Below are 144,179 nucleotides of genomic sequence, written 5' to 3' on the forward strand. Positions count from 1 at the left end.
TCTATCTATCTATCTATCTATCTATCTATCTATCTATCTATCTATACCAGTTGCATTGAAGCATGCATTTTTGTAGAGAAAAATGTGGCTTATAGGCTGATGGGAGCTTATTTGGAGAGTGTCACAAAGAATATAAAAATGTTGCTTAGGAGCTGAGGGAAGGATCACATCTGAATCAATCCATTACTAAATTAACCACTGACAGATCTTGATAATGAAAATATGAAAATCATTTGGGTGGAGACTAAGAGTGCCCACTTTAATGTGAAAATGGCTTAGTAATAGGAAAATAGAAATTGAAAGTCCTTTGCTTTCTGCCTTCCTTTTACAGGGCTTGGATAACACAACTGTTTTCTCTAATCTGAAATGTTTTAATTTCTCTGAGTTATTGTTTTGGTAATATAAATGTTCTGGCAAGACTAGAAAAGTCTCACCACATCCATAAATGCATTTTACACTGACTTTGGAAAGGGATACATAACAACAGAATCTATTGTACAGTACCTGGAGCAGGGCAAGATCTATATGGTATTTTTAGCTTAATAAGTAGGCTCAAGTGATGAACAAACTTTTGCAAGAATGAATTTTAACATGCTTAAGACAGATGTATTGTATTGCTTCTCAGAGTACCAGCTGGGTTCCTCTTTATTCCAGTCTGTCCATATTTTTATGCCACATTCATCACTACATTTGACTGCCCAGAGACTTGACTCTCCTCCAGTTCAGCTTTCCAGGCACACAGATGTAGTAGTGATGAGTAGAGATGAGATTTTATTGAAGCTCAGGCTCTCAGGCTTCATGATCCCTTGCAGAGGTCCCAGAAGCTCTGCCTTGAGAGCCAGGGAACCCGAATACAGGCCTGGGTGCTCAGGACTAGCAGGAGGAATAACAGTCTTCCTGTCAAAACAGCAGTCAGGTGTGGTCCTGGATCACATGTCATGAGATCCCATGAGAGACAAGAGGTATCCTTCTGGTTTTTCCTTCTCTATCCCTATTCACTTTCTCCTTATATCTTCCATGATTTATTCCACTTCTGACCCCAAGACCATGTGCTGGATTTGGCAAACACCTCATCAGCTTTAAATGACACATAGTAGGTTCCAGAAGTGATTATTTCCAAGGTAACTTCATTTAATCAGAAAATCACTCACTTTCTCTGGAGCCAACTCTTGTTCTGTTTCCCTCTCTTCCCTGAGAGGGAAGAAACAGGAAAACCTTTAGCAGTTTTGTTGGGACACATCATTGCCAAAGATGCTCAGTAAGTTTGCCTTACCTGGGGAGAAACAATAAAAACTATAATTTAGCAAACACAGGAAAAGGTCCATGATTAATGCAGGTAAGCAGGAACAGCTCAGTGACTTTGCAAATCCCTTCTCAAAGGCTAGTGGTGTTTAATAACACAAAAAGGTGCCTCTCTTTGCACCCACACTCAGTACCTTATAAACTGTACCTTAGTATTTCACTATTTTCATTGTAAGGCTTAATTCAGAGTTCAGACTACACGGGGGAATAGTGTGCACAGCACAGATTTTATCATACTTTCCATCTCAGCTGGCTTTCCAGCAGAGAGGTGATGTAAGCACTCTAAGGAGCAGTTTGGTTATATTCAGAAAACAGATTTTTTTTAATAGTTTTTCTCTCTTTTGGTTTTATTGGTGTATTAGAATAGAGGCAGCATTAAAAAGCTTGTGTTTAACTTCAAACAGATCTGAGAATACATATATATTTACAGAGAATTATGTATATGTGCCAACATATAGCCAACACAGAAATGTGCATGCTTGTAGCAGAAAAGTTTGAGAAGAATATACAAGCTAGTGGAGAGCCACAATGTGTTCATTCATAATGGATTTTTTTTCATTTTGAACACGGGTTTCAAGTTCTTTTCCAGTACTAATTGAATTGAGTGTGTCTAAAGCACCAAGGGTTAGCAAAATCCAGTGGACTAGACTGGGAATCTTTTGCAGAAAGAATTCCAGATCTAACTGTGTTATAGTAAGTAATTTTCCTGTGGCCTGACACACAACATGTTTCTGTGCAGCAAATTTAACAGAGGTTTTGCAGTTTGCATCGTCTTTTTTTTCCTCACTTAGTCAGTTTTTCCAGCTAATGGAAAGAGAATGTCTTGGCTTCATCTTTATTCCACCCTCATTCCATTAGGCCCAAACTCTGAGCTGGATAACTCCCAATAGGATCAGGACACATATGGTCTCTTAAGTAATGCTTCTGAATCAGTATTTTGCATTTGCAAAATACATTTTTAGTCTTTAATTTCTTTGCAAGATCAATTCATTGCTCGGCTTACATTTCTTCATGAATAAACAAATATGTTTATGTTTGAATGTATATGCATGTAAATGTATGCATATTTATATATTAGTAACCCATTTTCTCTACCTTACCAGCCCTCCAGAAGGTGGTGCTTCCAGCTCTGTGTATGTGGGCTAAAGAGAGACATTTACTTTTGTATATGCAGTGACAGGAAGTGGGATGAACCAGTTCACATCTGTTAGCCATTAAACAGCGAAATAACAACAACAATACTAAAATATGATTTTAGCCAGGCCAGCTAGAACAGAAATCAGACACAGAAAGATGAAGGTGAGTCAAAAGACAGCCCACATCCAGCTGATTTCTTCAAAGGCAAAATGCTATGTATTTTTTCCTGGTTTTCAGTTCTGCAAAAACCGCCTTCCTGGATCATTATAACATGCCATCAGAATGAGAGGGTTTGAGGATTTCCTGTAGAAAACTATAGCAGCATTCATTCCTGCAGCAGTGTCTGAGAGGTACAAGCACAGGCCTCAGAAATTCTTGGATTTAGAAAAGCAGCACTTTTCTTACCCTTCTTCCCAATCACCTCCTACACCTTGATCTGCTGATCTTTTCCTGGGACCCTGCTGAACAATTGTAAAATGGACTAATTAGAAATGCATTCAATTTCTTAATAGATACTACCTGAGCCATTATCAAGGGTTGACAGGGTTTATTTGACAGCTCTTGTGTGATGTATTCCTGACTTTCACTAAAATCTTATTAACCCAATGAGAGGAAAAGAAGCTTTAGAAGATCATGCCTGAGGACATTTCTTTTAGTGATAAAACAATCAATTCTTAAATTTAAAGATTGCTTTTTTCCTTACATGCATGATAGTTGTTCCCAGATAGCAGCTGTCATTTCAGAAAACTCTGGCAAGCTGGAGGAAAATCATGATTAATTGGAAAACTGGTACTCACAGAAAATGGCTGGCTGCCAATGGGCTGCAAAAGTAAATAGCATCAATTAAGTCAACATAGCTAATTTTCTCCTGAGCTAGTAATTACACTCTGTGCACAATGACCTCTTTATTAAAATAATGGAATATTGTAGAAATATAAGTGAACAACAGTTTGAGTGTTATTTGAGCTATTTCTTCATGGTTTGATAGAATTAAAAAAGATAAGCCCTGACTTTTACCCATTTTGGTCACTTTGGCAAATAACTATTTCTTCTGAAATTCTCTATTTTCACTATTTCTGTTTCATTGATCTTTTCATGAATAAACAAAAAATCAAGCTCTTGGTAGAGCATTTTATAAACATCGATGTGCAAATATTTGGTACAAGTTTGATTCCTCATTTTAGGCTACTTGTTTGTTTCAGTTTTCAAGGTCACAGTGTGTTTCTGAAGTCAGGGGCTGCGTGGTGGTGATCCGACGGTGGTGTGTTGTTGGTTATGCTTCACTGGCAGGACAGCCCTGAGCCTGGCCTAACTCAAGCGTTCTTGTCCCTGTGTTTGGAGGGACAGGACAAAGGGTGTCCAGGACGAACTGTTCCAGGCTTGGAGGACCTGTTGATGCAAGCAGACTGGCAGAAAAGCCTGTACCAACCTTTTCTATTTCAGTAGATATGGCAGGGCTGTGACTCAAAGGTCCCGCACGGCGGATTGTGCTCACTCCCATTTGGCAGAGAATGACAGGGGAGGCGGATTCATGCAGCCATTACTGCTGAGCTGAAATGTGGAGTGCTGCTGGCTGTTCCCTGAGGAATAGGAAATGACCACAATGACACCCACAAGATCTTCTCCAGGTGAGGAGGGAGCAGCCTCTGTGTGCTTAGGTTGTGTCAGATCGTAGCTGTGCACACATGTACATTCCCTGTTTGAACTGTTTCACAGAGAAGGTCAACAAATAATCTGAACCCTGGCCAGACTTCAAAAGTTCAGAGGTTTGGTTCAGAAAGAGCTGCAGTCAATGATTCAAAGTTCATAAAAGCTGTCCAGATTTTCTGAGACTGTAAAACTGGGCTGGAGCAGCATTTTTCCTGTAGCTTTCAGCACTTCTGTTTCCCATCCTAGCTGGACAGTGGAATCGAAAAAACACTTCTTCAGAAATTCCAAGAGCTTAAGAACATTTGGTCCCAGTCTGGTTCTAAAAATGAGTAAGGATCTGGGAAGCTGTCTGGTGGGGTAATATCTAACCTGCCTAGTCAGTCCCATTGTGTCTGCAGCTCCCTTTGGACTGGGCAGTATTTTTGTAGCTGGAGTTTGGTGTGACACTCAGCATGCTCCCTAACAAACTGGCTTGTCATATTTTCCTAGTTGTTTACATGTTCTTATGGATATTAATGCATATTCTGTTTAATCTTTGATAGTTAGCACCGTACTCTAGTGAAGAAAGAGCCCAGTGGTTTCACAGCTGCAATATCGCAATGTCAACAGGGAGTCTTATGTTTCAGAATAGCAGAAAACATGCTCCTAATGCTTTGGGGTTTCAGATACAAAAAGCCTGTTTATAATGTCACATGGCCAAGGCATGGCCTAGTCAAGTCATGGGAAGGAAATCAATTTCAGCTCCTCCTGTTAACTCTTTTACAGCATTACTTTGGGATTATGGTGTAAGGACTAGATATCCATTCTTTTTCCCCTTGCTTGGGGTATTTTACCAGAGTGTATTTACAAAAGTCCTGGACTACTACAACAAGTGGGTCAGAGCCAACAAGTTTTGTGTGTGCCAGCAATGACCACTGTAGGGGCAGCAGCCTAAACCCTATTGGTGCAGCTGGAAGAGAATTTGTCAGGTTTGGACATGTTATTTCCATTTGGCCAGGCTACATAAATGCATTTTAAGCTATTCTTACCCAAATCTATGGCCTTTTAATTTTAATTTTTTTTAATATTCACTGGGAAAATTAGACTGTTCTTGCAGTCCTGGGAAGAAGGGATTAGTTTTAATATACTACTAATTTCTACCATCAGTAAAAGAAAACTAGCTAACATATCCTCCTAAGAAATTTCAGCTATTCAGAGGTAGCAGACTTTTTCATAGACCCCCAACAACACAGATTCAAGTTCTGCCCTTCAGGCTTAAAACCAACTGAATTGCAGGGGTATTTGCAGTATTTGCAAGAGGAGGGAAAGTATTGCTAAACCAGTTACAAAGACAGGAGAAGTTTTAACACTCAGTTTGGGTCTAGGCTCACACATTAAGCCATTCAGAAAATTTGGGATCTGTGACTGTGGTATGAGTTCACTCATGTTACTGTGTACAGTAAGAAACTTCCAGCAACTGTGCTTATAGTTTCAGTGGGGAGCAGACATCATGTGGGGCTCCCTGGATGCTTCTGTGGGAACAGACTGCAGCTGTGTGTAGCCTCTGGCTCCTCCAGGGACACCACATTGTAGGTTCCCTGTGAAGGAGTTCTGAGAGATATTTATTCTCACCAGCACAGAAATCTTCCTGTACTTTCCCAAGGGATTGAGTGCTGCCTAAACATTACAGACATTGCAAAAATCTCTTTGAACCCATCTGCAAATTTAAACCCCTTGGCACCTTTCTTTTCATCCCAGGAAGAATTGTTTTTTTTGGTTTTCTTTGTTGCTTTTGGAGTCCAAGATATTCAGGATTATACCACTGTAATGGTGCCTTTGTAGAGCCTACCTTTCTCCATCCTTAAATAAGTACCATGGTACTTCACAAGAAGGTAAAGCAAATTCATATTTGTGTAGTACTTAGAACTCCTTAAGCTTAAGGGAGTGTGCAAATGCACTCAATGTTAATTTAATTGGGTGCATTGTGTTCTCATTGTGTTAAATAAATATTACATTATAATATTTTGTATTAATAGAGACGGTTTTAAATGATAGCTAGTTAATAAAAATAATGTACAATTTCACAGGATACTTTTAGCAACTAAATGTTATTTAGACTGAAAATAGAAAACGTTGGAATTAGTACTGGGACTTATCATGGCTTTATAGAGATTACTTTAATGCTTGGTGGATATAATTTTGCCCCTCTCACTTTTATTACATTGTACATTTTGCTCCAGTTTTGGGCTTCTCATGCTTAGTTATAAAAGCTTCAGTAGTCAGGCTGCAAGATTCAGCAAGACTTCCAACTAAATGTATTATCCATGTGCACTGCACGTGAAATTCCACATAAAAAGAACATTATTAAGATTTTTGAGGCAAGTAATTATGAAAGTGGAGCCTGAGACTGCATGCACACTTTCAGTTCAGGTCACATATTTGCATTTTGATCAAGTAGTTTGGTTTTTTAAGTCACTAGTCCCTTGCACCTGTCAGCACTCAGGATAGGTCTGTTCTTCAGATGCACCAGAGCTGTGAAATAAGGCAGGTCTAATGCCTTTGGGTGTGGATTCAACATCCATGTCATCACATGCATTAAGTGAGGCAGAGGACTGCTGGAAAAAAAGGATAATCACTGCCCATCTCTTCCAGAATTCCTATGAGGTGGTTCCAAGCAAGGCACTAAAGTCAGTCCTTATCAAAGCTGAGAATGTTTTGTTTCTTATTTCTGATGTTTAGAGGTGCAGTAGAAGGCAGTAGGATGTGTACTGTGAACATGTAGGTACTGTGACAATTTCATTCCTAGGGGTCACAACTAAAACAATAAAATTTCTTCCATTTTTTCAGCTGCTAAATGGAAACTCTATTGTGAAGATAATTAATACATAGGAAAAAACAAAGATACTACTGCATTAAATATGACATGACAAATTGAGGAAATTAATAGAGCTATCCTGAGATTAGCTTTTGAATAAAGGGAAGCACATAAGGGCTGTGATTACACCTTGAAAATAAGTCAAAACAGCCAACTGAGCACTGTATTTTTGTGAGCACTTTTTATTTTAATTCACAAAATGAGACAAAGACCCACTCAAAAAAAAAAAAAAAGAAAAAGCCCCAAACCTGACTGTGTAATCATTTTATTATATATTCACAGGGAGACCAAGGAAAGGTCAGGTATATTGTCAGTTCTGACTTTCTGAGTGTTTGACTTGGCAACTTCAGCTCTTTATGAGTCACATATGTACTGGGAGAAAAGTGCTATAAATTCGTGGTCAGATCTTTTTTTTTATATTATTCTTACTTCTCAATGTCATAAAATAACTAAGTGCAGCTCAGTTTCACCTTCCATTTAAAAGAAATGCAGTGTTTTAGATGTGGTTTTGTACTTAGTGAAGAATGTAAATTTGACATAGAAGAACCTTAGTTCTTTTCAGGAAAAGTTTCCTGCTAGGAGCTTTCAGAAATAACTGGCTTTTCTCATCAGAAGCTGAGTAAAAATGAGATACATTTGTAAATACCACTGACCTGTGAAGATACCATAACTGTTTCTTCACTTTTTAAAACAATATTGGCCAGCCAGTCAGTCATGAATGGGAGCAGAAGAGAACAAGGAAAAAGCTTCCCTTAGTGAGAAGATGGGCAGAAACCAGACCCCCTCTAGGGAAGTGCTGTTTTCCTCATACCACCAATGTTTCTTGCTCTCTGGTAAAAGACAAAGTTTGTTTCCTCATGCTTGACCATTGTCATAGCTTACTGCTAAGGAAGCAAAGAGAAAATAAGGCAAAGGGAAAAAAAAAGAAATCTGTTAAGAGAAAAGTGATAACTTTTAACAATTTTAAAGGTTGAGGTTTAAAAAAGGGAATATTCTTACAGAAGTATTTAGGTTCTTCTCAAAATGCTGACTGTGCAGGGACTCTGCATTTTAATTATCACCTTGCAATTTTTTTTTTTCCTTAGGAAGTGGCTTCCACACAAAAATAAAAAGGCAGGATCAGGCAGCCCTGCAGCCTTTTGCACAGATGTTCATCTTTTTGGTGAGAAGGGGTGGCAGTGAGCAGTTGCCTTGGCACCGTTTTCCCTAACCCAGGGGAGGTGTGGTACAATTTCAGATATGCTGCACACTAGGTGAGCAGTGGGCTTCCAGGTTTCCCAAAGGAAAGCCAAAAGTCCAGAGCAGTCAGCCTTGTTTACTTCAGACAAAAGAACTGGAGATATCATTCTGGGTGAAGAAGAGGATGAGAGAGATTAGAAAGTAATTTGAACATGGACTTTTGATGAACTTTGTTGGTTTTCTGTGACTTCCTCTGTTCCTTTTCCCATTCATATTTTTAACACCCTAGTTTGGGTATGAGAAACAATAGCACCAGGGTGTTTTCCACTGCTTTAATGAAGACAATTACAGGACTGTATCAGAAAGGTGGAGAAAGATGTTTCCCTATCCAGAGGTTTTGTCTCTAACTGAGTATGCTTCTGTGCAAGTGACAAATACTTATTATTATGTTGTATTAGGAGTAGCATTGGTTCATAAACTTTTTTTTTTTTTGCTTTAAAAATATCCAGTCAGACTTTGACTAAATGCTCCTCTGTTGTGATTTTAGAATGGTACAGTTTCTCCTAGGAGATTGGAAGTAAGAAGGAGGAATATTCATTTAGTTCACTCTTCTCTGCATTTGGTAAATAGAAGAAATGAAGTGGCAGAAGTGCAGGGTTGGTGGCCTTGTTGACCTCTGGTGGAGAGAGTTCTGTAGGAGTTGTTTGACTGCTCAAAGTAAGAAAATATCAAAGCTTACTGGTGCCAAATTCTTGTCTACAAGAAAGCTAAATTAGGAAAATAAATGAAACATGCTCATGGTTGGCATAAGCTTGATCCAATAAGAAAATAAGTCTCATAGATAAGGGGTGCCAATTTCTGTATAAAAAGCCAAAATATTGTACAAAACCATTATAGTTGTCAAGAGGCTGATGGCAGTGACAGCAAACAGGTAAATGCTTCAGTCTGTGCTTATTTGCTGTGATTTCATCACCCTGGTAGCACTCAGACCCCGTTTGTGTGCAGCCATTTCTATTACATGCTCCATCCCTTCACCAGCTCTGTTTCCTCCCTCTGACTGCTTGGGGTACCAGGTTTATTTTTGGTGGCTGTTTAAGCTGATGAAGCATATAACCTTGGATCAACATGTTTCAGGTTTCTCACTCAGCATTGCCTGGGTGTTTTTCTTTCCTAGGAAAGCCTGGGGTAAACATTGCACACATTAGTAGTGAGATGCAGTACAGATTGCCTCCTCAACAACTCACCAAACAGCATGTTTTATTATAGAAAAAAGGAAATACATTGGGCAGACAAGAAAATAGCTTGCAGCAATGAGTGGGAGTTTACAAACTAAGGAAAGGGTTTTGATTCCTGTGTCCTCTAGTTGTACTAAATACCAGAAGATAATATCCCAGCATAGCACAAGTGAAAAAAATGAAGGCAACCCATTTGTTTGTTTATTACTGTTTTGTTTGAATTTATGGATTCACATGTTCTGCTCTGGGTGCTTAAAGTTACATAAATGTGGTTTTGCCCAGGTAGGTTGGGGTTTTTTTCTTTTTTTTTGAGCCACAGCATGTTTATCATGCTGATGAAGCAATGGTTGGGGGACAAATATGACATTAAAAATAGACTTGGATTTCCCAATCAACTGAAATGCTGGCTTGCAAACCCATGCAGCAATGCTGATTTGTGGGTAGTTAATTTTTTTGGCCATTGTTTTTCTACTGTGTGATGCCATGAGGTTATTTCTAGGCAAAATGAAATATACAGTTATACATAGTAAGGGAATTGTATAGTAGAAAATGTTCTTGGCATGCACACACTACTCAGAATGAGTACATAACGTGCACTTGAATGGATGAGCTGTTTTTTGTTTGTTTTTCCACTGGCAAACCAAGAAATAAAGCACAATCTATTTTGAACATAACTTTTCCCCTTTTTTTGGTTGGGCTTTTTGCTTGACTTTGGGGTTTTTTGGGGTTTTTTTTTTTAAGATTTTTTTAAGATACAAAATCTTATTTTCCTTTACACCCAGTTCAAAGATTCTGGTGCAAAAACTTATTTAAGTGATATTTCCATCATTTCACTGACCTTACTTATTCACTTTTCAACCCAGGTCAAAAATCTTAAGAGATTCAGATACTTGGGAAAACAAGATCTGTATTTCCTTATTGAGTGTTGAGTTCAGCTTTTGATCCTGATGTAAATATAGAGCTGAAATTCAGCAGGGGACAGAGGCCAGCAGAAACACTATTTTGCAATGTTTGTATGGGGGGATAGCTCAGCCCCATCCTCGTTGCCTCACATGAGCAGTACCTGGAGCTGAGGTACTGTGGTTAGACAGAGCAGAGAGCATAAGCTGGGCTTGGACTTGGGTTGGACTCAAAGCCTTAGGGCTGGTTTCAAGGCTAATAGAAAGAGAAAGCAGACTTTCCTCTTGTTTCATTGGCCTTTGGACCAGCCTGAGATTATCTGGCCCTACCTCATTTACTCCACAGAGACAGAGACTGTGGATGCTGTTCCAATACACAAACTTAAACTTTTGAATCAAAAGAGCTATAACTTAACTCCCAGGTAGTTTTTCCTCAAGCAATCAGATTATTTGTTCTTTTAGAGGGTGATAACAATTTCATTCACAGCGAGTAGAAGAAAATTGAAGCATTCCTGGTACAACAAAACCTAATTTGCAGGGATTGATAAACATTATTGAGGCTAAAAAGAAGTTGTATCTTCTACTGTGAGATCATTTCCCATTTTTCTAGGAACATATTCTCCTATTATTACGCTTTGAAATGGAAATGCTAGGAAATGGATACAAGCAGGAAATGATCTAGGATTTCTAGATAAAAAAATCTCACTTCTTGGAAGAGCAGAATAATTTTCTTTAAAAAAAACTAGTACAGTTAAAAAATTGAAGTGACAAGCAATTTGCATATTTAATGCCATGTATTTTCTTTATGTTTTATCCTCACTTACATTCATAACAAAATGGAAAGCCTCTTTTTCCTTCCATCTAGATAATATTTTTCAAAATTCAAATTGCATCACTGCCTTCCCAAAGGCACTCAGTGTCTTTGGTGCATATGGGGATGGAGTCAGGCTAGGGTCAGAGTGCTATTTTTTAAATTCATGCCCTACACTGGAAAAAAATGGTTAATGACTTGCAGAAAACAGATTGGTTTCACTCTTTTGACATAACAGAGGTGTCTGTCTGTCTGTGTTGCTCAGGCTGTCAAATGCTCCTAGAAAAAGCAGTTAGACAAACTGGTAAAGAAGGGGATTCAAAGAAAAGGAGCAGCAAGTTGAACAAGCTCAGCAATCCTGAGTGGATGCCTAAAGAAGAAAAGTCCTTGCATTCACATGTATTCTTGCTACAAGCAAGATGTCAAAAATCATCAGTTTTTCTAACCAGACTGTGCTAGTAATTTTGTAATTCTAGGGTTCTTTTCCTCCTCTTTCCCATCCATCCCCAGCAGTGCTTCAAAATTAGCTGTAATTTTCATGGTTCAGTTATCAGGGTATGAAATGCATAAGGTTTGGCGGGTAGCAACACTGAACCCTAAAATTAAGCATTTAGTACTGAAATGTCTATATTACCCTGGATAAATATGCCTGTATTTGTGTTGGATGGGTTCAAGAGCTAAAGAGGTTGGGAAAATTTGAAATCAACTAAAACTAACTAAGTGAGGGGAATGGAAAGCAATTATTTGCCTCAAGTGGTGGCTGGGGAGTGGGGAGGGCAATAAACCAAGCAAGACACTTGAGAGAGACAGTGATATAGATGTGGAGTACAGAGTTAATGTGGGAGGGTTAGGAGACAGAACTGCTTATTTGCTTTCTCTTTATATTCTCTGTTTCTTACCTTTCTTCTGTGTTCATATTTTCTTGACATACTTGACTTTTCCTTTTTTTCACTCTCTACCCCTTTTCCTTTTTTCCTCCTTTTTACCCTTTTTATCTTTCCTCACCAATCACACTTGACCCACTCTAAGCATTCTGTTTCTGTACATCTTGGACAGCCATTAGACCCGAAAAAAACCCAGACATTGCTCTTTACATTACAGCAGAGGACGTTGACTTGTGCTGAAGGCCACAGCTGTTCAAAGAAGAACTTGTTTTAAATTTAAGGTGTGCACTTAGGTCTCACACAGAGCCCTACATATTTACTGGCAGACAAGAAAGTAAATAAGAGGTTTGTAAGTGTAGGTGGAATAGTGAGTGCCTACATGCATGCCTCCAGCAGTCCTCATTCTGGAACCACCATTGTGCTGAGCACTGGGCTGGTGGTTTTGTCTGTGTTATTGTGGGATTCTGATGAAGAACAGTTGTATGAGATAATGTCATATGCAAGATATGCAGTCATTTATAATTCTTTTTGCCACAAACATTGTTTCCTAGACTTTTTCTATTTTAAGCTTGCACTTTCCTTAGTGAGAAATTCAGCTTCCCTTCAATGTGATATTCCTGCTTGAAAGGAACTTCCCTTCACCCACACTTTGTTCTTCACCTGGTATCACTTTATTTCTTTCTTTCATCTTCTTTAGGGGCTAACCTGAAATAGAAAGAACTCCTGCTCTGTACTGCTCTTGCTATTTTCCTTCCCATACTCATTACATCTGATCTCACTGTATTTTTTCTTCTGGCTATGGAGTTTTGTTCTACTCTGGTGAATTAAATTTACTCTTATTTTCCCATATGTGCAGCATCACCAGCTGATAGAATGTATTTGTGCTGTTTCTTTTGAGGGTGTACTTCATTTTCCACAATACAAGGCAGGGCTCTGTTGCCTTCCCTTCTACACATGCAAAAAGGCTGAATCCTGCTGAAGAAATAAAATTTGGTTGCACAGAGACTGCAAAAGAAAAATTTCCATATACTATTAGAAATGACCCCCCAAAGCTGGTGGGAATTGTGGAGTTGTACTAGAAATGTTAAAATGAGCATCTTAGGAGAGTAAATGGGTAAGTCTGGTTGCAGAGATACCAGACTCAGTAGGCAGCTGGAGAAGGGTGACGAAAATGACAGCTGGATTAGCAGGTCATCGGGATCCTATCACACATGTGCAGCTTTTCAAGTCACCCAAAGTGGGAAACAAAGTAGAGTGAGTAAATCCTGCTGACTCACAGAGGTGGAATGGGATGGAGGCATTAATCACTGTCATCCCCTGAATCACACAAGGAGGCACATCTAAAAGCAGCACCAGGCTGCCAGCTGAGGAAGCAGAGGAGACATGAGGACATGACAGGTCCTCTGTGTGTCACTGCAGAGAAACCAGGACAGGAGACCAGGATATGAACACCTGGATGGATTCATGTATGCTGGGCAGACCACTCATGTGCAGCAAGCTTGGCATTCCTGAGTGGGGGTGGGAGTATGAGTGTGTCTGAAATTTGGTTTAAAATTACCTTCTGCTACAAGTCTTTCATTGCTTGCTCTATTGCTGCTGCAGCAGCTCAGGCTTATTTCCTGCAAGTGGGGCAACTGCTGCCTTAGGGATGGCCGGGAGTTGAGCTTCCACTGGGACAGAGGAAAAAGGAGGACAAGAGTGGTAGTCCTCTAGTAGGCATGTAAGGCAGAGACACAAGTGTGTCTCCACATCAAAAACATGGGGGCTGAAATAATATTTGTTGAACCACCAGCTTCACCTTTTATAAAGAAACTGCAGCCTAGACCTAAGCCAAGACATCCAAGACTCTGCTGTTACCCACCCTGTGCTTTCCTGCCCCTGGAAGTAGAAAAATGCTCTCTCGATGAATAGTACAAGCTCCATCTAGGGCATGCTGCCACACTTTTACAATTTTATGGATAAAGCAGAAAGGAGAGACTACTATTCTGCATAAAGGGTGAAGCATGCTTCAGCACACTGACAGATGTGTCTGATGCAGGAACACAGAGTACTTGGCACAAAATTGGAAATGCATGAAAACCATTGACAGTTGCATTCCCCATTCTCATTTGAGATATTATCCATATAATCTCCTCCTCCTAAGTGTCAGATTTCAGTGATTAGCCTTGTTTTCTAGCTAGACAAAACATTTGATGTCTACATGATTCAGAAGCAGATTGCTTCTAACATAATAACATGCTCCTAAAAAGAGATGGTGAGCTGCATAGCCTGGTTTTCAGATTCTTGACACCAAGGGATCAAGGTTGCTTCTTTCCTACAGGATTTAAAGGTGAAGATAGATTAGACCTGTTCTTCCAAAAGTGTCAGCATAATGAGCAAGGAACCCTTAATAAGACCACAGTGTCTAATAGCTCATAAAAACCAGCGAGCTGCTCAATTTCAAGTCAAGGATATAGAGAATTGTTTGTGTTCTGCTCTGAAACCCCAGACTGGAGCCCCCTTTGAGGCTCTGACATGGGAAGATAGACAATTTAGCTGGAGCTGCAGTTCTGGAGTGGAATATTAATTTAGCTGTAGGTGGTTTGTAGGAATGCTTGTATTTTATATCCAAGACCACTGCAATACTAAGTTGCAATTTTTTTTTCTTGAGGAGCATGTGTCATTGGCATTTCACAAATCTGTAAACTTACACTAAATGGGTCTTTTACAAAATGCCTGTTAAAAATTAACTTGCTTTTATGGCACCTTTAGAGGTTAGTTAAAATCCCATTTAGAGACATTAGAGTGGGACAAAAATGTCATGACATGTCCAAGGTCACTTAATTGTTGAAACAGAATAGCAAGTCACAACTGGGGAATGGGATGGTCTGGTTGTCTTCTGTATTCATCTCAGGCTCCCTTCCCTGCCACTGTCCCATAGCAATTGGGGGTTCCAATCTGCAAACACTTTTACCTAATTAGCAGCCTCTCAGTCAATGGCCTCATTCAGCTGTCTCAATTAACACTGGCTTTTACCAGGTCCCCTTCCCATTTGGATTCAATAGAATATTTATGTAAGAGTAATGGGGGACTAGAAGGACTGAGCAGGGTTGATGTGCCTTTGTAATGGAATATTTTTAAGCATTTTCTTCTCAGACAGGTCTTCTCTTTCTTTTCTTTAAGTTGGTAGTCTCAGTTAATAATTCTGCTTCATTTAAAGTTGTGCCAAATCAGTGCTGTTTTATAGGGTGTTTGCTTTGTAAATGGAGAGCTGGTAAATCAGTGTGCTAATTTCTGTTGTCACCCCAGTGTTTAATTTTGTTTTTGTCAGATGATTATCTGTTATGTACACAACACTGTAGTTTCATACTTGCCATTTGACTCTCTCAGTTACAAGACCCTTGTTGCACTCCTGTCTCAAGGCTTCTTCTACAGACCTCTGACTGCAGCAAGCTTACAATTGTTGCTTTAGAAACCTAAAAGATATGAAATTGCAAAAGGGGGGAAAATTTTGAATATAACTCTGCATTAAGTATGGTTACTGAGTCATTGTTTCGGTTTTATGCAGTACATATTTCTGGCTAGTGTAAAATGCACTAAGAACCAAATTTTAAAACCATCTGCACCTCCTGTTTCTAAGACATTATTTATGTTTTTGGCTTTGTACCCTGAGCTAAATACAGAATGTGTAAAGACTGTTAATTAACCCTTTGAGACATGAGTTTCCCATCCATGTGTGCCACAGGAATATGTTTTTAATTAGGTAGTAAAACTCCCAGGATTTATACTCGTTCAAAATTTGCTCTATTATGAAACTAAAGGGAGTACATGTAAAATGAATTAAGAAGGGGAAAAAAAAATCAGCTCTGTGTTTAAGTAAAGCTAGATTTGTCTCACATTCCCACCAAAGACAGGAAATACATATTTCCATTAATCCAAGATATTTTAATGGATATGATCAAGGTTAGATATGATTTTTCTCACCTGAAGAGGAAATCTGTTAGTATTTATTTTGTCTTTTCTCTAACATTATTTTATAGGATCTGTTCATGCCTTGGGTATTTCCCAGTATGCCAAGTCCTCTCCCATTTTGGTGGAGGTGGTAGTCAATTAAAGGAGGAGTTCTGCATAAAGTTGAGCCCAGCTCAAGCCCAGAAAAATATTTGAGCACGTAGCTAACATAAAGTACATGAAATCAAGTTCACTAGTTGCATAACTGAAGTTATATACATCAGTGACTTGTAGCCCAAAGAAACACTCTGGCTATTTAATAATAAAATCAGGCAGTGCTCTTGTGATGTGCCATTGCTTGCCATAATCTAAAATCAACTGAACTCTTTGTGGGGAGATAATCTTACCTGTAGTGTTTTTTCAATCCTAAATTAAATTTTATAGAGAGATTGTAGTATTGATACGTGTAATAAAACATGCTATAAATAAAAGGCACAGTGCTTGTGTTCTTATACTTCTGTTTGCTACTCAGTCATTTCAATTTTAAATCAGAAATTCCAGAAATGCCTAATTCAAGCAAAAGTCTTAAGGGTCTGAACAATATGTTTTAAATAAAATCTTGTTTAAGTTACACAAGCACGAGAGAGGGAAAGCAGTTCAAACTGGGAAGCCTGTTTGTTTTTCTTTGTACATGTGTTAAAATTAAATGCAATATGTTTATCTTTTTTTTTCCTTTCTTTTTATTTTGAAGGATTTTAACAAAGCTCTTCACACTCATATCTAGTGTCTTAGAGTGCCAGGTTTCAAGCTAAATGCCTTTTTTTACACCAGTGGTAAAACAACAGAAATAATAGTTCAAGGTAAATGTCTCCAGACAAAAGAGGTTCAGCTGTGTAACTGTTGGTCGAGAAGCTCCATGGGCTTTCAGTTTGGTAGAGTGCCTTGGAGGATTTTTACAGCTCCCTGCAGAAAACCTCCTCCCCCCTTACCACATCCTCTGTAATGATCCTGAACAGAAGCAGTGCCTGATCCTGCTCTCTTCATAGGAAAACAGAGACATTGCTTAAAAAAGGTTTGCAGGCCATAGCATGCAAAAATTGAAAGAAAAATACACTGAATTCAGTGAATTGGCTTGACCATTTTGTTGTTTCTAGTGCTGGTATTTGCACCTATGCTGGCTGAGTATAAACTGGTGACATCCATGTACCTGTTTAACCTCGTATTTCACCCAAGAGCCTCCAGGTTCAATAGAAGTGGCTAAACAAGGCAAGGCCAGGAATATCTCTGGAGGGTTACTACTCCCTGAGATTTAAGGTAAAGTTTCAGATACACTTATTTAAGTGGGGATGAGGTAGCATGGCTTTCAAATGGCACCTCATCTCCTGCCACAAAGTTTGCAGCAAAGCCACACAAACAGCTGCTCTGACAGCAAAGTGGTGGGGCTGAGGACCCAGGGACAGGGACAGGGCACACCGTGGTCCCCTCTCAGCTGAGGAGCTGCTGTAAACTAACTGTAGGTGAAACACCAGCTTTAGAGGGTAAAATTGCTATACCACTGCTTGAACACAGAAGAGCAACTGGGTGAAATTAAAATCTTAAATCACAATTTAGACTATGTGCAGTAAGCACATTTTTTTATGGTTTTGTATTTAAAATCTCCTATTGTTTCTGTTTTATATTAAATCAGATCCCCATATGTTAGATAGCAAAAGTGTGTATAGTTCAATTCATGCCCACTTGAGACCTTCAGATCCCCCAGTCTGTTGTTTTTCTGTGCATGGTCTGAGATATTTAAATGCACAGAAATGGCAATGCACTCTAACACTGTGCCTTTGCACTGGGATTATGAATAAATAAGTGAGGAGGAAAACAGGTTGGAAACAGCAAAAATGCCTGCCTTATAACAAGATAATTGCCTGTTTTGATAGCTCAGTCAACCTTCTACTGTACTTCAGGGTGCTCTGGTGGGAGAGTAGATCTGGTGACTCCCTGTTGTTGTTTACCCTTTTGGTCACTCTTTGGCCTGATAGTCAGTCTTTGGTCCCATTAGCTGCATCTGATTTTCTCTGATCTGTGGATGAACTGATTCAGTTTGCTAACACAGAAGAGTAGGATTTGGTGGGAGTGGGTATTTTATTTTTTTTTTAGTGGTGGTTTTTAATTTAGGTTTGTTTGGGTTCGTTTGGTTGGGTTTTTTCTTGGTTTGTGTTCTGCTAATTTAATGTTTTATGTCCTTTCTCAGAGGACTGGGTGAATATAGAGTCCTTAGGGTTCCTAAGTAACATGTTAACAGAGGTAAAAATTTTATAGGTCTTAATGCACTTTTAAATCAGTATTTCTCTGATGTTTTGTACTTCCAACAACTTCTGTGTGGCAGATACTTTAATTCTGCATTTAAATATCAAAACTTTCAGCTAATGTGATCCTTTAGGAGCAACATGACTTTTAGTTGTGTAGTAATTAAGGTTTTGAAGCACCTGAGTTTCCTCCTCCTCTTCCAATGTCCTACCTCATCAACTGGTAATAGTTTATAAATATGTAAATGACCATTCAGTCTGCAAAGCTGGATGAAGATCAGGCTCCTTGTCATGGTTGACTGGGGAGAAGTCATTACAATTTTTAAAAGATGTCCTGCAGGCTGTTGTTCCTTCAAGGGGTTCTTCTCTTCCTCGTGTTTCTACCAAGGCAGCAGTGATGCTGGAGTTGATGGGGAAAATGATGAGAAGGCAGGATGTATACCCTATGGACTTGCATGATGGTTTATGTATTGTCAAAATAGCCAGGAATTGCTTTAAAGTCTACAGACAGGCATTATAAGTCAGGATCCTTCACATGGTAGCTACGTGTTACACTTTTTTATTAACTAAAAGTCCAAAGTGGTATAATGGGAAAAGGAGCACAGCACAACAAGATGCTAAACATTGATTGTTCTCCCATCCCTTTGCTGTCTCTGGCATTGGACAATTCAAGGTGGCTGCACAACTCATATCTCACTGTTTGTGACTTTCAGATCCTGGCAGTGAATAAGTGTGTTTTTTTTCCTTTTCCTATTTTTTTGCTCTTTGCTGAGAAAAGAGGTATCAACATATTTGATGCATGATTTGATTCTTTACTGTGTCTTTTTGGGGCACAACTGGGTCACAATATTTTGGTTCATTTTAGAGCATAAGTGGAATACAGTGATATAATGCTCTGGTTAGTTTGTGGAAAATATAGTGTCCTGACCTAACCAGCTGCTTCTTCTGGTTAACTAAATTACCTCTCTTGTACATTTCATGTGTATCATCTTCAGAGACCTTTACTGCTAATGTAAACTGTTTCCTGGTATCAGTTACTTTATTCTTCCAATTTGATAGGATAAAAAAGTATTCTATTATAATCCAAATGTTATTTGTGAAATTACAAAGATAAACTAATCCTATATTTTTTGACAGTAAAAAGAATCCACGGAAGCTAGGTAGAAAAATCTTGTGTGTAAATGTTGTCTTTGGAAGTTGTTGATTAATCAGAAGTTATAAGCTCAGCATAGAATAGCCATCTTGGACAACTGGGACTTGAGAGGCTGGTTAAATTTCTCAGAAATTCAGTGGAATCCCTGTCCTTGGAAGCCAGGTTATTAAAACCTTGCAGGTGCTTACTGACCTGATGTAACTCTTTAGCTGGCTCTGCTTTGACTGAGGGCTTGAAGCAGTTGAGCAGAAATCTGTCCCAGTCTCAGTTTTGCATTTCTGTGTTTTCTGAGAAGTGCTCTACATCTGCAGCCTGTGCATTTAAGTCACAGGCTAATCTTTTTGGCTCAGAGGAGTACCGTTTATCAGCTTTGATAGCCAGGCAGTGATGATTTTTCAATGACAGGTTAAATGACCTGAACAGGTGACAGCATACTGACATTGCTGTGCTAAAGTATGGAGCTGGTACATTTTGGAGGCCAAGAATTGAATGCCATGAGCATGGAGTGCTGTGTGTAAGTCTGAAGTCAGACTCTTTCATTCATGTGCGTGGTCACTTCCCCAGCCCACTGAAATCTGTGAAAATCATCACTCCACATGTTGCTCTCACTGCTTGCTAGAACTGTGTCCATCTAGGAGAGATCTTCTAGCTCTGAAAATTCTTTATCCCAAAACATTTTGTGAAAGGTATATGATTATATAAGTTTCATGGAGTTTCAGTAACTCCATGAAACTTGCAGCAGATATGCTTGCAAAACACTTCTTGTGGAGAAAGAGCAGATGATTATGTTGCATTTCTCATAGCATCTGAATTAGTGGAGTGTTGGAAATATTATTTGCAGAGTAAATGAATTATTATAAAGACAATGTAAATCACTACAGTTTTCATGTGCTTTATCTGTGTCTGTAAAGCAACAGAAAGATAACTCCAAAATAATTTGCTCATCATGTGAAACTAGAATGCAGGTGCAGGGCTCACAGGCTTTTGAGCTGTTTGATGTACAGAGGTGTCTTAAGAACCAAGTGTGGGCTACATTTCCTACAGATCTCCAAGATAAACTGTGTGCTGTGTAGTGTTCAGCTATTACAGTAGTGCATGGAAAGTCTGTAGCAGGAGACTCAGCAGGTCCTGCTCGTAGCCTCGAGCACTCTTTTGCAGCTGCCCTATGCTGTTTTAATTGTTAGCATGTTTCTTGGTGTGACTGTGATCTCTGCCAACTGGCAGCCTCCTAGGAAGTCCTTGGGCAATCTCCAAGGAGCAGCAAAGGTTGGGGTAAAAGCCCCCAGACAGTGAGGCACAGAACACATTTAGAATAGGGAAAGTTTAGCTGTATGGAAGGGGAACTGTGTCCTGTCACTTGCTCCTTCTGCCTTGAGGCTCCTTGAGACAAAACACTTCAGATTTTGCACTGTGCTTTATGCAGTTTTGAAGCCTAAACTTGCCTCTCAGTTTTCCTCATGTCCTTTGAGGCAAGCTCTGCAGCAGGGATATCTGCCAGCACAGCTCTGTCAGTCTGCATACAAACAGGCAGGATCCTGGTCAGCACAGCAGTCCCAGCTGAACTGTCCCATGGAGACACAGGAGCCCTCTCCAACTGTTCTTTAATGCTACAGCTGGTTTAGTTTTATCAAACTCTTCAACACCTTTATGAGCTGTGCCCCTCTGGCACTCTCAGAGCTCTACAGCTCAGGATGTGGCCTTAGACAGTCCGTGAGCCAAAGATTAGAGTGATACAACCAGCCTACAAGGAAATTTGCAGGTGAGCTCTGTTACCTCCATCTGCCCCTGGCAGATCCTACAAGCAAGCATTCATTACCCCTGCAAGCTCTCATGTAGGTTTTTTGCATGCTTCTTTCTTCCATGCAAGCAAGAGCATGTTGTATATTGACTCAGTTGCTGGAGTGGAACTCTGTTTCAACTTTTTTCCAATCCAAATGTGTAGACATTACTAACTGAAAATATAGTTTTCAGTCTAAAGGAAAAGCAGCTGTAGTTACACAATTTTTTTTTTTTTTTAATTTCTTCAATGTCATGCCAAAAAGATCTACAAAGATGTTTGAGGGAGAGGAGCTGTAAAGTTTCCCATTTAATCATTAATAGGAACCATTTTTTTGGTGGCTGGTATGCTGCTGAAAACTGGCAGAGCAAATTTATTTTTGCACTCTCTTGAACTAAACTCATCTCTGGATTAAGGAGACTGAAATTCCACTGACTATTAATGGACTGTAGCCCATGTGTAGAAGTCATTTTTTCTAATCACAGGAGAAATGTCCAAACCTGAGCATGAAGGCAAGGATATCTTATTCAGACTGAAAGTCAGTGTCTCCTCTGTTGAAGTGGATTCATCAAAGCACACTTCTTTGCCAGAGGCTGTAACAAATCTTCCTCATTACCTATGACATAAAGGATTTAGTAGGGTGGTTAGTGCTGATCAGATTATTGAACCATCATCTGTGCACCTACTCCATGGAGCCAGACAGTAGCCTGTGGATTTTTGCTCATAAAAGTGGGTGCTCAGACTGGGATCTAAAGCTGAAAAATTAGTGCCCCTGCTGCACCAATACCCAGGGGATAGAAAGTGTGGAAATATGTCTGTGATTTGATGACAAAGGATGTCAAGAATGTATGGTTTCTATAGGTCTGTGGGTATGGAAGAAGGTGCTAGATATGATTCATCTTTTTTTTATCCTTTTCTACTCCTGAAGTCTCATAATTACTAACTGTTAATTATTATATTCTCATAGGTGACTTTTATTCCTGACTCAACCTTCAGACCAGACAGGTGTCTGAAATGAAGGAATTTCTGCATCCTCACATGAACTGCTTAAGTGCATCATACCTCACAGTAGAAGTATTGCATTTGAAGTTCATCAGCATTCCACGGGGTTAGGGGAGAAACTGGGTCTCAGGGAAGAGCAGCTTCTATCATTCAGTCTTCAGCTGGCAGCAGAAATAAAAATGCTTCCCTGTGAGTTAGTGCATGTTCTGTTACCAACAGCAACCTTGCAGTGAAAGAAAATATCTTTTAGCTGCCATGCTATCCTACCCTCAAGTCTGTGTTCTCTTGTCCCTAAAGAGAGAGAGATCAAATAGAGCAAACTAGACTAACCTTCATAACTGGAAGGTTTTCCTGCCTTAGGAAAATATTCTGCTTCCCCTCTGGACAGTTTTTACACACCATAATGCATTTAAAGCATGTTCTCTTGAAAATGCAAGACAGTTCCTATTGCAATAAGGGTAACAGGCTTTGCCTTCCCCATGGGGGACTCTCCTCAGATGTAGGTGCCCTGCTTCCCCGCCTGAGACTGCGTCTAAAAAGGCTCAGAAACCTCCTGAGAAACATCAGGAAGGGATTCACCTAGTCTGAATCTGCATTGTCACCTCTCCTAGGTGCTCACAGGATGGCTGGATCCATTGTAAACATTACTAGCCTTTTTTTGGAAGGAAGGGAGTGAGGGAAATAATATGACATGGGGTGGGATGGAATATATCTAGTTTGGATGTCTGGGGCTGGGTCAGGTGAGACCTAAGCCAGACATTTCACTGCTAGCATGTAGTAATGAAAAAACAAAAAAAGATGGTTGCAAGTGCTTGTCTTAGGATTTTTTTTTTTTTTTTGTCAGGAAGAGGAGGAAGGACATTTATAAAAGCAAAGTATTCTGAGACAAACAAAGAGACTCTGCTAGCCCATGTCATGACCTACACATCTCATAGTTTTATTTACCCAGATTTTAGAGTATTTGGAACTTAGTTTTTCTCTCTTGCTAAGCTTTTGTCTTTAGTGTCTTGAATTTGTGACATGATGGCAGAGAGAGCTAGCTCTGAATGTGCAGTCTGGCTAGGCTGCTGTAATTCAGTAACAAAAAGATTGTACTAGAGTTTCTTGTGAGTTTGTTTCAGAAGAAGTATCAACATGGACGAAGATCCTGTGGGTGAGTTTCCCATTTGTTAAGGCTGCTTGCCCTTTACATGTCTTTTTTTTCCCCTGGATAGCAGCACTGTTGCAATATCTTTGGGAGTGTGGGTGATGGGATAGATTGGAAAACTCTTTCTGTTAACTGTTGGAATTCATTCTTACAACAGCAAAGTGAAAAGCTTGGGGTAATTTTACTCTTAGGATGAAGTTCCCTCCTTTGAGTATGGATGAAGAATGGCACAAAACCAAAGTAAATATTAAGTTTCTGCATTTGTAGTCTGATAAATGAATATTTATACAGGCCATGGAATCAAATGGTAGATCATTACACTTGCTGGATGTGTATAAAATATATAAGCTGCATACACGTAAATGGGTTATTTACACCTGCAGTGTGATAAAACAAAATAAATGTAAATATGAAGCATGCTTCTTGAAATTATGTAAGCAAACAGAAGCTAGAGAGACCTCAAAAGATGCATGCAGATGAACTTGGACCTTACTGTATCTACTCTTTTATCACACCGCTTTTCTTTGACCTAAGCCAAAAAAATAATATAACATTTTCCATGAGGCTGAAAGCAGAAATTTTTGCTGGAGTTATGATTCATTCATAACCATAGCTAGATGGCAGGAAGGGCTGTCTGAGTGCCACATGTTGAGCTGGTTTTCCACACTCACACTCCTGTGTTCATGCATTCCCCACACAAAGGTGCACTTGTAGGTGCATGAGGAGAATGCTTCCCCATGCACCTGTAACAACTGCTGCAATACTTGCTTTGGCAGTGGACAGAGACAGGGCAGTGCAGTGATATTCTAGGCCTGCTTTTATTCTAAGTTTCTGGTTATTAAAGCAAATCTAGTAGAACTTATCTACAATAAATAACACAATTATTTGGATCAGGAGGAACCAATAGGTTCCTTTTACTTCATTTTCAGTTAGTGACCCTAACAGGACCCCCCACTCCTGAGATCCTAAGGGACAAGTGCTCTGCAGGATTACTGCTAACAGTAGAACTTGTATGGAGCCAGCAAACACAAAGGTTATAAGGCTGGTGTAAGTCAGAAAAAATTATGTAAAGTGCCATTGTTGTTTCACAGACCAAGATCTGCACTCTGCACAGACTGCTAGAAGTGACCACAGGAAGAAGATGCAGCTTGGCTTAGAAGAGCAGACAATATGCACAGACTTATTTTTAAACCAGTGAAGTTATTTAAGAATTTTATTTATAGGTGAAAACTCATTTCATTTAGTCATGTGCAAAATTGTTGAGATGTGTGAGGCTTGAGAGAAGGGAAACCAAACTAGAAGACTGAAGACTGCTGACTAGGAGTTCCTTTCTGTGCTCACTAGAGTCACTCGCTCTTCACAGCTGGCCTGCATTTCCCACACACCTTGCCCATAAGATCTCCATTGTCAGCTAGTTATGGTTCAGCTGAAGGGGAGACCCTGGAGGTCACTGGAGGTGAACTCTAGTATGGAACCAGCCCATGGAGGCAACAGAAAGAGACATTCAATCTATACCTTTCCAGTAATCATTACAGCATCTCAGTTATGGGCAAATTACTGCTGAACTGACCCCAAATAAATTGTTGCTTCTCTACAGCCGAAATATCTTCACTTGGAGTCACCTAAAACTGCATGTGTTGTTAAAATCTTCTATGTGGATAGTAAATATATAATATTTCCTGTGAGTAACAGAGTTTAATTGGAAAACTGCTTCTCTCTAAATACTGTTACTTCCCACCTATTCTACCTAATTCTTCCTGCATGGCACATTTCAAATTGCTGAATATTATTTTAACTAATAAAAAAGCTGCATAAAAATTCAAAGAAAACACCTATAGAGGTTAAAGAGATTTTTTTTTTTCTTTTGGTTAGCCATACTGTTCTAACCTATTCTGTGTTTTCACTGCTTTTCCTCCCACAGAGTATCAGCTGTTTGCTTGGGTGTAGTTTTAACATGATAGAAATACTAATAAAGGCACAAATTCTAATATGTTTGCTTACAAGGATTATTTTTTCTCCAGATATCTGTGCTGTGTAGGCTTGTAGGCCAAGCTATGTACCATTTGTATACAATATTGAGCACTTGTTAAGAGAAATACTTGAAAATATAGTGAGGTTCCTTATGCAATTACCATCTACAAAGAGAGGAAAAAATAACAATTTTAGCTATTCCTTCTGCTTTATTCTTTTTTTTTTCTTTATTCTTTCTAGTAACTGAAATATTATTGCAAATCCAGCATGAGTTTCCTTGTTTTCATCCTTAAAGTGTGAGGTTCCTTGATTCAATGCAAGCTTTTTTATTTTTTTTTAATGGCCCAATTTGATCAAGCCTTTTGTTTCTCTATTTTTAGGCAGCTTACAAAATTAGGGATTTCTTGCCATTTTAATATTTATTTTTTATAAGATCACGTCTGGCTTCAAATCTCTTCTTTAACAAAGTTCAATTGTTATGGTTTGGCAAAGCTCCAGCAGGTCTGTTTGGACAAAAAATAGTCAGTTTTTTTAATTAGGAAGCAAGCTGAAGTAGGATGAGTATTAATAAGTTTGTGTGCTAAAATAAAGCTATCATTGGTCTGTGTCTGGATAGGACTCTTCTGGGCATATAAGCTCTCTGGCCAGCTTTTGGTGGCTCACAAATTTGGACCATCCCAGGCTGACAGAGTTAGATTCCAGGTTCCTACTTCCCAGGATAATGCTCCCACCACTGAGCTCTTGCATTGAACCTGGCTTGTGGTACCAAATGTCACTAACAAGGCTAACCTCTGCTTGAGTCTTTGAAAGACAAGGCAAAGACTTTAGTGAAGGGACATCCCAGGCTGCTGATCTCAGACAGGGAAGGATAACCTTGCTCCAGCAAGGAGTGATGGGCAGAAACCCTGTGAGGGGTGAAGGTCTGGGGCAATGCCTCCCATTTTGTATTTTCTCTTGGGCGGTTTCAAGTAGCTGCATGCTGAACACGCTTATGCCAGTAGTGTCTCCTGGTTCAAAGGCTGCTTTAGCTCCTCTGCTGAGGCTCCTGACTCTCATTAGCTGTAGGGAAATCTGAGACACCTCCAGCCTCCAGATGCCACAGGGAGGTAGGCAATATGCCATTTTATTTTAATTGCATCTGTCTAGAAATGACTTTAGAGCATGCATTCTTTGATTTGTGCTCTTTGCTTCCAAGAAAATCCCACCTGTAATGAAGGATTTGAAAGGTCAATCTCATAATTTAACGTTGAAGATGTTAAACTGGCACAATTTTAATGAATGCCCATAATTTTCTATCTCACAATTCTTTCCTTGGAAAAGTTCTCTTTGATGGAATCTGAAGGTTTCTTTACAAATGTATATTTGTATAATGAGCAACATTTTCACATAGAGAGAAGGGAGAGATAAAAATACATGTTGTCCTTTTTAAAACATACATGTCATATTAAGAATATGTATATCCAGGGACTGATATTCATTTCAGAGCCTTCAAAAAAGACTCTGGATTGTATCCATTACTGTCCATGGCCCTGGTTCAACTTTTATATAAGTCAATAGGCATCCTGGCTGTTTCCTCCCATAGCTGTTTGGATCAGGCCCAAGGCAAACAAGAACAGTCAGAGAAAGATGCTACAAATGGTGAAACTTAAAAGAAAAAAAGGAAAAAAAGGTTAGACTGCATGTGGTGGGTGCTAGCAAAAAAGCTCTGCATGAATATAGCCTAAACCAAACACTTTTTTTGTGCCTGCAATTTATTTAAAGAATATCAGAGTTCCTGGGTTTTCAAACTGAAATTGGTAGGGTAGAGTTAAGGCTAAATGTCTCATGCACTTTTCCTGCCTCCTGTGAGCAGCCCTTGGGAAGTGAATCCTGCCTGCCAGTGCCACAGGTACAGAGAGGTGGCTGCAGGGGCCATGCTGCCAGCTGGGATATCACCTTCCCTGGTCCCCCCAAAGCCCAGCTCCCTGCCAGGGACACTGGCAAGCAAGAGAAAAAGAAGTCAATCGATTTCCTCAGAGGTGCTTTGTGTGCTGGCCCCTCTTGCCCATGCACAGGCTTGCACAAAAGGGCTCAGAGAGGAGGGCGATCCCCAGTGCTGGCCCAAAACTAAATGAGAAATAGCCCCTCTGTGGGTGCAAAGCAACCCTCCTCCCATCCTCACTGTGGTTTATTTATAGATAGCCTTTTTTGTTTGTATTGTCAAGAAGCAGTAATTCCTAGATTATTTCTTAAGTGTCTCGAGAATAAAGATCAAATGCTGCCAAGTGTACACATGTCAGATAAATGAGAGTATAACACCAGAATCTTCCTTTGTCATGGAAATTGTGTTGGTTTCCTGTTAAGAAAATGAAAAACAGATGTTAAAAAACATAGCTGGTTGTGTGGATACTGCTGTATTGGGACAGCTTGGATTATAAAACAGTGAATACTTGGGGAAGTAGGCCAGGTTTAATTTCACTTTAAAAAAATATTGAAAAAGAAATGGAGTTGCCATTCAGATGTTTCTAGTACACAGCAGCTTCAGCTGGTTTGGGGATAGGAAATACTATTATGGGCCTTTTCTGGATTAGAGTGATCACAGCAATGCTGCAAATGCTGGGCTTTATCCATCATATAACGGGAATGTTTTGTCATGAACAAAAACCTGGGTGGGTTAGGGCTTTTTTACTTTTTACCCACCATTGGATTCCCTCTATCTGGCAGCCAGTCTTGGCTATCCCATGTCATCTTCTTGAGAAACTAAAGTGTCTTGACTTTCCTTATAGTTTTATTTTGAGGGAGAAGGCAGGGAGAGGGAAAGGACTAAAGCCTGTAAAAAGGGAAAGACAAATTTCTGCTTTCAGATTGCCTCTGCCATGGAAAGGTTCCTACCAAAGGAGAGAGAACCATTTTCTAATCATCTCTCTCCCCATCCTTTGTAGGATTTTTGTGTCGATCGAGGAGAGAGCAAAAGAGCAGAGGCAGTTAAGGGATAAGGAGTGTGTTTTGGAAAAAGGCAGCAAGAAAATATGTGATTATTTATAACACTGCTTATTTGGGTATTTCCCTGAAACACACCTATCTCTTCTGCGGGGTATGAAACGTGTGAGATTTAGGCTAGAACTATGCCAGCTATGGTGAAAAAGGCATGATTTTTTTCCCTTTTTTTTTTTTTTTTTTTAGGTGATTCTCCTGGTTTTTGGTTGGTATGCAGTCTTTTTAATGACCTGTTACTGCAGTGCTGCTTCCTGTTTGTTCACTGTGTTGACATACTGGAAGGTTGAAAGACTGCCTTGTCTTCCCTGTAATCGATATTAAGTATATACACCTATTATACATATAAATGTACCTACCCAAGATTGAACAGGAAACAGGCAGGATTGAGGCAAATTTCAGCTTTAGCCATTGGAGCAGCCCTCTGGAGAGGGAGAGCAAGCTCCCCAGGAGCTTCCAGAGATGTCTCCCTCTGCAGAGATGGCAAAGGGTGCTCTGCACTCAGCAGGGAGCGACAGGAGCAAGCTCACTGCCTTCCTCCAGCCCCACCACTCATCAGCAGCACCAGTGCTGCTCTGCTTTTGAAGCAGCACCAGGTGAAGCTGTGCTGTTGCTGTGCTGTGTGAATTTACCTTGGCCGTGGCACTGGGACTGCTCCCAGCCAGTGTTGCACAGGGGAGCGAGCAGCAGGGCTGCAGGAATGCATCCTGCACACCCTCTGCAGAGTTTAGCTGGTACTTCTTGAGCAGCTAAACCCATTAGGACTGAATGTTCCTGAGATCAAGGTGTGGGATGTGAAATACAGTCACATTTCACAATAATCCACATTTTCCAGAGTTTTCAAAAGTTGAAAATACTCATTTTTAGTTTTTATTTGACAAATCCTCACCTGTTTGTTTTTGTTTTTTTATTTCTTCAAGTGTCCTCTAGGTTTGCCTTTGCATTTTTCTCCCTGTGTAGTTTACAGTGAGTTCCAGGGTGTGTAAATGCATGTGTGAATTTTATGTGTATAAATTCTAACAATGACAGTCTGGCTGCAGTCTCAGTGAGCTCTTAGAACAGAAGACAGCTCACTCAGTTTTGCTGAATTTGCTTCAGTTCATGGGAAGATGAACTCAGAATATAGGTGAGAGATTTTAACATCAACTCTGATAAAAAGCTCAATGAAAACTTTTTTATTTACCCTGGAAAACCTTTATTTTTCCCTGTATGCAGACAGATCAACATGTGCTTCCTTTTGATTCTGCTTTTTCTCTTCCCCATTTATCAAATGTCTGCAGTCCATGCAGTTAGGACAGGGAAACTCCAGATTTCTGGATGCAATTAAAAGGTCACATCCTTTTGCTGTTGTTGCTCTCCCTGCAATCCTGAGGGTAGAAGTGGAATAGTAAGTCATGAAGTGTTCAAGGCCTTATTATTTGGGTGATTATCCAAAAATATTTATTTGAATCATCTGATGCAAAACTGTCTTGTGAAAGAAAATCTTTTTGCAGTATGTTTCCTTACTAGCCTCACTTGGAACAGAAATACTGAGAGTATACTTTTGCTTTGAGACCTTGTTGTTTTCACATCCACTGCAGGTAGAAATTGGAAAAGGTGTTGGATGAAAATGTGTAGGCTATTATTACTTGTTCAATCTAGTGACTGAAGCGAATATGGACTATAAATGACCAGAGAAACCAACATATAGAGACTTTTATGCACAAAAAGGAGATTTTTAAAAGTTGTAGATAGCATTAGTAGAACTCTTTGGTGATGATTGCTTCACAGCAGTTAACTGGAGAGGCTCAGGAGTCTTCTCACATGCTGACAACTGTCTTTTCACATCATGTTTGATGTACCTTAGGATCTTCTTCCCATGTGCTAATGCTGGCTCAGTGCTGTAGCTCTAAGCCACCAGATCATTTGAGCTCTGAGGACATCAGTTTGTCACGTTGCATCACTAAGAAATTCTACAAGAGATGTTGGGTTTTTTTCTTTTTTAATGTTGCTAGTTCATTTCACACAGGCAAAATCACCACCTGCAGCCATAAACCTTTGGACACAGGAAGAAGAGGTGTCCCTAGGGGCTCCTCCTTGAGGGGGTTGAAGGACCCCCTTCCAGGGAGCTGATGGCTCTTTGGTCTGCCCTTCACTGATTAAACAGTGCATTGAATTCCTGATTCTTAGTGGGGGAGATGATAAAACACTATATCCCCAAATATGACCAGATGCACACGCAATTACAATACTTTTAACGCCCACTGATAGTTTGAGGGGTTTAAGCGCTGCTGTAGGAATTAGGAATATTTACCTATAAAAAAAATTACTTGTGTGAGAGAAGAGTTTCACTTCTGATTTCGCAAACTTACTGGGATGATTTTTTTTTTTTTTCCTTTGGTAAGAGGCTGGGTTAGGTCTGATTTTCCTTGGTTTCCCGTGAGCTCCGAGCCGGAGCCCGGCGGTGCCGCTGAACGCCTTGGCAAGAAGGTGGCGCTGGCAGCCCGGGATTGGGACTTGGCCGGCGGGGGTGACTCCGCATCCGCAGGGGTACCTTTAAACAGCTCCTACGGGCCGCTCCGAGTGAGGAAAACAACTTCCCTGCAGCTGTTTTATGTTGTTTGGGGTTTGGTGGTTTGCTGTGTTTTTATTTTTTTCTTGTTCCGATTTTCTTTTTTTCTTTATTAATGCTCGGTACTTAGAAATCCCAGACTTCTCCAAAGAGGGTTCTCTCTTCTCCTGTGAAATGCAGCTCAGCGAGCTCCCTTCAAACACCACCTTCTTTGTATCCCAGCACTGACCAGCTTGGGGAGGCTCTTTGGCTACAGTGGGCTTCTTTGTGAAGAGGGTGCATGGCTGTGGGGATGACCTCTGGCAGCAGTTTTCGAGTCCTCCACCCTTTTGCTGGGGTGGAGGACACAGTGCCCTGAGCAGGGGGGCCCTAACCTGGTGTCAGCATCAAGGGGTATAGTTTTGCTGCCTTAAATGCTCAGGGTGCAACTGGTTTTTTTTTTTTGTTGTTGCTTTTGTTTATATGTTTGATTTGTGTTTTGTGGCCAGCTCTAGCTTGCTTATGTCTAATTTCATGAGTTAATTATGACTTTTACAAGGTGAGGTGTCCCCTCCTCTCTAGGGTGGCTGTAATGGATGGGTGTTAATGAGAGCTGAATTCACTTTAACTGTGATCTTCAAGACACAAAAATTCATTGTTCTTTTCTCGCCCAGCACCTACATTTTGGTGTTTGACCAACTATCTTGGTGCACAGCAGCCATATGCATAGCAGGGAAAATGCTGTTACTTTCAGCAAGCTCTAGGTGTGTGTGCAGGGTGTAGATATAAAATATATGCTCCAATTTGCAAGGTGCTCTACTGTGCCAAGTATTTCTCCATCTAAGAGAAATAGATTGCATACTTTGCCATATTAGTTGACTGCAGTTTTCGTGTGCCATAAAATAAAGCTTAGGATATGAAAAGATTAAGTCTCTATTATCACAGGCTGTGCAAATAGCCTGTGTGTACATAGCTGTATTTTTTTTCTAGGCAGATTTTTTTATTATTATTAATTTATCTATGGTATTAAAACTTCAAAATTCCTATGGGTATTTTTTTTAATGGAAAGAATAATTTATCAATGAAGTATTATCCTAGTCACAAATTTCTCTCTATGAATTTCTCTTCTAAGAGAAGAGGGAGGACCAGGAGAGCTGGAGAAAGAGGTGTGTATGAACACAAGGCTGCAATTGGCAATTTATCCCAGCACTTCCTGCCAGCACAATGGTTACCCCAGTATGCAATTTGTGCAGAATGGGTAGATGATTTTCTTCATAAGCTTTGAGTACAAAGGGTATTCCATGATGCCATCTAATTGCTTAGTCCCCAAGGAGTTCTTCAGGCATTTATTTAACACTAATTGCATGTGTAAATGTTCTTAATTTACAGCGTGTGAAAGTTGCAGTGAATGCACACAACAGAGGATGTCAAAGTGACACTTCATGGAAAAATGCAGTTAAGGCAGTGCTAAGTTACTTCTAAATAGGATTAATCATTTATTAAAGTTCAAAGCTCATCAGAGCACAGGGACAAGCATATGATGGCTTGTTGCTGTTCAGAAGTAACTAGTGGAGTGGAGCTGTGCCTATAAAAATTTCTGTGCTATACCTTACTACATTGCAGTAAAGGAGGAACTTAAAGAACTAACCAGGATGAGCGATTCAGTTCAAGGCAAAGAGTTTCTCTTGGCAACAGTTGCACAAAGCCTGCTTGGGCTGTTAATTAGTGCTTGCATTGTAATAAAGCTGTGGAGTTCCAGGCACTGTACAGAGATGTAGGCAGGGGGTGCGGGTGCTGGGGCTGGCTCTGCCCTAGAGCTTGCACAGCTTTAGCCCCCAAGATGTGGGAACAAATCAGTCTTGCAGGGCACAGTACATCCACAGAGATCTCAGAACAAGTAGGTGGCATTCTTTGGAAAAGGACCTGCTGCCCCCAGAGTAGTGCCCGCTGTTTCCCACTGGTGGAATGAAATCTTTGATCTTGTTTGAGATCTTGAATTTCATGGCAGATACATGCACAGGAACACAAGCAACAGCTGGCACCTGAGCTTTTGGGAAAAGCTCAGGTCCTAGGTTCTCTCTGTGCTGGGTGTCTGTGCGCTGGCAAAGGAGCTCAGGAAATCCCACAATGAAAAAAATTATACTTTTTGTGATGTGATTATATACTCTAGAAACATAATTGCCCACAAGTCCTACTTTATGGTGCACACTGCACAAGCACCCAGAGGTAACTCTGAAGAGGGAAAACCTGTTGGTTTGCAATGTCTATTGAGAGGAGCAGAGTTCAGGAGAGCTGGGCTCAGTTCCACCCCACCCAGCCCTTATTCACCCACCTGTACACTGTATGAGAGGTACCAGCCCTCACACTTCTCTGGTTCTTCAGTGGATGCTGATGTTTATTCCTGTATCTTAGTACTTTCAGAGAGGGAATAATTCTCACAGGGAATTAGAGTGTGATAACTCATCTGGAAAGGCAATTTGTTCAGAAAAAGTGGGAAAGGTGAAGGCTTGGGTGTGAATTTTCTTGTCCATCTGTGAAATGTCTTGATCTTTTGTTAGCTGCAGAAGTGGTACTGATTGAATATAACCTGTTTTGAGATTGGGGACTTATGATATTCATTCACTTTATTTCCTCAAAATTAGCTAAATGTATTATGCCTTTTGTATGTCTAAATCTTATATAGTTTTGTATCTCCGAGTTTGGTCTTGATTGTCCTTAGACCCATGAGGAATAGCATGGGACTGTCTCTTCTTCAGCCATGCAGGGTTGTGAAGGCTTTATTTTCAGACATAGCAGAAAAATATTTCTGATTTTCCAGAATTCCATGGTGAAGACCAGAGCTGCATAAAGAGCTAAGCATCCTGTCACATTGTGTCTCAGTGTTTCCTACAAAGTAGAATCCATAACATAAAGTTCAGTGCCTCTGGCACAGACAGAATTATAGGTATCAGAATAGGATCTGACAATACTGAGGTCCAGGGAAAAGAGTAATCTATGTATCCTGGAAGGCCATGATAAAGAGAGGCATGTGTTTTAAATTTAGCCCCACTTTTATTCTTATATTTGAGCATTAAAGTGTTTTTTCAGCCATCTTAAAGGAAGGGAAATGGAGAGACGAAAAGTTAATCATATCTGGATGCCAAAACCAGAAGTTAATTTGTATGTGAGTTCTGGTGCAGGATCCAAGCCAGGTCTTTTGTTAGGCTAAGTGGCTTCATCATCCCCCTGAGAAAGTGCTGGAGAAAGCTGGAAGAAGTTTATGCACAATGAGGAAAACTTAACTTCTCTTGCATCTTTCCTGTGCCCTTTATGATTAATGGAAAGAGTCCATTAACTCAAACAGATGCTCTTGGTCTCTAGGGGAAAAGTGGTTGTGATTAAAAAATCACCTTCTACTCTTATAGTTTAATTTCCTCTGTCTTTCTCAAATGAGACCAAAAACTGGAAAGAATATGGATGGCCCAAACAATTTAGTTTAAAACAAAACAGAACAGCCACAAATTCCCTTTTGCCAAGCTGCTCTGGAAGGCTTTGGTGCTCTGTGCAGGGTTGGTTTTTCTCCTTACTCATTGCTTGCATTTTGACAGGATTGGTGTGTCCTGAGCTCACAGGTCTCCACAGCTTCCAGAGTAAGGGAACCACAGAGGGAAAAGCCCACACCTTGCATAAAGCTTTCCACAGTCCGTGCTGAGGAAGCCCCATAGGTGTTAAATGTCAGGAAAAAGGTACAAGCCTGCACTTCCTGTAAGGCAGGACCTGAAAGCAAAGAGATCACATGGAGAATTGGTGAGGCTGGCTGCCTGTAGGAGCACACAGGGTGTCTTCTGGACAAACCTGCTGCTGTGGGAGAAAACTGACAGGCCAGTACCCTTGGATGTCTTCAGACATCCATCTAGCTAAGGAGGAACAACTCTGCTCTTGCCAGCAGGCAAAGTGACACTGGGACCATTTAAGTAATGTCTAACTGGGTGTTTAAACTGATTAGGTTGTACCTGAACTCTAAAGACCAACTTTCCCCCTTTATTTCAAAAGGTCATCCATTTGAACAGACCCAGGCTGTACTGGGCTGTCTGCTCCCTTGCACAGCAGAGGAGTGTGCAGCAGCAGGATGTGCTCCTGCCTGTGGTCTGCCAAGGCATCACTGAAAAGCAGGGAGGTGCAGTGGTATCCTCAGAGGGAGAGGAGCTTGCTGGGATGCTGCTGAGGGGATCACAGGGATTAGAGAGCCAGCTCTGACTCAGAGGCAGCTGTGAGGAAGAGGGGGCAGCCTGGTCTTGGAGTAGATGGGAGGACCCAGAGGGGACTGGGTGCTGCTGCTGCTAACAGTAGCCTGTTGGCTGTGTGCAACCAAGCACCACTGCCCTAAGGTCCCACTTGTGTGGGTGCAGCTGTTGGAGGAAGAGCTACACATAAACTCTTACCTCTTCTGTCCTGTCAGATCTAATTATTATGCTTAAAGGTTTAACTTTCTAGATTTCATAATTTTGTTTTATTCCTTTAGTTCAAAAGGTTGTCGGTCTCTTTGGGTAAACAACCTCCAAGGGAAAGCATAGTTAGAGCTAGCTTCAAAACTGGCTGGCCCAGTGTCTCACCATAAAATACTATAATGTGATATGACCCTTTGTACACTTCTTAAAATTTCCTCATGCTTTCCAGCGTGTGTTTGTGCAAAAGAGAGCCTTTTGAAACCAGAAACCTGTAAAAACGAATCCTACAATTACAATAAAAATTGTCAGTGTAAAATAAGACACCCTTAGTAAGGACAAAGTCATTCCTCCTCTGGGGTGTTTGCAATCTGAATGTTATCGAGAACTGAAATCTGCATGAACAATATAAGCAGACCTACTCTCATGTCATTTCATTGCCTTGTTAAAGACTATCCTTATTGACTCCTCCATGGCATAGGGTTATGCCTGAGCTAAAATATTTTTCAAGATAAGAATGAATATACAAAGTCACGCTATTAATGGTTTCTAAAATTTCATCATTATAGTGTGTATGCTTGTAATTACCCCACTGACACCCTTTAAATGTCCTCAGTGAAATGTGGTTTAAGCTTTTAAGATTCCCCAAATAAATATCTAAATGGATCTATAATAATGAACTTTAAAAACAGGGAGTTTAAGAGAAGCCATTATTTAACACTGATTTTACTGTTGGGGGTTCTGAAGTGGACCTAGTTTTTGCAAGACAATTGCTGTGCATTTTTATGGAGTTTTGGTGAGCTAACATTTAAGCAGCTGGCTCTTAAAATACCTCTGCACCACACAGGTGTGTACGGTAATCCTGGAGGGAAGATGGACAAGAAGGACAATTACAGGATTTCTCTTTTCCCCCTCCCTTGCCACTCCTGCTTTTGCCCAAGAGGAAAAGGCATCGTGTTTCAGGTCCTAGGAAGTCACACTTGCCCTGTTTGTTCTCTGATAGAGGCCTATAAACAGAGACATTCAGTCTGTAAACAAGTCAAGCTTACAAAGTGACTGAAAGATAACAGTCCCCCATCTAGCAGTGGGCGAGGAGGGAGGGAGCAGGGGGAGGGATGATAGAGAGGCTGCAATAAAAACAGGAAGGTTTCTGTTGGTCCTCTTGAAGTTGGTGGTTAAAAACATCAAAGCGTGGTGTGTGTTTTTTTCAGCCAGACTGCTGTGTCACTTTATAATTCTTCATAAAGCAGTCATCCAGCCACTAACATACTGCAACTGTTAGTGTGAGCTGTGCTTTGATTTAGAGGAACTGGATCCTGCTCCAGGCATGTTAAGCTGAGGAATCTCTTGTAGGTTTTCTTGGCATGCTGTGTGCCATTGAAGAAACTATAACTTTTCAGAGCTGCTAATTGCAAGCTGTTCAGGAATTTTTCCTTCCATGAAAAAAAAAAAATCAAAACAATAAAAAACTCCTCACAAATAAATTACAACCCTCTTCTTTCTCACTCCCCAAACCCAAATAATTTTCCCAGGCTCTGAAGTGTTCAGAATTTCCTCCATTGAAATTTAAAGTGGAAAACAAGATGGCAATGGAAAGGAAGAAAAAACAACTATACCATATGTGTCAAAGCAAAATGTACATATTCTCAGCTTGGTTCTAAGAAATATAAATTATTCAGCAGCTGCTTCAACAGAGAGATATTTTACAAGTTCAAAGCCAGCAAAGTACATCAGTTCTCTTAGGTGGGGGAAGGTATTTTGTTCTCCAAATATAAGACATTCAGAAAATGGCATGGAGCTCTTATCTGCCCTTGGAAAAGCAGCCAAATAGAGATAGATGGGAAGAGGAGCAAAGACAGGCAGGAGTCTTTAGAGTTGGAAGAGTAGCTGCATTGTTCTGGGAGGGGAATAGTGAACTTTGCTATAAATGGTGTTAGAAGCTTCTCTGAAGTGGGCTGCACAGACAAGCTACTCTGATTTATTATTGCTCAAACAGCTGACTTACACTGAGCAGCATTTGGGTTCAGCTTTAGCTCAGGAAGGAGACACTGAGCAGCATTTGGGTTCAGCTTTAGCTCAGGAAGGAGACACTGAGCAGCATTTGGGTTCAGCTTTAGCTCAGGAAGGAGACAGCAATAACAATTCTCTACATAGGGAGCAGTCAGACCAGAGGCAGCCTTAAGTCGGTACCAGAGCAGCTTGTCTGAGGTTGGAGGCTAGGTTTGTTAGCTATTTGATAGCTTTCTTCCAAGGCAATAGCTGCTGCAAGATTTTCCACTCCTGTAGGGATTACTTTTGTAGGAGGTGTTGCCATAGGTGGGAGGAGGAGTGAAGGCAAATGTACTAGATGGAGGAAATGATTGGTGCTGATGTGCCCTGTTACCAGATATGATAGGTAAAATTCTGTGTCTGGATGATGATTTAAATTTCCTCCAGCTGGGAAAAGGGATTTTAGCCTCGATCCTTCACTGCTGATCAAAGCCAGCAAGCACTCTCAGCAGTGGTAAAGCTGCAGCAGAGATTTAGAATGCAGGTCAGCAGTGCAGAGCTCATTCAGGGGACATGTGTTCCATGGGCTTCCACGTACAGGCAGAATTTGAAAAGGCCACCAGTTGCACCCACAAATTGAGACACTTGAAAAACTCTTTCCTCTGGCATATCTTAGTGGTTAGCATAGCTCAGTATTTAAATGAATAATTTGTGATTTCTCTAAACCTTTTCTAAAGGATATTTTCTTCACTTTTTAATATTGAGCACATCTTGCCTATAATTCTTTTTTGAAGGTGAAATTTGTTCTTCCTTGTAGTTTTTAACAACCAAAAATATAAATAGAGGGCAACTTAAACTTGCAGATCACTTTGGGTGAACCTGTACTTCTACAAAGTGCTGATGCTTGCTTCCAAAATGCATATTCATTTTATATTATCAGCTGTTTTACAAGAGTATGCTCCAAATAGTATCACCAAGAGTAATATGAATGCAGCTTTTGTCTTTAGCACAGAATAAATCAAAAGACCAGCAAAATTTTTAAGTAAAATCACTTATGGGTGGTAGTATACAGCAAGAAAAGGCTGCAATCATCTTCTGTCCAAGCTTCCATTTGTATCAGCTTAAAGTGAGACTTTGCTTTTAACTGATGGAATATATTCCTAAAGTACTGAACAGGCCCTTAAAGGTGAATATGTGTGCATCCATGCAGGCAAAGGTGTAAAAAAGTAGATAGGTAAATGTAGGTGAAAAAGCATCCCTTTAGGGAATCTCAAAAGGATTAAATGCTGGTTCTTCAAGAAAGTGGATGTGGCAGGAGCTCATTGTGAGAGATCATGGAAACTTCTTGAGTTCACGCCAAATTTTTGTACACATACACGTGATAATGTTTTAGCAACTTACTCAAGCTATGTAAAGGGAATGTGGAAAATAAGAAGTGGAGTTGCCTGCAGTTTAGAGATTTTGGTTTGGTTGGTTTTTCTTGCCTTTAGGAGTTTGCCATCAGCTTGAAAATCTTGACTGACTAATGAAACTTAGTATTTGCAACCAGATAAAAGCCCCAGAGTTACTTACAAGGTATTAGTGCATCCTTCTGTTTGCTTTTCGTGCACATTCATATGCATGATGTGTCTGGAAGACCATCCATGACGGAGAAATTCCAAAATGCTTGCATGAATAAATATGAGCAAATGTTCATCAGATGTTTATACCTCAAGTGGCTTGCTCGGTTCTTTTGCCTGTTTTTCAAAGCTTGTTGTCTATTTCTAGCAGATAAAACACAAAATAAATGTGAGAATTTGGGTTTTGTTAATAAATGCCTAGGTAATGTTTGCAAAGGTGCTTCTATGGGCATTTTGCACCTTCTAAAATGTATTAAGGAGATACATTAATGGAAACATAAGTAGCAAATGTATTGAAGTTCATTAAAGTCCCTTTGTGAATATACAAGTCTGTTTTCTACTGGTAGTTCATACCTGTGTTAGACCACAAGTAGCTCTGAATATTTAAAGCTAACCTGGATGCCTCAGAAATCTGCCATACTATAGGTAGCTGGGATGCAAGAATCCAATTTTTTTTTCCTATATGTCAGGCTGGGATTTTTGGTTTTGCTTTGTTTTTTAAATTATTCTGAGGCAGATCAGTACCTCAGAGTTCAAGAAGAGTTTGGACAGTGCTCTCAGGCATAAGGTGTGGTTCTTGGGGCTGTCCTGAGCAGGGCCAGGAGTTGGACTTTGATGGTCCCTGTGGGTCCCTTCCAGCTCAGGATATTTTATGATTCTATAACAGCCATGAAAGCTTTCTTTAGGAAGAACTATTGTAAGTTTAGGTGGTGCTAAAGCTATAGCTATTGTGAAAATCCACCCTTCTGTAGTTCCTATAGAACTGTGAGTGCCAGCAAAGCCACAGAAATTAACAGGGGCCCTTCTAATGATTTAAATCTACTCTAATTTGGACTGCACATGTGTTATTGACAGAAGATCTCATTTTTTTAGTGTGTTGCATACTCTGTTTCTTGAGTCTCCTCATCCCTGAATGGATGCCTTTGGGTGCAGCTGAAAAGGCTGCAGTGCTGTGAGCCAAGGCACGCTTGCCACCAAACTTGCATGGAAATCCACAGACTTTAGCTAAGCTAAGGGAACACCAGCACAAATTTTCATGGGTAAAACTAATCCACAGAGTATTTGGAAAATATGTGGCACCTGAGCTGTTGGATAAAAGCAAGATCCCATGTGTGATTATTCAGGAAAAAATATGGTGGGGGAACAAAAGTTTTTGATACTCCAACAAAACTTACTTCTTACTTACAAACCTGCCTCAGCAAACACATTTTTCTTCATTGTTGGCATATACTGAAAATATATATGTGTGTGTGAACTCTCATTATTTTTGTAATTGGCATAAAATAAACAGGAACAGTAATTATTATTATTAGAAACTGATAGGTTAGCACATGGTTTTTTTCTTTGTGTACATGATCTGTAAGAGAGCACAAAATAATGACAATGGTGTCACCTCAGAAAGGTGAGCTGGTTTTTCAACAGGCATGGAGGGGGACAGAGAGGGCTCTATGGTTTGATTTCATCTCACTGGAAACCTGGAGAGCTGTGGATTTTATATGGCCAGAGCTCGGCAGAACAGAGCTTTGTCTTGATAACTCAGAATGACTAGATCATGCCTGGTAGCTGGTCCTGGAAACCTGACCCTTGTCACAGGCTGACTACATCAATTTGCAGTAGATTGATGATGTATAGACTGTGGGTGCCCCAGGGGAGACCCAAGAAAGGCCTGAGAAACATTGTATTGTTAATCCATACCCCTCATTAGCTTCTGCTGTGCTGGATTTCAACTCGCTGGCAAGGCTAGAGGAGCTGGAGGGAGAATGTGGCGTTGTCTGGCATTGTTATTGTTGGTTGCCTTTTGAATGAAAGGATGTTTTAAAATACCTTTTCTCCAAAGTTTAATACATCACAACTGGCAGGATTCTTTATTTTCCTCTCTATCCCTCTTGTCAAGTGTCTGGAATGCCTAGATTTTCTTTGTGTATTGATTTAGCGCTCTCCTCTCAACAGCCCGAGCTTTATCTCTTCCCGATAAGAGTCTCTCTATATCCTTTCCCAAGTAGTGGCAGGCAAATTATATACGCTGAAATCAATTTACATTTCCCTATCATTCCTCAGCTCGGGCTCTGTGCTGCCCATAGAGGCTGCAGCCCTGCCTTCAGGGCTCCTTTCTGCACTTCAGGACGTGTTGCTTAACCATTTCTGCTCAGTGCGCTGCAAGGTTTTGATTTGAAGGAGGCTGTAGTTTCAAACGCGGTTTCCATCAAACAGTAACATCTTTGTCAAACTTCAACAGAATTAACCTTAACTGCCAAGGAAGTTTTGACTGCCATCATAAAAATGTTTGATTAGTGTTAATAATTTATTAAATTGGTTTGTCCTGACACTGCCAACATGTTGGAAATCTCTCAACCATTAAAACATTAACAGAGGCTGTAATACAATGCTCCTTCTGTTCTACGTTTTATTTCAAGACCGCATTCTTATGAGCCTGGTTCTGTGGTGTTCCAATATGCTCTCATTAGGACTGCATTAAAAGATGAAATATGACAAATATTAAAAAGCGTGGGAATATAGAGTAAAGCATGGTGGGTGTACTTTTGTGGGCAACTCTGCTGCAATTAAATTTTTGCAAAGCAAGCCTGTTTTTGCAATATGAGGAAATAAAATTACCAGGCAAGCATTTCACTGAAACAGACCCAATATGTTCAATTGCTTCATCCAGCCTCCTAAAATACATAAGCTTAGGTAGAATTTCAACTAAAATGGGAAAGCTGATATTGGACCTGCTTATGCTGAAGTATGCTGTTCAATTATAGAAGAAACAGAGTCCTATTTGAGAAAGGTATTAACGCCTTGAGAATATATTGATCAAATTTTTATTTGATAGTTTACATCTGCATTTGAATGGCTGGTGGTAGGAGCTCTCCCGTGTTCCACCAGAAACACCTGTTTTGGCTCACACAGCCTCAGGAATTGCATGTAATGTATTCCATATGAAATAGCATTTAAACAATAACAAGAGTTTGGTTTGTTTTCTAACTGGATAGAAGATAATTGAAATGGAGGCTCAGTTTATCCTTTGCAATTTGCTGATAATTTCAGTGAAAATAAGTAAGTAATTAATTTTTTTCCTCTGCTTGATAGCCATGAAGGAACTCCAACCTTGTCTCAAATATGTAGACTGGTGTTGAAAGTTGCATAAGTAAAACACAGAGATGTTAACAAGTGAAAGGAAAGCCTTCATTTCTAAATCCCAGTTATGAATATAATTACTGAGAGTAGTTACAATACCTCCCTTTGAAATGTAATCCAAGGATTTTTAGCTTTTGGATTGAACTGTTTTATAATTATTCATAACAGCTGGACTGGTCCCCAGTCTTCTCTCTTTGGTAGCTGAAAAAACTATGGGGGTCACTTTAGTGAAAGGTGTATTTTATTTTATTGTATGAGAGGAATGAATCTAACCTAGTTATACCTGTATGCTTTAAAAACCATGTGTTTTCAAATTAAGGCAAGACTTGCTAGTTTCTAGGCACTCAGCTGTGTGGAGTAAAGATCTGAAATAATTGACCTTGAGTCAGAAGACTGATTTACAGTGAGGTCTATTAGAATGCAAGCTGGCCCTTCTTTAAGTTAGTCTTCTCTGATTTCTCCTTTCTGTTATGTGCAGAGTAACTTTATGGAAATGATTACCATAGATCAGCCTTCTGCAGATTTCTAAACTTAAGAACATCGTTCTTAATAAACAAGCAACGTTGTAAATGCTAATTTGTTTTAGGATGCAGTATGCCTTGTAAGATGTTGGCAAGAACTTTGCAGCCAGAGTACATCAAAACGTAGAAAATAATCAATTGTTTCAACATCAGAAAGTCATAATCCATCAACTCAATAAATTCCCAAAAGATGTGTCAAATACATGACTGGGAAACAGGCTGAGTGCAAACATTAAATTCTGTCTCTGCAACTGTCAGGAATAGACTTACACTTGCCTTTTTTTTTTTTCCCTTCTGCTGTTGTTTGTCTTTGTAATTGTTTCCTAATTATTTGCTGTGTTAATAATGAGAATTGTTGAATGTTCTGAAACCTCAACAGTTCTATGTTTATTCATTACAAGACAAAGATAAGAGGAGAAAGTGTGATATGAGGCTTAAATATGAGGCTTCAAATGTCTCCAGTTCTTGACTAGACTGGGATAAACTAAGACAAGAACTTTTAATAAGTGCCAAGAAATTTCCATCTTATTAAGGCCATCCTCAATTCCTCCTGACAGTATGTTTGCTGTGTGTAAATGATCTATGAGTTTTCCCAAATTGTAAACCAAAGGTTGTATTTTTCCTGCACAGAAAAAGGGCACCTGATGTTCATGGATAATGCATTTTATTTGTGGTTGATACATTTCCATACTTCATTTACCCAAAGTAAGGAGGGTTGGAAAATTTTGAATTAAGTCCATAAACTAATTATTTTCCATTCCAATGTTGTTTCTTTTGTAATAGAACTCCTGACTCAGTGCTTTTGTAAATGGCCTGCAGTTACATGACCCTGATTGTGGTCTAATGAGGGCTGGAGGGTGCCTCTTAGATGATGCTGGAAAATCAAAGGGACCTTTTTCCTCTAGCTTTTCAAACTAATTATTCTTTGATTTTACATGAGAACAATCCTTATATATATGTTGAAATCCTTTTCAATCAATGGCACTCTTTTCCTGTCCCCAGCTTTGATGTGGTGCCCATATTTACAAAAAGGCTATGTAAGGGGAACAGTAGCTGATAGATCCCACCATGGTCCTAGCTGTTAAACAGTGAGCTCAAATACAGTAGTGTGAATGGACTGAAATTCAGCAGAGGAAGAGAATCTCTGTTCTGTTCAAAACAAAGCCATGCCTTTCGTGTCCAGTTATTTGTATCCATCTTTTGCCCATATTTCCATCTTTTGTCCATATTTCCATTATTTAAAGACAGTACAGTTAGTGAGCAAGGGGCCCACAAACAACTCTGACCCACTTGTCTGCTTATGGGCTGTGACTCTGGCTTAAATTTGTGTGCCTTTGGTGACTTTGCTTACCCTTCTGTTGCACTGATTCCTTGGAAGATCTCTAAAATAAGATATAAGCAAAAGGTAGAGTTGGCTTTCTTCACTGCCTTTCACCAAAAGCTGCAATATAATGTTAATGCTTTTCAGCAGTCACAATGCTAACAAAAGGAACTCTTGGCCAAATATCTGGTTCAAAGCAATGTGTTAGAATACCACTTCCTTATGGTTAACTTTGCCCAGCATTGTCCTGGAAAATTAGAGAGGCTAATGCTCAAGTTCCTCAGCTAAGATGTGAAATCTCCAGATCACTGCAACAGAACAAATCCTGGAGGTTGCTCCAACATGGTTTCCTCTAGAGGAGGGATTCTTCAGTTATTAGATTAATAAATGTGCACTGTATAATTATTGAAAATATTTGTCTGACACTGGAGTCCAAGAGTATGTTGGTTAAAAAAAAAAAAAAAACAAAAAACCCCAACAAACAGAACCTTAGAAATGCAAACAGAAGATGGAATTTCACTAACCCAAAGCTAGCAAAATGTTTAACTCTTAGCTTGCCTCATTGTGAAACATAAAACAACATTAGGCAGAACAGTTCAATACAGAAACTGCAACCCTGCACAAGACAAAGCAAGAACAATTGAAGGATAGGATAGGATAGAATGGATATGGCTCAAGACTGCTCATGAGGTGTTAAATAAGTGACAAAATAGAATTTAAAATATCAGCAAGGCCAGCCTAAATAATTAATGAGTAATGCAAATCAATCTTAGAGAAGATTTGTTTCAATGATAGTTTTAAAAATCAGAATAGAAAGCAACAGGACAGTCAATGATACCTGAAAATAAGAAACCCAGGCTGGAGAATTAAGATATAGTAATGAGACAACATTAAGTATAGATCTTGTTGTTTGTGACAAGTAAAAGTTGTGCTTAGTGTGTTGTGCTCCTTGTTTTGTTTTCTAGTGCACTAAGGGTATTTATTCCAAACTGTTTTAAATCTGGGTTCATATGTCTTCTTATATCTATAGGTTTATGTCTTTCTAGATGTGAATTTAGCTGCATGATCAGTACAAATTCACCTGGCAAGGTGGTTGTGAATTAGTATCAATGTCTGTATAAGTCACAGTTCCCTTGCCACATAGGAATTTAACATTTCTAAATGCAAATACTGGATGTTTTATTGCTCACAAAGCCTTCAAGTTGTTTGGGTCAGTCTTTTGTGGTTTTGTGCTTTTTTTTTTTTTTTTTTTCCTGACTTGACCTCATTAATAAGCTTTACATCAAGAGCTAGGCAGAAAAAATAGAAATGTAAATGCAAATTCTCCAGAGAGTAGTGTCTTTCTTTTAAACTGTGATTAAACTTTTCCTTGCCAATGGAGGCAGAAAGAGCCAAGGCAGACAAGAATCCACAATTTTACCTGTTTCTTCATAAAGATTTGTGTCTGATAGCTGGTGTGGTGCAGTTACATGAATATATGTTGCAGAGTTCAGGAATGAAAGCTGCTCCACAAATAGTCAATATTTAGCTATGATTGTTGAAGTTGCACTAGAATTTCATGGGCATCTTTAAGAGGAAAGAATGAACTTTGTCCTTGCTAGTAAAGATGTTATCTTTATTAGAAGATCCCTTGGAGCTGTGGTGCATCTGTGCACCTCTCCTTTCATATGCAGTTGCATTTTACCTGTTAGAAATCTTTCTAGCATCAGAAAACAATTTTGTTGCTTCTTTTGGGTTGTTTCTTGTTGTTTTGGTTTTTTTCAGTATTTTTTCTTAATTATTTAGTCCAACTCACAACTGTGAATCACTTCCTGATGCCCCAGCTAAAGGAAGTTTCTTCAGAAATATAACATCAGGTGATTTATGCATTTCTTTCTGGTATAATAAATATGGGGAGCCATCCAGCATAATTATTGAACTAGCCAAATATTTATTTTAGATATATTGTAGTTTGTATTGCTCTATGGCACATTAAACAAAGTCCATATTGTGAGAGCAGCTAGAACCTGGCGGGTGCTTTCATCCCAACCCCAGTCAGGCTTTTATCACAAACCTCTCCAGGGAGGTGAGGCTTCACACTCCCATGGGAAATGACAGAAAACATTTTTTTATTATTGCTCTGGCAGGACTCTGATGGAAGGTGGATTTTTACTGGTACAGGTGTTGACAGCCCTGCATCCTGCATCCTTTCTGGAGCAGCTGATTGTGCAAGAAAGTACTTCTTACTGCTTTGACTGTGTTATAGGCACCAGGGTATTGCTTTGCCTTACTTTCATGTTATGGAATTATGTTACTTAGAGGAAAATAATTCCTTGCAAGCAGTGAGGTTGCAGCCACATCCTCTCTCCCAGGGGAGCACAAGCTGAAGGGCAGAGCAGGTCTGTGGGCTGGGCAGAGCAGCCCAGGGAGGTTTCTGCAGCTTCTTCTGCTGCTCCTGTCTGCAGGGCTCTGGTGGGTGCCACTGCATTGTGAAGACTCACTGGTGGAAACTTGAAAGCAAAGTTGTTATCCCATACAGATGTTGTCCTTTAAGTGGGAAGGCCTCAAACTTTGGAGCACCACAGCTATCTTAATCTACACTGATGATGTGCTTGAATTGATCCATCCTTGTGTTTCAGAGCACTTTGGAAAAAAGATCACAGGGTGTTTTCTGTTTTGGGTTAGGAAAACAGTCTTGCTACAGAATTATAGGGTGAGGGAGAGAAGCTGGGACAAAGCCTCTGTCTCCTGACCTTCATGGTGCTTTCAATAGTATCCCAACATGATTAAAAAATACAGTTGTTCACACTAGTTTTGCCTAAATTTCTTAAATTTATGTAAAACAAGTACATAAATACTTTTTTTTTACACGTTGTCACCACGGGCATGCCATTGTAACCCAATTATTAACACTCCTAAAAAAGAAACATGCTATTATTTTGCATATGTGCAAGAGAATTTTCCTGCTCTGGCAACAAGTCGAGAAGGGGGTGAGGGGCGGGAAAACCATTACAGGGGAATCCTTTAAAATGAATATAAATACATTGGTTAAATGGATTTTAACAGAAGAAAGCGTGCAGAGTTATAGTCTCACAGCAAGAAATCAACATTGTAATTATAAACAAATGTAACATTGAGATCAGAAGACAGTGGTTTTATTGTATTGACATAGGATGCTTGGGCAACAATGAAGGATTTGTTCTCTTAGGACACACTGGCATGAGGGCCCTCTCTGTGGCCATTGCTTCCAGATAGTGTGTGTGAGAGCTTGGATTATAAAATATCTAGGAATGTCACAGGCAAGGAGAAGGCTTGCTTTGAGGGGAAATTGGAGAACCTCTTCACCACAGGGCCTGAGAGTGAATGTTCTCAAGAACTCTGGGAACCAAAACAGCAGTGAGGCCTGCCCTGCCTTTCACTTAAATTGAAATGCTTAAATTTCCACTCTGTAGAGCATTACCTGCATGTGGCATTTTGGTTTAGAACCCAAAGCCAGCTCTGCAGATTTATGCAAACTGATGAGACAAACTGACAATGTGTCTTCATGTGACACCGTGCCCTGTCCTCATGTGTTGGGGGTCTGCTTTCTGTGCCACTGGCTTAGATTCCATCAGATTCCTCACACAGGTCCTAGGGGATTGCTTCTAAATCTGGATCTCAGTGGGAAATGTTGTTTCTTGCAAAAGAAGCTATCCTGGGGGGAGACTTTTTTTGTGGACTTGTGGACACAATCTGGATAGCACAACAGACAGACAGTGCTGCATAAGGATGTGGGAAAAGCCTTCACCCTCCAAGAGTCATAAGTTCTTCAATTGAGCCAAATCAGTATACTTGCAAGGGAGTACTTGTTCTTTTTCTTTATTTCTTTTTCTTTCTGTTCACCATATTTTATCCATACTTTTTTTTTTTTTTTTTTGATAACTTGACTGCTGGTGAGTTCATAGTGAAATAGGACAGAGCTCCTTCCCTGTGGATTTTTCAACCCTGTGTATTTAGGTAGGAAAAGAATGGCAAAAAGGTGATATCATTTTCCTTTTTATGGGAGAGAAGCAAGACAGAGAAAACCAAAATATCTTGCCAGTTTCTTCAGGGTTCTTGTGAAGAACTGGGTATTAAAAATCTCCAAGTCCTGTGCAGTGTCTATTTAATGTGTGGTTCGTATGTACTTTGAGAGTATCTTCTAACTTTTCCCTTGTTTGTTTAGAATCCAGACTCATTCTAAACAAACCCCTTGTTTTGTTGAGATCAGATTGCAGATGCTGGATACAAATGTAACATGAAGCTCAGATCCTGTTTGGGTTTTTTGTTTGTTTGCTTGTGTTTAGTTCTAACACTAGGAGGCTTTTAGGAATGTTAAAAACAAAAGCAAACATACACACAGAAAAATAAAACCAACTCAGAGCTGTTGTGTTCTAGTGCAAGCATAACGAGGGAATGTCTCTCTCCTGTCAGTACAAGGTAAAAAAACAAAGCCTGCACCTCCCCTTTCTTGTAAGGGGTTTGAAGTAATGCCCATGAAGGCACAACTCCCATTTGAGAAAATACAACCACAGGAAGTTTTTGTGCATTGATAGAATGTACAACGCATTCTGGGGCATATCTGCAAAGCAATAACCCTTCTTAATAACCTGCTGGCATATGGGGCAGAGAGAAGCATCTAAAAGTTGATGCTTTGTTGTTGATGCTGTTAAGATCAGGGCCTGTTTCTTATGAGGCACTTTACTATTAGAGCTGAGCAGCCTTGCAGCAGCTCTCTCAGTCAGGGAATAACTCATCCTTGGAAACTGCCTGGTCCAACAGGCATGCTTAGAGCAGATCCAACTTTGAAATTAGATCCAGCTACAAAGATAACTTGGGCTGCTCAGGGCTTTGTCCAGTTGGATTTTAAACACCTGCAAGAATGGCGAATCCTTGTTCCCTGCACTCCTGTTCAGTCTGTGAGCACTCTAATGATGAAAAAATTCCCAATACCTAACTGGAATTTCCTTGGTTGCAGCCTGTGTTTATTGCCTCTTTCCTGTGCACCTCCAGAAGTTTGGCTCTGTCTTCTTTAGAAGCACATGTTATATAGATGAATAAAATCATAAGATCTTACTTTCCTTCTCAAGTAGGGACAAATCCAGTTCTCTCAGTCTCTCACCTTATGCTCTAAATACCACAAAGTCAGCAGACTGGTCCTTTCATCCAAAGCAAAAACTCAAATTAATTTACAGCAGATATGTTTCGGCCTTCAAAGCATCATTGAAGGCCAGACACGTGGGGTAAGTTATTTCCAAGTTTGAAGGGAAATGTGCTGGCACAGACACAAGATACCTTGTTGCTAATGTAACTTTTGGCAGGGGGGTTCACTCAGACAAGTTTCTTAGATGCCAAAAGCAAAGCATAGTGTAACCTGTATTTCTCACATGTGGCCTCACAAACAGCCCTGTGTTCAAACTTCCAGTCAGCTTTGGTTTTTCTCCTGCCACATGGCAATGCATATCTGAGCAGTAAATTCAGCAAACTATTTGCAAAAATAAATAATCTTTGAGTAGTCGTGTAACTTCTGACTATAATTTCAATTTAGTTGTATGAATGCCCAGAACTATTTCCTTTATTCCAAAATATTCCGAAATATTTGTAAAGAAAGAAATATATGTATGGTTTGAATTAGTTTGCAGTATGATTCTTCACTGACAAAATTGATAAAAATAATTTCAGCCTATAAAAATCCTTTTTGGACCTTGTCTGTCACCAACTTTTATCTCCTTTGCTCCATTGTAACCTGTCTTCAGTGCAAACCGGGTTTCAAAGACATTGTGATGACAGATTGAATGTTCAAACAGAGAAAACAAAACCTAATTGTGTAGGAAGTTTAACTTGTGGGGGTTTTTAGGTGGATTTTTTTTTTTCCCTCTCAGTGTCAAATGGGTCTTTAATTGAATGAATTTAATTGTTGTAAAAAGTTTCCTTCCTATATGCCCTGCTGGCTGTCTTGGCAATGTTTCTCTAGTTGGTGCTTTCATGCCAGGTGGTGTTGGGAAGTGCTTTCTCAGGCAATCTGCCAACATAACACCTTCTTAGAAGTGACTGGCTGGAGGTTTTTGTGTTCTGTGCACACATCTCTGAAGCTATGCTGGCCAATAGACTGTCATTATTATACCTGTGTAGTATCTCCAAACTCACTGTGCCCTATTTGCAATTGCTATAAACACAGTTGCTTAAAATTGCCACTGGGGAAAAGAAAGATCATATGTTTCTCTTGCTGGTTATCTTGGCACTGTGATTTGTTTCCCCCTAAATTGGAATATTTCAAAGCAATTTTTACCAAGATTCTTCTTCTAGTTTTGGACTTATTGACTGTTCTGGAGTGCTTTATCACCTTGGTGTATCCCAGTATTTCCATACTACTCAAGAGTCCTGGAGGACAGGATCAGGTCATGAATCTACTGGCAGTAGCTCCTTACTTGATTGCTATCTGTACAGTTTTTGCCTTTCCTTTTCCATTGTAATGGAAATATAATTAATGTAATTCATTAGAATAAATTATTTCCAGTACAAATACTTCAAGGATATTTCAGATATCTGTTCCTCTGTAGAAATTGCTTCAGCAGCAAATCACCAATTGATGTTCTTCACTCAGTTGTGAACATTGTGATGTTTTCATTTAAACTACTTATTTCATTAATATTTATATAGTTGTGTGCTACATGTCAAAATTCTTATTCAAGCTGAAATATATTTAATTTTCTCCTGTTACATACTGAACTTAGTAATCCATCAAGGACAGAAACTGAGCTGGCTTATCATGTTCTTTTCCTTGCTCTTCTTATCACTGTTGTATTCCAGTGGTTGAAAGTTGTTTGCTCTATCATTTGCTCTAGAACCTTTCCAGGACTTGAGTAGGTTGTGATTTCAACAATTACTCTGTGATTCCTTCTTCCTCTTTTCTTCTTGTTCCCATCCTCTGTATACTCTCAGAGGTTTCAACAATACTTTGATTAGTTCCTGAATTGGTCAAGACCAGATTTCGTTAAACATTTTCCATTTGAAAATATCGTTCTTGTCTGAATAATCTTTATATCTTCTCTCTCCTGGTCAGCATTTATTTCTTTTGGCATCTACAGTGATAAAAATAATTCTTTTAGTAAGAATTTATTCCTCTAGCTATTTTGCAGGTCAAAAATGCAGACTATAAAAAGTAGTTGTCATTGGTCTAAAAATGATGGTGTTTATCCTATTTTTAGAATTACTGCTGCAGTGACTTGCCTGATACTTCCAAACTGGTCACTGGTAAAGGAATAGTGCCTGGAAGTTTTTGACTCTTTCTTATGATATTGAGCACTCAGAGCCTGCATCATGGGTCAGGACTCAGCTGTGCTAAACTTTGTGCAAGCAAGATGATCCTGTCCAGAGCAAGTCATGGGGAAAAATATATGATAATATATGATAAGAGGCAGGCAATGCTGATAGACAAACAGGAACACTGCAGGAAAACCTGAAGACATCAACAGTTTGTAAGAGATGCAACAAAAAAAAAAAAAAAAAAAGAACTTGAAAGAACTTGACCCTAAATTCTCCTTTCAGCAGTTCCTAAAAGAACATTCTGTTAGTGTGTGAGATCAATGCGTCCTTGCTGATGCCAACTCTTTTTAAGAGGAACATGAGCAAATTGATGCTGTTGAAACTGCAGTTACTGAGTTTGACCAATTGAAATTTCTCTTCAAGCACTGTCACAAACAAAATGACCACCTCAGACTGTCCTTGGCCTCATTGCACACAGTTTGCAAGCATGGTATCCCATCAGCCTTTCAAAGAGAATGAGAAATATAGTATTGCTTCTCCTATATTGTGAAAGGACTCTGAAGGAAATGTAATGTTGGTAGAGAAAAATGTAATGTCTGTAACAAATTCAGCAATCAAAGTCCCAAACAGACCTTGAAGCAAGCTCAGATTGCTAACATCTCTACATTCTTGAAGGCTATTGAGTAGTTTATTGTTTTCATCATGCATCATATTTGATTCATATTCAGGATTCACCTATCTAAAAGGAATGCACTGAGCTTATACATGCACAGTGGGTGCATACAAATCTTACTAGTCAGCCTCTATTTCATGTCATGTGTGTTTAAAGCTCTCTGACATGATTTGGGAGTGTGTAACATAGATGAATCCAGGGTAAAGGAGAACCCAAACACTTTATTGTTATCTTGATGGGGTAACTGTAAAATTTGTCTTCCTTGAAATGGCAGATGAAAGTAGCAATTAAAAAAACTTTTATAGAGTTGGGGGAGTTTTGTTGTTTGTTTGGTTGGTTGGTTAGTTGGTTTGGGATTGGTGTGTGGTATACTGAAGTGAATCTAGGAATATATGATCTGGGTTTGAGGAACCATCCTCCATCTCACCCTTCGTAATTCTGTAGTGTTGGTGAGGACATGGGAAGTATCCGTTCAAATTGAGGAGAAAGAGGTAAGATGGTGAGGGCTCCTAGTGAAAAGATTGGTTGAGTTATTGCTAGGGAGACTGAGATATCTGAACACACAGTTACTTATTATTTTAGGGGTGTATGTACACAGGCTAGTGATGTCAGATAGCATGGATGTACATGTAGCTCATTACATGGTGCTATAATCTTTCCAGCATATGAAAATCTGGAAGAGAGTTCACAAAGATAATAGTGTAACTCCCTACACGTTGATTGGTTTTCAAAGTAAAATCTTGGATTACATGATTTGAATCAGTGTTCATCTTTTAAAGAAAGTCTCCATTACACAAATATGTAGAAAATGTGCAGAAACTAGACAAGAAGGTAGATACGTTGTGCATTTATATTAGTGGATGATTTGATGCTGTGGGTTTATGTAGTATACTTTTACCTTATAGTTTTGTGAAATTTTTATTTTATCCGTGGATCTGTTGAATTTCAAACTGGTTTTGATGTTTTCACACCATGAAAGCAGGCGAAATTTGACGTAAGGACTTCTGTATCTTGTGCACCTCTTTTTAGACATCAGCCATGCTCATCCTCTGACAGCAAGCAGATGATTTCAAGAGTAGTACCCAAGCCTGCAAATAAAATGTGAAGAATATCCCTTGTGTGCATTTGAAGCACAGGTTTGGAAACTTGTCAAACACTGGGTTTGACAACACCATCTCTGTGATTATTATATTATCTCTCTTGATTATTTGAGACAGATTATTTCAGTTGCTGCAGTTCCCAGCCTGGGAGTCCCTCACTTAAACCAAACCTGCAGATTGGTTCCTTCAGCCCTGAGGTTCCCTACTGTGTGTGTGGAGGCTGTGGCTGCCACACATGTACGTGACCAGCCTTGCTCATGTGAGCCATCTCATTTAGAAATGCACATATGGAGTAGCGATGCCATACCCTAAATGATCAAAGAAATAATCCAAATCCCAAATTCCTACTTTCATTCAAGCCTGCACATAATCCTTAACATATCAAGTAGTGTTTTAAATAACCATTGAAAGCAGTAAGTGTTAGGCTCTGAAACTGATTATGCATCTAAAAATCACTTTGGATAATTAAATAATTTCATTTCTATTCATATTCCATTGGCTCTTTCTCTCCTTTCATTAATTTTAACCCACAAAAAAGCTGACTAAAATCACCCTCAGTGTAAGTGCATGCTCACAGTCTTTGTTCTAATCCCCATGGAGTGTTTGGTATTATTTTCAACTCAAACCTAATTAACAGTGTATGTTCTTCATTGAAATCTGAACATTTCTGTACATTACATATCAATGCAGATTCTTCTTGTTTGCTGTCATTTTCAGAATATTGTTCTGGTCTATGCCTTTGTCCTTAATTTCAGGAGGTACCACTTTACAGTAGAGATTCTTCTGGCAGAAAACAAACTGTGTTTTTCTCCTTTATTCTTTCTCCTGTGTTTGTCCTGGTTTTAACACTGCGTGTGTGTACTGGTTTAAAAGCTGTGTGTGATAGAGAATTGAAGAAGAGGATTCAAAAAGAGGAGTGTCCTTTCCAAAACTACTAGTGATGCCCTTCATAAAGGGCACAGGAGTTGAATAAAAAGACTTTTCAAGACCAGGTGTGAGTTCTAGTGGTGCAGCAGTATTGGGATGGTGACTGCTGCCAGTAGCCCCGTTTCTGTCACTAGAGCAATGTTTCCAGTTCAATACAAGGCATAAACATGTTTAAGTCCTTTTTGCATGTCAGGTGGAAAAAGACTGTGTTGTAGAACCCCTGCTTTGTACAAGGTGGCACAGTTACTTACATGATGAAAATTAAGCATTTGCTGAAGTGTCTTAGTGAAACAATGCCCAAAACTACAATGAAAAAAAGAAAATTCAAATAAAAACATCCAAGTAAAAGTAGATACGTGTATAAGCATAAAATATATTTGGAATAGCTGTGATGCAGCATCTCAGTTATAGTCAGAATTCTGCTTGGCCAGCTCAGCCTGCTGGTCACAGAGGTGAGTGCCTGTCTTGGAGAGAAGGGCTGCCTGTCTCACTGGGGCTCAGGGCAATTAGCATTGTTATCCCTGTGTTGATGAAGGCACAGGCATGCCCAGATCTTGGTATGGCCAGAAGAAAGTATCCCTAACTAGGTTTAAAACTCAAGTACCACTTACCTTTATCAGCTCTCCTCAGTGGCCATCTCTACCATTATAAGGTTCTTCAAATCTGCATAGCTGAAGTGAAGACATGAGAAGGATCACTCGTGATGGAGGGAGGCTGCTGGATAATTTAATTTTAAATACAGTTGTATGGTAAGAGCTAGCTTCTTTTCCCCTTCCTGACATCTTAGAGACATCATTGGGATTCAGTGCTTTTAGCAATTCATTTATTTAGTTATTTAGATGGAATTGCAATTGGAAGGCTTATTTCCAATGAATCATTCTTTGTTGCTAATATTCAGCAGGAGGACACTATTTTGTGTTTTACTCTCAATCCCTGATACTCAATAGATTTTTCAGACAGAATGATTTTTAGAAAGTGCTTGTGGATGGATATTGACTATGGAACAGAGTTATTTAGGATAGCTGAATACAACTATTAAGGTTACATAATATCCTAGACTATATCTAAAGGTAAGCAAATCATGTGTTGAGATTAAGAGGACACAAGGATTACATAATTTTTATGTGGCAGCAAATAGTACATCTCTGGACAAGCATAGTAAACTCAACCCAGAATTCAGCAAGAGTTTCTACCCTCAATCATCTGGGGCTGGAGATAATTTTGGGACTACCTTGCCTAATTCAGACAGTGATAATTTTTTCAAGTAACTATCTTTGTTGGAATGCTTCAGCATTTGGATACTCACTTGAATACAGTTGCCAAAATCTGAGATGGGCTATTTTCTGTTGGTTTGTGTCTGCCAGATAAAAATAAAAGTAACTTAGATCACTCTCCCACGTGAGTGTAAATTGTACAGAGGGAAAAATAGGATAGCAAAATAAAAGTAACCGGATTCTATTCTTTGAGGTGTTCCTGAAGCAATATGGAAAACTGCTCCAGGAGACCTGGGTTCTCCATTGATCTAGTGACCTCAGGCATGTTGCATCACCCCTCAGAGCTTTATGAACCAGAGATAATGCTCAAGGCCTCCTTTTGTCACATGCTTTCAGATCTGTTGATGAAAGGTGCTTCATAGAAATAATAACCCTATTCACAGAGAATTTAATGTCTTATTTTCAAGCTTATTTTCCCTGTTAATGCAAACTGATTCAAGAGTACTGGAACTGGGAAGCCCAATGTGCTACTCCAGCTCTTCAAGGCATGCTTGTCTTGAAAAAACAGATATTTTTTACATGTCTCTCCTAAAAGGATTCTGAATATCTGATATGTTATCTGCTTATTCTGTTTCATACTCTTGTCCTTGGTTGGTTGCCCTTTTTATTTCCTTCCCCTTCCCTCCAAGTCTTGCAGAAACTCAGTCTTTGAACTATTCATTCCTGTCAACTCAGGCTAACGACCTAAAGGATCAGAAGCTGTTATGGGGGTGGGATGGGTGGACAGAAAGTGTTGTGTAGCATGATTGTGTAGGTCTCTTATCCTTAGGAAACCAGGGCAAAAGTCATGCCTGCCTTCATTCCCTCTGCTTTGAAAACCACAGAATGGATTTGCCAAAAGAGTATCTCTGAATTTGAAGCTATTTTTATCCTTAGCGAATGAGATGGAATTCAAGACAAAAAGTGAAAGAATCAGATTTACAACACAGATGGGACTGCTTTGTGCATGAATAGAACAGGTGAGGCACAAATTAAAATCCTCATCACTGCCTAGTCTGATCCAGGAAAGCTGCTACAGCTTCCTACAGAGGAAATGGGAAAAGTTATGTATAGGATTCCCAGTTCTGTGCAGCACTGAGCTATCCAGAGAAGACAAAAGAATATCTGGTTAGCTTTAGAAGGGGCAGCAGGATGGAAAGCAATAGTCTGACTTGTTCAGTGATGAAATCAAGCCTTAGCACCAAGAAAGAGGTAAGGTAGATATTTTATGGGAGAGAGGGAACCTTTCTAAGGCAAAGGTTGAATGGATTAGGTGGGACCTCTACAACCTCTGTTTCAAAAACTGGTTTTTAGAACAGGATTATGCAAGTGTCTGTCAGGAATTACATAAGAATACCTGATAAGTGCAAGGCCTCCTGAGCTCCATTTGAACCACCTTTTCAATGATTGTTCCATAAAGTACAGGTTGTCTTGTGAAACACAGATATGCAGTGACATAAAAAAGACCTTTGTGCACTAAGCTGTTAAGGTTGGTCTGGCTGGAGACTGAGAGAGCTGAAAGTTTGTCTTATGCAAAGCAAAGTTGCTAATAGAAATGCTGTCCTAAATGAGTCATTCAGCCCTCTGAGGAGGGAGAACCAAAGCCTTTGAAAATAGCCCCAACTTGCCAATAGCATCAGGACTCAGAAGCACTTTTAGCAGCATTATGAGCACAACTCATAAAATGGTAGCATAATAAACATTACATAGCACTGCTGCCTTGCTAAAGGCTGCAAACAGTTTTACCTCATCTGGGCAGCTCCCAAGCAGAAAGAAGCTTCTCGTCCTTGGCTTCAGTCATGGGTACTGGGATGGCATGTGAGGTGAAGAAGCAGCATCCATGTCAAGTCCACAGCAAGAGAAATATTAGTATTAGAGAAAGGCATTATCCATCAGAGAAACAAGTTGCCATTTGTTGTGAGCTTGGATGACAGGATTCAATAAGAGCTATTGCATCAAAGGTCCAGATCCCAAACCCTTACACATGCATGGAGTCTTATTTAATCGTCCCTGTAGTCAGGTTCTTTTTTAACCCCATAATAATTTCCTGAGATACTGACAGAAATCACAACCAGCCCAGAACTCAGTTGTAATATCTTTGAGCACTGCCCAGTGACACTGGATCTAGCAGCAGAATTTGTGCATAGTGCTGAAATCTGGCTATACAGCAATACACTGCTGCTTGGTTTTGTCTCCCCATCAATGCTGATATATACTTTTCCATTCATTTTCATGGACTGTTATGGATAAATATCCAAGGTTTTAGTTTTACACAAATATATTTGCCTGGAAAGAAAGCCTTTTACTCAGCAATATTACATTTTCAAAAAATAAAATCCATCAAAATCTTTTTATCAGAAAGCTGTAAAACAAAAGAAAAGATTAATAACATTTTATTACATCTTCTCTAATGCTTTCTAGTTTAACTGAGGAAAGCCTCTAGTTTTTCCAGTCAGCACCAGTACCAGGCTTGCAAAAACACTTTTGCTCTACAGAAAGACAGCATGAAGAGTGGCTTATGGGGAAATTCTAACTTGTCACATGAAACTTACTGAGCGGGGAGAGAAGAGAAACCCCGGCAAAGCCGCGGATGGTGGTGCTTGCAGCCTGCCCCGAGCTCACCGAGTATGACGAACAGTGACACTGCTGTCTTAATGTATTGCTGACAGAGCTGCTGGACTCATTAACCTTTGATGAAACAAGATGTCACTTTGTTCACATCAAATGCTCCTTGATGCCAGTGCTCAGAGACTGTTTTTGTTGCCGATGCAGACATCAGCTATTGTTGAAAACGTTCTCTTTCCCTTCCAGCGTTTCTCTGCCCATGAGGATTTGTAGGTGCTGATCATTATCAATCTGCAAATGGAGTCTGAAGCCAAGAGTGCATGTTTAATTTCTGCAGCTTTTAATTCTTTATTTTTTATTAAAAATCTTTAATTTAAACCTAATTCACCTATATTTAAACTCCTGAAAATGTTAAGTTCTTGATGTGCTATAGGATGCTGCCAGGAACTCACTTGAGTGATCCCTTCATTTTTCTCTTTGAGGCTATTGGAATTACTAAAGAATTATTTACAGCATTAGAGCTACATAGTAGAAGCACATTGTAGTGGGAAGAGGCATTGAGTTGTGTAACATTCCAGTCAGCATTTTGACTAAACAGTGTCATAGCATGGATTAAAACAGACTCTTCCTAGTTCCTGATCTGCTCTCCAACCTTTTATCAGTATTGCTTTTATTATCAGCATTAGGAGCCAATCTTGCTGTCCTATGTACAGTAAATATCATGTTGTCTAGCAAGGAAATCCTGATTGATTGGGAATAATTCTCTGATCTGGGAATAATTTTTGTTTAGTTCTTATTTTGCATGATAAGTACATTTATATTGCATTTATGTTGCTATGAGATAAATGAAAGCAGAGCAAGAAAGAAAGGAAAAAAATTTTATTTCCTTGTTGAATGCAGAAATTTTCAGTACTGAAAGCCTGAGGTAAGGGGTGCATGCTCTCCCAGTTGCTTTTGTGTCTGTTATTTTAGTGGACAGAGCAATATTTACAGATGACCTCTAATGACATTATTTTCACTTTATAGTCCTCAGTATCCTTTCCTTCATTAGGGGACTGTGCCGTTTTTGCATTTGATTTGTTTGATTTAATTTTTATTTCTTTTTTCACAATCAAGCCAGTCATTACACCTGTCATGCAAATGTAACATCTTGGGAAGCATTTGAAGATAAGAGTAGGGATTCTTCTAATTTGCAGTTGTGCAAAAGAAGAGCATCTGATCATAGCTCAGTGCTGGAATTCTAGCTAAAGGTCGTGCCATGCCTCAGGGGGTGATGAGCCATCAAAGCTTTGTGAGATAATGTAGCTCTAGAAGTGTTGTTAAAGAAAAAGATTTGAAGGAAGCTAGGTAAACCAGCAAATTGTTTAGGGCATAGGAGACTTCAGACTCTGGCAGTAAGAGGAGGCAGCAGAAGTGAATGCTAAAAACAGAAAGTGTAAGTGGATGAGATGCAGGCAGAAGTATTTTCATGGGAAATGTAGGAAATATTAATAGTTTGCTTAACACTGAAGTGCATCTGTCCCATATTGAGTGATGAAAGCCTGGGAGATTAACCATCCCCACAAGTCCAGCTTTACAAGATGAACATGTGATATTCACAGAATAGCAAACTTACATGAAATGTGACCGTGCCACTAAACAGCAACACAAAGGAAAGTGCATCTGAGAGCGCTCGTGGAATACGATCAAGCATAGCTGATACAGAGTCCTTGAAAGGTGCTGCTAAATACACTCATTTAAAGACTTTCACCTGTTGCTTTAAATCATTCATGCCCATGGCATGTCTGCCAGCACCGTGACCCCTAGCACAGAGTGAGGAACATCAAAGGCAGAAGGGAGCAGATCAGGTCTCAGGTAGGCGTTGCACCCTTGTTATGGATAAAAGAAGTGACAGTAAGTTATAAAACAGGTGGAATTGGGATATTGCAAGCCTCATGTGAGTAACCCAACAAATAATTCTGCTCATGCAGAAACACAAAGAAGGTGTTTTAAAATATTTTTTTGACTCAAAGACATGTGAAAATACATGGGCTATACACTGATTCATTATTAAAAGCCCTTCTTGACTTCATTGATTTTTTTTTAGATTTTTTCAGTCCAAGAACGATTTACACTCTCTGAAACTGCCTGTAAAGCCAAAGGAAAATAAAATTATTAGTAAATTTTTATCAATCAGATTAATCTTTTGGAGATACATCACCATGCCATGTAACATCTCTGCTGCCAGGCTGCTTATTGCTGGGTATTTACTGCCAAGCACCATTTTCTGCTGAAATGGCTGTTTCCTCTGGAAATACACACAATGCTGCTTCCCATCTTTAAATGTTCTTAATTTGCTTTTAGGTACAACATGTACAGACTGGTTATAAAACAGTAGAAATTGCTCCTTGGAAATGAACTTTAGTTAAAATGGAAGACAAGCTCATTTGCAATCAGAACCAAGTCTGAAAACATGCTCTGGGTATCTAACATCAGGTCAATTTCAGTAATGGTCACGTGACTATGTCCTGTATAACCTGTAGTTATTGTACTAGAAAAAGTCTGAATGAACATTTATTTCTTCTAATCACTGAATCCTAACATCAGAACACTTTTGAACAAGAATAAAAACACTTTCACAAATCCCCTTCAGAAATAGCAATTTTTAGGGTATTTGCCTGAACTAAGGGAAACTTCAAGAGTTAATCATGTTCATAATAATGCTGATGATATGAGTTTCAGGGTTTCTGTGTGGTCCTAGACCAAACTGACTTTGGAGAGCATTATTTGTCATCCCAATACAGGCCCCAAAGAAGTGCTTTCCAGTGCTTTCACAACAGTAAACCAGTAAACCCTACCCAAGCCCCACTGTAATGAGTATCTGCTTTCTCTGCTAATACACACTTACATCCTGTCTGCCATACTGACAAAACCCCTGCTGCAGTCTTTGAACTTTTCATACATGAGTGTTTTCAGAGTTAAAATCTTGTTTAGCAGAGAGTTGGTGTTTGGGATGGATTTTTGGTTTTTCAGTAGTGATTGTCTTTTAAAGTTGGTAATAATTTTTTTTAAGTTTACTTTGGTTGCTGTTTACTTTTCTGGTGGTAAAGGAGAGGGGGGAGGAGGGGGAAGTTTTGTCGTCTCCTCTGAGTGGCCAGAGCCTGTCTGTGACCTTCTTTGAGAAGTGATTTCAATGAGTTAGAAATGCTTTCTCCAGTGTTTCTATGTACTTTCTCCAGGGTTTTGAGATCCAGTGTGTATCACAAGAGTTCAGGTTTCATAGTGCCCTTGAGCAGAGTGTGTTTCTAAGACAAACAGCAGCCTGATGGTTGCACTGAAATGCAACACTGCATAGCCCCACTGACATGAGGAAGCTGGATGAATGCCAGTGGAATGTGGGCCTGGTGGAGATGTGGTGGTCTCTGCTGGGAGAAAGGGCATTTTCTGGAAGCTGGAAAAGTGTGATGTTCACATCCAGCTCCAGATATAGTGAATTATGGTAATCAACAGTTATTTGGCTCACCATGGCCAGATGCTCCTCTGGCAGGAAGGGACAATATTTTCTGTAAAGTTGAAAATAAAAACTGCCATATTTCCAAAATGCCTCTGCTATCCCTCCATCCAGACCAAGACTTCAGACCATTCCTTTGGAAGATCTTATTCAGTGACAGAGGAGACAACATCATATTTCATGCTTTAGAACATTTACTGGTTTTAATCAGCTCAGTTTTGGTCTTTCCCATGGTAGTGAGTCAAGACCTCTTCCTCCCTGAATGGATTTCCTTACCAAATTTAGTTAATCTAGCCTGACTCAGTATAAAGTAGTTGTGCATAGAAATTATCAGTGTTATCTTTGTCAGTGGATGCTGTGGGAGCAATTCCAGTAAACCTCTGGTTTATGTGTATGAAGGTTGAAATGTCTCCTGTCCTAACAAAGAGAAACATGATCTTGAAGTAAACATAATGTTCAATATAATAAGTTAGCTTTCACTGGTTTTCTTCCACCAGGGGAGAAATTGGGTGCCTAAAATATGGGCGCAAGTTTTAAATCCATTCTCAGATCCCAGGGCACTGAGTTGGACTGTTTTCCATACTTCAGACAGAGCTGTTGGAAGCTGCAAGTTTTGCCTACTGCCAAAACTGAATTTGAAATGCTCTCTTGTAATTTTTCATCATCTCTTTTCACATCACTGCTGATTATCACTGATATTGGCTTGGAACAGGAGACACTCTCCTATATAATCATGCAACCACCACAGTGTGCAAACCCTGCCTGGGCAACCTTTCTTCCTGCCGTGCTCTGCACATTTTTGCAATGACTGCTCTCGTAGCACAGGCGAGTTTTAGGGCTTAATGGGTTGGTGCCCACAGACCCAAACCTTTGGCAGGGATAGTGAGGTTAATTACTTTCCATTAAGGTGATGTCCTGGCTCACAGAAACTTTTCCTGGTGACTTCAGCACAGCTTGGATTTCACCCTTCAAATACCAGTGACTGTGCAACAAAAGAATGTGTCCTGCCAATTTGTGAACCTTTGATTTCGGCTGCTGCTGCCCTACTTAGCGCTCTGTGCCGGCTTAGCGGTGTCTGGCAGCCGTGGGCTGATCCTCCCCTCCTCCTGAGCTTGGCTTCCCCCAGCCTGTAACTAATAAGTGATGTATTCTTTTATTTACCCACTAGTCTAATCTCTAACTGTACTGGACCCTGTCACCGGACACTTCTGTCTGTTGTAGGAACTTCAGATTTTATTTTGGAAACTTGGCGAGTGACAACCTAACCACAAAGGCTAGGAATAGGAATAGCAGCATATGTGCACTGTGGAGAACAGTTGGACAAAATTGCAACGAATCCCAGAAATTCTGCATGTCTCAGACACAAGGGAGGTTCATTTTTTAAGGCTGTCGTTGGTCCCATGTAACTGAAGGACACCATGTCAGCTATTTTAATTAGCCAGTGCATAGCCAGTTACATTTTATTTGTTTTGGGTGTAAAGGAGAAAAAACCTTTTTTTTTCTTTTTTCCTTTTTTTTTTGGTAAGATTTTTAATTGTCTGTGAAGATTTCTGAAGGATACTTTTTTTCCTTCTTTGATGAATTATCAAAGGTTCTTGACCTCATGGTAAAAAATTTTGTTCAAGGTTACAAAGAACATTTAAGACAATTGAAGTAAATATTCTCATTGATTTTAAGGAGGTTTATTACCAGCAGTAATCACATGCAGAAGAGTTTTCTGCACTAGCTCTCAGTTAAAGTTAAACCTCAGCAAAATATCCACTGGAGTCAACCGGAAAGTTTTCCAGAGTAGGGAGTGAATATGAAACTGAGGACAGTCTTGAGGACCAGGCCCACGTTAAATAGTTCTACTCCCTAAATACAAACAGCTGAAAGTTTCTGGATGAACCAAGACAAATACCTTTCTTCTGTACCTTTTTCTTTGCCAGCCAAATCTAATTTTTAGCAATTGATGTGATAAATGCTGCTGAAGTGACATGGAAGTGGAATGAGTCTGGAAATGACATGTCACTTCTGCCTATAGTTTGTACAGTCTGTTTCTCAATTTAACTTGTGTTTAATATGTATCTAGTCCCAAATGCTGCTCAGCTTGTTTAGTTTTTTCAATTTATGTAGTATGTAGAGACAATCAAGGCACTATGTTCTTTCCATAAGGTTTTTCCTTTCATAGCACAAGGCTGGAATGGAAATAATATGAGAGGGAAAGTGTGCTTCACCAATGCCAGGAAAAGAAAAGTATACAAAGTTAAAGCTTTTGATTTAAAGAACACAAAGTTTAAAGTTCAAAAATCAAATAGCTTCCTCCAATTTTTGGATACTTGGGACCAATTTTGAAATGCAGATTTTTCCTTTAAAAAAGCCCCCAAGCCCAACAAACAAAAAAACCATCCAAAGCCCCCCAGCAACAAAACAAACCTGAAACAAAACAAATACTCTCCACAAATGTCCTTTTAATGCCCTCTCTTATTACCTTACTGTGATGGACCTCTTCTTCCCTGGTCTTTTTACTCCGACTGACAAGTAATCTTAGCCTGCTAATCCTGACCCTTAAACTCTGCTACATTATAATTAACTTTCAGTGTCTCATGACTCTGATATTTATGTATTAAATGCATGCCTTGTTATCCACTCAGTGCTGCATAAGACACCAGTTTCACAAAGAATGGAATCCAGTGCTTGGGAGGGAGCTTTATTCATCCATAAGACAAATAAACCCTATTTCCAGGACTTAAGTGACATTAGAGGTTTGTTGATATTGAGAAATTTAATCTGCCAAATGCTTAGAAAAATACAGCTTTCCAGCTAAATTCACCAACTTCCATTAAATCTCCGCTGATTTAGATTGTAAGGATTTTCTTCTGGGTTAACTTAAGGGATTTTAAAAAAAATATTGCCTAAACAATTGTAATTTTTTGGGGGGATACTAATCAGCTGGCAGAGAGTCCTTGCAAGATCCATTTGTAAGGTGATGATTTTCCAAGGAAAAATGATGAGCTTGTTTACGAAACAGAAAACTTTGAATCAGTAAAACTCCCATCCAGAGAGAAGCTGAATGACTCATGGGATGAAAGAACTTACTTACACTTGGAATCAAATTCATCAGGTTTAATACTGGAATACTGAAAGATTCAAAATTAAAACTTCTGTGACAAGCAGAGCAGGAAGGGCAGGATCTTACATTTCTTAAAGCATGTGCTTCAAAAACAAACTTTTCTTTCCAAATAAGTCAGTTTATTGTTATTTTTCCAGGTTTTGATGAAAACAAACAAGATTCAGATATTAAATATCTTGTTTCCATGAGAAATAACAAGTTATCTTTAGAACAGCAGATGTTATTTCTTCAGATGAGAAAGGTGCACTTTAATTCACTTTTGCTAAACAGACTTTTGGCTTTATTGGCAGATTGTCAGGAAAATTAAGTGAAAATGACACTGTGTTGCCAAAGTGCAAAAGACTTGGATTTAAAAACATGTCCACCAGAAATCCATTTCAAGCCATCAGTCTGGGAGTTTTTCCATGGCTTCAGTTAAAGTAAAAGGAGAAAACAGGGCCTAAAATTCATAAAAGCTCTGTTCATTTAGTGGGTAAGTCATAGGAAAACCTGACTATATCCATTTATTGCAAAACATTGATATATCTTGTCAAATGCACCCCTTCTAAAGGGGTTGAAAAGAAAGAGAGGCCTCTTGGAAGGCTGTAATCCAGCAGTGGATGCTGAAAATCAGGGCATTTATTTGTAGAGTCCATGAGAAACCTAAGGGTTGGCTGAGGAGATGGGCAATCAAGTTTATCACTTAATTTCAAGAAGGTCTGAAGGCAGCCAGGAAGTGAGGGGACACATCTGTGGGCCCACAGGAGCAGCTGACAACCATCAGAGGACAGCAGAGTCTCTTGCTACAGACATGGGCAAAGCCTCCATCTCTTAGAAAACAGAGTTGGTGCTTTTTGGGGAAGAGCAAGAAGTGCACTGGTTGTTTTTTACAGTCCAAAAAGTGAACCAAGGAATAATGAGGGCCCTGGGCAGGTGGGAGCTGGTGAAATGCAGCCTCAGCCCAGGGGTACCCAGGCAGAGCTGTGAGTGCTGCTGGGTACAGCTGGCAGGGCCACCAGAGCAGGGCAGGATGGGCTGGCAGCAGGGTCATCATCTCCTGCATTCCCCGTCTGCTTTGGAAAATCCAGGGCTTCAATTGATGGGGAGTTACAGATCTTACAGGAGGGGGTTGGATGGCTGGAGGACAAAGGGGATGGAGAGTTCTCTTTTCTGCTGTTCCTCAGTGGCCACTCTCCCTGCCTCATCTCACTCTTGTGGAGTGCCCACTTGTGAGCACTCCTGTGGAAGGGAGAGAGTTGCCCAGGACCTAAATAGTTCAGATTTTTGAGCAGATATTTCTTGTGTCAAGCCACTAAATCATCCTGAGAAAGGGAAGTTTGTCTCCTGCTTTTTTATACCTCTGTGGCTGAGGTACAATAAATGTTTCAGACAGTTGTGTCTTTTCAAAAAAAAAATGTAAATGCCTACGAGCTAGTTACTTTGATTTAAACTGAGCTCTGCTTAAAGACCCACAGCATTTGTAAGCATGATTGGTAATTAAATATGCTGTCCCTTAGCCAGCAGATAATGCATGTAACAGCCACTTAATTCTCAGCAAAAAACAAAGATCTGTGTTGTTGATTTGTTTGGATTTTCATTTTTCTGATTTAAAAGAATATAGCATGTATGATGGGGATATAGACAAATTGTCATAGAAATTTTGAGAATAAACTCCAGCTCTGCTAAATTATTGGCTTTAGGAGTGACATGAACAAAAGAATGTGAATGAAAAAGTTTGTGACTGTAAATGAAAACCTCTGTCTCTGAATTTACAAATAAAATGAGAGCCACTAAACAGCAAATGTGCTGCAGTGATAAAGAAAGGGGGTTTTTTCCCTGTTTCTATGAAGTCACAAGAAAGCTGGTGTTACTTTATATCTTTTCCCATTGCAAGCTTTTGCCAAAATGCTGGAGGTGTAATATAATCCCCCATAATTACATGTTTTGAGATAGAGCATTCCTTAGCTGTTTATATGGATTAAAACTTAGAATGCTAGAAGGCATTCCAGTCATAATGGTAAACTAATTAGCAATTAATAATGTGCTATGATCTAAGAGTCAATTTCTGTATGCTTTCCTGCTAAAACACAAATATATAAGTAAGCTATGAATGATTTAATGGAGTTTTATCTCATTAATGTGATAAATTCTTTATTCCTTTACAAACAGAAGGAAAGTGTCAAGGCATAGCAATTAAAGGAAAGTAGTGTTGGGAGCAGCACTAATTTCAAAAAAAAGTCATTACTTATTTATAAACTTGTATTTATCTGTGACAATAATTGACAAAAGGGGCAGGATCAGATCTTTAATCTTCACATTTATAAATAGACCAAAAGTTTGTTTTACCTCTCAGCTAAGGTGTTGGAATCCTGGAATGGCTAGACAGATCATAGAACAATACTTCACAGATTTGTCCTTATACAGATCTATTCTGGCACCTTTTTCTCTAATGATAGGTTAATGGTTTAGTTTACATCAGCTGCCAAGTATGAGTACTTCTCTGAACTATATCCAAACTGAATAGGTCTAAACTGAGATATAAGTCTATTTTTTTCCATTTACTTCAGTAGGCTTTGGATCAGATCCCTACTGAATCTTCAAAGTTGAATTAGAAATCTTGTGTAATCATACCTTCTTGTATCCCTTGAGCTGATTCCAGCCCTACAGCTGGTCTATGTAGAGATTTCTGATAGTGTAGAACACTAAGTGTGCCTGGCAAGGCTCTTTGAATTTGGTAATGTGTCCAGGCTGTTGATTTCTGAGAACCTGGAGAATGGAATCTAATGCAGTGTTTTCACAGGGCGATTTTTTTAGAGTTTCATTTCTTTTCTTTAACAGAGTTACCATTCTTTGTTGTTCTATTCAAATGCCAGCAAAATTCAGGTTTATGGGCACATATGGTAACTGACTCACAGTGCTGACAGTCACTGAGCATTCAGTCTGATTTAACAGTGAAGATGATCCAACAGGCAGGAGGAAGGGAAGACCTTCAAAATAAATCCTTTAGAAACATTTTTTTTCTCTATGCTCTGTAGATATTGCTTGAAAGACTGGCAAAAACAGATGAAAGAGAGGTTTCTTTCCAAACCCTGGCTGTCAGCTTAAGTTACAAGTGCCTTTTTGTAAAATATTGTTGGTTAAAGTGCTTAGGTGTTTAAATAGAAAATTTGCATAGAAAGTATCTTTTTCATAAGTGCCCTTCTGCTTAACAAAATGGTTTTTATCAGAGAACAAGTCTGTCCTTGCAAGATTGGCTTGATGTTTTTCTAACACCTTGGCTGGAATTCCTGCATGCCAGCCAACCCTCCACAGATCCTCCAAAGGAGAGGGGTCCCTCTCTAGGAGGGTCACAGAAACCCTGCTGAAAACACCCAAAAGAAGAATTTGGGGTCCTGAGACTTTGGAGGATACTGAAGGAGTGAGATGGGAGAGTGCACAGGTGTTTTCAAAGGTCTGCAGTAAACCAATTTTGGCTTTCCAAGAAAAGCACACAGATCTGTGTTATTCCCAGCTAATGTCATTCAAGATATTCCTAGTGAAAAGCAAAATTGCTCACATTTAAATGTTTTCCACGTTTCATTATAAATTTGAAAACAGTCCAAGTTATGAGGAAGGGGAGGGACTGATGCACATATATTTTTTTAGTTGGAGATTTTCCAGTTTCAGGTGTCCCCTCCAAAACTTGAAAAATACACATCTCTGAAATCAAACTAATTTTTTTTCCCCATCCCCACTTAGCAGAAAGGAAAACATGGAGAACATTAAACCACAGAACAGTAAAGGATTAGCCAATAAATGTGCACCTTTCACACTGTGCAGCATCCAGCCCCTGAGAACTGAGGTTTCTGTGGGGTTTGCACCAGTCCATGGTGCTGTGCTTCAGTCTGCCCCTTTCTCCTCCCTTGCTGAGGAAGTGGCATCAGCATCTGGCTCTGCAGGGCTTCAGCCACCTCCCTGCCTGCCTCTACCACGCTGCAAATCCCAGAGCCATGGGGACTGCAGGACCTCTTATGGCTTGTGGGGAGCAGCTGCTGGTGAAACAAGTGCTCCAGCTGCTGTGATAATTCACTGGTGGCTGTGATGGCACTGCTGTGGTTGCAGCAGAGCTGTGAGCAGCTGCAGAGGGCCCCCAGTGCTGTTCCACAAGCTGAGGAGGCTCCTGCACATGGGCTTCTCCCTGCTTCCAGCCTAGTGACCAGCTTCTGGGGTAGGGGGCTGGATGGAATTCAGAGGAAATGCCAGCAGAGCTCGGTTGCCCCAGTGGTCCATGCATTGGCTTGGAAGTCAAGGAAATGTGGCTCCTTTGTTCTTCAGCCTCTTGGCCCCTCTGTGTGCTCTTGAATGTATTTTCATCTGGGGCTTTATCTGTCTTATTTGCTCATGTTTTAAAAGTTGAGACCTCAGAGGTATTTTGGCATTGTTAGACAATTTTAAGTGTTTAAGGATGCTGGAATTCCCTGAGGCAAGGATCTGGCTCGTATCTTACTGAAGGCTGTCTCCACTGCAGTGCAGAGCTGTGTGGATTAACTAAGCCTGTTCCTGGGAGCTGCTTGTGTGTGTCAGTGGATCGAGCCAGTGCAGGCTATTGCTGATCACAGCTGGTTAGACCAAACTGAGAGCCAGAACCATGCCTGTGCCTCTCCCAGGCTGTCTGCTCAGGTGTCTGTTGCAGGTCTGCCCCGTGCCACACACCCCTCCAAGGAGAACACCTTATCCTGCAAGTCACCCCCTCTAGTGTAGGGGTGGTTCTGCTATACAAATAATGAAAGAGTTTTGCTGTGACATACTTGCAGCAAGACACTAGAAGTTCTGTCATGGGACTGTGACAAGTAATAGCATATTTTCCATTCAAGTTCTTAAATTTAATTAAGAACCCCCCAAAATTAAATTGAATCAAACACACATTCAATCTGAGGCAGTGTAACATGGCTCTAATTTCTAACCTGGATTTAAAGTTTTGTCCTCAATTAGGTTATCTAATTTGCTTCATTTAAACACCACAGGAAAATGAAAAGCAGGTGTTTCCTTCATTGAGCACCTATTGTTATGCTTTCTTTTCTATTTTGAGTTATAGTCCCAGTGTTTTTGAATAATGAGCCAGGACCTCCTCTTTGTTCTCAGGAAAGTGGAACGTACAATATAGGACTGGAGTGAAGCTGATTCTCCTGGCGGTTACTGTCATAGGAGATAAGGCTCTCCCATAAACGGGAAAGGGCAAGGAAAGGCAGCTCCAAACCTTTATTTATCATCAGTGTGTCTTGGTAGGACTTGTAATCTCCTGTGGCTACTATGACTAATGAAACAAAAAAGTTTTTGGAATAAGGGAGCAGAAGCAGAGCTCTGGCCAGAGAGCACAACAACAGCATCCCAGATAAACATGAACTCTGTTCACAAAGTTATGGAGCTCTCCTAGCACAGAACTGTGCAAAATAAAAGAAAAACCATAGCATCACTTGGCTGAATAGTGAATTGTTTCCTAGTTCAGCCAGGGTGGCAGGCACTTACTTTCTGTTCTATTTAATTGCTGTGTTGGTCTTTTGTAAGGGCCACTGGTTGATCACAGGCTGCAAAGAACAAAAACTTACTAATCTGAGACAATCAAAAACCAGCCAATGTAAATTTTTTAGGAATTATTCCTTTTGAAATTACCATGTGTGGATAGTAATATAATTATCATAATCAAAACTGTAGGTTAAAGAAAGAAGTGGGTGAATTCTGTGCATGCATTTGAAACACAAGAGCTCAGAGACTGCATTGGAGAGCCATAAGAATGCACTAAAGAGTGCCAAAACAGGGATCAGCATGAAGCATCCTGTTTCCAACTGGAGAAGGAGGTTCTGGAATAGCCTTTCTTGATTGTTTCAGATGAAGAGTGAGCATTCAGGCTATAAGAAGTGTTTTCTGAGAATTCCTGCAGGCTGAGGAGTTCTAAGTCATGCCAAAGATTTGCTTATTATGACTTTTTACATTGATTTTCCACTAGCAATGGGCAAAATTAATAGAGGCCAGCGGTTTTATGCATTTTAGTAAAGGATGTTTATTAAAACCTTACCCAAAGTACTGTGAGATAGAAATCTTCTGAGATTAGATATTTGGAAAACTGTTGCTTAAGCTGCAGGAAATTGGGTGTGATCACTTTAATTATGAACCAATTTGATTGCTGGCTATCTCTTTGTAATTCAAGCGAAAACCAGCCAGAAGATTTACCAAATGCTGCTCTGAATGTTGCTCTCAGCCCATGATACAATTCACTCCACTGATTTCAACTGAAGGACAGCAGTACAGGGCCCATCTCTTCCTTGGAAGAGGACTTACTGGGCTGCACAGCTAACACCATTTCAGAGGTCTTTAGGGACAGGGAGCAGCACTTGTAGCTGATGAAATTCTACTTGCCTTACTAACACTCAGTCATGGTATTGAAATGGTGGTTTTCTCAGCCTGCTGTGGTTTGAAACACTAGCTTTAATTTCGCAGCAGTTGACCTTGATCATGCTAGACAATAAGCAGCAACACCAGGGAAAAGTCCCAGAATACAATTCTCTTGAAAAGAAGCAAAACAAATCTGATCCACTGGTAATCTTAGAAGGTATTTAATCTAGCAGTGAGATGACGGCTTTAACAGGAGTGTTTAAAAACTTCTATTCATATGCCAGTCCTAATGATTTTCAAGTACCAATAAGCACTCAAATCATTTAATTCCCCAGTAAGTTGCCCCTACCTCCTTCTAGAAAAGCCTTAACTTTTAAAGAATGGCCTTTACCTGTAGATAAATACTGCATGTGGTTGGGTTATGAGGCTCACATTCTTCCAGCCTGGATTCATATATACACACATTTTTTAGCACAGCACATGCATGAATAAGCAGCAGCAAGGTTATGTAAACACCACGTTCCTATTCCACTCCTTTTTAAAGCACATTCCATGCTTGTGAAGGCTGATGGGCTGGGGAGCAAGAAAGGCAATACAGTTCTGTGGCCTAATATTCTGCTTTATAATGGCAATGCAAACATTTTTTTCCCCACCTGGTCTCATTAGTAAGGGTGAATGAAAGGGGGAACTTTTCTGTGGCTGATTGTCTCATTCTTGTGCTGTGCCATTATTAGCATACAGTGCAGCATGTGGGCAATATTATTTGGGGGAAGGGGAAATGGGCTGGCTTGCTTGTTCCCTCTATTTGTGTGTGCACAAACAACTGACACTGAGGGTCTCATTTAGCAAACCTTCCTCTGTGAATGCTCCAGTCTGCTCATGCTGGTGAGGCTGCTCAGAACGTGCTTAACTGTATTCAGATGTTTAAATTCAAAAGGATTTGAACATCTGCTTCTCATTAAGTACATGCTTAAGAGCTTTGCTGAATCAGGGCCTTAGCCATTAGGAAATAAACAGAGACCACCAACTTATTTTACATATACTCTTGAAGAGTGCTTGGATAGATAGTAATGACTCTCAGTCAGTACTGCCCAAAGTTGGCTTTGAACTGCTGACCTAGAGGTGAAAGGCTTGTATCCTATTACCAATCCCTGGGGCAAACCAGACTTACTTGTTTTCAAATATTAATGAATTAAGTCAAGTCAAAAATGTAGCCCCATTGATTGCCTTTTCCCCCGTATTTTTCCTGTCTCAGCATCAGTGAGTGATGCTGCTGTAGAAAATCTTCAGGAATCTGTGCTGCCCACACTTCTCTGCTTTAAATCACTTACATTGTAAGCAGAGTCTTAACAACTGAAACACTTGGTCAGTTTGTAAAAATATTTAGAAATGGACCTTTCCACAAATGTTGATAGTAACTGTTCATCAAGGAAAACATACTTATGTGTAGGGTCTAATGAATTATTTAGCTATCTATTCTTCTTATGATATGCAGACATAACTCTCACTGACAGTAATAGGAGATTCATATGCATGCCAGGAGCAGGGAAAACCCTTGGAGAGTATTTAGACAATATTCCTTGAAGGACTGGGGGAGAGGGGACGCAGCAGGAAGGAAAATCAGTGATGCAAACATGAATTTGTCATTTTTCTTCAGAGGATATGTGTATTTATGTTTTTAAAAGGCAGTGGGGGCCCTTAGCTAACAAATATTTAAAATTCTCTTTTTCATCCTTAGAGGCAGAATTTAGATGAAGGCCACACACAGACCTCCAGTTGAATGTAGAGGCACAGTAATAATGAAGAAAAGCAAATGCTCCTGGCAAGTGCTGTGTTGAAAGCTCTGGGTTTAGTTTTGGATATTGGACTTTTGGGAACATTTTTTCTACAAAAGGAGGTTTACTGAACCCCAAGCACTATATGAAATTGAGGGTGGGGAGAGGTTTCTTCATCACTGGGTAGGGGATGTACATTTGATCCAATGATTCCGGTGTTGAGGGGTTCTGCTCAGATATTGCAAAGGCTCATTTCCAGCAGGATTTTCTCAGCTGCTGAGTGGTGTATGCACAGTGCTGTCCAACACACATAGGACCTGTGTGACCCAGAACAGGTCCACAGACCACGGACATTGGAGCCTAGACCATGGCATGCCTACAAATGTAGAAAACATTGAGGTGCTGTGGCAAGAGATGCAGATGATTTCATTTTTGGTTTTAGTCTTTTTAAGCCATCCCAACTTATCAGAGAGCCATCTCTTCAGTGGTGCTGTATCAAAGAAAATTCATGCAATTCTGTGCAAATGGCTGTCAAAATCACACTAATATCAAAATTGCATAGTCCACTCCCTGCCTCTGCTGCTTCTCCTTTATGGAGCTATCCTGTCCTAAGTGGCTCCTTCATTTTATTTTAATGTGGGTCCAAAAATCCTCAACTTAGTGTCACCACTGTGCTTCATTCCTAAAACTGGCTATTTGGCAGCAGGGAAGAACAGATCTAAATAAGCCTTTCTGGGGGTTTTGGTATTTTGATTTTACTTGCTTTTCCCTAAGTATGTGTTCTGCCAGCGGCTGAGCCAGGGCTGAGGAGGAAGGGGAATGAAAGGTCTTATTCTAGGTGAGATTTTTGAGGTCCATGTTTGTTGCTGTTACTGCATTTTGAAACTGAGATCCTCTGCCCCGCTGTATATTTCTGGTGTTTGGAATTTCCGAGCCCTTCCTGTAAGCTGTGTGGCAGGCAGGTTAAGTCAGTTTATGGGAGAAACTGTGATGCCATTAGTAAATGCTTCTGGCAAACTGCAGCTAGTAATCTGCAACCCTGAGAAAGTTATTATGGCTTTTTTGTCTGCTGCACACCTGGCAGGAGGACAACGTGCCAGAAATCATCACCCTGAGCTGCTCCTGGATTTCCTGGCTCTTGCAAGGAGTCTGGCCCTTGCTAACCTTCAGGGTGCAGTGCACAGCCTCCAGACAGACAAAGCTACTTTAAGTGGGTAGCCTTTCTTTACTGTAAACACTTCCCATCAGCTCTGGAAAACCACAAAATAGTGATAATGCAAAGTTACTGGAAAGAAAAACTCATTAGAAATTGTGTCCTGAAAACAAAAAGATAAGTCACAGCAAACCAGTGACACTTCTCAGGAGAAACAAAGTGTAAAAAGAGCAAGCTGCATTTCCAATGACATATAAATTAAATTGCTAAAACATTTTAATCAATCAAAAATTGAATCACCAATTCACAAAAGCTATATTGAGCATTTATTATCTTATCTTGAGAAAATATCATTTGTGGTGGGAAGAATTAACAAACCCAGAGCAGAGGATAAGGGCTTACCTCTAGGCACGCAAATATTTCTAAGAATTCAAGTATTTCAGCCTGTAGAGACCGCAGTTTACTTTAGCTGAGCTCATTTTCCAAAAGAGGATAAATTCCTCTACCATCTATTTTATCATATTTTATATACTGCTTGTTTTATTTACTGCTTTCTCTGTGTTGGTTTTCTTTCCAGGCTAACATAAAAGAACAAAAAAGAAATGTTTTTGCTTAGAAATGGTCTTTATTAAAAAGACTTGCAAACCTTTTATGAAATGTTAATTTGGTTGTGCTTGATCACTACATCCAGTTCTGGCTTGTGGCATATTTAACAGATGTGTCTTCTCACTACAGTTCAGAGAAAAATGAGCAAGCCCATGCAAGGGGGGAAAAAAATCACAAATCAATGATAGTATAACTGGGTTTGGATAAGTCTACAGAAAACAAATATTTCTATGTGTAAGGTGATATTTCTGTTGAAATGCTTTAGGGTTTGGTTAAAAACAGCCAGAAAATCTCCTCTTCTTCATTCCCCCAAATAATTTTTTTTTTCATTTTTGTCAAACAGAGAAAACCCTCTTCTTTTCCCAAAGCTGAACATAAATTTATGTGGTCCTTTGTATGAGAAGGTTTTTATTCACATGCATTGTCCACTACTGGCTTCAGTAGAGAAAACTATGTAGTTTATGGCACTTTAGTGAAAAGTACCATACTATTTATGGTACTTTGGTAAAAAACATTGCAGAATAACTAAACTGGAGACTCAAAACATTCCAGCTTGCTGTGCAGTTATGCCCTGCTCTTCCCTGGGACTGATGGTTTCAAAATAGAGGCAAATACAGAAGGAGGACATACTGAGGTTTCAAAAGGTCTTGGGGAGCGTTATAACTGGACTAGGCTGTGGTGGCTCCAAAAATCCTTCTTCAGACAGAGACACAATAGTGCCAGCCCATTAGCCTAGTCATTTTCACTTCATGAATAGAAGACATACATTTAGCTGTCAGTGAAGGTAAGGGAGGTCATTTGTATCAAAATGGATTGTTTTTCCAGGGCTTAGGGTCAACATCAACCTAGGGAAGCACCTACTTACATGCATAAATATTGGTGTCCTTTAAGGGAAAAACAGTATAGTACAAAAAAAAAAACAGGGAAGAGGGACAGGCTAATTGACTGCAGTCACTCCTGATCATAGATACCTGCTCATCTTTGCAAGTTTTCCTGTCAGAGAGCTGCCTGAGGGGTGTGGGATGCTCTGCTGTCAGACCTTGTGCTGTTCCCAAGATCCCACGGCCTCCTCTGCAAGGCAGCATGCCAGGAGCTTGTTGGGGACAGAAGGGAGCTGGGGGGGGTCACCCAAGGCACCCACAAAGCTCTGCAAACCTGTGAGGGCACAGCATCCTCTTCTGCTGTGCCAGGCTGCTGCTGGGGCAGGTGAGCCACAGCCCCTGTTGCCTCCTAGGGTTTTTTTTGCAGAAAGAATCCAAATATACATCACTAAATTTGGTCTGAGATGCCTTTTTCTTTTTTTTTTTTTTTTTTTTTTTTTCCCTCCAGGGTGAGGGATTTACCCAGACCTGTTTTCTGGCTGGGGTTTTCAATGGTTTGGTCTATGTTTCCTTAACAAAGATATATGCTGGGATTAAAGGATCTTGAGTTAACCTCCCGGGCTTATTTGAAATGCACTCTTTGTAAAATACACATCAAAAGTGTCATGAACTCTCTTTCACTCTGGGTGGCATGGAGGGTGGAGAAATTTTATAAACAAAGTAATACAGGGTAAATTGTAATCTAAGAGGCAATCTTTTTTTTTCTATAGAAGGCAGCTGAACCAAAAATGCACTCTCTAGCTGCAGAGCTGTGCTAAGGAGGATAATGTCCTATTATTATCATTGCTTTCTTGTTAAGCTGCTCCAAATCACTATTTTTTACCCTTCTGGGAAAACAGGTTGTGCATAAACATACTTTCCATGCAGCTGAGCACTGCTGTTTGTTTCAGAGGGAGGAAGTTGCAGGTGGCTTGCAGGTTGGCAAGTGCACTGTGTTTCACACTGCTCAGCTTCTGCAGAGTGGCCTTTGGGGCCAGGGACTCACTGACATCTATTTACCTTATGGCAGTTCCCAAGACACTCCCTTGCATACCAGCCACTGGTTGTGCTTTCCCACTCTTGTCAAGGAACAGATTTGGAACAAATTGTGTAGAATTACAATTGGCACAAATGCAATGCATAATTTTCTACCTAGCTACCAGAAGAGTATGATAATTATGTTTTTTATTTTAAATCATATACTAGAGGTGGTTGCATTTCTTATAGTTCTAGTGTTGCCATGGCCGTGACCATAATAGCACTTTAGATTTCTAGCTCAGAAATGTGGTTTAATCTTTTTTTCCCCTAGAGAAAATTATAGCCCAAGTAGCAGAAGGCAAGTAAACACCTTACTTTACACATTGGCACTTTCATTACAACAGGCCAGAGAGCAACACTGCACATCCTGAAAATATATTTGTATAGTACAATCAAAGTCTATGTAACATGGAGAAGGCTTAATCCAAGGGGTGGGGAATTAGGCCCATAACAAGAGCAGAACTTGTATTTTAATATCCTTTGGTAGTCCATGCACTAAAAAGTACTTCTTGCCATGAAACCAAAGAGCAGAGTTTGCATATTGACGAGTCAGCAGTATTTTAGGGGAAGAATGGGTACAATATGGTAACTGCAGCTGTGAGAGGCCAGGATATGAGCTGTCACTTGGCCCAGCCAGCCCTTATGGCAAAGATGTCAAGCTGTGCTGCCTCTCACCCTTTACACATGTCACTCTCCCTACTGTTGCTGCTTATTTGCTGCAATTCCGGTCAGAGCTCTGGGACCACCATCCCACCAGCTCCTCTCCTCAGTGCATCAGATGTGCTGCTGCATCTGTGCCCATATAATTTGTTCCTGTCTGTTAAGTGCCACTCTCCAGTCACAGGCACAGCTTACTGGCCAAGAAGTTGCTGGTGAGAGCAGAAGCTGTGTGGAATTGAACTCTTCTGTTTTAGTGCTTCATAATAATGTTTTGCTTCATAAGACTTTTTGTAGCCTGTTGTTAGCATGGACCTGGCACTGGGATGTTCCTGGACTGTCAGAATAGAATGTTTTTATTCCCTGCCAAATGGGTGACAAAACCATTCCAACTGCAGTGAAAGAAATAAAATGAGGAATGGAAATTACCTTCCCTTTGAAGGACTGAAGGGAAATGATCACATGGGTAGAGGGAGCCCCAACCCAAAGTATTGTGAATGCCCCCACCACCATGCACACACCCATTGTGCTCTGAAGTCAACACTGAGCATAAACAGTGTGAGGTGCTGCTACTAACAATGCTGTTGGAGGGCTTAAGCAGCAAACTTACACATGGGGCTTGTCAAGACTCCTTTTCTCCCATAAGGTCACCACCTCTGTTGTGAAATTTTGTTTTAAATTTAGAGACTGATGATTCTTGGCAGCTTTCTGGATGACCATGTTGTTACTCTGAGTTATGTGGGGGGTTTTTTATACATTATTTTTGCATCCATCTCACCTTTCTGAGGTCTGAGTTTTTCCTCTGTCTCAGGAACAGGTTTTTTCTATACTGTATAGCTCTGTCTTGGCAGGGATGTGACACAACCCCTTGTAACTCCTTGTAACTCTATAAGGTCACAATGTAATAAGTAAATGCACTTTGTCCTCTGTGGGTGATGAACACCTGCATTAGGAGGGCATGGAATTCTTTCAATACAGTCTTGAATAGACTTGTGAACAGAAGTATCTCCTGCATCTCAAGACATGTGAAAACAATAGTCCCACAGAGTCAAAGGCACTGTATTATGAAATTTAAACGTGTTTTGCTTACATGGGTCTTAGGATAAATCCTTTCTTTCTTTCAGCTGTGAAATCCCTCTTTCAATCCTTCAAATAACCCATCTGAAAGAAATCATTCCAGCAGAGCCATTACAAATAATTCTGTTACACAAACCTGTAGTTTCAGATTTTCATTAAACTGACAAATGGTTCCTCAGAGTAATTTTCTAAATTACAAAATATATCTTGGCTGTTTTAAAAGGCCTGTTATCACACAGTATCCTGTAACATAGGACTATATTAGTGGTGTGAAATTGAGTCCTCAGCCAGGATTTTTTAAGGAGTTATATTCATTGCTGATGTCTCCAATATTAGTTTTAAGTTACTTAGGATCCAAGGGAGTTGATTGGTATATGAGATTTTGGGGGGGGGGGGGGGAAATTTCCATCTTTTTGAGGGCCCTGTGAAAACATTAATATTTGGGAAAAAAAGGTGGCACAAATTTCCAGGTATTATTAATGGCATTTAGAAACAGGTTTTGTGCCAGTATTTACTGGCAGTCCCAAGCACATCTTTACCATCCAGTGAAGTTCCTGATTTGCCTGGGCTAGCACTAAGCTAAACCCACCGTGGGTCTTAGAGGAACCTCCCAAAAGCAGCAGAGGGGCTGTTATGTGGGCAGGCAGGGGGATTCAGCTGAATGGTCTCCTAAAGAAATCAATAATCAGATCATTTCAAAAGAACCATTCAACAAAAACTTGGATAAAATGACAGATTACTTACAACATTGGTTGAAAGCATTTATGTTGATAATTAAGAATAACAGACAAAGAGTATTAAGTAAAGGAGAGCAAACATCTAGCCAGTCATTAAAAGAATGGATTTTTTTTTAATCCTCCTACAAAGATGCTGTTTTGGGTTAAAGTCCCTTTCTGCATAAAGCAGCCACACCACATTTTTTAAGTCAATGAAGAGCTGAGAGCTGTAGCCCAGACCCTCAAAACTACTTTAGACAGACAACTCCCACTGAGAGACAAGCATTTAAATTAATCTGCGGGCTGGGTCCATGGGATGAATAAAGAGAGTGTCTTTCACTCTGCATTGCCTGGCAAATAATTATGTAGCCAAATGAATTTGATACCAGAAATTTATTGATGTTTATTGGTTGGAAGTTTCCACATTCTGTATCACACATGTTTTATCTCAGGGTTAAGAAATTCTAAGAAGTGCTTTTTATTAGGTTAAACTGAGAGATTTTAAATCATACAGAGCCACATTTATGGATAACATCTGGTCTTTACATTGCATTTACTTCCTTTTTTTTATTCAGTGACAATTGTTTGTTCCTGGGAAAAGAGGCTATGTAATTGTTTCTATCTGCCTCAAAAGTAACTCTGAATCTGCAAATTAGAGTAAAAATTACTTTTTTTTTATTTCCTTAGGTACCTGAGAATCTCACTCAAGCCTCATGATCTACTTCTGCTACTCCAATCATTAGTAAGTGCCCTTGATTGCAGTTGTCTTCTTTTGAGTCCTTTTGAGCCCTCATAGGATGTGTGAGGCAGTAAGGTCCAGCAGAAGATTCTCCAATACTAATCTCAAATCTTATTCAATTAGGCCTTCTTGGGAAGACATTGTTTAATGGGTTGGAAGGACCTCAAATTCTGCTTCTAGTCTATCAAGCCCAAGAACAGCTCCCTAAGATGCATAATTAACCTTCCCCCTGGCAATTTCTTCTACACTTGCTTCCATGTCACCTCAGTGGAAGACTGTCCAAAATGTCTTTATCACCCTGCTTGTTGCTACCAGCCTGACCATGCCAGCAGGTGTGGGGAAGCAACTGGGAGGATGGCACTTGGCACTCCCTCTTTTCTCACTGTCCCCTGCCCCTGCTGTTGCAAAGGTAGCACGTGTGAACAGCAAGGTCCAACGCTCCTGTCTGTAAGCTGTGCACAACAGAAGTGACTGGGAGGTGGCACAGTCTGCTGCTCTGAGAAATGCTTGGGTCGTGAGCTCCTCAAGAGTACCCTGGCCAGCAATGGTTTTTCCTTCTGATGTACAAGCAGTGGAGCAAACTTAGAGAAAGGGCTCAGAACTTTGGAGAAAACAAGACAAGTGTACTGTTGTCTAACAGCTGTCTGATTATACCAGTGCTTTGAGAGAGCCCTTGGTGTTCAGAGGTGATGTGGACTGCTCAAAACCATCTGTAGTACAAGAACAATTTACTTTTCTCAGACAAATAAACCAACAGAGGAGCAGGTATAGTAAAAAATTGTATTTAAGTCATGTGGGATTTTTCTCTTCAGTAACATGTAGGGCCCATATACAAACTGATGGTGAACCTTGCTGGATCCCCTTATACAGAGAAATGGAATTGAGCAAGACCATGGAAACTAAGGCAAGGCTCAATTTACTGCAGTTATTACAAGTAGAATTGTAAAAACACCTCCACCTCCTCATTTAAATCAGTATTTCTGTAGTAAAAAAGATGATGGGTCAATTTATGGGTTTTTTCTCAATAATTTTTTCCTTCCTTTCCTGTGGGATAAACAAGGAGCTGCCCTTTTAGTGTAAGGAATGGAAAGGAGTGAGTTGATTCTTTCTGCTTTTATGGACCTCATTTATTTAGGACCTTTGTGAATTAAATCCTGTCCTGTAGCATATTACATCTCTAGGAAAAGAAAAGGGATAAGGAGCTCTTGATCTGAATAAAGCTATTTTGTGCCCCACAACAGCACTGTAGTGGGCTATGGCTTCAAATGCAAAACTTCTCTGACAAATGGATCATATTATACCCTATAGGTACATAATTCTTTTTCAGTAACTGACTGCATTTAACCCTGAGTTAACATATTCATGTCCCACAACCTTAGCCTATTTCCTGAATTAGATTTTCTTTTAAAACATTCCTAGTGAGTTTATTTTTATCTTTTCCTTCTGTCTTTACTGAGACACTAGCTGATGCTGGTAATGACTCAGGAGGTAATTTAGGACTAGGTTAGTGGTGTTAAGTTTGTCACTCCACCTCCATCTCTGGCCTCTGCAGACAATATGTCATCAATTTCATAACATAACAGGATGGCAGATTTCAGGCTGTGAATAATAATATGATTCAAGGTCTCTTGGACCCTCTGTAATTACTTCTATTAACAAATGACTTGGTGCTTAATTAGCAAGTCATTTGGAATCAGCACATACAGTAGGTTATATTTCATATAACTCCTCTTAGAAAGCCCCCTAGAAAGATATTTTTCTGTCTTTAAAAGAAAGCCAATCTGTGCCATCTAAAATCAGGCATTGATTGGCACTTAGCTCTGAGGAGGCTGCAGGAATAATTGTTGTACACAAAATGCCACAGCCTTTGAAAAAGAAATATTTTCTCATGGAGTGATAACTTTGATGTCATAATTATGGCCATCTAACTAGCAGGGGACAGCAGGGAGAGGCCAGGCTCCAGCTGTGCCTGCAAGCTGGTGCTGGTACATACCTGCCAGCATAGGAATGAAGCTTTACAAACACTCCATCACTGTTTCACAGACTTTTGTCTGAGGTCTATCAGGTTCCTAAGTGACACAGCTCCTGCCACTGTCCAAAGAAGAGGCAAGTATTAACAAAGTCAATGACCAAACTTTTTGCCTGGGGCCCTTAAAAACCTTGCTGAATGCAGCAGTATTTAACACAAGCTCAGCATCCTTAGGCATCTTCATTTTCAGATGTCTCATGAGTTTAACACTCAAAACTGTGAAGTTCAGTTTTATTTTTTTTCTCTTTTGAGATGTGTAATGAATAATAAGGCATAATTGGAGAGTGATTAATCTTAAAATGCTTGTAATTCTCACATTAAAATGGTTCTGTTCACAGTGAAGGGGGAAAAAGCAGTCACTCTCTGAACTGCCTACACTAAGCCTCAGAGCATTTGGTGATCCTTTGGAAATGCTACTCTGTGAAAGCATCTGGAGTCTCAGGGGATTACTGGAGTGGTTTGAGAGTCCTCAGAAATGTCCCCTAGCTCAAGCATAGTTTATACTACACTGGCCTTTAAACATGATGCTGTCCAGCTACACAGAGAGTCGGGTGTTCTGGAAACCCCTGAGCAGACCCACTGCTGTCACCTGGCCCTGGCAGGAGGTAGGCAAAAGTCTTCACTTTTGTAATTTGGACCTCTTAACTCAGCCAGTGATTAGAAAATTAAATTTTGCCAAAGGCTGGAATTAAAATCACCAAGTGATAGAAGCCAAGTTTCTCTAAAATAAGTTGACCTGCCAGAAAGATATGACTAGGAAAAGTAGACTGGAAGCACATGCTGTTCTTTGGTTCTACTGCATGGCTTTGGGGTCCTTTTTTTTTTCCCCAATTCTGTATTTTTCAAGAGCAAACAATGCAGATTGTTTATATCATGCATATATGTTACATCTGAAGTTTAAATTCTCCTGTCTAAAAGTTGAATGTGCTGTTCTGGAAATATTTTTGTACAATATTCATGTTTGCCAGTACACATTAAAAAAAATAGATTTCTTCTCATTGTGGGGTAATAAGTCCAATGTGTGTAGGACATACTGGTCCTCCATCTAAACTCAGCAAGTATGTTTGGCTGCCATGTATTAGAGATGCTGCTTTGGGACTAGATCCTCATGTATACACAGTTTATTCAAACACAAGTCAGACTTTTAAAATGGTTTTGAGTAACTCCTGTTGCTTTTAGATAATCTTGCATATGAGAAGATGTGGTTTAAGTTTAAAAAAGGCTCGAGTAACCTTACCTGTTTTGTCAGTTTCTATTATTGTGTCTTGATTTGGTCCCTGATTTCAGAGAGACATTTCTAGGCCAGCACTCAGAGTACTAACATTGTTCAAGCAGTCAAGGCTATGGTTGAAAAACCTAAAGAGTTACTTTGCTAGAGCTGCCAGGATTCCAAGGCTACCAGCATCACCCCTAATGTACAGGTATTTGTACTAAGGGAGAAAAAGAAGGAATTTGGGATATCTTTGCATGCAGTCAGGTGCAAAAGAGAATTGAAGGAAAAAAATGTTAGGTTTGTCCAAAGCCCTCTTCCCACAGAAACTCATACACATGCTGCCCAGGGTGTGTCAGGTGGGTCTCTGCTCAGCATCCCCACTGTGCTCACCCAGGGCTTGTTTGTCTCATTTTTCAGTTTGCTTCACTTCAAATCGTGGCTTGCTGAGAGGCCACCATTATAGGCCTGACCTGAATACTGGAGTTATGAAGAAGAAAAAAGTCACTCTGATGGAGAATAGATAGTGACAAAGACTTTATTCTCCTGTCCACACCGTCAGCTGAGAGGGCCCTGCTATCAGCAGTAACTGAGCCTTGAATTGCACGTTTTCAGTGCTGCAGGCGGGAGATGGGTTGGGTTACAAAGCTGAGGCTCACATCAATTAAAGTCTGTGTGCACAGCAGCTGCATTCAGAAAGGTGGAAGAGATTTAATCTTCACCTTTCACCCTGGGTCAAAATACAAGGTTACCAAGACAGACTTATTAAAAATGGATTGTTTCTGCAATTTTAATGTTAAAGTTTGCAGTTATTACAAAAGCACTTTAGTATTTGCCCCCTTTTATAAAGAAACATGCAGTTAAACAGCAAGGAAGTAATAAAACTCTTGAAAGAAACAAATAAATGTTTATGTCAGACTTGCAAAGTCTGCAGCAGTTGCAGTCTTTCTTCTTGATAAAAATCAGAGAATTATTCTCTACTACATCTTTTTTGTGAGTACATGGATTGTTCTGATCAGGTACAAACAGTCCCCTAGGACTGAACACTGAAGGTGTGAAAGTGAGATTATATTCAGTACAAATAATTATTTAAGAAACAAACCCTATCTTAATCCCTGACTTCTTAGCTGCATCTCAGAAATCATATGTCCAATTTCAAGTCACCACTGAAGTCTTTGGCATTTTTCATTGTTTTTTGAAGGAGGCTGAATGAAGCCCAAAGGGGAATGTGTTGCTGATCTGTGTTCCCAGGATGCACTAAAGATAAACAAGATATGATTAATCCCATTGTTATCTCACTGCCTTTTAGATTTGTGATTTGTTTGTGAATTGAATTGGAGGACAAACAGTTCCGTGTGCAAATAAGCAAATCCCTACAGCCTTGTGTTTCTCTGTGCATCTAAGTGATTTCCTCAGAGAGATAAATACAGACATTTTTCTGTAGTTTGATACAGCCTGCTTTCCCAAGATTCATTGAGAAATATGTAACTCCAAGAATATATATGAATTCTAAAGATGGGGTCAAAACCTGTGTTTCATGTGGGCAGTGGTTTGTCACTGCAAAAATCAATGGAACCTTTGTCATTGCCTGGGAAGGGTATGAATGAACAGCCTGTGAACAAGGGAAACTTACTGTCATTATTTTAGAGGAATTCTGTCTTTCCAGTTTTGTGCCATTAACCTCGGGTTGAGTAAAGCTGTCATAACAGAATAGTAAAAGCAAACTCTGCTGGTAGCAAACTTTCCTCTTTAAGGAGAGTATTTGGAATGACAACTCAGCCTGGAAAGTTGAATTTTGGAGAGGAATTCTCACCTCATGCAGGAGTTGAGCATGCAATTTGGTGTGTCTGTTCTGGGTTCTGGGTCACTCACACAGCGATTGTGTCCCTTTGAGAAAGTGATACTGAGTGCACACTGGTCCTCTGTACAAAGTGTGTATTTCATGGCTCGTGTGCATTGCTTGAGTTACAGCTGAATAGGACTTCTAATATATTCCAGATATGTTAGGCAACAACTGAAGAAATATGTGAAGCATGCTCTAGTCTTTGTTCAAAAACACATGTATTTTATTTATAATGTGGAAACTGTACAGTCATCACAATAGTTACACTCTGACATTTAGCTTTTTTTTTTTATTAAAACAATATCTTTATTAAAATTGTAGCAGTACTTTTAATACATTTTCTGTTTAAATTATGATGAGTCTTATTTAGAGTTTGAATGGTACAGAGTGACATTGGTCATCCCTTAAATATTAAAAAAAGGTTCTGCTCAGTGTTTCCAGCTCTGGAATAAGTCATAGGGGCCTTAGATATCATGGCTTTCATGAAAAGAAAAAAAAAATAGGATTCTTGTTGTATATTGTTGAATACATATCTAAATAAAGGTTTTAAAAATGAAATAAATGGAACTGTCAGAGCATCTCAAAGGTTTCAGCACTCCAGGTATAACTTTTGCCATTCTAAAGTCACCACCTAGTCCTTGTGACAGATGCCAACTCTCAGCACAATGTAGGTGGAACAAGCTTTCCCAGCCCTTGTTGCCAAGATGAGATGAGTGCCCTCCATGCAAAGGGCTCCTGCTGCACTCCAGCTGTGCCCTGCCCTGGGGCTCCACATGGATATCAGGATCACTGGGAGAGCCCTGGCAGTGCAGAAAGCAAACACATTGCTCTGCACCACCTTGTTAATCACTGATGCAGCCCTTGAGAGGGCCTTGCTGTCCAGAGCTGCCTCACCTTCATCTCCTTGGGTACCAGTATCCCACAGAGGCACCTCTGTGGTGCTGCCCTGGGGGTAAAACCAGCCTCAGGTAGGGGCTTTCAGTGGAGGGCAGAGGTGCTGCTCCAGTCCTGACCTTCTGGGGAGTTAAGGTCAGAAAGGCAGATATTTTTTTGTTTGTTTAAGTACCAAACTTTGAAAGTCTTTAGTTAAGTTGAGAATGCTTTGAAATGTTCATGCCCCAAATCTGAAAGCTTTTTTATATAATATTTGAGAATGTAATCATTACTGCCTGGCAATTTATTAATCTAGGAAGTCAAAGTATTGCAGATCAGATACCAGGAGTAGAGGTAGAAATGGGTGTAGCTGCTGCCTTTCTGGGTTTGAGGGGGCTTTCCTTTGTTTTATTTTGTTTTCAAGTGTCTCATCATCTGCACTGAATGTCTGTTTTGCTTCTGGTAAGGGGAAGGATGAAAACTGGCACCATTTGATTGAATTCATCCTTCATTTCCTTCATGTATTTTTTTTTATATATGCTATGATTTTGATTTTGATTAGACTTTTACCAGGACTTTTCTGTTCCAGAACAGAATTTCTGCTGATAGAGATTTCAGAAGTCCTTCATTTATCCATGTTCCCTCATCTGTGGAAACTTAGTCAAGTCTTTAGTCCAAAGCAAACAGATGAGAGCACTGACCACCAGGTTGTTAACTGGGACTGCATCTGAGTCTCTACTGGGTTTTTGGGTTTTTGCATAAAACTTTTAAGGCCTTCTTTTTCATCCCAACAGGAAACAGGAAAGGATTTTCCCTGAAAGATGAAATAATTTCATGGTACAGAAACACCACTTCATATCCATATGTAATCCAGAATTGAGTTTGTCAGTGCAGTCTGAATTCTGTCTTTGATCTCTAACAGAGAAAGGCAGCCCATGAAAATACTCTTGAACCAAAAGAACATAAACAGGCTTAAAACACCACTTTCTGATGGGGTGTATCCCACAAAATTTAGAGCCCAGTGAGTTTAGCAGGGATACTTATGCTGCAGTAAAGAGTTTCAAAGCTCTGAAATTTGATTTAATTTCTAATCTAACCCTTATCTGATTTTTTTTTTTTTTGCTGGATTTCCAGTCTCGTGATTCAATAATTAGTATTTTATTTCCAAAGAAGTATGGCAGAAGAAATCATTTTATTGGCAAAGGATGTACACATCCAGTGGGCTTCTCTGCAGAGATCTTTTAATTGGAAGAACACCTCAGATTGTCTCAGCTGATTCCTGCTTAGGAATAAATGGGCAGAGAGTTAAATAACCCTGCCTGTCTCCAAATCCTGGAGAGGTGTGTGCCAACCATATTCCTTGCCTCACCTGGGAGGCAGCTTTGAGGCATCCCATCTTTTATAAAAATGATCAGAGCTCGCCTGTCTGGCTGCATTCAGCATGCAGGCCCCTGGAGCAGAAGCTTGCAGTGCCACTGGTGTAACTGGGGTATTTCCAGAGCACTCTGAAAAATTCTGAAAAGCCCAAATGGTTCTCTCTGCTGATTCTTAATGAATTTTGTGGGAGAGTGTCTACCAGTATGGAAAAGAAGTTCCATATACCTTAGCATGGATCTTTTGTCACCAGAATATAAGAAAAATATGGCATAATTATTAAAAAAAACCCCAGCTGGTAGAACACACACTGAATGTCCTACTAGCTCAGCAAGGAGAGATGAGAATTTGAATGACCTGAGATGGCTTAGTTGTTATCTGACTTTTGCTCTGATTTTATTCATGGAAAACTTGTTTTCCTCTCAGTGCACCACAAATAACCAGTCACCTAAAACATTAAATAATGAAATTCAAATGTACTGAGTTAATCACTGGAAAAGTGCTTCATCTGAAAACTCCACAGGGGATCACATTTCAGAACCCAAGTGTCCTTGTACAGTATGCATTTCCTCCTTGCTTCACAGGTTTGCTCATGCAGAGATTTAGAGTAATATTGAATTACTGCCTGAAGCCATGCCTGACTATCTTTTTCATTAATTACCTTCCATGGCTTTGGGACAGATTAACTGATAAATATATGAATCCCTGGTGCAGTAACCTTCCCTGTGTACTTAGAATTACTGATAGGCATGTAATTTCAGAATCTGTGAAAAACTTTTTCATTCTTCCTATAGATTACTACTGAGCTTTTGCCATCTCAGTTGTCCATCCAAGCTGGTGTGTTGTCTTTGCTGAAAGATGCTGTTAACCAACAACTAGGACCTCTACAACAGTCCACAAGGAGGATTGGTATGCCTTTACAGAAAATATATTTGTTTCCCTTTTTTTTTTTTCATATGTTAGCATGAAAGATGGGAAAGATGGGAAGAACTCCATAATGCCCTGTCTTATCTTTCCTGGGCAACAGATGCTTCAAAGTAGTCTAAGAAATGCAAATGAAACAACTGTTTTTTCCTGGTTTGTTTTCTGGTTTTGTGGGTTGTATTTTTTTACCTTTTTTATCTTTTCTTAGCAGAATGTCTCAGGAACTGGTCATTCTGGAAGGCTAATCACACTTAAAAAAAAAAAAAAAAAAACAACCTAGCCTCAGTTGCAGCTGAGTTTTTAATTTCTCTAAGCTGCCCTTCAGCAAACTATCTGCCACAAGTTATTTGACCAATGTACCACCTTCTCTGTGCAGAAATTACTTAGATTGTTTAAATCTTTCAATTCAGTCAGAAGCACTTCAGATCCTCCTTCTGGGCACGGAGAACTGTTGTATGTTTGTGCTTTAATTATGTCTTGTGGGTATTCTTACTGCATAATCTAGCTAATGATCTATTTAGGCAACATTTTGTTGAACAGCAGCCTTGCTGGGATTGCTTGAAAACTCCCACATGTAATCCCAAAAGTTTTGCTTGAGGTGACCATTGCAAGTCAAAAGAATCCCTTAACCACAGTCTGAGGAAATCAAATAGAGCCAGTAAATATTGTAAAGCACATATACAAAATTAGCTGAGCTAATGTACTTGCATACTTGCTTCTAAAGCCTTTGCATTGATGCATGCTATAATTGTTAGTAATATGTGGTAAGAACATCTATTTGCAGGAAGTTATTGTAAGTGAACAAAACTTTTCACTGATATCATCGTAGGAGATCAATTTAGATCTATTCACATTCACAGGATTGGATCTAAGTTAGAATTCCACTTTTAAAGCTTTAAACATGAAAAATAACTATGCAGGAGGGTAGCACAACCAGAGCTTTTGTGATTTGTTAATCTCCTTTGATTAGAATATAGAATTCCCTTCAGCAAGAGGTATTTTTAAAATTACCAATAAGGCTCTGTATGCCCCAGAAATATGGGAGCTCACTGCTAGTCTGTAGTTCCTTGGGGTGGAAAAGCCTTGGTTTGCACAGCCAATTGAGCAAGTCAGTTTTAGAGCAACTTCTGTCCTCCTGAGCCTGAGCACTCTATTGCTAAGCATCCATAAAATTTATGCCTAGAGTAATTTTTCTTCCATCTGTTCAGCTTGAATGGAGAACATTTGTTAAACCATGTTTGTAGGGGTGCTCACAGTGCAATGCATGCCCACCCTGATGTTAGGCTGGTTAATTTGGCTTTTTAAACAGAAAGCTGATATTGTTAGATGGCACAGAGCTTCAACAAGTACAAATATGAGACACCACAGTTTTTTATTTTCTTATAAACTTGAGTGTTCTTTCCCATTGTTCTTCTAAGGTGAGCTAAGACTAGCTGCCCACTTAGAATGATTAGTAGTTGAAGTCTACCTGTCCAGATTAAGTCCAGTCTTTGCATTCTGATCCTTTTTCAGATTCAAAAAGCCAGAGCCATGTAAACAGTGAAAGTAATTATGTCTCTTTCTCCTCCTTTTCTTCCTTTTTTTCCCCCCTTTTCTTTCTAATGTTAGTTATTATAGAAAGGAGTTGACTTGAGTTTCAGAGAGTCTGCCAAAAAGCCTCTAGCATTCCCTGGGGGATTGAATTTTACATTCTTCAGCAAACAATGTCTGTCTCCAGAAATGCAAGAGGAAAACACTGTTTTTCTTTTTAATCTAATATCAGTGTCTAAGCCTAATGGAGCTCTGATTTTTTATTTTCAAGCCTGGGGAACATCATGTGTTGATATTAGTATATGCCTTTTTAAACTTCATTTGTTATCTTTAAACAGCTGCTAAAGTGTAAACAAGTTGTTTTTCTCTTCTGTGTTAAAAAAAGCTCTCTACTTATCCAAAAACTCTGCTGGTATTGTGCTTATTGGGCTATGATTGAAGCAGTGAAAAAACATTATTGAATGCAGCAAATGCTTGGTTTATTTCAAAGCCTTTCTAAAGTGCAAATCATCTGTTTCTTTTCAGCCTTTTCTTTGCTAGTTAAAAATTTAAACAAATCAGTTAGCTAGCAGATAGTAACATAAGAGGCTGTGATTTTTTTTCAAGTGTAATAAAGAAGGGATTTCATATTTCTGACACTGATTTTATATATAAAATTCATGCACAGTCTAGAATTTTAAAAGGGATCTTGGTTGAGCATGTTAAAGGAGGTCTGATTTCTCAAAAGAGCAGGAAGTACAAAATATTGCTCCTTTCAAAGTAAAGCAAGCTGTAATCTGACCTTCTGCAATTATTTATATACAGCATTTATAGAAATTTCCCTCTTTCTCTGCATTACCCAGCTCTGTATTTCCCTGCCACACCATAAAGACTTTCCAAGGATTAAAAAAATAAATAAATAAATAAAAAGACATAGGGGAGAAGAGTGGTTTTAAACATTTTGCATCCAGACAGCAGCAGCCATGTCAGTGTGTGTGCTAGAGAGGGAGTGGCAGGTGACTTTCAGGACTGGGCTGTTTACCATCCCCCCTGGCTAGACCCCATCTCCAGCAAAATCACTGCCACCAGATATGACTAGATTGCTAGAACCACTCCTTGAAATCTTCATCTTGAATATATCTATACATCTTGAAATCCTCTTTGGACTCTCATAGCAAAACTCCACACCTTTCATGTTTTTAGTTTGAGTTTACTTGTTATGCAACTTTAAAGTAATGATATTTGCTGAGAAACCCACAATGCACAGAAAAGGAACTGAACTGCAACTTATGCATCTCCTTTAGTTAGATGCATATAAAGTGTGGCTCAGGAGTCTTCTGGCATCTGAATTCCAGCAAGTGCCTTGCTCAGCCTGGCACTATTGAAATCCACCAAAGGACTGTGCAGAGCTCTGGACAAGTGATTTGTCCCCCACCTGGTGGGCAGAGGGTTCTGAAACAGAGGGCACTTCTGGGTGTCTCCTCTCTTCCACAAGATTTGTTCAGAAAATTGTTTTTACTCTGTACAGACTTTTTTTCCATGTGAATCCTTTCAGGAAGACATTCAGCACTGGTGCTCTTCACCACAGCTTTGTCCTCTCCGTGCTAATGGAGACATGGATGTCTGATCTGGAATGAATGGGTGTTCACATGCTTGTTTTATGTTTATTTTGGAGAATGAAAGAGTAAAAACTGTGCCTTAGGATGGAGTTAAAGGCAGCTTTATAATGAATCAAACTCCCTGAAAAAGCTTTGTTTCCTGCAGGTTGCTAGAAGGTGGTAGGGAAAAAACATTACACCAGCTGCAACCCTCTTGGGATCTCCCAACTCCTGAGGCAGAGTCTGTGTGTTTGAGGTGTAGGAGAAGTAAAACTCCTGCCAGGGTTCACCACAAGAAACCAGTGTAGGGCTCAAATGAGCCACCTGAACAGAGGTGAGATTTGTCACAGGATCTGCCCTTTGCTACTGAACTAACTGCTCTTTCTTTTGGTCACCTGAGATGTTTCCTTTTGCTTAAATCTTCCTGGGTCTCTTCATGTGCCCTGCTGGAAACCCTATGAGTTTAGCTTGCTGTGTATTCTACTCAGTAGAAGATATTTAGGATGCTCTAGAAGACCAAAATAACGTGCCCTAGTGAAGTAGGAGCTATTTTAAATATCAGAAAAATAGGTGGACTGTTATAATTTTAGCATGAATATGTATCATCATCAGATACAAAGTGTGATGTGAGGTTTTTTTAATTTTTTAATTACTATTATTTCCCCTGAAGTGATGTTGTTTTTTTCACCCACCAAGCAAGACCTAGCCAACTGGGCATTGTTTGCCTCTCAAAGGTGTAAAAAAAAAAAAAAAATACAGTTCTGTAATTTTGTCTGTATTGCAAACTGTCAATGAGATGGATAACACTCCATACCAAAATTACTAGAACTGTAGATGTTTAAAAAGCACTTAATCATTCTATCTTCTGGTACTCATCCCATTTGCCATTTTGGAAAGTGTCATGGAGAGCAGGCTGAGCAGATGCCAAGCTATCCTGCACAGAGCAGACCACTCCAGCTTGATCCTGCATGGCCAGTTCAGTTCTGAGATTTTACAACCTCAGGATAGTGCTGCACAAACCAAGCAGGCCAAGTGATTTAATACATAATTTTCTCCCCTCTGAGCCTCTATGGATTTCATCTCACAGTAGAGGGCACTGTGCAGTTGGAGTTCATTCTCTCAAAGAACTGTATAAACTCTTCTTTTCCTTTAGCCACAGATGCCAGGGTGCTCTTCAAATTTATAATTTTAGCTCTGTTTGCTGCTTGTGCTTAATTGACATAGTTATATTTTATTCCAGCTGTTGCTTTGGTTCCTAATGGATTCTTTTTTCTACTCTGTCTCCTCTGCTGCCATGCATTGTTGTTTTCCTGCACTGTTCCATCCCAGATATGGCTATATTTTAGTGGTCAGCCAGTGGATTGCCATATCAAGTATTTAGCTAAATGCTTTGCAGATCTTTCTGTATGAAAAGAGCTCCATTGAGACTAAGAGGATATTATTATTCACAATGTGGTGACTAGTTTCACACATGGCTGAAGCAAAATAAATCATCAGTGTTTTTAACAAAACAGTGAGTAGACCTCTTGTTGACCACAGCATATTTGTGGTCAGCAAAGAAAGAGTCTTTTATAGCTATTAATGTGCTGCCAAGGTGCTTTAGCTGAGATTTTTGCCCTAAGGGAGGTGGGCTTCCCATACCACATATTCATGTTTCTCTGCTGGGCCCCTTTCCAGAGCCCTACCCTTGCAGAGTGATTTGTTGCAAGAAAATCCAGTACTGAAGAGGGAAACAGGTTACTGAAAGAACTGATGCAGATGAATATTGCTCAGATGCTGAATCTGATAGAAAAATAGGCAATGCTCTGCAATGCTCTTGACTATTAAAGTAGTGATTTTTAGTTCTGAGCAGTTGCACGCAAAAAATAAAAAAACAAACAAACTAGTGATATGTCAGCATTTCTGTTCTGCACAGAGTATTAAAACCTGAAGGTTTGAAGAAAGCCCAAGTGGTAGTTATCTGGCATCACTGATACTCCAGGTGTTTGTGCTTCCATTTCTGAGCATTTAAGCTGGTGTTCAAATCTTTTTTAATTGTTCTGTTTGTTACACAGTGAAGGGAATGGCATTGGTCGAGTATGGGATCATCTGATTTAACACCTGTACACTGGTACCTGACTTCCTTGTAACAACCTGGGCCCAAACACAGTGACTTCTAATGCTGAGGGTCCTGCTGAGATGGAGCCTGTGCTGGTTCTTCTGTGCTTCCTCCCATCATTGTGCAGAACTTAATGTGAGCTGTTCAGCCATCTGGCCAGCTCAAAGTCCTACCAGAGATTCTGAATGCTTTTCCAGTCAAAAAGCAGGAAGTTTGAACACATTGATATGCTGTTTCAAGGGCACAAATGAAATGTGGTTTCTACTAAGAACAGCAAGAAGGAAAGATCTAAAGCAGCACTTAAAGAGAAGAGTCATGGGCGGTATGAGAAGAAGTGAAGGAATATAAAATAGGAAAGTTATTCTCCATAGCATATCATTATGCAAACCAAAAGCAGAACCTTTGTTTTAAAGGCTTACATTTGACTAAAACATGTTTCTTGACATACCATTTACAAAAGGGCCTAATCTGATCTCAGTCCAGTGTAAAAAGAAACAGCTCCACTGAACATCTTGAAAGCTCAATGAATTCATGGGAGGGAAAACTTCTTTGAAATAAGCAGGGTCATCCTTACAAACATATCTAAACTATCTTAAGCTCTCCAGATGAAGTTCTAAAGTTGCATGTCTGCAAACAAGAAAAATGAAAAATGCAAATAGTTTATTGAAGACATTTCTCAGCTTTTTGTGTATTTATAAATAAACTTGGATTATATTTGTAAGGCATACAGAGTGCACTCTCTATGTTTACTTTGCTGTCCAGCTTTCAGTTTTCACATGAAACAAATGGTTTCTGCCATCTCTAAACTACATTAAAACATACATTCTCTGATTTTTTAAAGAGATACTAAATTCTTCATGATTGTTAGTCCTGAAGTATTCTGTGTTCCACCTATGCTGGCCAGGTAGAAGCCAGTTTAGACATAGAGTAACTGAGTCATCATTGCCACAAAGATGTATCCAGATTAGGGTACTTGATCTCTTTTTTAGGACAGTTACAGATCACAAAAAGTTATTGAATAGAAAAATTTCTGTCTGAATAAATGCAAGTGTAGAAATACATTTGGTATTTCTCTTAAAAACTTTGTGCTGTATCTGTGTCCTCTACAGGTGGATATGTCCTGTATGGCATATGAGGTGCTGGCAATTCTCTGGAGAAACAGGGATTGATTATCATTGTGAAAATGAAATTCAGCTGAAGTAACCAGGTCAGATTTGATTTCCTGTCACCTGTGACAAACATGCATGCTCCACAAGCTGTTAAAAAGTGAAGTCTAAAAGTCATTTTCTCTAAAACTTTCTGGAATTCTATCTGTGCCTGCATGTATTTTAATACCCACCATTATCTTCATCGTCTTGGGGCTTTTTCTTTCCAACTCTGAGACAAACACAGAGTGTTAAAATGGACTTGATTTGGTAATGGTGAATAACAGAGCTCCTGCTGATGCAATTGTATTGGTTGCTATTGATCAGAAATTTTATATGCTAATATAACAGGAGAGCAGATAACATTTGACAATATTTTCCTATGGAGAAAATGTCATCCTTTTTTGTTGTTGCAATACCAACTTCATGTAAATGTAATTAGCTGTGTTATAAAAAAAAGTGAGAAAGTTTTGTGGGTTATATTTTTCATGTATAATCAGATCCAAGTGCCAATTTGTGACATTATCGATCATGCTCCTTTCTCCTTCCTTCTGTAATAAAATGGAAATTTTTTGAGTTTTTGTAGAAGCCACTGCACTTTTTTTGCAGGACAACATGGATGATGTCTTGGGGAGTGCCCTGAAGCTGTTTCTGGGGACTTGGATGCCAATTTTGTTGCAGGATCTCTCTGGTGTAGGACAAGCATCTTACACAACCCTGTTCCTGGGTCACTGCCTTTGAGAGGAAGGTATTGCTTTTCAGTTTCAGCAATGTTTTCTCAGTAAAAGACATTTGGAAAGTCTGTGTGTTAAGGTTCTGTAGTGATCTGGTGAATATTTAGCAGGATTTCACTTTTCTTGCCTTTTCCATGTTAAAATCTGAGAAATATGCCTTGGCTGTGTCAGGGGAAAGTGAGTACTGAAGATGTCTGAGTTGTTATGACGGTTATGAAACTCGCTCACAGTTACCAAAAGTGCCTCATGAGGAACATTTAGCTGAGCTGGGAAACTTCTGAAATTTGCAGAGCTCACTCCCACGTGCAGCAGTTTGGCTCCTCTTCAGAGAGCAGGGCTTTCTACAGCAGTGATGCTGAGCATCACCTTCCTCCTCCCCCTCCTCCTCGTCCTCCTCCTCGCCTGCAGAGGCTGAGCTCGCCATGTCCAGAGCCTTCCGCTTCAACACATGAAAAGACACGTTGGCCACCAAGGCAATCTCATTTTATCAATAAAAGCAGGGTGAAAGGCCATGTTAGGATATAACAAACCTGACCTTTCTGTTCATAGGTACCAGGCTGCTCAAGCCAGCCACAGATATTTTAGCTGGTATTTTTTGTCTAGGCCAAACTGTTCTTGAGAAGTAAAGATTGTTTATGAAACCTCCACTGAAAGCAGGTGTTGCAGACATCCCATTAGTAACCTTTGACTTACCTTCCCCTTAGAAACTTTTCATCCCAAAGGACTGACATTTCAAAGGCCCCCCCTTTTTTTTTTTTGTGTGTCCCTCCAAGTTTGCATATTGTAAACATTTTTCTTCTCTGCTCTGGTGGAACAGAGCCAAAACTCTGCACAATGGGGGAACTAGATGTTAATGAGCAGAGATTGTGGGAAAATGTGTACCGGGCTGCCCTGCCTGACCTGCATGATAATGCTACATTTAGCACATTCTTTTCCATTAGTGTAGCAGGCCTTGAAATGGTAGCAAACAACATGCATTGTGAAGGTTTGTTTTAAAGCAAGCTGCTTTCCTAGGAGAGTGGAAATTTTAAAAAAATTATTTATTGTGTGTAGTTGGCAGAAGTACAGCTGGCTCTGGAAATATTTATGCACAGACAGTGGTGTGAAATTATATATTTTTCTTCACATTTTTTAGTAAAATTGCTCTGTGTGAAGGTTTACATTATGTAAAACCAACAGATTATGTACAAGCTCGTTCTGAATCAAAAAAAGTTTGCAATCTATGGCATTTAGGCACTGATAAGCACAAAAATGGCTATTGGACAAAAAATATTATTGCACTTTGGCATCTTCTAAATAGACTTTTTTTTTCACTCTGGCTGTGTTCACAACCCCTTTTTTAATGTGTTTATGTCAGTGGAGTTCTGTTTGTACAAAATGCTTCTGAAAAATTAATTTTGGCTCCTCTGAGCCAAGTTTCATTTAATCATAAAACAAAATTTATGTCTCAACCATATGAAAATCATTAGGGGCAAAAGGATTCTGAGAACATAAACAACACCATGTGACCTAGACACCCAATTGCACAGCTTGAACCTATCAAGTGGTGAACATATTAAAATGCTAAAGAGAACACTTACAGTCAGCATTTGGTGTGCAATGAGTAGGGAGAAATTTGTTTGCACAAAATTTCTGGCTAACAAAGATGAGTACCAAAGGAATTAATAACAAAAGACTGACTGTAGATAATTTCTGAGCAGAGAAAAGGACTAAATCTGTTTAAAAAGCTGTTTCTTGCAAACATTTTGCTCAGCTAATTTTTTAATTATCCTTTTACACATCCAACTTCACTCTTTCAGTTAAGGAAAGAGTAATTTGTGTAGTAAAAATTTAATCCAAATGTGAACTGTCTACAAATGACATTCCAGATCCTCATTGGGAAATGCTTATTTCTTCACAGTCAAAGATTCCTAAAGAGCTTTCTATGGGGAAAGAGACTTCCACTCATTACCTTAAAAACAACACTCTTATCTCCACTGTGGAGTGTATATGGGCTCTGAGCCATATTTTGTGAGGGACAAAGCAAATTCTTTAGCAAAACATCTGCTAGATAAGGGCAGCATTCCTTAGAATAGGTTTGCTGATGAAAGAGATGCCAAAGCCTTGGTTCCAAATGTACTTACATGCTAAAACAACTACTGTCTGTGCTAGTTCTGCTTCATGCTTTCAGGAGCAATGTCAAGCCCAGCTAACACTGCAAATACAGAGCTGCTTAACAAGATGATTTGGGGCTACTCAAATCAGCTCACCTTTTACAGAGTCAAAGGAAAAAATGAAGTATCAGTCTTATCTCCAGAAATCTTTAAGATGGCATGAGATGCACATCTGTGCCAGTTAGGAAATGGGTTTCTTTTCTTCACAAACACTGTTCTTGTGCCATGAGCAGTGAGTGATTCCAGCAGCTTTGCCCCAGAGCAGCTCAGGGCAGCTAAAGGGTGATGACCTGAACCCTGTGCACTGAGGAAGGTGTTTATGTACTCTTGCTCCAGCAGGAAGGGATTCACAGAAATACACTCCTAATCTATCCTGCAAAAGCAGAGCATGCCATTGAGAAAGGAAACATGGTAAAGGGGACTGAGTACAAATTTATTGTGTCTTCATAAAAGCACCTTGGTAATACCAAAATAAACTCTGTGCAGAGAACTTCTAGGGCTGGAAGGCTCTGCCTGAGGCCCTGGGTTTAGCAGAGTCCTTGTTTATTCCAGAGAAATCTTCATGATCCAAGCAAGTATCTATCACCAAGCTGGGTGCTTTCAGTTCCCATTTTTCACTCTCTGTCTTCCATGCCTGTTGCTATGGTTCCAGCTTTCTGATGGCCCCTACTGCTTGGTGTGGTGACTGCAGAACATGTCTGTCTTGTCAAATATTTCTGCATAATGGTTTGAACCAAACCTTGGCCCATGGTTATGGCAAGCACTAACATGGTGACCTTGTCTATTGAAGCACTGTGCTCGTTCTCAGTTAAACTTTGGCTCATCCACGTTTCTCATGGAGCTGTACCTTCATCACATGCCTTCTGTTTGCTTGTCTTCCTCTTCATTGCACTCCAGGGATGTTGTGGTCTGTGTTTTGGGAGCTTCCCAAAGTGAGAGTCAGGGAGTTGAACTGTGGCTGGAAACAGGAAAGCGGGAACACTGGGTCTGTAGTGAAAGAGGAGAGATGGGGAAAGTTGCTTATTCTTTTCATCTTCCTTCAGTTCCTGTCAGGTGCTGGCTATGTGTGGCTTTGATTTTAGTTTTTCAGATGGAATTCTGCAATTTGCAGACCATCACATCACAGCTTATATATGATGATTATGCCCCCACAGCTGATGAGTACATCCAGCCTTGCTGTACCTTGCTGGTCCTGCATTTATATTCTTGAAATTTTCTCCAGATTTGCTTTCAAAGCCCTGCAGAAAATATTTTTATCTTTGTTCTTTATTCATGAATTGGTTCCTTAAGCTTCACTGTCTGAAATTCCCATGTTCTGTATGAGTGCCATAAGAGATTGCTTCCAGCTCAGCCAATGCACATGAGTTTGGCTTCTTCCAGTCAGTTCTAACTTCTTCTTGACCAATTATATCATTCATCATTAAATGTTGTAGGGAATCAGATAATACTGCAGACCTGGCTCTTTCCTGGACAGGTTTTCTTAGGTAAAAGAAGGTGGTCACCCTGCTTCCCCACAAGCATTTGAGTGCTCACACTATTGAAACTTGTAAGAGATGAAAGTTTTCAGCAGCAGTAGCCTGCCCACACCCATGATCTTCTAAAAAGGCTGAATGAAGAGTTATGCTATGTTCAAATTATTTCAAGTTGCTCTTGCGAAATCTTCAGGACTCATTTGTTAAATGTGAAGTTTATTCAGAAAACCTGTATCTGTGCTTTATCTGAGCACAAGATAAAACATGAATCTGGATAAGAATCAGCAAGAATGTATTTAGGTACTTTTCCATGTACATCTTTTCACAGTTGATCTCACATAATCTTTTTGTTTCTTATTCTGCTTTAATTTTAAGGACATTTGCTATAGATACTTCTCAAATATTTGTTCAATCCCTTCTGATATCTTGCCATCTCTAGATTTTTTTAACAGAGTTCCAAAAATCTCTCTACTGAAAACAGTATGGGTGTTCCCATTGTACAAATTATGAGGTGAGTTACAGAGAACAACCTTCCAACTTCACAAAAGAACTGGGCCAGTGTAGTACTGTCATCCTTACTTTCCACATCACAGGCTCTTGAAAATGGAGGAGGTAATTTCTTTTGAGACAGTGATGTTTCACAGAGTGAATGCAGCTCTGCTCTCATGTTAAGAAATTTAAGCTTTTGAAAACCCACTTGCTGCCAAAAGACTTCTCTTTCAAGACTTTTAGCTGTGGCTGATCCTCTGTTTAAAGTCTTGTCCAGCTGTGCTTTATAAATATCTCTTAACTGATAAATGAATTATTTCCTTCAGTTAAGGTCTCCATATTGCTGAGCAGAGTCTGCAAATGCACAGTTTTGCAGTAGAATTAATAGTTTTCCAAACTGGTTCTCTTGTGATTTTATATTTGGTATTTATGCCCTGCGTATTTTTAAGTTGCTGGCATACTTTTGGCCCAATTTGGTGAAGTGTTGTCAATTACTGTTAAAATGTAGCAAAGAATACAAGAAAATAATGTCTTGCCATTTTTAATCTAAGAAAACAGCTTTGTTGCTGATCTTGCTGGCTGTCTAACAGATGGGCCAGAGTCCCATGAGAAGACAGCCACTTCCTTGCATAATAAACAAAGAAGGAGAAGTTGTCTGCAAGCCATTAGTGTATTGTAAAGTTAGATGCAATGTCTTGATATTGTCAGAATGTGTTCCTCAAGCACATTTCTTTGACATTCTGTCATAAGTCAGACCCAAGACAACATTAAATCAAAATTAAAACTTTAAAAGGCGGCCAGCTGTTTAATTTTTCCAACAGAGGAACCCCAGTAAAAATATCCTCCATTTTCTAAATGTTGATAACCAATAAATAGGCAAGGACTGAGCAGGGTGTTTGATAGAAACAAGATCATTTGGCCTATGTGACACATTACCAGGATTCCTGTCTAATACTATTCCTGCTTGAATTATGAACTGGTTATTGTATAGTTGAAGCTAATGAAAATCCTGCCTGGTCATTACATTAGCATTGGGTTTTTGTGATGGGACACCTAGGGAAAATTATAGGACCCACAAAAAATTACTGTATTTTTCTTAAGAGCATTTTCTCTTCTATTCAGAAGACGATATATTGCTTATACATAAAACTCTGTTTCTGGCCACTTTTCATGAGAATTTTCACTGAAGGAGAAATAAGTAACAAGTGTCATTTGCAGAAGAAATTGCTTTTGTGGTGAAATGGGTTTCCCACCTTTTAAAAAATCAGTGCATATAGGTGTTCCAATATTGAGCTGGAAATTAGTCTTTCTTTATGGTTCTGCCAGGAAAAAAAAAATTGTACAGCTCTGAAAAAGATTTTTTTACCCAATTACTCATGGCAGTTTTGGCACCAAAAAAAAAGATAGTCAGTTCCCAGATGTATAATTCTGTTTAAGCCTGTAGGACATGAAGCTGCTAAGCAATATGCTACTTACTTAGTTGTCCTGACAGGTCTTAAGACCTTCCCACTAAAATTTCATGTTCAAGTTAGATACAGAAATAAATGCAGTGATCTGAGAGAGGAAGGAAAAAAGTACACCCTATCTCAATAGATTGAGGTGATGATCCCTTTTTTATTTACCTTAAAACTAAAAAGGGCTTTAAGCTAGAAATGAAGCCTTTCACATGGCTTCCCATATAAAAGATAAAGCCTTTTAAGGGACTACTGTATAATGGAGAACTGACAAAATCCAATGAATCCAAACACCACTTCAGACTGATTTTGTTTGACTTTTATCATAGTTTGACAACTTGTATTTCTGTTTCTAGAGCACATGATCAGTAGAGACAATTTCAAGAGAAGATATACTGTAATTAATATAATTCCCATGTCACGGGTTTCTTTGTCAGCTTTAGAGTGAATAAAATTGGTTCAATTTGTGGGAAAAAATGGTGAAAAATAGAAGAGGGATTTTTCACAAAAAACAGTAATATCTGAGTTTATGTATTCAGCTTATGTGAATTCATATGCAGTGTACTACATACCTCCTGAAGTGTTCTGGCTTTTAGGGTTGGTAATTGTGTATAGAATACTTTTGTCACCTTGCCTCTTCTTTGTTGCTCACAGGAAAAGAATATAAAATTTTATTAGTTGGCTAGATGGCCATTTATGAGAAGTACAAATGCTGAAAATGCACCTTGACTTGTTCACTGTTTGTAACTCAGCTTGGTTTTGTTTTACCCCGTATGCTGTTTTATTTCATTCCAAAGATGCAGGGAGCAAGTTACTAGATCATCATGAGACAGATGCAGTGTTAATGTTTATGTTAACTAGCGAAATTAAATGACCCAGATGTGTTATGGGAAACCCTTGTTTAACCTGGGGTCATATGATAATCATCAGAAAGCTAATTTTAAAATATCCTCCAAATATCTCCCATCTCTGTCAATTGCTTTCTCTCTTTACTCGTCACTCTTAGGAAATTAAATGAAACCACTTCTCAGCAAAGGCTTCGTAACCTGTGGAAGTAATAATGCCACATTTATAAATACCAAAGAGTATCACTGAGGACAAGTGTCTCATTTCATTGCTCATTCATTATCATAGAAAATCAAAGTATTTATGAAGAACCTCAGGACAGTTCTGTGGGATATAAAACAGAGCCAGGGGGCCTGAGGCAGGGTTTTGAAGCTTTGAAGCAGACTTCCAGTGTATTTGAAACAGTATAAAGAATAGTAACTTTTTCTTAATCCTCTCTTTGAATAAAACAGTGACATTTCAAAGGCTGAGACAGTTTTGAAAACATAACTAAGCTAAACCCCTTTAGCTTTGCATCGTGCTAATTCTGGGGTATCATATGTAACCAATGGCTAAAGCAAATAACTGGATCAAGATTTGTGCCTCTACTTTAGCAGGACCTCTGGCTCATACTTTGAATCAAGCCAACCCTGAACATTTTTTTCCCTCACTGATCCCTGCTAGGAAGTTCCATGAAAAGCACAGGCAGCACAATGCATCAGGTCTTTTCATCAGAGCTTTTTAGGTCCTGGAAAAAGTGAACAAAAATACTCAGCCTGCTCTGGTTTTAATGAAGGTCATGGCACTGCATTTTGTATCTGTTATTTTCTTCAATAAGTTTGTATCCCTTTTAGTGTAGACAGGGGAAAATAGAGCTAGAATTCATGGATTTGCTCCAAACAGGCCACGAAACAGCAGTTTAGAAAGACAAATTCTTTTAAAATAATATCATTGCAACATTTGTCTTCTCAATATGTAGAATAATTCCTAGTATTCCTTTATTATTTCTAATGCCTTATGTCAGAGGAAAATGATGACTTCCATCACGAATTCAAAAGAAAGGAAAACCATTGCAACCGATACTGTGATTAAAAAGTGAAATTAAAGGATCAAAATCATTGAAGGAAACGGTCTTGCATCCAAAATCTGTGACAACTTATGGATTCAGTTTACATCAGCAAGTAGGGTTTGGAGCCTGGCCTCAGGTTCTGAGGGTGATGTGCGAGACACCACCTGTAAGAGCGTGTCTGGGATGGGCTGTTTGGTGTCTAACCCGGCTGGCTGTGGACCCCAGCCCACACCGTCTCACATGGACAAAAGTAAAGGACCAGAAGTGCTCTTCTCCACGTGGGGATGAATGTCCTTTCTTTATTGGCATCAGAACCACCAGATGGGAAAACCGACATGGAAAGAGAGCTCATGGTGGGAGACTTGAGCCTGCCCCCATCCCGGAGGAATGGGGGGCAGAGGAAGAGGAGCACAGCCAGTGGGATACCAGTGGGGAGGGGTGAGGGGAGGGATTGATCACCTGGGGGTATTGGGCAGAGGGGTGGATGAGGGAGGGACCATGTTGGGAGAGGGCAATAACAAACCACGTGATGTATCATTAACCATTCAGTGCAATATAAAGACTACAATAAAGACTACTCAGTGCAAATCTCAACTCACCCAGTGCAGAACAACTAAATAAACTATATATATACAGCAGGGACGTGTGCTGAGTTGCAGAGCTCCTCTGTGCCTGTGGCCTCCTGCAGCTGTGTCCCAGTGCTGGTACTGCCGTGGTGCTCGGAGCCAGAGCCGCTGCCTGCAGAGCACAGCACTGCACGGGGTTCGAGCCTCTGATTGTCAGAAAACTCTGAGAAAAGCAGGAGCCTGGGCTCGCTGATTCTATTCCCTTGCTGTGGCAGAGAGCTACATGACTAATTCTGTTATAGATCTCATTCCCTGCTAGAAAGTTGGGCCAGGATCCTGCTGCTGTGACAGTTTCATTCTCCTGCTTTTCAGCTGCACTGGTGGATGTGCTGAACTCTTTGCTGCCTATGCTACATCACAGATAAAATAATTGGACACATACATGCTCGGCCTAGATTTTGGGAAGTTAATAAGCCTAGTTGTCTTCCTTTTTCTCTCATAGGAGAGGCTACCTATTCCTCTTATCATCTGAATAGACCTTCTTTGTATATTTTCCAGTCTTTTACCATTCTTGAATGTCAGTGATGAGAATTTATACACATGGCCTCAGGTGCATTAGTACTAGAGCATGGTGAAATAGTTTCAGTAATTCCCTTTTCTACTTTGTCTGAAGCATTGAGAGGTTGCACTTGCTTTTTGTAAGTGATCAAACAAAATACCATGCTCATTTTCCTCCTTTGTTGCATAAATCCCAGTCTGTGAGCTTGGAAGGGGAATTCTGTTTTTTCCTTGCTCATATATTGCTGTCCATGCAGCTGAATTCTGCCAAGATCATTCCTGTGCAATACTCCTGCCTTCCTCAGCAGGGACAGAGCTCCCTGGCTTCATGTGGTCAGTAACTTTGAGTTGAGCATTTCTATTGATTGTTTCCAAACTGAATAATGAATGTATTAAATACTCCTGCTCCAGACTAATGTTTTTTAGATGCACATCCAATAACCTTCCCGACCTTCAGGTTTGTGTTTTGTTGTGTTCTTATTTGGTTTGTTATATCTATTGAAATACTGGAACTAATGTTCACCTTCTCAGTATTATTTTTTTTTCCTGGAAACATATCTGATGATTTTCTGAAAACCAGATCATTTCCTTTTTCATATTGCAGTGTGTACACTGGTATATGAAAAAGGACACTTTTGGCATACCTCTGACAAACCTCAGGTGTGTTTAATTCTGTTTTCCTATTATGTTGAGACGTCTTTAATTCAGCCTTACTCTTTTCTCATGTGTTCTAGCATTGAATAATAGCCTATGATGGCACCTGTGATTGCTCAGACCACTCATTTCCCACTCTGAAATATAATTCTCTAGTTGTGTGGCATGGATACAGTGGTATGAGTTCAACTTTCTTGTAAGGAGATTCCTTGGAGTTTCTTGACTTCAGTGCATTTAACTCTGAGCTTTTCTTTCATTTCTGTTTATATTAATTACCTTTTCTTGTCTGCAGTTGTTCAACGTCATTAGACAATGAGCTGCTCTCAACAGCAATAACAAGATCTCTGTGAGTAATTTCCCAAATATCATAATTAAAATCTATGTTTCATTAGGTTCTCAAGTGTTCTGTTAACTCTAGACAAAGGCAGGGATTTTCATAGTCACAGATGGGATTTAGACATCAAATCTCACCCTTTCACCTCTAGAAAGCCTTCCCACGAAAATCTATATGATTTCTGAACTATTGTTTCTCAGGAGGCAGAGAGTAACATAAGGAGCAGCTACCTCTGACTCTTTTTAATACCTGCCAGCTCTGCAGCACCTCTGGCTTTTTTCTTTGGGGCTTCAGTAATTAGAGCTGTGTGAAGTTTCACACGTAGAGTGGGACTGGATGATTCTGGCATCTAATCAGGTCAAAGGCTAAATTCCTCTGGTGTGCAACATGTTACCCTAGGCTGAATTATAGCCCTGTAAACCAGAATGGTTAGATCCTTAACTCTGGAATATTAACTTGTTAATTTATTTTTTTGCAATAGATAAGGGATCACCACATCACACAACTGTCAGTTTTATATCTCTACTGACATCTTTTGCCCACGCCTGCATCCCAGGACGTGTTTCTATGCTCTGTTGTAATATCTCTTTGCTTTCCTAATTGCAGGAGGGTATGTGCATGACACAAAGCATCTCACAGCCTTGGCCCAACAGGCTGATCCACTGCTGACATAAAACAGTGTAGCTGCCTGATTGTGTGCCCTGTAAATCTGGCCCCAAGTGGGGCAATCTCACTGCAAGTGGTAACCACTGGTCTGAACTGGAATGTGAAAGGTGGCCTGATTGATTTAAATTGTCTAAACTGGTTATGGCCTTGACCCTGCCATGAGAATTACAAGCTCTGATCATGCAAATCAGAGTTCTTAAAAGAATCAGATGGTAAGGAAGCTTTGCAGATAAGTACACACTTGGGCACAAGTTTTAAACAGCCTCTGTGTAGAATTCCACTTTGTGCCAAGTGCCTGGAGAGTTAGATACCTGTTTGTTGCATGTTTTCTAAAGCTGATGTAGTACTGAACCCTTTCCTTAAGATTTATATGTCCTTCCAAAGGGCACCCAATTAATAGGCTAAATGCCTGGCATGCTTTCATCCTGGCTCTGGCAAAGGTTATGGATAACTGTATCCACAGTCAGAAAATGCAGCTCTCCCCCTTTTCCCAGATGAGAGCCTGAACAATTCTCTTTAGTCTGGCAGTCGATCATTTCTATCAAGATGAAGTTGCCTTTGGCCAAGCCTCTGAGATCTCTGCAAAGCTTTTCTCAGCCACAAATCATTTCTTCATCCAGCATGTCACTTGACATCTTTGGTGTTATAAATTAGTTCAAGAGGGTGGACACCCATTTCACCTCCTCACCAAGGGCTCAGCTCTCATGTTTTCTGAAGTTATTTATTTTTGCTTTAGGGGACAATGCAGTTTTACTCTCTTACTGTGCTCTCAAGAGAACAAATCCCTTTGAGCCAAACACCTGCTTTCCTTTAGAAAGAATGATGGGGAAATGCCTTTTGAAAAGCCTCCATTTAGCTACTTTCTTAATTTACAAAAAGTCTCTTATTACTCAGATCCCCAGAGGTTTAGTCAAAAAGTATAGTGGACCAAAGTAAAAAAGAAAAGGAAAAACAAAGTGCTGCCTTTTCTCTTGCCACAACAGGGACAAAGCCATGGCAATGTGCCCTCAAGGTTACCAGACCTTTTTTCTCTCATGGAGTCAAAATCCAGAAGCAAGTGGTCTTCCCTAAGAAAACAATAGGTTACCTGGGAGGCTTTGCTGGCCAATGCTTGCAAGTTGGGAACCATTTGAGACACACTGAACGTTACTTCTCCCTGCAGGATCCAGTCCCCTCGTCCATACACTTCCCCTCAGGCTGGACACTTGAGCTTGTTAGAAAGTGCACAGGATATTCACGGAGGCTTTGACCTGTCATGATTTCATGCTTCGTCACCACTTTCTCTTCTCGGGCAAATGAAAAGAAAGATGGCACAAAGCTTCATTCTTATTCTTATTCTTCTTCTCCTTCTTCTTCTTCTTCTTCTTCTTCTTCTTCTTCTTCTTCTTCTTCTTCTTCTTCTTCTTCTTCTTCTTCTTTTTCTTCTTCTTCTTCTTCTTCTATTCTTATTCTTAGCTAAGAGTGTTAATAAATCTTATTAAATTCCTAATTCTCATATTATTTTTTGGTTTGGGAATCACACTCCCATTTTTTCTTTTTTTACCATAGGTTTTAGGGTGACAACTAGCAGAGATAACGTGACTGTTCTTAATAGCATTGCCACCATTTCTGGCTATGCCATGTCTTTCTATCCATCTGTCTTCAGTGGTGCCTTGCAGTGCCACAGGGAAGAGCTGGTTTTGTTGGTAGTGCCAGAAATTGTAAGCAACAACTCCTGTTCTATGGACTAAAGAGCACAAACACTCCAAGCATATGTGCAATGGATTTGACTACAATTTAAGCTGTTGTGACCTCAATTACTTTGTCATTGTAACAGTGCACGCAGAGCTCAGTCACACACTGCAGCTGCATTGTACTGCACAAACACAGAGAGGAAAAGGCATTTCTTGCTGCCTAATGGTTTATACCCCTGGGTCATCCTGCTTCTAGTTTATTATCTTGGTCTACTGTGTGCAGAAATGTGTGGTCTAATTTGTTTCTAGCCTGACATTCTAAGGCCAGCACAGGACAGGGACATGAGTGTTGCAGTGACTTCTACTGAGCTGCTCCTGAGCTCTTTGAGCAGTGTTGTTCAATTTTGGCCTTGGTAGATGGCCCACGAGCCACAGCACAAGCCTCAGTGCTGCCTTCACACTGCTTCCTGAATCTACCTAAAACAAGTCCTCTCTGATATGCAGGCAGCTGCATCTCTTTTGGCTTTGCCCTCTGGGCTGCTGTGCATTCACCTGTTGGCTGGAAAAAAGAAGGCAGCATCACCTTCAGACTGGATTTTTTTCTTTCCAAATCAGTCCAGATTTAGGAATTATTTAGAAGTCACAGGAACATCTATAAAGAAATTGCCTGAACTAGTGGTGGGTTTGCCTTGTGTGTTGGGGGATTTTTCTTGCTTGTTTTTGTTTTGTTTTTTTTTTCCCCATAGTAATGGGGAAATTCTAGTCAGCACCAGAATGTGAAGGATTCAGATGCAGGTCTCAGGTCAGGGTGAACTGGGGCAAGAACCTAGGTTTGGTTTTTCCTATCACAGGCAACTCAACTATCTTCCAGAGACTACTGAAAACTGTGTGGGGAATTTTCCATTTCTCTTTTGAAGAGAGTTAAAAAAAAACCCAAAAAATGGCATGTGAGCTCTCTAAATAAAATGCACAGAGATTTTAGGAAAAGAAAAATAGCTTTCTGCATGAGCCGAAAATGCAGAGATATATTTTGGAGTTTAGTGGTGAGAACAGAAAAGAGTTTTCAGAGGAAAGTAGGGGCAAAAACCCCTGCCTTTCAGTGCCTTAAACTCTAAGATTCCTCATTTCCAGCAGTTGGGTGGGGACAGAGAATGAAAAAACCAAAAAATCTTAAGTCTTAATCTGGAATCTTTTAAAGTTGCAGTGAAGAGCCAGAAAGTATGTTATGAGTAAGAGTGTGTTGGCATTGAAATGAAATGTTGAGGAAAGGACAAATATTTATGACTTATATATTTTCAAGCTCAGCAGAAATGAATTTTCAGCTTGGTCTCAGATATCACACTGTAGTTGAGATTATGTATACTGTAAATATCATGTGTAGAATATAATGTCTTTTTTAGCTATGTACTTAGGCACTATTTCATTGGCAGCAGAGCATACTTAGAAATATTTTCCATAATGGCAACTTTGAGATTATACGTGACTTGAAATGTGAAATAGTTCAAGACACAATTGCACACTTAAATGGAAAAGTAACTGCAGAAGCATAATATAATATTTATAATAAATGGCATGCAGTTTTACAGACACACCATTTCATCTCTCATGACCAAGCCTATTTCCTCCCGTTTACACACCCATTGTTGGACAGTGCCTTGTAGTTAGTGAATCTCTTTCATGGGAAGGAATAAACTAGGCTTTATAGAGAACTGCAAAATCAGTTGTGTCTTATAAACAACAAGAGTCAGATGCCTTTTATTCTGAATAAATACTCACTTGGCAGGTAACCCAATGGACTCTAGTTTGATACTGAGTAGTAAAAGATCTGAAAGTCTGACCAAGTGTGAAAAAAGTATTTACTTTTTCTTTTTCATTGCCTTGAAAATGTTAATTGAAGCATGGCTAAAAGTTTCTGTTGGATGCAAGAGGGTAGTACAGAGGCATCTCTGAAATATGAGGGAAATCTTCACACTTCTGTTGGCAAAGGGAAGGCACTGTGCACTGCTTGAGTTTTGAATCCATTTTTTTTCAGGCAACATTTTCATTTGCTCTCCAGTCACTAGATTTGGTAACGACTTGCCTAAGATTGGCCCAGTACAGTTTAATTTTCAAAAATTACTACATTGAGAAAAGCAGTCATTCTCAAGAGCAAACACATAATCTCATGCACGAAACACACCTTGGATTTTACTCATTTCTCACTGACATAAGGTGTAATTTAGTTGTCTGAAATTGAGCCATTCATGATGGACGTCAGAAACAGGCCCAGAAAAGCTATTTTTAACACACACACACACACACACACACACACACACACAGAGCCAAATGACATTTAATTTTTTCACATTCACTCCCCAGTGTTATTGTATACATCCTCGGTGGCATTATTAAGTGGAGCTTTTCAAACAGATGAAGTATGTTACTTACTGTGGCTAAACTGTAATGAAAGAAGAGATGGCTGTTTGCCAGGGAATGGTGTGTAGCTTGTAGAAGCATGTAATTACATAAATCACAAACATATGCAGAAGATGTTTTCTCTTTACATTTAACTGGTGTTGCCTGGAGTTATAGCTGCTTGCAACTCTATTTAATTACCATAATTATTTTAAATGTGTATATCTGGCAATCTTTGAGCTTTATGAGAATGTTAGTCATACCTTATCTGCAAAAATCTAGAGGGTCCCATTCTTCCCCAAGGGGCTGCAGTAACCAGGTTTCTCCAGATTTCAGGCATAGGGTGGCTGCTATGTTTATACCTTTACTTTGATTTACAGGTTTTTTAAAAACCTGAGCCTCTGAAACTAATCAGATCTTGAAATCTCAGTAGACGCTATAATTTCCTGGTAGGAAATTAAGCATTGTACATTGTTTGTGGAAAGAAAGTACCTGGAGAGGTCCTGATTAGCTTCTTTTACCTCTTAATTTGCTGACTGTGTAAATGTTGTTTGACCAAACAGATCGACAAGTGTCTAGAAAAGGTATTGATTGTGTTAAAATGGATACTTTCTATGGGAAATGTAAAAAAAACCTGACAGACTAGCTGGGATTTTCCAGTTCATTTTGTCAAGCAGTGAAACAAGTTGGAGCATTGAAGCATTTTTCTAAATTCTATTTTGCACCAGAGCAAACCCATTTCAAATAGTTGATGCTAATGGAGTTTCCTTAGAAACACTACAGAATAAGGTGAGCCTATGTCTCTGCTCTCACTTATGTCAGTTTTGTGTTGGCTTTGTAGCATTTGATATTGGTTGAGTTACTCATGGCTCACACCAATAGAAATGGGAGAAGATGGGAGTATTGATACATAGGATGACTGGCCAATGTGGACACCCCTCAGTTTGCCCTCACTAATGTAAAGTGGTGAGAATACATTCCTGCAGCTGAATCCACTGGAGCTGGTGAAGCACCCAGGAATAAGAAATCTGACAGCTAGATAACCTCAGAAGGCTGAGCAGTAGGAACCATAAGCAACTGTCAAACACAAATAATGAAGAATTACTGTTTTTACTGTTACTGAATCCTTGTGCACTGAAAGACCAAGAAAGGCAGGTTCAGCTGCCAAAAATCAGTTCAGCTCTGCATTTATAAAAGTACATATTAGTGTAGAAATGAGCTCTCCCTATATTACAAAAACCGGTCGGTCAAACATCTGAATGTAAAGATAAGTTGCAAAGAGTTCATATTACACTAAAACAAGAAATAACCATCAGTGGAAAATTTAGAAGTTTATTCCAAGAAATCAGGTAAATATAAATAAATCCCCAAGGGAGAGTCAGGCTGAACCAACACACTTCTTTTACTTCATTGTGTCAGGCAAATACGGTAATCATTTGCACCTTGTCTCTTTGTCAACCACTGCAGTTAACCTTGCAAGTGATGCTTCCTTAAGAGCTTTGGTAAGTCATGAGATTGTTTTTCTTTGGTTATAATGTGACATGCCAGCTGTAGATCATATGTGCAGCTTTGTGACATGGCTTAGTCTTGTCTTCCACCACCCAAGAGGCAACATATACAAAGCAGTATTGTCAGAGATCAGTTGCTGCAATCTCTTGTGGAAAAAAAAAAAAAAAAAAAAAAAAGGGAAGCCTCTGGAATGCCAGGGAACAATGCACTTTCCACAACAGAGACTGGTTTATTTAATAACCACAAATTATTTCAGGTAATTTGGCACTAATTTAATTGCACCCACAAGAATGTCCTCAGCAACAACAACAAAAAGAAGTAACAAAAGAACCACCCCTACTACCAACCCCATCAGGATGAAATGAAGGCAGAGTTTCCATTCATTAATTTATGATTAGTCTTGCTAATACCTTGTCTATCAAATCCCATTCCGTGCTGCAGACACATGAAAGGGAAACATGTATGTGATGTTTTGAAAAGGGAGTTGATGGAAAGTGATGTTTTTCCCATGCATTAGAATGACAATGAAATCCTTCACATGATGGTGCACACCAAAACAGTCATTAAAAATGCAGGTTATGAAAAGCTGAAATTAAAATCAAGCCAAGACATTGTCAGTTGATGTCTTCCATTAATTCAAAGAGAAAAATTTCCTAACTTTGAGGAGCAATTAATCTGGAATTTTTGGTAAATTTTATTCTGTTCCATTTCATTTCACATATTTCCAAATCTCTGTGTGATTGAAAGACTCTGATGGTTGCATTCACCTACCGATTCTGAGGTATCAGCATCTATACAGAGAATGATATATGCCCTGTCAGTAGGTTAAAAAGCTCTTTACTGAATAGCAGAAGAATGTGGGAATGGGAAATCCCCCAAGTTTTGCCTCTAGGAAGAATAAATCTTAGCCACTTCAAGTAGTGAAACTGATCATGGACATTCGAAAAATTTGTTTTAAATGCTGATGCTGGACAGCTGGGGTGAATTCCATTTATTTCAAGTGTTTTGGGTTCTCTCCAGCACAGGGGAGAAATCTCCTTCTGGCCTCCCTGAAATGCTTTTGCCTTCAGTTGACCAAAGGTAGTGCAATAGGAAGAACAAAGCTCTTTATGAGAAAGAGCTTTGTACATCTTTGTACATCTCCTCATGAAAGCAATGTTCACTGTGGTTATTTTTGCAGGGAGATTTTACCCTTCTGTGGACCAGAGGAGAGCCCACAAGCCCAGTTTTGATACAAAGGCCCTGTCTACAAATAAGTAAAGAATTTAATGCAAATTAGTCAAGATGATTATTTCTTAAATCTGAGAATCATTTTGTTTGAACCTGATCAAGGATTCCTTAAAATAAAACAAAAAGATTTCAAGACAGAAGGAGAACAGGGTCATTGTTCATTATTCTCAGACTACCTACTGTCCATCTTTCCAGCTTTTTGACAACTGGCTATTTTGGGTCTAATCATTGCATTCTCCAAAAAAATGTATTTCCTTTATCTTTAAGTGTGCTGCATGCAATTGCATCTGTTGGGGTTTTTTTCTTTTAAAACCTATTCTTTGAAAATTATTTTTAAATTCCTTTCATTCTTTTAAATACTTTTAAAATCCTATCATTTAAAATCCTATTTTTAAAAATACTATTGAAATTCCTCTATCTCTCTAGTTAGGTCTTGCAGTGACCAGCTGCATAAATATTGCTACAATTAAACAGAAATTCTCAAATCTCCAACTTATAAGAATTTGGTACTATGGACAGTTTCAGCCTGAATTTTATTTGCTTTGTAATTTTTATTGTAACTGAAATGGTTGCATGATTGAGGGAGAGAGGAGAAAAAAAATAGATTCTGCATGTTAACAATAATAATTAGATGTTAAGTGTGAGATGAAGCATCAGGAACAACCTAACTTCATTCAAACCCACCAGTTTGTCATAAAGTTTGCGAAACATTTGATCTTAGAAATGATCTTAGAAGTTATACCCACACAATGAGGGGACTTAGTACTTGAGACTTGAAGAGAAAGAGGCTGGATGTGATTACAAATTGAACTGAAATGCAAATGGAGCTTTTTCACTCAAGTTTTCCAGTGATGGTTGAGGTTGGCTAACGATTTCTTTCCTGTGCACTGCCCTGAGGATCTGTTCTTTTTCTCCAGGGCATCTTGGCAAGAGACTTGAAGATATTTAAAATACCTAATTAAAGCCAGGTATTTCACTTCACTTGTATTTTTAAAACATGAAAAAAAAATACAGAGCCAAAGTAAAAAACAAATATTTTCCATTTGCCATTCATTACAGATGTCAGACAGCCATAAATATAGAAATGGGCAGCTGCAGGTGTAACCTAGTTCTGTTGTGTAATGCACACTCTGTTCCTATAACATTACTAAAAATGGTCTGTCTGGCTAATAAATAGCACTACCATTACACAGTAAAAGGTGAAAATTAATGTGAATGCTGCTGGTGAGTTAGCTATATTAACAAGCCAATCATGTAGTATTAGCAGTTATAATGGGGAACAACATAAACTTTTAAGAGCTTATGCAAAAGCTTTTAGTCCTTTCAATGTTGGGAATTTAAAATGAGTACTGTCCAGTCACTTTATTTCTTTAAATTTGGGAGGAAAGGTATGTAGGAAGTTTTAAAATAAAGTCACTGGCATCTGCATCTAAAAATGTAACTAAAATAAGTAAATAAATTGAGTCCAACCCACATATATCCAACCCACTATGGTTTCAGATGCTCTTCTGGTAAAGCTCTCTTCCCTTCATCAAAGGTTCTGGCCCATGCATGATAACCTTTGATAGCCTACTGATAAGGAACTGATAACCCCTTCCTGATAGCAAAATCTTTTCCACACCAGAGCAAGGGAGTGCAATCTGAAATGGCAGTGAGTAAAGGAAGGCAATAAACGAACAAAAGACTAATTGATTTCTTCTACTTAGACACAGAGCTATGTCTGTTCAACAGCCCATCTGGCCCCACGTCCTCCTGCTGCCAATTATTGCTGTTGCATGGTACTTTGGGAAAAACTTCAGACCAGATCATATAACCAATGTTTCCTCCCTGGAGCTTCTTTCTAGATTGTGTCAACATTTGAGGGAGTTTCTGCAATAGATGCATCTTGGCCATTAGGGGTAATACCCAGTCATAGATCTACCATCTCCAAGTTGTCTAATCCTTCCCTGAATCCAGTTTGGTCTCCAGTATCAGTGAGTATTAGAATTTAATTGTGTGCTGTGTGAAATGCAGAGTGCTGAGAGTTACAGCCTTTGCCAGGGGGCTTCATAGGTCCCACTTGTATGTCCTGAGAGACTTGCTGTTGTGTGTAGTCCTAAAATGTCTTCCTCAATATCCTGCACATCTGGGGAGAAACCACATGCAGTGTGGCCCAAGATGATAAGTAGGATGATGGGAATCAGCCTGATGAGTAACATATTTTGTGGGTTGCTTATATTTGAGTCAAATGTGCTAATTCCCCCCTCTCTGTCTTTCTCCCATTCTTTTAATTTTATTCTTGGCTGTAGAAAAGTCACTAAAGAAAAATGTACCTTGAAAGGCAGCTTGTTATGCTTGGCAATGCTTTATTATGTTGCTGTGCCTCTGCACCATATTTGATCTGAACTTACTTCATAGTAGTAAGGAGATAAGTAGGAGATAAGGAGATTAAAAAGAAAATTAATTGGAAATATTCCTGTTTCATTTACTGGCTGTTAACACACATCAGAGGGTAAAAAGTAAAAGACAAATGTCTATCAACTTTAAAAAGCAAGTCTGCTCTCAAATCTAGTGCTATGAGTCCCTGCAGAAAACTTCCCAATGACATTCCTAACCTGCCTGAACAAGAGCCTGTGGAAGAACTGATAGTCATTTTACTCTGCTCCATGCTCTGAAATTATTGCAGTCAAAATTTTGTATCTCCCAAAGTCAAGTGCCTATGAATTTGTACTGCAATTGCATTTTTAATTGCAGTTTATTAGTACTGTGATTGGATGCATGTTGTGGTGAAGAGGAGAAGGAGGAGGGAATTGGATTATTACTTATTTGTAAAGTGATGTTAAATTCTAGTCTCAGTCAACTTAATGTCAAAGTTGGGAGTTCAATGGGAGCTGATTAAACCCTAAGAATGTATCATTATTGCTTGTGACTAGCAGGCAAACAGGCAACTTCAAAAATTTCTTGTCTCCAATCCCTGACAGCAGCTTTGAACTGCTCTGACTGGGAGGTTGCTGCCCAAGAACTGTCCACTCTTTTCAGGCATGGGCCAGAAGACATGGATGTATGTCAGGAACAGGGACCCAGCAAGGCAGTTCCTCTTTTCCCCCATCCCCATGTGCATGTCCACATGGGGTTTGATCCTTACTGTCTTTAAACAAGTGGGGGAGGCAGCAGTGCCATTTTTCACGGCAGGCCCTGCACTCACAGAGGAAGGCACTGTAATGCAGATCAGCATTTGCTGTCTCTGGGTTTAACAGCTGGTTTGGGAAATGGCTGTGATTTTACAAGCCAGCTCCACTAAACCAGACAAAATTGCCCTTGGTGGTCTCTGCTTTGAGTTGCAGTTTAAAGCTATTGAATTTCCATGGTTACATTTAGTATGGTCCCCAAGTGAAACCCAGGTGAAATGTTGCTGCCAGGAGGCATCACCTGGGAAAGAAAGGACAGGCTGCACAAGGAGACAGGCTTAGAAGCTCCCCAGAGGGCGAGGGCACACATGAACTGCTGCTTCTTGAATTATCTTGGATGCCTGAGGTGAAGTGGACATCTTTCAGGAAAGCAGACTGCAGGGAAATGCCTTGTTGGTTTTGCAGTGCTAGTGCTACCCTGAGTGAAAACATTTGATGCTTACCCATCCCTGCTCAAAACACAAGTATCTGTGAAATGTCACTGAAGAGAAGGACACAGGGCCAAAACAGCTTTTGGCACTGGGGAAGATGAAGAGAGCATATCAAGGGTGCAGTAGTGATTTTCGGCCTCCTGTTGTATTCTGGCATTTGTAGCAGTCACAGAAACAATTTGCTGTTCTATTTATGGAGGAAATAGCTATAAATCATAGCTAAGGTAGTTCATAATTCCTATAAAGTGTACTTAAGATTTATCAGTGTCCTAAACAAACTTCCACTCTAGACACTGTATGCCACAAATTGTGCTTCCAAATTCAGTCTTCAGTTATAATTGAAGTGGCAGGAAACACCCCAGAGAAAAAAGCATTGTTCTATCTGTATAAATTATAAGGTGTTTTCAGGATACTTTAAGAAATAGCTGCTGACTGGCTCAAAAATAAACACAAGAATTGTTCTGTTGGAAAGATAGCTTTTGCAAAAAAACCTGTGTTAGACAATATCTACATGACCAGTGAGCTAACCTAGTATTTTTCATTGACATGTCATCTCCACATTCTTCATCTTTCCACTAACTTTTCACTGTCTTTTTTTTTTTCCCTCCAGGAAAAGAGCAGGAATTTAACCTAGTCTGCTATGGAGGAAAAATAAAGAAGTTGTCCAAAATATAATTTTCTAAAATACATTACTGAAAACAGAAATGGAAAATAGAAAAGTGGGGAAGAGATAGAGCCATTTAAAAAGTCAGAGAGAAAAAAAAGGAGTGATAGAATGGTAAACTAAAAGAGGGCATGGTGAGAGAGTTGATATGCAGTAGCAATATGCATATCAAAAATGTAGTAGTAATAAAGAGAAGATTGTGAGAAAAGGTAGTAACAAACAGAAAGAGATGGAAATATAATCACAGGCAAAAATTAAAGAGAAAATAAATACATATAAAATGAAATAATAACAGAATATGGAAGGAGAGCTAGACAGGAAATGGGAAAATAAGGGAAGGAAAAGAGAGAAAAGGAAAAAAGAGTTGTATTTAATTAATACATGTTGCTACCTTTTATCACAGGGAAGCTGATGCAGGGCAGTCATGCCAGTTAGGGCTACAGCATGGAGATTCAGAGGGGCAATGCCTTTTTTCCTCTGATTTTTAGAACACTCTTCAAGCTTTTTTAGCCAGGACAAGCATATTGAGGGCCAAAAGAGAGTGTTTAAGAGATGTGTGTTTGAAAGTGAAATGCAGACACTAGCAGCAGCCTCTCCTGAGGAGGTCCCCATCAAGCCTGGCAGGCACAGTGTGGGCACTGGCATCCCTAAATTGCTCTGAACTCTAACCTCTGCTTCCAGCACTTGCAGTGTTTACCCTTACTGTGGTGTGTTTTACAGGGAAAAAAAAAAAAAAAAAAGGCCAGCTGGGGTTGTGGGCTGCTTTGTAGAGCTGCAGAGGGTTACAAACAACCCTAAAACTCAATACTCTGGCTTTGCTGGGGAGACCCATGTCTGTGGTGACAAGGTGTGTCAGTGTGAAGCACACAGCAAGCTATCAGATGTGGGAAGCCACTGGATAATGGACTCTTTTCCCTCCCTTGGAAAGCTCCTATTTTCATGACAGAAGTCCAGCACTGGTGTGGTCACTGCTTCAAAGTGTTTTCTGTAGGCAGTTTTAATAAATAATATTTTAGAATGTGAAATGCAAGCTCTTTAATGAGCATGAGCTGGTGAGCAAATTTTGTGCTGAAATGTGTAAGAGTAACACTCTTACCCTGGAGTGCAGCCACCAGGAACAAATCCTGGACAGGTTTTGCTGAGCCTTAGTTACCTTTGACTTCCAAGGGGCAGTAGCCAGAAGAAGGTTAGTTTTTATGGGTTTGAATGAAAAGATCTGCTTTTATCATCCATCAAGTTTGAGAGTCTTACACCTTTCTTTCTTTTTTTTGAATTTATTTTCAAGGCTTACAAGACTTAGGCTCAGAGGTCCCTGCTCCAGGCTAGAGCAGCCAGTGGAAGCACCAGCACCAGGTAAGCCCTGGTCATGGTAGGTGAAGTCTCCTGATCAGCACAGGGGAAATCCAGAGGACCCTGGAACCTCTTCTTCCTGGAGCCAAGAGGAAATCTCCATCCACAGCATCTGAAATATTTCTGACATGCAACACAAACATAAGAGAGGTGTGAAGACCAGAATGGGAAACACCTACCACAGCTCTGACAGGCAAAGCAAACAGAAAACAGCTGAGTAGTTATGGCTTCAAAATAGCCTGTTCCTCTGTCCTTTTTGTGCTTCACTGGCATCCTCACAGACACTGCCCCACATACTTAGAAAACCCCAAATGAGTTTTAAAATTAGGGAAAGAAGAAAAAAACAAAAAATTCTGTGGGTCAGAGATGACTTCCTGGCCCAAGATTCTCTACTACCTTAACATGTTTGGTTTTTCTTGTTGCTTTTCTCTCTGTTTGATTTGGGAGGGGGAGTTGTTTTTTGTTTTACCCTTTCCTGTTCTTTTCTTTCTTCAGCTTTTCCAAAGTACCAAAAAAAAGTCAAGATTATCAATTTTGTTCTATTCTTATTTTATAAATCACTGAGAGAATCTGTAAAATTAAAGAAGTTTTTTTTGTCTTCCTAATTTAATGCTAAAAGAGAAAATATCCGGAATGAATGTGGGCAATAATGTGATTTTTTTCCAGCAGTCACATAATCATCAGGGATACTATTTCTGATGCTTGATTAAATAGCTCAAATTTACAGTGATTTTTATGAGACAATCTAGACAACAAATGGATTCTGCCTTTACTACAGTCTCAACATTTTGTACTGACAAACCTCTTTGCTACATTTCCATCTTGGAAAAAAAGAAGTTGAAGTTAAGCTTGTGACATTAATCTAGAACAGTTGTGAATGATGCTTTTGAATTTGTCTACTCTCTTGAATAAGAAACTGAAAAGAGGTCTGCTTGGCAACCAGGTCCACATCACCCAAAATCTACCCATTTGCTCCCTGTTGCCAAGAATTGAATGCATTAAGGAGGAAAAAGTGGTCTGTCTCCCAGAAGGGCTGGCAGTGCAAACACCCCAGACCCTGTCTTCTCTCCCTACCTGCCCACATCTGCAGACCTGTGCAGGGACATACCTGGCTGCTCACATTTTGTTAGAGACCCTGCTGCAGGGAAGCCACTTTGCCTAAAAATGACTTTTCAAATAATCCAGGTACCTCATTTTTGGCATTATCTATTTAACTCCAGGTTCAAAGGTTGCTGAGCACAGAAGCCTCTGAAAAGAAGTCAACATATCAATCTCATTGATAGATATGTTGATCTGAGTATATTTATCTCATTGCATTTATTTAACCAAGAAGAAAAACACCCAGATTGCATTAGTTTGCAGGTTTGGAAATATGAAGTTTTCTCTAACTTGATTTTGGCTAAACTCATTAGAATCATGCAGATTCCCCTAACTTTGAACTCCATGTGGAGCTGTAAAAGTCATACTTTGCTTTAAGCTCCCTGGTCTCTCAGCCACAACCCTTTCTGGTGCATGCTGGCATCTCGAACCAGCAGGTACTGAGCACTGTGGGGCTGATGCAGAGAAGCATTCCTGTAAAAGTTTGATTTGGGTCTTGTTGAGGACCAGTTCCTGAACACACAAAGCTGATCACACATTCAGCTGCTTGTTTGGATCCAGAGCAGGGCACAGGGCTCAGAGATGGCTGTGTCTGTGCTGTGGGGACAAACATCTGCACCTGGAGATGAGGCTAGCTTCCCTCCAGGCTCCATGCTGCACTTGGCTATTTTAGGACAGGTTAGGTACCAGAGCTGGGTGGAGAGGGATGGTTTATTATGTGAAAAAAGGTCAGAAGTTTGCCTGCTTGCTCAAACCAGCCAAATCTGGTTTTAATCTATGAAAACACACCAAAACACCCTCTTTGAGAAAAAGGTATGTTGTGTTTTCCTGACCACCGTTTTCCCTGGTGGCAAGTTTCTCATTCAAAATTATATCCACAGCTTTGTTTATGGGACTTTATAGAAGGCTTTGTATGGGTTAGAGAGGGGAGGGAATACTCCCATATGCAGAAACACAGAACCCATTAAAGCACATGAGGCTCTGCTGGTTCCCCTCCCCAGCTGCTACTAAGTTTATTTGCAGGCTGCAGCCTGGAAAAGGGGCTGTGGCCCATCTGCAGCACATATGTGGGAATTCATTTCCAGCATAGCCACAGGAGTGTGGGTCCGGCAGACCCTCCCCTAGCCCCCTGTCGGATCCCCCTCCACGCTGCCTTAATTGGAGCCAGAGCCGGCACCGAGCGCTGCCGAGTCCCTGCGCGGCCGGGTCAGGGCTCGGCCGCTGGAGCCGCTGGTTCTCCGAGCCTGGCCGGCATTCCCGGGGCTCAGCACATGAGGAGCCTTGTGTGGGCCCCCCGAAAGGGGCGAGCGTCAGCCCGGAGCAAAGCTGGCAGCGCACCGGAGCCTGGGGCGGGGGATCAGGGAGGGCGAGGCTGCGCCGAGCTGAGCCGCTTCCCGCTCCGGCCGCTGCGCTGACGCTCGCTGCTCATCGCCATCGGCATCAGCATCGCCATCCCCATCGCCATCCCCATCGCCATCCCCATCGCCATCCCCATCCCCATCGCCATCGCCATCCCCATCCCCATCCCCATCGCCATCGCCATCGCCATCCCCATCGCCATCCCCATCCCCATCGCCATCCCCATCGCCATCCCCATACCCATCGCCATCCCCATCCCCATCGCCATCCCCATCGCCATCGCCATCCCCATCCCCATCGCCATCGCCATCCCCATCGCCATCGCCATCCCCATCGCCATCGCCATCGCCATCGCCATCCCCATCGCCATCCCCATCCCCATCGCCATCCCCATCCCCATCCCCATCCCCATCCCCATCCCCATCCCCATCCTCATCGCGATCGGCATCGGGGCGTGCTGGGAGCAAGAGTCCTGGGCGGAAATATCCCAGCCCCTGCTGAAACTCAGGCAGGGAAAGGAGATGGGATTGCTTAAATTAGCTCTCATTGTCTTCTGCACAGGAGGAATAAGTTCCTTTTTATACTTTAGGCCCGGCTGGTAGATATTGGGAAGGTGGAAGATGTTGTAGGTGTCTTGGAGTGGGAAGTGCAAAGACATCATCTCTTTTAACCTTCTGTTAAAGGGATAATTGTAAGAAAGTAGGAAAAAGGAGAGATGACTGTAACTGCAATCAAAAGGCCTTATCCTGAGAAGAAAAGACCTAAGATTTAGGATTCCTAGATCCTCATTTGAGGATATAGGAATAAGCATTAAAAAAAGCAGTAATTCCATGACTTAAGTGAATGGAACTAATGAAGGACACTCTTTTAAAACAAATGATTGTGTAGGAAGTGCACGCAGGTCAAATGTCAGCAGACAACCTCACTCTTCACTAAATGTTTTTAGACATTTTAGCAGTTTTTAAATATCCATTTCCACGTGCATCTGTCTATTCTTCAGCTGAGTATCTGGCCCCCAGGGCCATCTCTGCCCAAAAGCTAAAGTCACTTTGGAAGTAAGCAGTGACCTCTGAATGAAAAAATAACAGTCACATGCTGAAAAAGAGGTGTGATGGTGACACTGACTTGAAGCTTAAGGTTTGTTTTGTTAACACTAAGTTTCTTAGGGCCTCTTTTTTTTTTTCTTCTTTTTTTTTTTCCTAATTAATGTGGTGTTTTGTTTTTGTTTTTCTTCATATCAATTAATTTCCTCTCAAGAATTTTGACCAATAATTTCTTTTGGTAAAATTCAAAGTATCTAGAAGCACGAAATTTGGCAAAAGTGTTTTTTTTTCCTTAAATCCATGCAGGGATACTGAGGTCCAGTTCATGGCTGTGGGGACTGCTGCTGTGGCCCCACTAACATAGCATTTTCCTGAGAGGGGTAATCCCCTCTCCCACTGCTGTCTCAGCATGTTGGTATTCTAAAGAGAACTCCAAGGCACTCATTGAAAACTCCCAGATGTGGACTCTGGGATGTGGTAGCTGCTGGGGACATCAGTTGCTGTTTCAGGCTGCTACAGAGAGGAGCTGGGCTTTCCAAGGTGCCAAAAGGGCTTGCTGGGAGCTCCCCTCCCTCCTTCCCTCCTGCCTCCAGCTCAGTGGTTTCCTTGCCACTCTCAGCTCCTCCTCAGTTCTGCCTCACCAGTTTTCCTCCTCCTTAAAAGAGAAGAACTAAGTATTTATTTCGGATGTGTATTTTTCCAAAATAGATGAAAAGGGAATGGTTTACCTTGGAGTCTGGGAGTTTGGCCTGTAAATAACCATCTGTAATCCCTGTCCCCTTTGCTGTAATAAACCCAGGTTTAGTCCTCTGGTCTTCAGAGAGAAAACCCTTATTCACTCTGCTGTTAGCCACCACCTAATTTATTTCTTTTCCATGGCTATTAGTATTGAATCAAAGTTTGTTTCTGAGGCTGAGAGGAAAGATGGTTTTAGTATTGGCTCTAATCATGTATTTTACCTCATGCCACTGACACAAACATTTATTTGCTCAAGGATCACCAGAGAAGTGGTTGAAAAGCACCTAAAGATTTTATTTGGAATTTGATTTACGTTCAAGATGTTCAAGAATTCGTCCTTTTATCAGAAGAAGGAAAGCCTTAAAACACTGATTTGAAAATAACACAGGCAAAAGCTTTCTTGTGGTATTTACAAGAAATTTTGGTCAGGGCAAAAATTCCAGAGAAGCTGACTTCCCCTTGTAATTGTAACACTTCTCTGCTAAATTTGGGAACTAAAAGCAAAAGAAACAAATTTCTTAGTTTTTCATTCAAAATGATCCAAAGCTAAGTAATTTGACTTTCTATTCACTATAGAGGAAAGTGCTATTAAGGTCTAGAGTTCACCTCAACCATAACTTCTGTGACAGCTGCAAGTTTGTTTCTAGGATTCCACCTCAAGTAAATACTTGATCTTTGTATGAATTTTTTTGTAGAGATGATGGAGTCAAAATGACTGCTTTGCTGCTGCTGTATGTACCTTGGAGCTGGATTTTTCTATGAAGTCTGTAGAAGCTTGTTACCATGTTAAATGCCCAGCTTTCATGAAGTCCACACCTGAAGGGTAAGTAAATGAATCCTGAACTTCACATTTGAAGGTATGTGTGCTTTTCATGGATTTATGCCAGCTAGGTTTTAGATTTAAAGAAACATTGTCATAACTTTAACCACACTGTGGCTAGGCCAGACCTCAAAGATCTTGTTCCTAGGGCCACTGCCCTTTGAAGTGGCACCACTGACAGTTTTAGCTACTGTAGGTATTTATGAGGTACAAAATTATAAAGTAAACAGGCACAAAATGTTATTTTAACAACATACAAGCATCACCAAGCTGATTATATTCTTGTGTTCCAAGCATTGGTTTACTCAATTTGATTTTTGTTTTCTCTCATCTCTTTTTTCCTTTTCCCTTCTTTTTTTTTTCCCATATGAACCTGTCCTGAAGAAACATAGAAGCAATATTTGCCAACTGCAATAGAAAATCTCTAACAGCTCGGATGTATATGTTTGCTATGAACTGAACTCACAGCTCTTAAGTGCTGTGAGTTCAGTCTGTTTACTCCCCAAAGTAGTTGGAGAATTATCTGTGCATTTTCCACGTTGTTTTCAGTGTGCTGCTTTGTTGGATGGTGGTTTATTAACGATACTTGTGATTTATTGCTGTCACTTTATTAGATTATTTGCAAATCGGTGACAAAGCACTATGTGGAGCATGCCTTGTTAGTCATAAAAGCACTCAAGAAGCCATGAAAATCAGTTAAGCTTGAAGCTATTGAGTGAAAGAGCATAGTGCTCTCTATTGATCAGTAGCCTTTAGATATGTAATGAATAGTAGTACTTTTGTAGCACTGTCAGAGAGTGTTTTCCTTTGCATCTGATAAATTACACTCCTTTGTTTTAGTGGTTTGAGATTTGGCATAAAACATTCTTGTACTAGTATTTCTTTCAGCTCTAGTACTTGGGTGATCTTTCATGAACAAGGCAGAGAAATGTTATAAGAAAAACTGATATTTGCTCTCCCAACACAGTTTTGACCATTGAGTTCACACTGATCTGACTTTCATATGTGGCAGGAGATTGAGGGCTCGATTGCAAATGATTTGTAGCACATTTTTATAGCCAGTCTGCATGATACTTACAGTCTGTCCCAAAGGAACACACATATGCACATTTGGATTGTAGCTCATTTCTTTGTAAATACAGATTTATTTCTGAACTTCTTATTGAGCAGGCAAATATATAAGATTAATTTTGCATTTCTTGTTGGTTTGAACTGGTCTGTGCTTCTATTTACAATAGCAGTACTTGATTTCCTCCTGTCTTTGCAGCTTGTTCTGTCCTTCACATGAAAAGAGAGTTGGGTTGTAGGTAAAATGTTACTTTTTTATTTGGATGAAGTTAAAGGCAGAGTTTTTGGTGCAGCAGGCCCCAAGTTTTACATCTGTGTCATTCTCTGAAGGATATCCCTTTTAATACTAATAGTCAGATGCTTTGGAGGTGTTCACTAGGATATTCCTCTGGATTAAAGTCACTTTCTCCTTCCAACCACTCCTCTCCCTTGTAAGAAAAATAATCAGAAGAATGAGCCCAGAAGCCTTTTTTATTAACAGAACTAGAGACAGAAAATTTTCAGCAGCCTTCTTCTTTTTTTTTTTTTCCTAGATGTCTTCTAATGCTCCTACAGCTTCCTTCAGTGTTTGCTCAGGTTATTGGTGTTTGAATTAATTCCTCTCAAATGAGCCTGATTTAGTAGCCAAAAGCTCTGGGGACTGCTTGGCAGCACAAAAGAACAGCGAGAGTAGTTTGAACATCAGCAGTGCCCTGGTGAGTAAAATAAGGAAAAGGTTCCACTGAACTCAATATAAGATTTCTTAGCTGTGTTTGCAGCTACAGGCAAAATGCCTGTCACACTTCCAAAAAGTCACACCTCCATCTTACACTCAAAGAGAAGCAGTGTTTGGTAAAACCTTTGTCCTGGTGTTTTTCACCTTTCATGCACAAAAGGATTCAGTTCCCTATTCCTCCTAAAGACAACAGCTGTGAAGGCTGAGAACTGAATTTAAAACATAAAAATATCAGTAGAAATACAGTTAGCACAGTTTTCTCTGACTGGAAAGGTTTGGGTACAAGGAAAAGGAAGCTTTTATGGATCTTTACTTAAATGCTATTTTTCAGTCTCTGGAACATCTGTTTTGTGACTGACTCTGGAGACTCCAGTTGTAAGAGTTCTCTTCCAGCCAAACACCTCAGTGGGTTAACCAGCAGTGACAATTTTTGCACACAAATAAAAACTGTTTGCTAAGGGGGATGAATTGTGTCCTGTCTGTTGGTTTAGCTACTGAATTCAGGATAGAAAGCCTTCAGTTGATATTTTGAATTTTGACCCTTTAAATCTTTTCAGTTACTTCTGAAAAAATTAATATAATTAATTCTTATATTAAGCTGATTCAAAAGCTCTCTTGGCAACACTGTAACACAGTGACCACCTAAACAGTAAATGAAAACATAGCTAAAAAGGCTCAAAGCTAAGTAACATCTGCAGTACATTAAGAAAGGTTTCAGAGCTCTAACACATGACCCAAGTGCCAGCATCCTTGCAGAATGTCTTTTACTGCAGCCTGGTTTTGCTCTGGTCTTTCTCAGAGCTGGCTTAAAGGGCAAGTAGTCTCTAAAGACCACATTAATTGACCCAACAGAGTAGATTAAGGAGGGGGAAGTGATTACCATCTCAAATCAGTAATTTCTATGTAAATTTTTACATTAAATGAATCTAGATCAATGTCTAACTCATTTAATAAATGTTTCTTATTCTAAGAAGGCAACCATAATTAAGTTATAAAATTACAGAAGTCTGGCTGAAAATTTCAAGCTACAAAATATTTTGAGGTTAAAGCAAATAATTTCTTGTGGCTACGTAGCAATTCTGATAAAAACTCTCTCTGGCTGTTGTCATGAAAAAAAGCAGAGTCACTGCACTTTAAATGATTTAAACATTATTTAAATCTTTAACAATAATTTCATTTTCCATGGACAATACTGAAATATTGTCAGTACCTAGATGAGTCAAATAATGATACCCAATCATGTTTTGATGAAAAAGAAGAGATCATAGTATGACTTGCCATAGAGACCAGGTAAACTGGGCTGAAAGACAGTTTGATCAGGAAAGCTTTCCATTCCTTTGCTTGCAGCTTTAAAGGTATCTGCAGTCATATATCCTCACCTGCTCAGAAGAATTTCATCTCTGTGACAATTTCAGAGAAACCACGTGTGTGCAGTCCCTCTCATTTATATGTGACATATTCACACCCTATTTGAAGAGTCAGTCCATCCATGCTGCCTAGAGACAGTGAGGGGCAATAGCAAGCAGTGAATTTATTCTGTTCCTATTGAGTAAAATCCCTCTCTGTGGCCTGTCCTGCAGGGAATAATACCCAAAAAAACCCAAAGGAAAAAAAAAAGGCAAAATAAAATTAAAAAAAAAAGAGTTTACCCCTTCTTTTCCTCTACTAAATTGTGTCTGTTTATATCCTCCTCACTTGGCTTCCACACCCCTAGTTCAAAATTTTTACCTAGTGTTGTGTCTGTCACTACCTGCTCTGTGTGGCTTAGAAGTTTTAGTAAAATTGAAACTCAGGAGGCTTCTTAAATGTGGGAAAGGGCTGCCACTGTTGGCAGTGTGACAAGACCCAGCACATTGCTGGGACTTTAATAACAATAAATAGCAGCAAGATTGACAAGGGAGATGCCTGACTTGAACACAGCTCTGTGGCCTGTGCAGCATGAACAGTAAAAGCTTCTAATGCAGCACTTTGAGTAGTTGTTAGGAGATCAGTAACAGTCCAGGAAATTTACTTTATGGTTTCTCTCACTGAAAAAGTGCATTTACAGACACACAGCTTAAAAAAAAAGATTTATTACTCAACATAACCTGATCTGGCTCAAAAGTAGTATTTTCTAGTGATGCACTAAATTATAGAGGTAGCAAACAGTGTGTTTGATGTGTAACTGAATAACTATTCTTAAAGTGAAATACAAGAAAAATTGGAATAACGCTTCCTGAGAACCAGAAAGATGCACTTCATATTTTATATCTTGTATATTTTCTTAGTTCTTGATCTGGGGACAAATTAAGTGTCTGACAGTGTTACCCTGGGGTTGGTCAGAGCAGGACTCTCCTAAACTGCTCTCTCCTTCTGTGTCCCTTATTTTTCATGATTTGTGCAAGCTGCTTTTTATTCTGGGCTTTTTCTCATACACCAGTTATGGAGAGCCACCACCATCTCTAATGATGGCTTTGCTAACATTATTTTTATTTTTATTATTACTTGCTTGCAGTAATGTTGTAAAGTGAAAGTAGATTCTTGATCCACTTAGCCTCCACTTCTTCAGGACTAGTCTAAAGAGGAGACTTTTGTTGTTGCAGGGAAAATCTCTCAGTACCAACCCCATTTGGTTAAGAAAAGAGGGCAAAAACATGAATGGGTTGATTTCCTTAAGCAGTCTAGCACAATGCTGATGACAGATCACAAAAACAAAGGAAGCTCACCAATATTCAAGTAGATAACAAATCTGCCTTTGTGAAAAGGTATTTTGTTGTATAGCAATGAGAAATAATTCCATCCATAAAACATTTAAAAGGGATGTGAAACTGTAAAAGATCTCTTGAATCTTTGAATCCAGACCTCACTATTATGTTATTCCTAGAGTAAAAAAATACGTTAATATTGCAATTTCTGTATATTCTACATGAACCCATGAAGTTTCATCTTAAGGTTACATTTCTTGTGGTCTGTTCCAGTATTCCACTTTACTGAAGATGAGATAAAATCCTATCACTTAATTTTTGTCCCTCTGAACATTTTTCTAATATTTTTATGGCTTTCAACACAGAAAAAGAAACCCCCCCCCCAATACAATGTAGCCATGACACAAAGTAACAATTATGTCCATTAGAAAAAACATTTGTATTGTTGACATTGGAAAGGAGAGTTCAATCTTCAGACATCCCCACCAGTGTTTTGGGTAAAAACATGTTTATTAAAAGGAAAACTAGGGTTGAATTTGCTTTGATTATTTTTGATTTTCTTTCCCAAACAGAAAGTTCCAAAAAGGAGGCCAAATGAGTGCTATAAATTATTTTATAAGATGACTGTAGGTTGTATATTACAAAACAACTAAACCAAACAAACCTGAAAGGTCTGGTATTTAGCAAAGGAAAAAAACATTCCAGATGGAAAAGAGCTCAGGAGTCAGAGCTGCTGAGAGTCCAGAATGCTCTGTCAAAATTAGGTTATATTAGAGTAGTCTTGAAAAGGAGGTTTGGAAAAGAGGCAGAGTTGCAACAGGAATTAAACTGTGTTTGACAGGCTAAATGGAATGCATTTCCTAGCTCCAAATGGCTGCACAGTACTCCTGTAATGGGTGTTTTGCTCAAAGCATAATGAGAAGAGAAGAGGGAAAATTATTTCATTTATCCAGACTATAATCAATCACTTCCAGGAAAAGAAGTCTTTCATTATTTTCCAGCAGCAATAGGAGTTGTCAAGTGTATCACTTAGATGTACAAATTGCCTTATGAAAGAAAAAAAGAAAAGTTATTAAAGAAACAAGATGCACAAAATTAATCTGTAAATTTTATAACTATTCAGAGTCATTCTGCTGTCTATGTGACTCAATACCTGCCTTCTTTCTTTATCATCTCTAAAGTGTCAATAGTCATAAAAGCATGAAAGCAGTAGAAAAGGTGGAGAAGCCTCCGAAGAAAAGGGATTTTTCATCTGGTAACAGGTCCAGCCCCAAAGCCATAAAGACTTTTCCTGAAACTTTGAAAGTATACTGAATTTTGCTGAATTACTTATTTCTGATGGAAATTCCCTAATGGTACTGTTGGTTTCTGGGCAGTGATAGAAATGATTACATAATGTGATGGTAGGAAAATGATCAGAAATTATTCTGCACAGCTAGAATATCCAAGAATTTCTCATTGCTTAAATTTGTATTGTCTTATCTGGCCATGAGAATAATATCGCTCCCAAATTTAAAGAGCATGAGAGCTGAATCACAGGAAAGTCTTTCTTGTTCTCATTGAAGTCAGTCCTATAATGTCTGGAGACCATCTTTGGTACATAGAATGGAAGACCAAAACCAGAACAGTAAGCATTTGATTTTGCTTGCCAATGTGAACTTCATTCAAAAACAAAAAAAAAAAAAATTGAGTTAGAGAAATTATCTTTTATTCTCTAAGTGTGCTGCAATGCTCTGAAAGCCTCTTTAATAGGGAAGTACAACAATAGATTCAGTGTTTCTATCTTTCCTAGAACCTCTGGAGTCTTGGACAGAGGAAAAACCAGTTGAGCACAAACCAATCTCCCCAAGTGAAAAATAAAAAATTGAAAAATTCCATGAACCAAGCAAAGCCAGGAAGTTAGTGGCTGCACTAATTATTAGCTTCCAGAAGTCATTTGACATCCAGGAATTTCCTACAGGCGATATTATGCCTACATGCAAAGCTCTGTTACTTTGTGGGCTCTCTGGAAGGGTCCTTGCACAGGTTGCTCTCAGGGAAATTCCTTATGGAAGCAGCAATGCATGGATGGAGTCTCAGCTGTGCCCTTGAGCATGCCTATACACAGCTCTCCAGCTCTGCAGATGTCAGCAAAGTCATCTCTTGTGACACTGTTCTACTTAAAGTGCCAAACCAATCTGTTATCTAGGAAAAGCCTGGGTTCTTTAAGATAGTGAGTCAGTTCAGAAGCAGGCAGCCCTAAAGTGTAGGTTTAGGTATTATGTAGCTGCATGTCAGTTTTACCAACATAATCCCTCAGTTTAAACTGAGCTTTTTAATTTCACCTAAAAAAGGAGCCAGCTGAATTCTTCCAACCCCTTTTAATTCCCATCTCTGTGTGCAGCTTCACTTAGTGTTTCTCATAACAAAAGGCTTTTAAAGTTGATAAATGGCTGCAGAGATTTTGCTTTACTTTGTTGCTTTTCTATTTATTTAACCAAGAGCAGTTCTTTTAGTCCTGACCTCAGCCTTGTCAAATAGACTGTGTTTGTCAAACTGCTCATGCTCCCATTAACTCCTAGCTGTTTCAGTTGTCAAATTTGATGAATGGCTCAAATGCTGTGAGCATCATTAAAAGCAGGGATACTGAGGAAAGTATTATGCTATACTGAGTCCAAATACACACCATAAATAGGAAAATTCCAAGCAAAGAAAATCTTTTACTGCATAAAGGAAATTGCAAGTGGTTTAAACTAATCTCTTTTAATGCCATCTTTCATATGTGCAGGAGACAAGAAAAAGCCGCTCAGGTTTCATGCTTGGTATTATCTCTTCATAGTTAAAGAACATTAGTAGCTTTATAACCTTATTTATACAGAGTTCATGGAAGTGTTTGGGTCTGCTTGGGGGAACAGGCCTGCTCAGTGGGAATAAAAGCACCAGAACTGTTCCCACAGTGCTCTGTGGGTCCGGAGGGTCTGTCCCTTCCCAAAACAGAGCCTGCTGTTTCTGGAACTCTGGCTTTCCCCGAGTGAAACCACACAGCACAGCTGCTGTGGCTGCGGTTTGCCCCGCAGGACTGGCCGGGCACAGCGCTGCCCCCGGCTGTGCCCAGGGCAGGGAGAGCAGCCGGGCTCTGTCCCGGGGGCTGCCAGGGCAGGGAGAGCAGCCGGGCTCTGTCCCGGCTGTGCCCAGGGCAGGGAGAGCAGCCGGGCTCTGTCCCGGGGGCTGCCAGGGCAGGGAGAGCAGCCGGGCTCTGTCCCGGCTGTGCCCAGGGCAGGGAGAGCAGCCGGGCTGTGTCCCGGGGACTGCCAGGGCAGGGAGAGCAGCCGGGCTCTGTCCTGGGAGCTGCCAGGGCAGGGAGAGCAGCCGGGCTCTGTCCCGGGAGCTGCCAGGGCAGGGAGAGCAGCCGGGCTCTGTCCTGGGAGCTGCCAGGGCAGGGAGAGCAGCCGGGCTCTGTCCCGGGGGCTGCCAGGGCAGGGAGAGCAGCCGGGCTCGTCCGGACTGCCAGGCAGGAGAGCAGCCGGGCTGCCTGGTGCCCAGGAGAGCACGTGCCGAGCGCCGGGAGAGCAGCCGGGCTGTGTCCCGGGGACTGCCCCGGAAGGCAGCACCGGCCCCGGCCCGGCCCGGCCGGAGCGCGGCTCCGGTGCCGCTCCCGGAGTCCCGGAGCTGATCCCGGCTGCGGCTCCCTCTGCCCTTTGCCGTACTTCCAGCACAGCGAGGCCCAGCGTTAGTTCTGGGAAGTTGGGCAATGGATTCAGCACAAAGAATAACTGTTGTTTTTGTGGGGGTTGTGGTGTTCTGGATTCTGGGCTATTTTTAGCTGTTGAAGTCCATCTAAAGGCCAAAGAACTGCTCTTTGAATTTTATTTTTGTGTTCTTGAAGTAAGATAAAATTCTTCAGATGAATATTTATACAGAGATACATATATATTTAGATATGAAAGTTATACACTTCTAGACTGGTGACACTCCTTTGCTTATTGAGTTCAAGACAGAGTTAATTTTTTTATTATTTTTGTTTTTAAAATTGTAATCTAAGTGCATATGCATACAGGCTGGTTTTAATATTCCTGAGTGTTACTCATATGGAATTTTCATCATGAAGAAGTAAACTGCTGCAGTAGATTTTTCCTGGGCAGTGGTGCAAACCATTACAATAAGGAGAGCGGGCAAACCATTACAGCTGTTCTGAAACAGAATCAGAAGTAGGTCATCAAAGTTTATATTTTCCTAAACTACAGCAGCATCAATTTTTTTTTCTTATTATTAGAAGATAGGAATTATTTCTTGATCTTGGGTTTTTAGGAAACACAGAGGAAGCAATTATTTCAGTTGTGTCAGAAGCTGCATCAGCTGGGGTTTGCCTTCAGTGAGTGTAACTCTTCCTGGCTCCTTGAGCCCAAGCAATGGCAGAAATCCTCTCTCTGCTATTGCAGCTAACTCAAACTTTAGTTTTGAGGTCATCTTTCCAAAACTAAAGCCTTGGAAAGGTGATGCAGGATGTCGGTTACTGAACATGAGGCACCATTACTCTAAATCAAAGATTTGCATCACAACCTCAGCCTAAATCCAGAGATTTTGAGGGGAGCATTGACAGTTAACCAATTCATGTCAGTACTTTTCCCTTACCTAGATGCCATCAGTGGCAGAGTGCAGAGGTGAGCTCTGGGCTTCCATGACTGCCAGGCAGTGTGCAAAGGTGGGCAGTGAGAAGCCTTCTCCTGCCTGCTGTCTGCACCAGAGATATCCAAACTACCCCACAAACTCAGTGGCTGAGTGATGAGAGAATTTATTATTTCCTCCCAGGTGAAAAGGTGCTGCTTTTTGTTTGGACTAGATTTCTAGGCTTGCCTGCATTCAGATCACAGGGACTGGATGTGGACCATACAAACTTCATTCATTCATTTCATCCAGACAAGCCATGAAGTGGTGTCATTGTATATAATCACCCTACTATCCTAGGGTGTATCTAATGTTTGAGGCCTAGTGCCCTAAATATATATTTGGTTTTCTGAATAGTTCTGGGGTTTTTTTAAATCAATGGAGTTCACAGTTCTTTTGTTATTCACTGGGTGGTAATACTATTAGCAAGCAAAATACTTTCATTAGGACAAATGCTTTTTTTAAGCCTCAACTTATTCTTATTTCTGCCTGCAGCGGAAATTAAATATTTAATAGATAAAACAAAGTAAGAAAGCTGAAATCATTCCCTAATGAGGCTTCCTGCACTTTTAATCATGATTTGTTGGTGTCTCTGGATTTCTGTTACTCTCAGGAGTACTGACTCCATTTGATTAGCCACATTCAAAGTGAGTCTATAAGAACACACTCTGTATTTATTATTGCTTTCTATTGGACAGAATTATAACCATCAGGATAGCTGCATCTCTGAATTGGATGTAAGTATGTACATACACATGTGGGTACCAAGCCTCCAAGTCACACATGCTCTCCCACTGAGATCAGTGAGACCAGCATTTATAAGAAAATAGAGTTCTGCAGGTTCAGTTGGTCTCTAATTAATGAAACATGACTTGACCTGGGAAAGTGGGATTGGAGATGTCAGTACCTACACACTCATTTAAGCAGTGAAATGAGGAATTTGGCTCATAGTTCACTGAAAAGGCATCAGCAAGGTTAAAGCAAAACATAAGAAAAAGCTTGTTTGCTGTGCCCCCTTGTTCAGCAAATAAGTGGTACTGTCAGGAGTTTTGAAGCAAGCACTTCAGCCTGTTCCTGAAAAGCAGCACTGGCAAGAAAATAATTTTCAGTAGAACTCAAGAACTGAGAGGAAAAACATTGTATAAATCAGTAACAAGTTGGCCCCCAGGCAGCCAAGCTAAAGAGGACTCGATTTCCTATGGATTTGTTTCTCCTGCCTCACTGTCTGCTTCCCAGCTCCCATCCACATCAGCCCTGTCCTTTGTGCCTGCAGCACCTGGCAGGGAGCTCTGTGTCCACAGCCCGGGTGGCACTGATGTGTGTGCAGCCATCAGCTGTCCCCAGTTTGCACAGGACTTGTCAGAACTTGACTCACTGAGACCTCTGCCCTTCTGTAAAAGGGAGTTAAAACTGGGGGGAAAGAGCAAGCAGAAGACAGGCAAACATTCATGTGACACAATTATGTTGAAACCTCATTTCCCTAAGGAACTGTGTACTTTTTAGTAGTCAGTATTTTTAGAGGTTGGATATTTTGCTTATTTTGGAAAGCAAGTAGAAAGATGCATAGAAACAATCCCAGAGGTGGCACCATGTTTTCTCTGAGTAAAGATGTTCCAGATTACCATATTCCACAACACACATATCCTAACCCTGCTGCTTTTATACCCCTTGGATTAAGCTGCACCCCAGACACTGAGGACCTACCTCAAGTGCAGAAGCCCCACATCCAACCAGCCTGCCCCCCTTGTTTGGTAGTCTCCAGGACTGCTGCCTTTATGTCATCTAGATATGTTAATGTTTGGAAGAGAATTTGAAATTTAACAAATTATTCCTACTCAATAGAACAAAAGAACAACACAAATTTCCCCTTGACAGTGATGCTGGTGGTGTCAGTAGGATTGCAGGATGTTAATTTATCCCAGCATTTCTGAGTTGGGGGTTCTCTTTAATAATTGTCTGATTTTTCCTGTAATGATGGATTAATTGTAGGACTAACTCAATGCAGCTATGATACCCTCAGTTCCCTGCAGCAGAATTGTCAGAGCAAGTAGACACTTTTCATTTTCTTTACTCTGTTTTGTTTGCTTGCTTGTCACTTCAGTTTGCCTCTCAGTGTTTGCCTTGTGCTGTTGCCACTCAGAAAATGCTAGGGCCGGGCAGTAAATAAGGGAAAAGATAATATCAATGTAGATAACAAGGAGGGCTTGTGTGTGTAAGTTTCAAGAAAGAAACTTTGAAGAAATTTTGCATCACTTGAAATTTTCTAGCTTTTATTAAACAATAAAAAATATACATTTTCATTTTTATATTAATTAAGTAGGGGGGGATTTTTTCTTAGTTTTGAAATTCATAAAGGTATGACAGAAAGGAATGATTTTCCTTGACATTAAAATATTAAATCATCATCAGTTCTGTGTCTTGTGTCTTGACTTAGAGACAACAATGTATGTATCTCCTGTTCTCTATTTACTTTTGTCTCACAGGCATAATGTAAGAGCCCTTCTTTTCTCACAGAATGTGCATCTCCAGTAGTGTGTATGTTGGACAAACTTGAGGTTGGTTGCTTGCTGGTTAGAGAGTTCTTGTTATTTCTCCTTTCATTTTCCCTATCCAATATATACATCCTACAAAGCTTGAAACCTTTGGAAAGGACTAGATGTAGCTTAATCATCTGTTAATAAATTAGAAATATGGACCTAAAATTTATTCTTCCCTTTCTCTTTCTTTTTGTCATTTCTGGATGAAGAAAAGAATTTCTAGCAATGGCAAAAATATTGGCATTGTCCAGTGCCCAGAAACCATGTCAGTGCAAATGGTAAATGAAATTTAGTCATATGTGTGATCTCCAGCTGCCAGAGTCACTCACCAAAGTGAGTGAGGCTGAAATTCCCTCATGTTAAATCTCTCTGCTGTAAGTTGTGGTGTTGTCTCTTTGCTACAGAAGTTTTGATTTTATTCTCTAACACTACTTCTTTCTTGTCTTTTAGGTTTGTTGTCCTTCTAGTCGTGTATTTTCAGCCCATCCAACACTTTTCTGAGGTACTGGTACTTGCATCTTTTGCTTCAGCATCCGAGAAATTCAAGGATCTTCTTGGCTTCTACATTATGGGAGATATTGCACTCAGATAAACTGCAATTCTAAAGAATAATCACCTGCTTGCAAGAATATCCCTGTGATTGTATGTTCTTGTTTAGTTTTACCATTTCTAAATATTCTGTTAGGTTTCAGCTCCTACAAACTATTTAGAAGCATCTTCCAGACTAGACCTTTGTCCATATTTTAAAATGATAGTTTGCATGGGTTGCATGAGGTCATGGGATCACTGCTTTTTGAGATGAAGAGTCACTGAAGATTTAAGTGAGGCAGACAACCTGACTAACTCACAGAGCTAAAGGTATCCAAATTGTTATGGTCTAACTCATAACTGTCCTAGGAAGGAGTTAAGTATAACAAAGAGGTGGGAATTTCCAGGCCAGAGTTCCACACCAGAGTTCCCAGACTCCAAATCATCATAAATGCTTGTTTTTCCCAAAACACAAATCCCCTTCTGACCTCTCTGATTTTCTGACATAAACTAAGAATCTTTTTCATGATAATCAGTCAAGTATCAGTTCCAAAAAGCCATTGCTGTGCATTATAGGCACTTATGCACATTAGGAAACAAAACAAAACAAGCAGTCTACCACTTTCCGGGATTAATGCTATGAAGGATTTTATGGGTGGTCCATAAGTGGACAGAATGTTGCACTAATGTGTGACTGCATGGCAATTAAGCTTAATTAGGGAAGGTTTTGAAAAAGACAAATGAAAGTAAATTATGGGAATGAAAGCAAGTGTGCTTTGGGGGACCACACTCTGGCACACTGGTTCAGTGAAGAGTTGCAAAAAATGTCCCCCTTCTGTCAGGTTCTGACACACATCCAGCACTTTGTCAAACCAAGCCTTTTTCTTGGGAAGGGGGAATCTCTTAGGAGCACATTCTTCACCCGGTCTCTGAGACAGCTGTGCTTCCAGAGCAAGAGCAGCAGCAGATGACCCTGAATCCATGGCCATCCGGGTCAGTTCAGCATTGCCTCTTTTCTGCATGGAGTAACAAAGGGAACCATCAGTGTGGATTTTCATGTGTGCTCTGGGGACATTTTTTACAATTTCACATCTTTAGTGCTTTCTCAGATTTGCAGCTGAGCACCCCATATGGACCATCTGATTCTGGTTGAAGTGATTTTCTCTGGTGAGAAGCCCTCAGGAGACAGACCTGGAGCAGTTTCCAGGCTTCCACACTGCATGGTTTGAGGGCATTCCATAAAACAAGCTCTTTCAGAGCAGAGGAATTCAGGGTTTCTGTGCTCACACTGTTTCAGAGCTAGGTGCCCTTCCTCAAGAAAGTTTTAAAGGAAACAAAACTCAAAATGCTGAAATCCTCAGTGGAACAGGTTTGCTTTTTTCTGCTCTGGACTAAGTGGCTGTTACTGCAGGCACTGTTATAGTATGCTGTGTTATATTGGATTTTATTAAATTATGGAAAATAATTGAATAGAAAAGCAGAGGAAAAATGCTACACAATCTGCAGGCAGATCTTTTTTTAGCTTGAATAGTGTCTGGTATTGCTTTCCACCAAGACATGGGGATGCTTTATTTTCCCTAATGAACTTTCTACATCCGAAATGAAATACTGATTCTGTGGACAATTTATTAAGAAAAGCACCAGTTTCATGTGAGGAGTTTTCAGTCCAACAGGGAATTTATATGTGGAAATCATATATGGGTATAGGGAAACACCTCATAAAAAGAATGGCTACATGGTCAGCAGCTGTAATTTATGTTCATTCTCTTTTAATAAAAAAATATGTGTTCAGAACGATTTTTTATTTTTTTATTGCAGCTCAGCAAGGTCCCCTCAACTGTAGCTATTTAACTTCCTGACTTTCTTTGGTTTGTTTTTGCAGAAAACAAAGCTAAACCTTATAGTTGTGTTTTTGGTTATGAAGCTCCTTCATATGTGAAAGGTGCGACAAGGACGTTTCTCTCCACTGAAGGATATTGAAATAAGTGTTGGTAGAAACATCACACATAAAAGAGTGTTCAAATGAAAACAGAGACAAGAGCATGCTAAAGAGAGAAAAGAAGCTGGATCTGGGATTTGATGGCTGACCAGCTGTGCACAGGTAATCCAGATACATGTCCTAATGCCTAAGCTCTCCAGGTGAGGTGGATATTTACCTGAACTACTCAGACAAAAATATGCAAATGAGGTATGTGTCCATAAATCACAATCTTCTTCAGGTGGAAATCTTTCAAATTAAAAATTATATTCCTAGAAAAGATGCTTCAACAACACCTCTAGATGGGATCTAATATTCAGCAAAGTGCTGTATCTGAAGAGAGCTCCCCTTAGATGCAGAACCTTACTCAGATCCCCTATTTGCTTCTACCTCTGTGGCTGAAAAGTGAAGACACTTCTAAAGAGCTGCTGCCACGTGAGGCAAGGAGAAATTCCAGGGTCTGGCTTAGGATCTGTGGTGACAACACTTGTGAGGAGAACTAGCTCAATCTCCTTGGCAGAGCTGTTGCCCAGCTCTCCACAGACTCACTCTGTAGTGGTGGTGATCAGATTTGGGAGGAAGTCTGATGCAGCCTGTGAAGCAGCAGGTGAACAAGCCATTTCTTCACTAAAAGCCTAAACCCAGCACTTATTACTTCCTCTGAGGTCACAGAAACATCACCCATCTTTCAGTTTGACAATAACCACACCCTCTTCATCTTCATCTGCCTAAAACAGATGTCCTCTGTCCTGCATCTCTTTTGCACATGTTGTAAATGCCCCTCCTCCACCCAGTATTTCTACTCTGTTCCTGCTGGCACCTTCTGCAGCAGCCAGACCTCTGGGCATTCCTGGGACAGACTCAGAGGGAATTTTCTGAGTCAAATTAGTAAGGGCAAAGGCCAGTATTGCTCAGTTAATAACAAGAAAAATTCACCTGGATTAGTACTGGCTACTTAATAGGAACCAACAGAGCATCAAGATTTGGCCTTCTATGATTTGGATACTTTCTAAATTGTATTTTCATGTCAGAATGCTGCCATGTTGCTTGTTGGAAGACTAGGGAAAAGCAAATTTTTACAGGTCGAGGAGAGCTGCAACAGCAGCTGGAGCTATTCTGCCTATTCTTTCCCCACATTGCAATCCTTCACAAAGCTTTAAAGCCAGAGAAAGGGAGCTGCCAAAGAAAATACACTAACAAAACAGATGAGTCCATTAGTCCCAGTTTTCTAGGAGATATGTTTCAGTCTATGAGTTCTGTACTTCTGCAAGAAATGGTTAATATTTAGAGGTGAAGAAGCTCAGGCTTGCTGGTGTTTTTAGATTCCTTTCTAACCTGCTCTCTTTCTTTTTCTCCCCACCTCCTTCCCTTTTTTGTGGCTTTCCAGTGTGAGTGGCCACAGCAAACTCCTGTTCAGGATCCAGGAGGAATCCTTCACTGCCAGCCTTAGGAGAATGTTGGTGACAGCCGGCAAAATGCCTTGATCCCACACTCCCAGGACCCTGCCCTGCCAGCAGCAGAAGGAAAGTCCAGTTTCTGTTAATAAGGTGCAGAGAGTGGCCAAAATATTTTGTGAATTTTCTGGCTCAAAAGGGTAATGAAGCTACCTCTGTCTCGGTGCACTGGCACAGGAGCAAACTAAACAACTGGGAAACATGTTTCAGAGGAGAAATACAGAGCACATACTTCTTGGATTTCACACTTCCACTGGAGGCTGAGCTTTGCCTCTTTCTACCTCTTTTCCAGGCTGGCTGAACCCTTTTGCACAAAAAGTAGGAGGGATGGGGGAGGGTGAGGGCGAGCAGGCTTTTCTGCAGATTAGCTTCAGGCAGCTCTTGCCAGACCGAAAGTTACATTGGAAAGCATTTCTTAGTTTATACAAAACAATTAATTTTTTAATATGTAAAGTAAAACCAGAAAGTTTTTCCCATAAATTTGTTTTAAAATCTACCTTTCTATTAGCTTTGAGCAAAAGAAACCTCCACACTGCTGGGAGCACAGTCAGATTCTTTGGGCTCTCTTCAAAAAGCTCTTTTTGTCATTCCTCTCTGACCTCCTCCCTGCTAGTCCCGGGATGAAAAGCAAGCCAAAGATCTGCTGAGAAATGGGCCGAGCCACTGCTGACCTTTGCAAATCCAATTTCTTCAAAGCGAGAGCTAATCGACGTGTTCCCACGCTGTGTATTGCTGAAACTTACGATGCAATTCAAGGAATGAATTCACCATGGTGCAATCTCATTTTGAATCCAGTTTTCTTGTTATGTGTCAGAGGGTGAAGGAGGTAGAGTGTGGTACAAGTTACAGAGAGCAGGCACAACCAAGTTTCACAGAGTGAGTACGTCTGTCTTTGAAAGATTTTGCACTTTGGATGGGCTCTTTCACTTAAAACCTAAAATATGTTGGCGTCCCCCCCACCTCCTTCTACCTTCCTCCCCTTCAAGAACAGAGAGACATTTTTCAGATATTTCAAACAAAAATAAGCTAATGAGAGTTTGCACTGAGCATTCTCCAAACAGAAAAAAAAAATAGTGTTTGAGGGTACTGTCTGATGTGCAACTGATGTGCCTTTTGGAGAGATTTGCGTGCACAGGAGCTGCAGGTGAATGAGATTGTGCTACAGGGAGAGCTTTAAAATTCATATTCAAAATTCATATTCTCTCACTTTGCATATCTGATGTGATATGAGCACTGCTCTGATTTTACAGCATCTAAAGAGATCCACTCTCTGGGAAGTTTTGCAATCTCTGCTAGGTACCGCAGCTGTGCCGGCAGGATCCTTGCAGGAAAAGCACATTGGCATTCCCAACCTAAGTCTTATAATCTTGTTTCAACAGGTGCCTGGAGCCTGGCCCCCTCCCTGCTTCCCAGAAGGTGCTGCCATTTGTTTCCCACTCCACTGGCCAAGCTTTGGCTGAGCAGAGCCCTGGGCAGCCACTGGACCCAGAGGGAGCAGCGGCAGCGCTCCACATCCTGCTGGCATGCTCCGAGGGGGGCGGCTTTGCGCAACGCTGCAACTTCTTGTCTGGGGCAAAAGGGACACAAGAGGACTCTCATTCCTCGTTTAACTACTGTGGGCCATGTGTCATGGCTAGCACATCCCAAAGAGATGCTTTCAGCAGCCAAAGAGAGCAATTATGTCATTGCCAGCGGGGCTGGGCTTGGTGCGCCTCCCTCGGGATGTCACCTCTCCAGCTGGGAAGTCCTGGCATGGCAGGTAGCAGCCAAGCTGCTCCACTTTTGGTGCCTGACCACAGACCTCCCAGACTGTGGGCTTCCTGGCCAGTTTGGCCATATTGTAGAACCAGAGATATCGTCATTTATTTTTTTAGCTCATTACCACCTTCATTGCACAAGTGTCATTCCACTATGGCTGATGTAATGGCGAGTCAAGACCTTGGGCTAATGGACTGAACTGTGCCTTGGCTGTAAACTGCAGACTTCCAGAGGAAGCATCAAAGCTCTCATTTTGTATTTGTCCCTAGGAAAGCAAATGAAAATATATCATTGTTCTCAAGATTGCTGAAAGAAGCAAGTCCTTTTTTTAAATTTTATTTCTGCAGCCATGAATAGTAAATTTCCTCCATTCATGACTGGTTTATTAAAGAGCTTGCAAACTAACCAGATCTGAAGAACTTTCTCTCTCACCAAGTATCACAGTAAGGGAATTGTTTGTGTTTTTTATTACTTTCTCAATATTTTTGTTATCCTCTTTTCCAAGACACTATTAGATTTTCCAGTCTTCTGGACATCAAAGATTTTGGAGAGGAGATTGTATAAACTGGATAGGTAACAGCTGTTACCAGATGGATTTACTGGGGGAAAGGGGAGAGGGCTAGTTTGTTTTATGTGTTTCCTCCCACTGCTGGCCCTTTTCACTGTGGCACACTGTTGCTGTCTTGTGACAGGGAGTGTCCTTGCACAGAGGGAGCCCTTGTCCACAGGATTGCACCTAATTCTGGGTTTCACTGTTGGTTATAAGTGACTTTTCCAAGTGCCTTCTTCAGAGCTCTTTTAGCTGGTTGTCCAGTAGCTTATTGGAGATAAATAAAATGAGGGAATAGCACTAATATTGTTAGATAATAGCCCTGATTGACAGATTTTCATTTCTAACTTGAAATTTCAAGTCAGAAGGTGTAGTTTGCTTCACTTCTGGATATCTCAGGACACTTACAGTTGGATTTATTTTTGTAAAATAAATAATTGAATTCCTCAAGAAAGGTCACAGTACCAAAGGAGAGTTTCAGCTCTATCATCTCTGTTGTGCCCTTCTATCTAACATGAGAATGAACATTTGCATGAATCCTCTTTATTTTTTCATCTAGTATAAGATTCCTTGTGCAAGGAATTCCTCTTTTAGGTTGCTGACTGTTTAAGAAAGGTCATAGAGGGGAGATGGTGATTTGTAATATTGCAAAGCACTAACTGGTAAAAGACTGTGTGCATGTATAACATGATGTTTGCATATTGCTATACCAACAATATCTGATCCCATTCAGATAACAGTAAAGCAGCCTACAGCTTAGACCAGGTTCAAAGAAACTCACACTGCCTGTTCTTTTCTTTCTTATTTTAAGTTTGATCTACTTGCTTTCACATTTGCATGTTGTGTTTTTGAGCACCTACCGTCACGTTTTTCAGGCTTCAGCAAGGGAGAGCAGTTTCAATATATATCATCTGCAAAAGTGTCCCATGTCCTATGAATATGCTGACATTCATTCTGATCTAAAAATTTGAGAGGGACTGGCACCTTCTCATTCTAGCCTCTTTCTTCCTGGGGTAGCCTAGATTAATACTTTGATCCTTTCCTTCTCTGAGCAATTTCAGAATCCATTGCCATTGCAGCAGAGGAGACTCTGGCTTCACCCAGTCTGTGAGGATCCTTGGACCTTTGCAGAAATGCTCAGATTCTCACAGATTTTAACTCTTCTCTGCAGCTGGCCTGGGGGAAGTTAGCTGGGGGAATATCACTGGAGCAGATAGTCCATGTCAATGGCTGCTGGACCGCTGTCAGGAGAATGGATCCTGTCTGGAGAGGGACAGAACAGAATCTGTATCCAGAGAAATCATCTCTAATGTGATTTTAGGCTTTAGGCATTAATTAATTTCAAACTGTTTTCCTGTATCTCTTTGAGTACTGCTCCATATAGCTAAAGCAAGTGACCAAGAAAAGAGAGGGAGTTAATCTAAAAGAGAAACTGAGCTTCTCTTCAACACTCTTAGCATTTTTTTTCCTGCATAATTAGTGGAGAAATTGGAACAGCTCTGCCAGTTTCAAGACAAGGTTTCAAGTTCATCTTTAGTGAACATTGGGATGCCAATAAGGATCAAACTAAAAAGCCAAAAATGTGGAGGAGGCTCAAGACTAGCTCGGTGATTTGCTGCATGAACAGGAAGCGAGGTCCTCAATTTTTCTTTGAAGAAAACAAGTTTTCTGTGTGCAGTTCATACAAATAGAGAGAGAAAGAGGTGTCTGACTAATAGTGAGAGGTATGGTGAAATCTGGGTTGTAGTCCCTGTTCTACAGACAGCCCTTTCCATATGCCAAGGCAGGAACCATGCAGGTGAATTAATGTTACCCTGTTATCTCTGGGTGCAAGCACATATGGAATTAATGTAATGGAATTACATTTCATGTTTGTACAGTGGCAAAAACTGGTGTCAATCACAGCCCTTTAAAGGTGTGTTAAACAGGACAGTCTCTCTCATCTAGAAGAGGGGATTTTCCTGGCAAGTCTAAGAATCAGCAGGAGCTTGTACAAGTGGTCATAACAAATGGTTGCCAAGCTATGAAAGCAATAGGTAATTCAGGTGTGGTATCTCACAGCCTGTTGTCATCTTTAAAGTGGGATTTGTGAGCCTGTGTGCAGGCTTGTGCAGGTAGTGTGTGTCAAGTTAAAGCTTCATTTCCATAAATCACAGAATCACAGAATGATTTCTGCTGGAAGGGACCTTAAATATCTTGTTCCAATCCCCTGCCATGTGCAGGACACCTTCCACTAGACCAGCTTTCTCAAAGCCCCTTGCAGGGGTGAGGCACAAAGTTGTTTTTTTTTTTTTTGCTTCACTCCACAAGTTTGCACAGGATCTGAAGGGCTGTTTTCAGTGCACTATGGAAAGACACTGCTGTTGTTATTTTTACTACTTCCTTATCACGTATTTCAGGCTCTGCAGTGACAGTGATGATTAACTAAAAAATAAGAAATCATTAGCTTGACTAAGTATTTTCCACAAAGGAACATTTATTTATGGTGACACAGAAATATCATAGCAATGCTCTGAAGCAGCACAGTGAATTTCAATGGATGTAGCCAACAGGAGATTAAAGGTCTTTGGCTCAAGAGCTTTCACTTTGAAGACATAACAATACTTTTCTTTTCATGTAGTTGCATCTTCATAAAAATCTGTTAAACTGCAGCTTGCAGAGGAAGTGTAAAGCACAAGGCAAATTAAAGTACAATAACCCTGAAAGGACAAAGTGATCCAACCAGTGATGTAGTACTTACAGGAAAAAGAATTGAGATTATTGGTGGCTCAGTGCACAGAAGCAGCATTTATTATGATGGAAAAGTGTACTCTGTGAATTAATTCTGTCAGTTCTGTGCTGGCCTGTTTCTCATTTTACATGGCAAATACTTTGATCCATGTTATAATGTAGGTACTTTTACAACCCTGGGAAATTTGCTGCCCCAATCTACAGATGAAATAATTTAATCATAAGTATTTCACCAGGCATTTTTCAAACCAATTTAATTAGGTTTCATTGTTTACAGACTTTGAGTATAGCATCCAGAGATTATTTAGGAGCACAACCTGCTTGTCAACTTGAAAGAAAATGAAAAATTGGTTAGCTGTTATTATTTAAAACTCCAAAGTGTTCAAGTATCTGTTTGGTTTTTTTTTTCCCTTTGAAAGAACTGGGCTTTTTTATGAATTTATCTCTGTAATCTTGCCATTCCTGTGCCTGTGAATACAGATATTCTCATGTCGTTTAGGAAGGAATTATGGCATTACAGTGATTTTGGATGGATTTTGAGCTCTGCTATATTCCTATAACATTTCAGAATTTCCAGGGGCCTCAGAAGGGTTGTTCCAGATTTATGGTTGTATAACACCAGCAGAATTCTATCCCTTTATATTTGCATTCAGAGCTAATGCATTAGGCATCCAGGCCCCTAAACAGGTTAATTATCCAGTCCAGTTCTTCAGTACTGTTTTAACTGTTGCATTTATAACTTTTATGAATTTCATATAACATTAGGTGACAGTAAATGGGTTTAAAGATAAGCTGAACTTCTAAAGATGGAAACTGCTGATATTTTTTTACTAATTTCTAGATCTCTTGTATTACCAGTACTCTTTGGGAAAGTTCTGATTTACAAAATATGATCTCATGGGATGTTTTATCTTATTGGCTTCTTGCCATGTTGCCAGAATGCAGTGTATTCAGACAGAGGCACCCAAAGTGCATGCCTCAGCATGCAGAGAAAGAGTGCAAAGCTGGCTTTCATTTTCTAGAAACAGATCCCTGTAACAGTGTTCCTCCTGCTGAATGGCTTTTTATTGTTGATTTTATGCTTTTGATTGAGTTATGTGGGTTTATGTTTTTGAGACATGTACCCTTTTTTCAGAGGAAAAGTCCAAGTTTCAGAAGTTTTCTTAAAGGGGATTCAATGCTTTTGAAACCTTTAGTGGAAACCACCATTCTCTGCCTGCTCTCAAACACAGCACTGATCTATAGCTCTGCCTGCACAACTCAGGAAAGATTCCTTACAAAACATGTCTTTCCACCCTTTCTAAGAAGGTGCTACTCAAGAATGGAAAAGATAACTGGCTTGGTATTATGCTGAGGTTTTAAAATTGCCAAAAAAATCTATTTAAGAA

At 40.0% G+C, this 144,179-nt stretch overlaps 2 long non-coding RNA genes across 2 annotated transcripts; both read left to right on the top strand.

Annotated features, from left to right (window-relative positions):
* The first annotated feature begins 3,888 nt into the window (after positions 1-3,888).
* Positions 3,889-94,406, top strand: LOC115484930 (uncharacterized). The gene is made up of 5 exons (XR_003945650.2): positions 3,889-4,067; positions 79,041-79,095; positions 87,216-87,330; positions 93,660-93,757; positions 94,305-94,406. It is a non-coding gene; the product is annotated as an uncharacterized LOC115484930 (long non-coding RNA).
* A 21,041-nt stretch (positions 94,407-115,447) lies between these two features.
* Positions 115,448-123,866, top strand: LOC108963299 (uncharacterized). The gene is made up of 4 exons (XR_007777302.1): positions 115,448-115,851; positions 117,023-117,090; positions 122,021-122,148; positions 123,747-123,866. It is a non-coding gene; the product is annotated as an uncharacterized LOC108963299 (long non-coding RNA).
* Positions 123,867-144,179: the final 20,313 nt, after the last annotated feature.

The sequence above is a fragment of the Serinus canaria genome, chromosome 3 (genome assembly GCF_022539315.1).
Source record: "Serinus canaria isolate serCan28SL12 chromosome 3, serCan2020, whole genome shotgun sequence".
Classification (NCBI taxonomy): Eukaryota; Metazoa; Chordata; class Aves; order Passeriformes; family Fringillidae; genus Serinus; species Serinus canaria.